This window comes from Adelges cooleyi, unplaced genomic scaffold (genome assembly GCF_023614345.1).
Source record: "Adelges cooleyi isolate 19-005CV unplaced genomic scaffold, UGA_ACOO_1.1 ACOO_flye_CR_arks_rails_tigmint_CR_PRNA_108, whole genome shotgun sequence".
NCBI lineage: Eukaryota > Metazoa > Arthropoda > Insecta > Hemiptera > Adelgidae > Adelges > Adelges cooleyi.
This window is the reverse complement of record NW_026095761.1, coordinates 852,354-957,984: the sequence shown is the minus strand read 5'-3', so window position 1 is coordinate 957,984 and position 105,631 is coordinate 852,354. Positions and strand designations below refer to the sequence as shown.

The following is a 105,631-nucleotide window of genomic DNA, read 5'->3' as shown; positions in this document are numbered from 1 at the left end:
TTTATGAATAATTTTGTTTAGACGAAATTGTTTTTTTTTTTTTAATTCATATGTTATTAAAGGGCAAATGCTATACTACCAGTACATCAGCAACAATATAACAAAATCCTGTCAATCGATGAAAATAATACGATTTAAAGTCATTACATCAGTTGAACTTCGTCTAATTCCAATAAATAAGTATAATAAATCAAGTATTATTGTCTAAGAAAAAATAAAACAATTACCTTGTCCTCGGTTAGGATTAGGCCAAACTCCTGTTCCCCGTCGCTCTCTTGCTCCTGTGGTTCAACTGGTTGTGCACCTAGTACAGGATTAGCAGCTATGAAAATTGATATTAACAAAATATAGAACATTTTTTTCATTTTATTTATGATGAACTGAAGTTTAACTCATGAACAAAATTAATAATTTGTTCTTGCAAAAACTACCGGTTTTATAGTGAATTAAATTAAAAAAAATGTAAATAATAAATATATTGAAAGTTTACACAGTGGTATAAGTCTATCAGTAAATTTTAATTATAACAAAATGACATATCGTTTGTTTTATTTGATATGAAGCATGCAGAGACATTATTGATTTTCCAAACAAGTATTTTTTATCAGTACAATGTTTTTAGTATATATATATATTTTCAACGGCTTTCTTTAAATGTACATAAAACAAATCTGACATTTTTAATTACAGAATTAAAATCATTACACATAATGACTATTAACATGTATGATTTATTATCTAATAACTACAATGATGACTCCATCCATTTTTTTAACTCATTTGTACATACGCCAGTCCGAAATCAAATTAATAAAGAACGAATTTCTATTACTTATTTAAAATACATTAAAAAAAGAAATTTTTAATGTAGAAAATCATTGCCCAACAATTTAGTTTTTCTGACTTTTTGTGTGCACTTATTATAAACACTTAAAAAATGTATGATAAATCATAAATTGATATTCTCAATTCAGACATACTATTTTAGGATTTGCTCACACACGTGTTGTAGTATAATATTTTTTCAAACGGCTATATTATTTGAATAAAACAAAATATATTACATTTTTAATAAGACTCCGCCTGCAAATTACAGACAATGGTTGTGTAAAACTTATTTGTAATTTATACTTATTGTCTAATTAAAAATGTGTTTTTTTTTTTGTGACTATGCATACTTATTACAATATTGCTTGTATTCTCAATCTATATTTTATAATTTTAATCTATCTTAATTTTTCTTACCTACACACTAATAATCGAAGCATATAATAAATCATAAATTGACAATATTTTCGATCAAACATACCTACTATTTTAGAATTTCTGCATACAACAATAAATATTAAATTTTTAATCAAATCACACGTTTCAATTAAAGACGATGATTATGTGCACCTTGTATGTAATGTGTACATGTTGTCTTAATAAAAATGTAATATATGTCTTATGACTAAGTAAATTTACTAAAATTTAAAACATTTGTGATAATACATAATTATAAGCATTTTACGCTTTAGACAATTGGTGTTAAAAAAAAAATATATAAAACAAAATCGTAAAAATATCATTAATAATTTGTTCCCTTCGCAGATCTCCCATCATCATTCCTTTATTCAATAAACACACCTTTATAGGTAACTTACATAAAATAAACAAGCTAACCATTAAACTATTAACAATTGATACACAGAAATAAAAAGAAAAAAGTTTGTAAAATATTATGATACTTATTTCTTAAGTTTCTGAGGTTGATGTATGTTTCTTATATCCATGTAAGCCGAGTCGAACAATCAGCAAATTAATGGCGGCTCTTCTACCTCAGCCAGTATATTTTTAAATATAAAATAATAGCTATTATATTAAAAATAATTAGTATTTTGTGACATTAGTCAGTGTTTTTTTTTTTTTAATCAAATTCATTGTGAGCAAGGCAGTTTCAAAAAACAAAATATCAGCATTAGGATTAAAAATTGGTTTGTATTATTACGTATTGAATAGTTTTAATACTTATAATTATAATATATAAATAGATACATGTATCTATGGGCGACATATAAAATAAATTTGGTGCACAATAGTAAATAACATAAGTTTGGACAATAAAATATTTTAACAAAAACAATTGAATAATAAATATTTCATAATACAATTATATAAACAACAAACGAATAATGATTAAGGTTTTTTAAGACGGCCCATGAATATGACATCGCCTTCATTTGTAATAATTGCAAAAATAAAAGGATGATCAGCAATAAAAACAGCATTTTCCCTGTGCTTTACATGAGCACTCAGTAGCGCAAATCCAATACCTTAACATAAAAAAAAAACATGACATATTATATAATGGTGTAATTTTTGAAATGTCGTAAAATGTTATAATAAATGCATCATCTCATAGGTGGTAACAGAAGAGATATGTAACGTGAATAATTATTACAACAATGCTATAGGCCATAAAGTAAATTACAAATTGAAATATATTCAAATTGTTATTTGTAATTTCTTAAATACTTTTTTGAAAAACATCTAAAGACCGGTTGATTTTTATATGATTGCAAGCAATTAAACAAATAAAAATAATTTCCTTGTATCAAATAAAAAATACATACATATTTAGCACACATGTTAACCACACTGCTATATAGTTGGTGTAAATGTTATTGTTTCATTATATCTTAAACAATCAGTTATATCTTGTAACGTCAAACCGTTTATTTCATTAAACGCCAAATTTTAACACAAAGCTAATATAATACTATGGTATTTAACTACTTATAACCAAGACTGGTGAAACTGATCTTGTTTTTCACTACAGTTTTAGATTCCACATTTCCCTCCTAACATTCACAGACAAAATTCTCCCATTATCCATCCACTTCGTTCAACTATTCTTGACCATTGAATTTATTTACTACTCGGTTGGGTTTCTATTATTTAAATTTGTGTTCCTACTCTAATTGTCTTCTATTTTTTATTTAACATGAAGTGTCATTTTCGGGCTTGCGTACCATATCATTAACTAAAAAATAATAAATATTGATTATTATTCTTTTAAATTATTTCTTTAAAACAAAATACTTTACATTCCAATAATCCATTGTTTAAAAAAATCGGCTACAATTATTTCGTTTTAACTGTTTTACACTTTTAAACAAGTGATTAAAGATATTAGTTTAAAAATATTAATTACGTTTAATATAATCATTTGGTTAGTATTACAAATAAGGCATTTTAATATTAAAAAAAATTATTACGTCTTATACTCACACCAGTTAAAACTTTAAGGCATATTTTTTACTTTGCCAACAAACAACGGAATATGCGATTTGGTTTCTATCACAAATATGAAAGGTCGATTTGCTTTAAAAGATACAAATGGCACATCCCTTATAAAACTAATACTGTTAGATTGTAACTGCATTCCTATAGAACACATGATGAATCATTTGTGAATTTTTATACATATTAGACAAAGACAAAATTATGTTATTTTAAAAATCTTTCAGTTAATAATCTACTCATAAATATTAAGTTCGTAATAAACTATAAACGGACATTAACTTTTGTTAAGAGGATTGCACACGGTCTGTTTTAAGGAGTTTTATATAGGCAATATTTAAGCAAAAATAAGTTTTAAAAAATATCGACAGGTCAATTAATTTATCTGTTAATTGGTATAAGCTTCAATGTATTATGTTTAATTTGAATAATTTTTTTTTGTTACTATAAAAGCCATTTATAAATTTTATAAAACTTATTAAATTTAACTTCAGCTTAATAATTTTCAAACCTCAAGTCCCAGAACTACGCTAAAAGAAGTGAAATATAACAAAAGTTTTCACCTCTTATAAGGTAAAGGGTTTGGTTAGGTAATATATATTATTACATGGATATGCAACTGTTTCTAAAGTAAATATAACATCGTCATAGTTTCTCTCTGTCAACTCCATTAAACTACAAGAATTTTCTTATTTTAAAATAAAATATTCTAAATATTCTTACATGTATATAATTATAAAAATTATATTTATGTTTTTTATGTTAGCTTTTTCATATTTTGAGCTAATACAAACAACAAGCGTTACAAATCATTATGTATTACATCCGAGTTAACAACAATACAAATTAATAAAACCATATAAAAAAAACTCAAATAAATATCAATGATCAATAATTTACTATTAGGGCTTATCTAAACATTATTTAGAACTAATATAAAGAAAATTAATTAAATAAAATATATTACACCATAGAATTTAAACCATTTTTTTTTTACTCTGGAAAAATAGACTATGCGAATGTGTTCTGTGAAAGAATGAATTGCTTCAAACTATTACAGATCAATTTTTTTTTCTCGATTTGTTTATTATTTATATAATAAATATAAATGGTATAAATAGTTTGGTAAATTAAAACAGAATTAAAGGTAAGCAATAGGTATGATATCAATATAATAAAAATGTTTTGCAAAACAAAATGTTCATATTATATATATACCGTACCAGTGAACCAGTCTTCAAATAAACAGCGTTTGTGTCAAGAAATGGGCAACATTCCTTTTTTTATAATGTGCAGGAATCAAATCCAATACTTGTAGTACTAAGTTTGTATCCTTGCACCACTGTGACACACTTGAATCACCATTTTTAATAGGTATACTAAATAATTTGTCTGATTTAAATATCCTGTCGCTAAAATTAATTTAGCTTTGATGCACGGCAGAGAAGACACTAATTTTATAATGATGGGTTCTTCTTTTTGTTTTAAATGGAAGTTTATTTTATTTTATTATTAAAACTTTTATTGAAGTAAAAAAAAAAAACCATAACAATTATTTTTACTATAATTTGTTTTTTTACTGAGTGTAAGTCACTTTTTTGTTATTACTATACATATAATTAGAGAATGTAATGTACTTTTTTTTTTATTAGGTATTTGCCTGTTATCAGTATATATAAATTAATTAATTAAGAATTAAAACTGAAAATTTAATTAAATATTAAAATTAATGATAAAATAAATGAAAACTGGACCCATGTACTTATGGATACACAAAACAAATCTACAGAACCATGGTTTTTAAAAATAATTATGACATTTTATGAACTAATTCCAGGCCATTAAATTTGTTTCAAGAAATCAATAAATATTTAACAGTTTGTAAATCATGAATGTTTATGTGACTGAGGCTATAGACCTTTAAAATTGTATAATCATTGGACATTTTTAAGGCCATGGGTCAATCACTTTATTATTTCAGCTACTATGCAGGTTGAGAAAGTATTACTTCTACAATGATGTGTTATTTTTTTTATGTGTGTTTGTAAACACAATATCTTATTTCCTCTCTACCAATTTACTCAAGTGGCACCTTTAATCTCTATGTATCCAAAATGGTATGCAAATAGTACATTTATGGGACATAAGTTGATAAAGTGAATTCCTTCGCCCCAAAACTGGGGAAAAATTAAAAAAAATTTTTTTTTTTAATGTTGTTTCATCACAACTCATTTACCTGTAGCAGCTGCTGCTTCAGTTCCTTTCTCATCTAGGTCAATATAAGCCTTGTGGATAACTTTGCTCACATACAAAGAGTCAGAAGTCGATTCATAAATTTCAGAAAAATTTGCACTCTGCGAGAACATTGATGTACACCCGAGCTGTAATATATTTTATAACATAATACATATATAAACAACTGATTATACATAACAATTAATCTTAACGCCAGGAGTTGCACAAAAAATATCTTACTTCAGTTAATACGGGTATGAGGTCAAACGTTTGTTCAAGTTTGAATCGCGGCAACTTTACATTAACATTATATGTAGTCATTTTGTTTGAAAGCTCATGTAATTTGATTTTATGCAAATTACTCTCCAGGTCTTTTAAACCATCTTTAGCGTCGGGCAACAAAATAATCATTTTAAAAAAAAAATTCTACAAGGAAATTAAAAATTATTGTATAATCTTGTACAATACATTCAAACTTAGAAATACTTACTTTATATGGTAATTCTAATGCAGCATATTTCAAATCACCATCATGATAATAAAGCAAGTCTTTCCTGAGACTCATCATCTTTACATTAACTTGGTTTTCCGGGGTTAAAAAGAAAGGCTCATCTTGTGTGTCGCTGAATTCATTTTTCCAGCCACATTTAAAATGCACAGCATTTGCCAATACCAAATTAGTATCTGCCTGAATGGAGCCTAAAAATACAAAATAGTTTTTTAGAAATCAAATGGAGCTGTTAAAAATACTTGACTTTTTAGACATGTGTGGTATGTCACCCGATAACTCACCTTAAGGGATCTTTTCATGACTTATTAAGAGGCAAAATAGAGACATTATTTTGGAAATGGTAGTTTTATTATAATACATCATGTTAAGTTGTTTTCACATTAATTCATATAAGCTTGAGGGTATTATTTTTAACTTAAAGGTACACTTTATGGTAAGAGTAATAGTCATTTTGGTGTTAAAAAATAACTTTACGAGAAAACACATTGACATTTTGAAGTAAAATCTGATTTTATTATTTTTTTGAAAGAGAGAAAGCTACAGCAAGAATTGACTAATTTATGATTACATTTTCAAAAAAAAAAAAAAAATTGAAAATAAAAATGATCACAAATTGGATTTTAAAATCAACCTCCAGTACCTGCTGTATGAAGTCCTCGTCTTTCAAATAAACAAAAAAGTTATCAAAATAAACCACTCTGATAGTGTGCGAGCTTTCTTGTAACAATGTTTTTGAGGCACAAAACAACCAATGATTTTAGAGTGAAAATTATAATTAGATTTATCACACTTATGGTCTTAGTTTTCAACACAGCAAAATGTACTCACTGATTTTGATAAAATAATCTCTATAAACTCTCAACAACAAGCTCCCAATAAATTTGAAAAACAAATTGTTTGTTAAATTGACAAACTTAAGTTTTTCCCTGAAGATTTATGAAAGCATATTACATAATAATGTATTGTGTTTTATAATAGGTTCAATGTTTTTCTAGACACTCAACACATGAGAATTCATTTTTTTTTCTTCAATAAAACTAATATATTGAAATAAAGTTACCTGCGGGAAACAAATCCTTGATTTTTCCATTAGTTTTGTTTTGGACCCAATCGTTAATATATACACGCTGAACTTCAGGATTGCCTTTAAAATCCAATTTTTCTAAGGACGATTGTAAATACTTTCCAGTTTTTTCTAAATAACTTTGTTTTATTTTAAATGAATTATCAGCAAACATTCCAGTAGCAATTTTTAGAACATCATTCTCCTAAAATGTATAACAACATAAGCTAAAATTATAATTAATTAATTAATAGTTACTAATTTTGTTAAAGGGGAACGGAAAGCGCTATTTATTAAGGGGCAAAGGTTAGGCAATATTTGACAAAAATTGATCTAATAGCCATTTTTCATATACCTACTAATTTAAAGGTGAACACATATTACAATTTTTTAATTATAATACTTTTAAAGATATTTTTCTCTGAGTTATGATGAAAGTTTGATCAAAAATGACTTTCGTAAAAGTCATTTTTCTGGCGTATTTATTTGACGGATTTCAAGTTTTCTTTATTTTTATGCGAAGCTTACTATTTTTTCTATGGAAGCTAAAAGAACGATTTTGGATTTAGCGATTAAAAAAGTAGTTAGATGTATTAGAAAAAACTATAAAAAAGTGAAAATAAAAATGCTTATAACTATTTTTTGAAAACAAAAATAAAAAATTGGCCTTTTAGCCCCCATAGGTAAGATGTTAAACTATAAAATAAAATAAAAAAATTATTGAAATCGGTTCGGTAGACACTTTGGAATATGACTCCGCGTTTTAGTCTTTATTTGTAAAAAAATTGATGTTTTCCGTTACCCTTAACATAATAATGTAATTAAATAACATTATTGATTAGTAATATGAGTAATATTACATTTAAGTTTTCCAATAGTTCCTTATATGCATCCAATGCAGTATTGTTTTTGGTCAAATGCAACGTGTTAACTATTTCATCAAATGTTTTTGCAGCCGCTCCAACGCTGGCCATAAACATTACTAAATGTATACTAAACGGCGAATAGAATATATTTCCATCTTTTTGGTTAAATTTCTGCAAATAAAAATAATAGGTAAAAAACTTTAATAACATAAAGCAAAATATTAAAAACAAAAATATATAATATATTATACAGTACTTACTGAATATAATGACAACGAAAAATCATGATTAGCTAAACTTAGCGCTTCTAAACTGTTTGTAGCAAGTGCCATATTTTTTATATCTAAAATGTCAGTAATGAAAATGTAAGTTATAAAAATTTACATCAATCTTAGATGTCCAAGAATAAACAGACAAATAACAACAGTGTATAAATTCAATAACCACTGAACTATAGTTGCTATCTAGTAATTAGTTAGCATATATTATTATCAATTCACTAATCAAGTTTATAAGCAGTTTCAAACATAAAATAATAGTATTCATCAGCAAATAAAAATCTGGGTTTTCCAATTGATACCCATTTTATCTTTTGACCTATCTACCTATTAAATGTTAAAAATAATATATATTTTAACTAGCTAATAAACAAGTAGCCTAATTAAAAAGATTAAAAATATTCATAACATTTACAAAATAACACCAATTATTAATCTAAAAGATAGATATTTTTTATACCTTTAGTAATTATATTATTAATATAATATAAATACGTACATTTTTGTTGCACAAGTTATAATTTACATTGTTATTGTCAATAATATCTAGTTTCACAATTACATTTCTCAATACAATAATTATTTTTACAAAATGGTATAATCAAAATAATAGTTTTATTTATTTACATATTGTGTGATAAACAAGAAATTCAGTAGCATAGGTCACTCAAGACTGGACCTAGTATAGCAGTTTCAATTAACCGACAACCATTAATGACTTACGACCAATCATACCAGTTTAGCTTAAACATAGTTAAAGTTTTAAAATCCTAAAATATTAGTTAAATTATACTTGTATTTAGTTAGAATGGTCATTAAAGAATAATTATCTTAATATCCAACTGTAAAATATATTATATTATACAAATCAAAGCCGTCACGACAAACACGCTATGTAGATAGCTATTATATTATCCAAAAATAATGAAATTAAACGTCATAATACAAATAATATTATAGTATATATTATTGAATATAATATATTATATTATAGTAAATATTATACACTAACAATAATATTAGTACCGAGTATATTTATTTACAATACTGGTAAACTATACTAAATACTTACTGTCGCTCATGTTTACAGTTGTATGTACCAATGTATGTAGGTATTAAAATATTTAATAAATCCGGCAAGTATGTTAATATTTTAAAACTGTTCTAAACTTGATATACCTAATGGAATAAAATCGAATCATTACTTATGCACGTCGTAGTCAAATAATAATATTATTATAACAATACGACGAACATCATAATGTTATACTGACAATGAGCTGTACTCTGTACCTGCAGAAATGTCAACAGAAACAACCGGCAACCGCCCAACGACTGTCACTGAAAACTGTTATCTGAATGGGTGAGTAATATTTGATAATGTAAGCGGTAAACATGTAAAATCCACAAACATCATATTTTATGCCGTCGTGCCCCTATGGGTGATTTTTTATAATTGATAAAAATATTATGTTATTTTGGCATTAGATAAATATGTATTTTTTTTAGTACTACGTGCGTCACAATAACAATATTATTTTTTTTTAACTAGTCACGCTGGTAAACATCAACTCCACTTTTCAAGGGTTTCTTAGAAATTATCATTGAAACTCTTTAAACGGAAATATCTACTTCTTTATAATATGTTTATTAATTACCCATTATATGACGCATTATAAATCATCATTGAAGAGCTTATGATCGGAAATAATATATATTTTCTAATTAAAAAATATTACAACTGATAATTACAATCTTAGGATAGCTCTATTTTTCAACTTAAAATTTCGACACATTACAAATTGAAAGGTCCGGTGCAAAAACCTATCTGTCTTCATATTTTAAAATTGTTCAGCACGCTGGACGGTCAAAAGAAAATACATTGTCCCATTTATCATTATGGCGGCAAAAAATAGGTTTTGCAATATATTTGTAGGTAATAGTCCGATTTTACTGTTTGATGTACGAAAATGTAATTAATTTTTCCATGGAAAAACAATTTTTGATAAAAAGTGAAGATGGCCGGTACTTGCGCCGGACCCTTCAATTGTTTAAGTTTGACATAGATTATTCTGAAAATGTTTTATGTTATAAGCTATAGCCCCACCTAGATTTATTTTAAGTCTAATTTTCAGGCCTTAAGTCCTAAAAGCTTGCTTGAAAAAAAAAGAAATTAAGAGAACGTTTCTATCTCTTCTAGGCTTCTAGGGGAAAGAGTTTTTGATATTTTTGGTTCTTTTTCAAAGTATATCGCTATTTATCTTTATCTGAACTTTATCTAAAGAATATTCCATAAAAAATTGGAATTAATTCAACTATTTTTTTTTAAAGTTATAGTGCACCGTAATTTTAAGTTGAATAACATGTAAATTTGTTGTGTGTTTTTAATAACTTATATTTACCCTATTATTGGTACCGCTATAACAATAAGCATGTAAATTTCCAATGTAGCAATCACATGGAAAATCACTTTTAATTTCGGTACAACATTTAGAATTTATTTAAACACTAACTTATATATTATAGGACTTGAGTTGATATTAGGATTTAAAATGTAAATAACGTTAAGATGTGTAATACATTTTGTTTATGCACGTATTGACACATACAATATAAATATAACGAAAATATTCTAAAGAAATTAAACAAAAGATCATAGTAGTTTTAGTATTGGTTATAATAATAATTATCATATTTATTTATCTTACACTGTGTAAACATAATAACATAATATTTTTATCATATAACAAAATTATTAAGTACAGAATTTGTCTATATAATTAAAAACTATGTATAAACAAATTGCTTAAGACACGCATAAATATAACACAATAATTATTATTTTTTAACCTACAAAAAATGTTTTGTATTATATTTACATGTTATATAGAATAGTACTGTCTTTTGAACTGTCTTTTAAACTGTCTATTGAATTTTTTGTCTCAATTATTGTTTTAGCGAATTGTACTTGATCATACCAATAATAATTGCAAATCGCTTCCACAAGTTTGTAAAAAAGACCCAAATCTATATTGTCTAAAAAACAAAAAAAATAATGTTCTCATATTCAGAAATTCAAATTTTTATTAAATTTATTGATTATTAACAGCAGTTGAACAGTTGTCAAAACTCAAAAATATTATAACACATGCAGGACTATATAATTATAATATATAAAAATATATTTTTAGATACTCCCCAAGAAAAAAATTCCAAACTTATTTTAAAACACAATTTTTTTAATATTAGGTGTTCAAATACGATGCTTCTTTTTTGTTGTACTAAGGAATTTCTCTGTTGTTTACTTTTAAATATTAATAATTGAAATTACAAATTTTTAAGAGACAAGGGTCCTTTAAAGTAAAAAAACCTACCTCTGACTATCCAGGCATTACAATGCTAAAAACACAAACTAAATTAAAAATTTTATTTTGTATGTATGTCACTATTTTTCCAAAAATATTTTAACTATATAATACTATAATGTAATTTTGTTCATCTGTAATTAAATTATTTTTCTCAAAATTTCAGTCTTTTTTTAAAGAAAATATACAACTTATTTTCCCATAATAATGGGAAAATCTCTAATAATACATTATGAGACGTGCTTATTTTCATATTCTAGAAGAAAAAAACCAAGTTAAGAACAATTAATGTATTTAATGCTAATGAGAATACCCATTAAGACTAACTGCTTCGCATTAAAGCTAAAAATATTATTAAATGATAAATAAAGTATATTATCTAATAGTTACCTTGGTCTTGAAGTGAAACTGAATTGTCTGAAAAATACTTTTGTACAATTTCATAATGATTGTAATGGACATATTTTTCCATATTACTCGCACTAAGACCTTCTCCTAGAGGAACCTCGAAATGTTCTAAAGTACACGGTAAAATATATAGTAAAATTTATATCCTGCTATGCTGCCATTTTATTTCTGAAGATAACAATTTGAGACGATGAGCAATAACCTGTATACTTCAGCCATGACTAAACCTAAAAATTTGGTAAGACTTTTATGGGAACAAAATATATTCACAATGTTATTTTTGTAAACAATAAAAACCGACCACTTGTCGTCGCCGTCACGACCTAATAATAACAATAACATTCAAGATAGGTACGGGCGTGCAGTGGACGAAAAGACGAGATTGCTATTTAGTCAATTCAAAATCACAAATTAGGTACCTAAGATGAAAAAATTAAAAACTAATAATTTTTAAAACGACAATGTTGAACTCCTACAATTTATATCCTATAGGTCCATTGGCAGACTAAAAAAATTGCATGAGATTTTGGAAAGGGGCTGAGGGGGCTTCAGCCCCCTCCTAATAAATACGCCACTGGGACGTGATACTCCTATTTATTAAGGAGTTAGGTAGATATAGACATTTTTTTTTTTATATTTATAATAGTAGAAAAATTATTATTACTATTATTATTAATTAATATACTTTTTAAATTTGTTTCTGATGACTAATGACAATAATGTGCTTATAAATGTGTTTTTGTCATCAAGGTGGACACAATAAGGGTTGTTCGTCTGTCTATAATAATTTATTTCCATAATTACCCATGTATTTTATGCAGATAACAATATTTTCAAATACGATTATAAGATTTGTACGTAAATGGTAATCGATGAAAATCAGTACCTACAAGTCCGTAAAATTTGTATAGTTATTTTTTGGTAAAAAACAGACAGAACAAACAGGGCACGCTACGTATAAATTGACATATGTCAAGACGGCCATCTGCCGTGTTGCGCGTGGAAGAAGAGCTAAGCAAAGTTGTTTAGAATCCAAAAAGACGATAAAAAATAATATCTCATAAATTTGTTTTTTTTAAATCAACTAAATAGGTAAAATTATAAGTTTTTGGGTCGCTAAATTCAAATTTGAAATAATTTGTTTTATCTATCCCCTATTATAAGGATTCCCCTAATGTCTTAGAGAGATATTGTAATTAAACATTGGATAACATGCTATAATATAACATACATAATATTTCTTGAATATTTTTTTTAGACCTCTGTATTCTAAATGTAGAGTATTTTTAAAGGTAAAATAACAGTGGTGACCTCTCAGCTCTAACCCAGCAGTTAGAGTAACAACAAAAAAAAATGTTAAAAATTAATAATTGGTATTTTTATATAATACAGTACTAGACAATAATACTAGTTGTTATTAAACTACTAAATAAATTAAGTCTCTGCGACTATTTTTAAAAATCCATTTTCGATCGCCTATCTAGGATTCTTGACTACAGACTAGTGTGCGACATAGGAATGCGTGAGAGACGGCCTTTTTTTCATGATACAAAGTATAGATCGATCGCAAAACTTATGCTATTTGTACTTGGCATGGTCAAAAGTAAAAAAAAAGTTTACTCATTCATTCATTAAATTGAAAAAACCCAAAAGAAATTCATCTTTGTCCTTTAACGCGTAAAAAATACGTATCAAACATTTATTATAGGCTTACTCATTTATGTATAATAAGAGCAAACCCCTGATTTAGTCACCCCCTCTTCTCAGCAAGGGAAGAAAAACATGTTTTTTACATACTTTAATGAGTACATCTAGTAAAATTATTTTGTATGGATTCATATAAAATTTACTAAGAAGTTAAAAAGTTTAATATAATATATTTCATTGGATTTTTTGGTTACGTGCGTTGTTTAAAAGGTGATACGACGTTTCACAACGGTTTATTTACTTTGTTTCGATATCAATTTTCGCACACTATTATACGAATCATAAAAACATATTTTTTTTTAAAAAAATTTAGTTTAGAATTTTAGAAGGTAATACGTTTTGAAAAATGATTTATAATACTGTTTTTTTTCGATATTATTTTTAAGTATTACACTTTTATTGTGCTTACTTCTTTGTAACAAGATATTTTTTTTGTTAAATATAGTATGTATCACAAAAACACAATTTAATTTAATAAAAACCTTCTACATTGATTTTGAAATTGTTTTTTTTTTTGTTCGTTATTTGTTTTGATACATGCGAATAGACAATAATAATGGTATTCGATAAGTGTAATTCCTTCTTTTTTTTTTCATATCTGAATATTTAATTGCTATGAAATATCACCAATTGAAAATAATTGGGAATGAGATCTCTTAATAAATCTCACGACACATTTTTGGGAAAAAGTTGAGATTTCGAATTATATCTCATGGCCGTTACAAGTAACACAGTGAAAAAACCCGTGGCGGTCAACGTGTTAAAAATACAGTCTTCGATTTTTTGATATATCAAGTAAAATAAATCAAGACTCAAGTCAAAATAGTATTAATAATAAGTGCACACTTAATAAAAATCATAAAAAAATATACTATTTTTAATAAAAAAACGTATGCAATTTATACAGAAGTTACACGCCATTATAGTCATTATCTTAACAATTTTATATTTGTTTTATGAATAATGAATATTCAAAGTTGGCAGTTGAAAATGATACTGTAAAACATCTGTGAGCAGTGTTGTGCACAATTCCTAAAATAATATGATTGGTTAGAGAATAGTGTCAAACTATGGTTTATTATAGCCTTCGATTTTTTAAGTTACTATAATAAGTGTACAAAAAAAAAAAAAAATTATGGGCTATGATTTTATACTATTATTCGTTTTTTTTTTTAGTATACAGCCTTTTTAAGTCGGGTTGGACAACTTTTGCTTTACTAGAGAAGTAACGGAAATTATTATATTTTTTTTTTTTGATGTTAGAATGACATAATTTGTACAAATACCTAATAATGCCTTAAATTTGATACCTTGCGTAACTTTTAGGAGAATGGTTGGGTATAAATCTAGTTTTGTGAGCGCCCTTTTTTTCGATTTTTTTTAATCGATAGTACTTGTAATGTTAAGAGGACATTACGAGAACATTAAGACGCTACCAAACCGTATTTCCACGAAAAATGGTTTTGCGGGGGACAAGAATGTGAGGGCGGTATTTAGAGTATCCGTATACAATTTTTACAATGCATAGAGAAGAACTTTATCTACGGTGTAGCGTTTTTGGTTTTTTGATAACTTAGCACAATCATAATTATTCGTTCGTAAATATTCATTATTTTTCTTTTTTTTATTTGTTTATAAAAAAATATTAAGTATAGATATCGAACAAGTTAAATCACTACCCCATGGATAAAGTTCTTCTCTGTACATTGTGAAAATTTGGTAAATTTACTGTTAATACTGGCCTCACATACTTGTCCCGCGCAAAGCAGTTTTGATAGGAAAAAAATTGTGATTTATCCTATAGAAATGACTGTGATAGTCTGACAAAAAAAAAATGGCAATAAACAAAGTATCCTCATTACTGCATTAATAAGTATACATTATAGTTCAAATTTAAATTTAAGATTTTTCAAAAAATTGCCTATACTTTACTCCTTATAAATGGCCAGGGTAGCGTCCTCTTAATGTTAAGTTTTAGCGAAAAATTGCTTATACAAGCGCCTTAATAAATGCCAGAGTAGAGGGCCTAGAGGACGCTACACCGCCCATTTTTAAGGAGTAAAGTATAGGCAATTTCTTACAAAGTCTTAACTTAAGGTTAAACTGTGATGTGTAACTATGAGTTCAGCACTTAGGACTCTTTTTTTAGTAGTTAAACTATTTTTTGGACTACCACAGCATCCTTGACAGCGATTAAAAAAAAAAATACTGTGGAATTGAGTTTTACGCGTATTAATTTTTCTCAGGCTTCATATATAGTTAAGGAAGGAAATTCATACATGTTATTTATGACAAAATTATCTGTGTTCTATCATCGGTTTTTTTTCGATATACCTAATACAACCAACGCTATATCATTTTTAAAAGAGTCAAAAAAGTCCTTTCTTTATTAATTAATTATTCATTAACTGGTTGAAATACTAAACAAAGGGCGATGGTAGAACACAGACAATGTTGTTGTCTATATTATGTAAAAATTTGGTTTCTTAGTTTTGAGATTACAGCCTTTGTAAAATTAATTTGCGCAAGGCGGGTGTTATGAAGAAAATAACGAGTGTGTGGCGCCCTCTTAATGGAGTTATTTTAAGTTGGTGTAAACATGTTTTTACAACTAAAAATCGCCGGTGCAACGCCCTCTTAATAAAAAAGTTTTTAAAAAAAGTGTATTTAAATCTCATTTTAATTTATATTGATAATACATTACATTTATTTTAGTTTAATTATTGTATTATTGCCCCTGCTACGGTGAGATCTTCTAACGTGAGCATTGGGATATCATTGGGATACAAAAATGCCCATAGAAAAAAACCCAAATTTCGACAAAGGGAGGGGGCTCCTCCTTCTCGGAAGAGAGGTTGAATTTTTTTTGTTTTTTTAATTTGTTAGCAATTTTAGGATCTAAGAGCTATAAATTAGCCTAAAGGTAGGTCTAATAAACACCATATAACATGCGTAAAAAAAAACATCGATACCTAAACCTTTTCAGTGTAGTACATCATATATTTTGGTTAATTTAATTAGTCTATAAGATCTTAACAAAAAAATGAAAAAGTTTTTTCAATACAACGATTAATCATCATATTATAATGTTGTTTCTTCACCACTTAAGTTCATATAATATTTTTGACCGATTTTCTCATATAAATACTTTTATGTGCGTTGTCCTAATTGTGACTTTTAGGTTATCCAAAAATATTAAATATGGTTAGCGACCGGCATCTTTACTATTAATTTTTTTAACTAAAAAAGTCCAAAATACTAGGTCTTAGGATTATGAGTACAGACACATGAAAAAACAATACTCGCATCGAAGACCGAAACTAAACTAACATTCGGGTTTCGAGCTATTATAATTGACTAAGCGCAAACTTAATGAATGTTTGCAATAAACAATAAACATTTTGTCTTTACTTGATCGTTCAAAATTATAGCACATCAAAGTTAAAATTGAATAACCTTTAGAGGTTCCTCCCATCAATTTATACATAATTTTTTTACGATTTTTGATTGGAAGATTCTACATGACTAAATCGATCTTGCAAAAAAAATAAATGAAATACATTATTGTAAGACAGATGTTCCGTATAAAGATTATTTGATAAAAAATAAGCGTATTAAACTATGTTTTTATTTCGTTTATTTACAAAAAAAAAATAGAAGTACTCTATAAATAAACTAGCTGTCAAAAACATATGTTGGGGTGGAATATTATTATTATTAAAAGGATTTTCTTCGAAAATCCAATATAAAACCAGCCACTATAAAGCAATAATAATGATTGTTTTATTTGAATCCATTGTGAATTTTTAAGTCTTATAGAAGAAACAATGAATGTAAAGTATATATTTGTTTTGTGTTTCACAATGAATTATTTAGTAATTCAAAGTGTTGCCGGCGAGACTAGGGATCAAATATGGAGAAGAATCCAGTTAGAAAATATGGTAATTTTATCTTTTTGTGTTAAGTCACTCTAATTTGTACACATTTTCTTTTATTTCTTTATTATTTTTTTTTAAATTAAATAAATTATTATTATATTTTCAATAATTTGTCTGTTACGTATATACTCACATACTCATATACGTATACTCATGATATAGGCAACTTAATTATATTTTTTGTTAAATAGTATTCATTGTATTTATATGGAAAACATTAACGATACTCTAATAATTTACTACAGTTAAATAACTGTCTATTTGATTAATCTTTAATATTTTATTCACACGAGGTAATTTCTTTCAATTAATTCATTTGTTTAATAATAAATGGTGTGTTGTGAATGTATTTTTACTAATCATTTTGTACCAATATTAATATTTATCATTTCGTATGAAGATTATTGGAACAATTTTATAGTTGTAACATTTTTAAACGTAGTTAAGTTCAGTTGTATGTTGTTTAAAAACATTTCATTTCACTAAACGAATATTTTATTAACTAAGTAATGTGAAATTCTCAGTTTGATTATTTTTTTGTAAATCAGTTTCTGAAGCCGAAAATTTTCTATGAATCCTAATTTCAGGGTTTCATTTATAGGTTATTTTTTGAAACAACAACTAATACATAATACTTCCACATAACCATTCATGATGTACAAAATAATTTCTGTACGCTCTCTATATATATTTGTATACAAATATTACAGGGTTAGATGATACGATTTTATATGAAATATGAACCAAAATATTATAAAATCTCAAAAGGTTTTTTTTTAACAAAATCTTGTTAAAAATTATAACACTCAAATTGATTGACTTTTTATGATATTTTATTATATCAACCTAGATTTTTTAAATGACACGCTACAAAAATTTTCAGCAAATACGAGAGACTTTCAAGATAACTTTACAACATCTCCGCCTTCAATCGGGACAAACACTTACTTTGGAACAATTAGTGTCGTCTTTGGGCTCCGATAATGCAAGACATGTATACCAGTATTTCGATGAAAATTCTCGTGCAGCAAACAACCGAAGTAACTATTAAATATATTGCGTTTATCAATTACAAATTATGTAATAATAGTTTTCTTTAGCTTTGATGCGAACCTTTAGAGCAGTTAGTTATTGCTGGTTCACATATTTTGCAAAAACCAGCGCGGTAGGTTTTTGTCACAGTTCTGCAGGAATTATTATTACTGAAAGTGATAAAATCACTTTCAAATAAACGCTTCGACGCGAATCTGTGTACAGTAAGTTCAAACCAAGCTCCGTTTAAACCAGTACAGTCCCAACGAACCACAGTATAAGACAGCCCAGTATCAAAAAGTAGGTATTCAGGTCCAGTGTCCTCAGATATGCATCGAAGCGTTTATTTGAAAATGATTTTATCATTTTTAGTTATAATAATTCCCGAAGACCTGTGACCTCCCCGTTCGTTCCTCCTATGCTTCGCCCCTACAATACTTGTTTTCAAGAAAAATATAACTCTCGATTCTCGATATGAATTTTCCTTTGCCCTGAGTGTTAAAACGTGTATTTATTATACTAATATTAAATTTATGACACGATTCATTTGGAAAAACTGCTTTATTAGTTATAAATAATGTTTTGAATTTGGCTTGGTAAGGTTTTCAATCCCTAGAAAGGGTTTACTTTCAATTGTAGTTCAAAGTATCGTGGGTAGTATTTTTCTTTTCTTTTTTCTGGGCCACTGCGCAACTGCTGTTTATAGTATAGCAATTTATTTATGTACGTTATTATTATTTTTTTTGTTTAAGACAACATAAATGAGGATCTTTATGGGGCCGTTATCAGAAGAGTTTGCGAAAAAAGTCAACAGGAAGTACTACAATTTTTAAATAAGGTTAATATTGCAATACTAAGCGATAAAATAGATGCGCTTTTAGTATGATTTATTTATTATACTAGCACAGTACTATTCTGATTTATCATCCTATTTTATGTTATTTACTATTTTTTTAAAAGCGATATGAGTTGTAATTGTTTTACTCATTGTGAAATCATAAAATGTTAAGTACTAACACAATATAATAAAATGAGTTTCAAAATAATATAATATGAGTATTTGAAATTAATTGGTACAACCCGAATGGTGAAACAATAAATGGTCAACTTGCCCAATTTCAAAAACCTTATGATATTGTATTATACTGGTAAAATATGTCTAAAAAGTACTGAAAAATACATTAAATATCAAAATGCATAACAACTAGACAATAAAGGTTTTTGTGATACTACACAAGTTTCAAATCAACAGACAAAAACTGAAAAGTAGAAAGCAATATAATAACTTACAAAAAACACGCTTTTATAAAGAATGTTCTAAAAATTAAATAATAACAGCCACAGTACTACTAGCAATCACAGTATACAGGGTGTAAAGTAAAGTTCTACCGAGCTTCAAGTGAGACATTCAGGATGCTCTATGGGTATAATTAATGATATTAATTTTCTTCATCATTTAATATAAAATAATTCTAAGGACAAAATTGAATTGAGAATAAAATTCTAACCCAAAATGATGTGTCACATGCTATATTGATGATATTTTCAATATATTAAAAAACGTTTTGACAACATTTGAAAATAAAATGATACTTATTTTGCTGTGCTTGTTGGATGAGGTGGGAAAAAACAATTATTATATGGTATGATAGAATGGGATGCAATTTAGAGAGCAATTCAAAAATGAATCGTAACTAAAACACTTTGTTAACTCAGTGTTAATGGCCGCTAAAATATGTGATACAATAAAGGAACTATGTAAATACTATAATTAAATCTAAGTGATATACATTGTTACCAATAAATAAAATCTGTGTCTATGATATTTGCATGAACTGTTCTAGCAATACCTATAAAATAAACTGAAATATAAGTCGCTCATATTATGTAGAGCTACTATGAGTGTATGATGTAATTATTCGTACATTTGACTTTAAAATACAATTTTAAAACAGTTAATATTATACATTGGTATTAATAGCACTTATAAATTGAAATAAATTCATATTATATATTGGCACCAGGTTGTTCCGGGTATTGTACGTAATTTCGGGTACCTGAGTATTACCCGTTAAAAAATATCAGTGTAATATTAATACGTTTTAAAAAAATAATGTTATAATAGTTTTATGAATATGCAAAGATGGCAGTTGAAAAAAAATAGTAGTACATCTGTGCATAATTACTAAAAATAGTATGTCTGATTCGAGAACATTGTCAATATACGTTTTATTATTTTTGAAGTTTTATAATAAGACATATAAAACAAATATCAATATTTCCATGTAAAAACGTACACAATTGTTAAAAAAAGGTATACATCGTTGTCATTGTCTTGAATTTGTACACGTTGTTTTACTAAAAATGCAATGATTATTTATAATAACAGTTGAACAAATATATTAAAATAGCTGTGTGATAAAATTAAAATAGTCGAAACATTCGATATTTGAATATATTAATTTATATTAATACGTGCGCACACAAAAGCAAAAAAAAAACAAATTTGCAAGCTACGACTCTAAAAAAACAAGAAATTCATACATTATTTATTTGACACAATATAATAGATAAAAAGTAGCTAGATCATCGGAGCGAGACAAAGGCACAAACCTCTTGAAGTAAAGTGTTTGTTTCAATTCTTAATTTATGTAAATTATCATAATTAACTGTTAATATACAAGAGCCCAATGTTAATTTGTTCACATAGATTTTTCAAAAGAATCTATTACATTATTACATACGTGTCAATAAAATAGATAACAATCAAATTGAAAGAAAAAGTAAAAAATGGTTAATTGGAAATAATTGGTGTATATAATATAAGGCCAGCTTATCCGTTTAATTGCCTTTCGATATTATACATTGGATAAAAATGTATATAAATTACTGTAAAACCAAAACGCATACAAACTAAAGTCTATACTATAAGTTTAGATTTTTGGGATACCACGCATGTTTCATGAGAATCATTTCGTGGCTTAAAACTACTTAGTATACGTTTGACTTCTTCAACAACAAGTTAAGAGATTCCGTGATTTGAGTTATGACTGTTTATTTTCGTAAATATAGAATATTTGCTTAATAGTTATTCATACTAGATTGAAATGTTAACAGGCGGAAAACAACAAATTTACATAACAGCTAAACATGCTGTGCAAAATGTATGACCAGTATCGGTTTCATCAAGCATAATCCTAGGTATTATTTCATTCATGTTAAAAAAACGATGTTCTAATTTGGTTTTGCATTGTAATTAAAGACGTAAACACCTTAAAACATTTACATTCCATATAGTTTTGCATCAATGCGATTTTTTGAGAATGGTTATATCAGTTAAGATAAATGAATCCCAATACGCCGGTTTTGTTTTGTATTTTTAATAACATATACTCATCAGCTTATAAAATAAAAAAGCCACTGTATAGATACAGGTATAAAGATTCGCAGTAAAACTGTGGTACTGGTTGGGCCGACTAAAACTAATCAATGAAAATTGAGGAAATACAATTAATAATTATACAAAAATATGTAAGAGAAAAATGATAATATTAAAATGACGTTGTACAAACAATTTTTTAAAGTTAAAACATAGCTATTATGCAGAATGCGTTTTACTTCCTCCGTGATTTTTAAACTAAAAACACTTATAACAAAATCGAAAGATGACAAGATTTAGTAGACATGATATATCCTTGTTACAATAAACCTAATATTTAACAACATTTAAAATAAAAACATTTTCCTTTTTTTAAATAACTATAACTTTGTTTTTACGTTATTATTTTAAAAATTCGACTTGACATTGTCTACGAAACGTCGTACTGTGGCATCAAATTGTAGTTAAGGTAAATATTGATTGTGTATTTGAAAGAGTACTGTTAACAAGAGTTCAAAAACGAACCGAAGAGAATCTACCGAAGGAACAAGCAGGTTTCAGATCAGGAAGAAGTTGTTGCGAGCAAGTTTTGTCACGCATGTAGAACGCAGTTTGAACTATAACGTATACTTATTAATATAGTAATGAGGATACTTTGTTGATTGCCATTTTTTTTTCGTCATACTATCACAGTCATGTCTATAGGATAATTGACAATGTTTTTCCCATCAAAACTGCTTTGCATGGATTAATTTTTCTCAGGCTTCATATATAGTTAAGGAAAGAAATTCATACATATTATTTATGACAAAATTATCTGTGTTCTGTCTTTCGTATTTTTTCGATATACCTAATACAACCAACGCTACATCATTTTTAAAAAAGTCAAAAATGTCCTTTCTTAATTAATTAATTATTCATTAACTGGTTGAAATATTAAAAATAGGGCGATGGTAGAACACAGACAATGTTGTTGTCTATATTATGTAGAAATTTGGTTTCTTAGTTTTGATTATAGCCTTTGTAAAATTAATCCGCGCAAGGCGGGTTTTTTGTAGAAAAAAACGGGTGTGTGACGTCCTCTTAAGTAGTAACACAACATAAGAAAATGAGTCTTAAAATATAAAATTGATATTTGGAATTGATTGATACAACAGGAATGGTGTAACAATAAATGGTCAGCTTGTCCATTCAATAACCCTAAGGGATTATATGTTGATAAATAATGTGTATCAAGTTCCCAAGAAATACTTTACAATTTAAATACGTATAAAAATGCATAACAACAAGACATTAAAGGTTTTTGTGGTACCACGCGTGTTTCATATAAATAGAAAAACCCAACCGGCCAAGTGAACTTAAAACCGTACCTATAACTGTTAAACGGTTGAGATGTTTTTACATTTTTTTAATTAGATATTATAAACATTGTTTAATTCTGTATAACTACTAATTATGAATACTTTTCCAAGTATATTATACAAATTCCCGGTCTTACTATTATATAGAAGTCAACATATGAGCCGTCGAGAGCAAAACTAGTTAAAGTCATGTAACTTCTTTAATTAAAAAATGAAAGGTTACATTTGAATTGCTGTATTCGTTGTTAATAGAACGTAAAAATTCTCCTGCCAGCAAGCAGATTTAAAATAGAATTATCACTACCTGACTTACGCCACTTAAGCTCTCGACGGCTCGTATGTAAAAGAGATTCTTTTCGAAATAATTTCCAACTCGACTTTCTTTACAGGAATGCAATTAAACCATCCTATGTAATCAAAATGTTGTCTGGATTTTTGGTCTTAACTAATCCAAAATGGCTTTTATTCGTAGAAAAAATTATTTAAATTAAAAATAATACCTTGAAGCTTAAACAAATTAAGAGGTAAATTGAGGGACGTGGTCGAAATTTGTTAAAACCAATTTCATAAATATTGCCTATACAAAACTCCTTAAAAACAGATATCATGCAATCTCCTTAATAATCGCTTTGGCCCAACTTTGCTAACATATTCTTTACTGATTTATACTGTAATTGGTTTGAACTGTGATTTTTTATGATGTATTTTTGTTGTGTCTTTTTGTATAGAGCCTACTTATGGATCGGAAAATGTGCGTGGTATGTTCTTTGGGTGGGGTTTAACTACTTTAAACCCAAAGTTGAGAAACGACATTTTTTTATTTCTTTGATATTTTTTTACATAAATTTAAGAAAAACAAATTTTACTCTTTAATACAGTATTCAAACCAGGCATAAATTGTTTATAATTTCCAAAAAAAAATCTAGCTTAAATTTGAAAGTTATAAAACTAATAAATGTTGTTTAGTCTAGCATTTTTTTTAAATACTTGTACATAGTGCGTACGTGTTCATTTATTATTTGTACGGTCTTTTTTTTTTTCTTTTGATAATCTTAACTTAGTCGTTATATTAACTTTATAGACTGTGTGACACAGACACTTGTATACACAAAAAAATGATACTCCTTGATTTTTGAAATCTAGCTAAACGCCCAATAAATTTACATATTTTCAAACTTTAATAATTGTTATAGGCTTGTGATCCCCTCCCCCTAATATGCCCCGTCCCCACTGTTCTGTTTTTTTTTTAATTCCCTATAAAACTGGTAATTAAAGCGAAAAAAAAATTATTCATTTTGTTCCCGAGTTAAAATTAAATTTACAGTACGCCTAAAATGTATTTCAAGTTCATTATTTTGTTAATAAAATTGGTATTAATTGCCAACTCTGTACTGGGTGCACCACCAGGTTTGTACCCAGAGACTATCGGGAACGAGGTACGGTACTTGGTGTATTATTCTAATATATTGGTCAAAGTTTCACTTTTGTAATAATATTCATACATATTGTTTTCTTTAATAATTAATTGTGTTTTGTCTTTTACGCTATTGTTGGTATACTGGTATCATAGTTATTAGCTCTAGTAAAGAAATACTCAAGATAAAAAAAATAACTTTTTTAATGCATAACATTTATTCATAAATAAATATTGTACTTGTTTTATGATTTATGAATAACGAATTTTTATATTATTGCACTACTCAATTAGGTAGCTTTACAAATTAACCAAGGATAAAAAGTTAATCAAATTATTAAATGGATAAATGAAGAATTGATTAACAGTTAATTTTTTATTATTAGTAAATTTGTATATTATCCATTTTTTGCTCTCTGGACTTGTATCACATTGTTCGTTTTATATTATTCTCTAGTCAGTACGCATTTCAATTTTATAGTTTTTTATGTAACGAATTATAACAATATTATTAAAAACCAATTTCAGAACATAGATGGACTTTATCGATTGGTTAAACAATGGTCGAGATTACCTAGTTATATGAATATTACATTCGATCATTTAATTGCGTTTTTGGATGAGTCACATATTTTTAGAACTCTTGCAAACGGGTACTTCGTAATTGATCCAAGTGAAAGACTTAACCGAAGTAAACATCAATTATACTTAATTTATTATTTAATAATATTTTTTTAGCTTCGATGGATAACTGTGAAGTAGTTAGTTTTGAAGAAGTATTCTTATTCACGTTTATAACAATTAAAATAGGATTGTTTTGTTATTTTTTCCTTTAACATGATAAATATATATCATAAAACAAACTTCTTTATCATTATCAAAAGTTAATATTTATTGAGGATATTCGCAATGTCAGATAGAACAGTCAAAAGAGGGAGAGGGCAGCGATCTTTTTCAAATTTTTGACCCAACAAAGTAATACCAATCCTTAACGATTTCTATTAATATGGAGGTTATTCGAATAAGTCGGTCTAGTAATTCGAGTTATTGTATTTTGCTTTAGGTATTGAAATAAAAAAAACCTCGTTTCAAAATAAGTTATAAAACATTCGCAGCTTAGCATCGAAACTAATACACATACATATATTATAATATACAATTGTATGTTTTAAATAGTGTTAGCGTCTGTTATAGTCTTACAATGTATATGTATTAGTTATTTTTTTTTAATTAAAAATCTTTTTTGTTTTGTTTTAGACAATATAGACAAGACTCTTTTTAGGATTCTTGTAAGATTTATTTGCAATGGAATTAAAGCGGATCCAGTACTCTTCACTAATTTAGTAGCATCGTCGATGGAGTTCAAACTTCTAGACAACGAAAAAGCACCTAACCTAACACCAGTTAATTATGATTTTTAAGATTGTATTATTGTAACAATTTTTAACAATATGTAATAAAAGTGATAAGAATATAAAATTATTGAAATTAATTAATTAATTTAAATTTGAGTATAATGACCAATATTTTCAACACCGACAGTACAAGCTATTTGCGAATTTCGACAAATTTCAGAGAATAATGATAAGCGTACAATAATTAAAGTCGTACCATACGGTTATCGGGTAATATTATTTGTAATTCGGTGTAAGCGAGGAAACTTTTAAAAACGTGATATGAATGGAATAAAAGGCATAAGAAAGAATATCAAGGATAGAGGTTCAGCACTATCAATTTAGTTATTTAGTAGCTTGTACAAAATATATAACATACGTCATTAAATTGTCATGAGTTTTTTTACAATAGAAAGTAGTAACGTTTAGTATACTACAGTGTAGCTGCTTAGCTACTATACTATATAGTCAAAAATTTGATTTACATTGTTAATAAATTTTAATTTAAAAATTTGCTTTTTCACCAATTTTTTTAATTTTAGGTGTATATATATATATATATTATAATGAAAAAAATAGAATAAAATTGTAACATACGAATATATAATTTTTTGTATTGCTCATTAAATATTTTAATTTACGTCGTCCGTTAACTTACAAAAATGTGTTAATTAAAAATATTATTTGATTGAAAAAAAAAAACCAACTGTTAAAAATACAAAAAACAACATTTCCTAAAGAACTTTATTTCTATTGGATTACAGTATTAGAATATCAAGATTTTGAAGAATGTTGCAGTAGTAGGAGCCTCAAAATTTGTGATAACATCATAAAAGTAATAATGCCAGAAAGAAATTATTAAGTACGACAAGAAAAATGAAAAAATCCATTCCAATACCTTATTTAAAAGGAAATTATACGTTTTAAATAATCTTTATAAACATTTTTTATAGTAGGGGTTTTCCCTAATTTTTTTTACTATTCTTGACTGCTCGACCTGGTGACTATATCTTAAAATTTTTAGTAAATTATGCATTATTAAATTCAAAATACACTTGTTGTGAAGTACTGAGAACTTTGAATGGTTAAAAAATTAATCAATTTGGAAAATTACATTTTTACGATATTAAAGTCTAAGTTTTAGGACGGGAGGAGGGTGGATTGTAGTACTATTTTTTCTGTGCGCTTGACTCTACCTCCCGTGCGAGAACAATATTTTTTTATCTCCTACCAAAACATGATTTATTTAATATTTACGACCGTTTTGACAATATTTTGAAAAAATTAAACAAATATTTGTTAAGCTGAAAGTTTGGTTGGACTAGTTGAAAAGAGGAAACAGGTTTATTTGTGATGGAATAAGGTGCAATTTAGAGCGAGAGGAATGTTTAAAACTGTCTAAAATTATAGTGAGACCAACAATGGGTGGCATTATTACCGGCCTCGATTTAAAAAATTGTATTATTCTGTTCCGGTTGGCTCTAGTTTTATAGGTATTTTGCATGGGATTTTTTTATAAACAAGTTATTTGGTAAATGTTTGTGACAATCGTATAAATAATTAATAATTAATTTAATGATAGTTTAGAAACAGATATTACTCGTATATTGTTTGATTGAATGGAGCGCAATTTAGAGAAATAAATACTCAACCATCAAAAACACATTTTCTAGTTTTAAAAATGCTATTTTTATATTATTACTGGATTACGATTTTTATTTCAGCGAATTTCAAGAGTAAATGGGAAACCTGACAGAGATCCTTTAAAAAATTACAAAGCCTGATTTTTGTATTATATTAAATTGTTTTTTTCTTGTGTCTTATAACTTTTTTTAACACTCGCTTTGTCGTCTATAGTTAAAATAATATGCTTATGTGAAATCACAAATCTTACAATTTTAATAGATACATAAGTCACGTATTAAATGTTTAAAGAGGCAACTTGTGCAAATTTGATACAAGGTTAACATAATCATTATCTGTATTTGGTTTAGAGGTTTTATTAAAAATGTAATGTCTTTTGTATTATGAACACCCCTGCAATATTATGGCAGTTACAGAATAAATAACAGAACATCTGTATGCACAAAACTAAAAATAAAATGTTTGCTTTGAGCATTTTGTCAACTTATGATTTATTATAACATTTGACTGTTAGTAGGTATATCAATTGCATACACAATTTTAAAAAAAAATCTTAAATTTGTAGGTAGTGATTTTATACATTAAAAATTCGAAATGAGACTTATTTTAAATATGTAATGTAAATTTCACGTCGGAATGGAATTTGTACAAATATCTAACAATGAGTTAAAAAAGCCTGCACAGTAGGGCAAAGGTGAAAACCATTTGGAGTGAAATATTTGTTAAAATTGTTAAGGTGTGTAAATTATTGTTATTATCTGATTATACGCCGTACTGAATTATTATTTAATCAAAATAATTTTCTGAAAAAACCAAACACACCTTAAAATGACTATTTATTATAAATATAAAATATGACATTCCAATAATATGGTAAAAACGATCTGCGTTGGGGTAGTAAATAAAAACAGTAGTGAGGCACATTGCGATAGTTTGTTGTTTTTGGAATTTTCGATGCAGTGAAAGTGATCATGAGTCGATAAGAATATGCGAAAGTAATCAAAACATAAACACTTAGCAAGTATGATGAGAGGTCGTAAAAAGTCTGACCTTAACAATTATCTTTATTTAAGATACTTAACAATAGGTAAACTCTAACAATAAGATAGTTTGGGGATTATAAGACGATGTAAACAGTAAATATTGTAGATTAGAGGTACAGACATGGTCTGTAATTAATTTGTAAACAATAAGGTACGAGGCTATCCGGAATAGTAGATAATCATTTTTCCCCCCAAATTTAACGTTGAACAATAGTAAAATGCATATAACCAAAATTATTGCGGTTTTATTTTGGTAGTCATTTAAATATTTTTTCTGGTTCAAATTCGGAATGAGGAATCTCATTAATTTTCTTGGTTGACTCTGGCCTAAAAACATTATCATGTTAAAAAAATCACTTCTTTGTAAAACCAATGAATTCTCTGCTTGCTTCACGAATAAAACAAACATAATACCGTTTTATGATTTTTATTTAAATGTATTGAATGATTTATACTACGATGTAAATATATTTATTATTTACATTTTGTTTTTTTTTAATTTACTATATAACCTGCAATCATAGTAAAAACCAATTATTCATTTCGTTGCTGAGTTAAACTTCAATTGACGTTAGAAAATATAATAAGATGCTCACTAATTTGTTAATATCAATTTTTTTAATTGCTAATCCTGTACTGTGTGCAAACCCTACTGATAACGAGGTAATGGTTTTATATTTTCACATATAATATTACTTGTATCATATTTTTAAACAGGATGGTTCATTAAAAATAAGTCGCTCATTTTTTTAATAACCGCAATTTTGGAATTTTGTCTTTATATTTTTTTACAATATACAAATCAATTTATCAAATAATTTACCTATTTAGTATTTTCCATAGCGCCATCAGTTTTTGAAACATATATAATTTTTTTTAATAAGATTTATTTGCTGAAAATTTAAGACTGATTGATAACCAGTTTTGGATAATTACATTTAAAGTTATTAAACTTTAAAATTTAGGACGAGAAGAAGGGTGGAATTAAGTATTATTTTGTTTTGCCCGCATTACTTTCCCGCACCATAAATGCCGTCTTGAATTTTAAAATTAAGTAAATTTAATAGTAACTAACCCCAAAGCTAGTTATCGGCCATTTTACATTCCCAGCAATTATTTTTTTATTTAAAAAATGTATTAAATATATCCGTTACTATTTAAAATGACAGATGACGAGTGACCGTTTAGAATGGAGAAGAGGAAATGTAAACCAACTTGCGGGTTGAAAACAAAATTGAAATAATACAACATAAACTAAATAGTCTCCAAAAAGAAAAAACTACAAAATTGCATTTAGTTTCTGGGAAAATGAGTGTCTTGCTCTTAAAGAATCATTGTATAATAATAATATTAGTACTTACAAATTTTAGCGTCTAGATGGCGTTTATGCATACTTGAAAAATTGGTTGGGAATACCACCGAATCAACCAAATATTAATATTACAATGAATCAATTTTATACGTTTGTGGGTCATTCTGATACGCATAGAATGTTAGTAAATGGGTTCTTTACACTTTATCCAAGCGAAAAGACAAACCAAGGTAAACATTACTTGTACGTCATTTATAATTTTTTAGCTAAAATAAAGCTATTGGTCATAGGAAAATATTCCAATTGAGATTTATAGATATTTAAATTTGTTATTTTTCCTTTAACGTGCATTAAACGTACTAGCATGCACACAAAGGCACGGGGCACTGTTAAAATTAAAACTCGAGTACTTGGTAATATTAATTGAGGATTAATCCAATGTTCAAGGAGTTTTTTTTTCAAATTTCAGCCAAAGAAATCATACCAATCGATTTCTAATCAATACTGGACGCTACTCAAATAAGTCGGTCCAGTAAATCAAGTTATTGTGTTTTCGGGCATCGAAATAAAAAAAACATAATTTTAAAACTAATGTAACATTCTTAGCTTAGCATCGGAACTGAACAATTCTGTTTTTGCTTTTTTAGACAATATTAATGTGCATTTATTTAAGATGCTTATAAGACAAGTTTGCATTGGAACTGGGAGGGATCCAGTACGCTTCACTAATGAACAAATGGCAGCACTCTATAACATAAGCCGGGAAGCTCAAAACAAATATATAAGAGACTATCAATATCTAGAATAGAACTTACTTTGATATCTAAATTATATATTATAGTATTAAGCAACTTATTTGGGTTCATTATTTTCATCCATTTGTATATAAACATTTACATTTTTTTTCGCTTATGTTATAAATAATATGAATTATTCTCCTTTTTAAAAAATTGCTAAATGTTTTAACATAATAAATAAATTGTGTTCGAAATTAAAAATATTAATTTATTTGTTTAAATTTGAGTATAACGCTCAATAAGGGAAATGAGTGCAGTTGTAAGTTACACCAACAGTTACACGACATTGAATCGTCTACGGTATTGGGCAAGAAACAGTTGTTATATATTATGTCCAACAGTTTATTTTAATGAATTGAAACCCAATATTCTACAAGCTTTTATCGTGTATTAATAACATACGACGAGTAAATTATCCACGTAGGTTTACAAAATTGTATATTTGACAGCATTTTTAAAATATTAAAATTAGTTTGCTTTATGGATTAAGTAAATAAAACTATGGTCACGATTTTTTTTTTAACTTTTTAAACTTTCAACGTGATTGTTTTAGTTAAATTTCTTAAGGAAGTAGAACCAAAAAAAACATGCTTTCCTTCAATCACACTTTACATAATTACATTAAAATACAATAAAACAAAGGAAGTAAAGTATCGGTTTTTTTATCCGCGACCGCGACCGCAACCGCTATACATATACTTACACCTACTATTATTTCCGCAGAAATTACTGGTTTAAACATTGAAATTGTAACTAGATTTAGTGTAATATTAGTGACAATTTCTATTGTAAATTGTAAACTGTATTAATAAAATATTGTAAATTGTTGTGTTTAAGCCCTTATTTAATTACTACAGGTCTTCTCAATCTTTTAGTATACAAATAATGCAGCTTTGGTATAAATAGTAATGTTTCATATTTTTGTCCACCTAAATTTATCGTTTCACCCATTGTGCGCCGATTCTCGAATATTTATCGAATTCGACAACATTTTCTCACCATTGGTTTAAAATGGCGACCAAATTTTGTCGAAAGCGACAAACATTCGAGAATCTACCCCTCAGTGCTACTTGGCGGGCCGCAGTCGTAGGGGATCCCTTCGGGGTGAACCACTGAAGCCAAGGAACACCTGTCCCGTGCACTTAGTGCATGGCATTCGCTATGACGTTAACCAATTGTGTTTAATCGTCTATTGCGGAGTTTTTTTAGCTTTTACAGCGGTACCGTTTGGCGTCAGACAGCTTCAGGCTCGAGATGAAGGCGAGCATCGGCGATGGATCTGCTCCTGCTGGCCCTCTGGAATCGCCTACGAGCCGAGAGAGAAGACTTCCTCGGTCGCAACTGACGTAAGCTTCTGACAGGTCACCTCTTCTTAAGACCGCTAAAGGCCAAGGAACACCTGTCCGTGCACTTTGTGCATGCCACTTGCTATGGCGTTGACGCGGTCGCATCGCGACCCGGTGGTGGCCGAGTACTAATCACACCGGAGCCCGCTTTCCCCTCTTCTCGTTTGACAGGATGTAATTTGTATATTACATTATATTATAGTATACACCTATCTTATAAGTTATGTTATAACTTAATATTATTTGGTATAAAATAATAATAATTTTATTAAAATTTCCCACAAATTTTTTATATTACTATTTAAATAAAACATTTTACTTTTTACCTAAATTCGTTGACGATTTCAAAATTTGGCTGTCGAGTATAAATTAGTTTTACCACAACTTACATCTGTATTCTGTAGTTAAAGAATACAAGTAGGATTTTATGAGCTTTGTCTTCAATCTAGAATTTTAGAAGATATATTATTAACAAAATTTAGTACCTAAAGGATACATTAGAGCAAGGAAAACGGAACATATGACACTCGTAGTTTTAATACCTAACATAAATAACTAGAATAAAACATATATTTAATTTTCAAGTTTCCACACAAATCAATATATACAATATAAGTAGATAGTCCAAAGTGAACCTATTGCCGGATAAAGACTTACGAAGAGAAAAAAAATTGTTGCATGGGATAATAAGAATATGGCATACTATAAAATTAATGTAAACTAGATTAAACAATTATGTTATATTATAAATATGATCAAACTAGGGTCGTAATCGTATAAACGTTATACTTAATAAATATATAATGTAATTTAATGCAAACTCGCTCATATGTTGGTGAGATTATCAAATCAGTCTGATTGTCTTACTGAATTTAAAAAAAAGGAAAACTATAACTAAATATTATCCCATGCCATACAAAATGTTTATATATAATAATTAAATAATTAATAACGAATTATCAAAAATAGTATTTAACTGTCGGTATTAAAATACCTTGCAAGACTGAATGTTATTTATAATCTATTAGTAGGTGTTTTAAATAATTATTATTCACTTAATACTTTACAGAAATTAGTTTATATTAAGCTACTCTGGATATATATTTTTATTAAATAAACCAAACTAAACAATATGAATTTGTTCAGTAATAGTTATTCAAACGATTAAAAAATATGATTAAATTTTTGGTCAATATAAATTTGCAAATTTACAATTATCTCTTGATTTGAAAATGTCCATATTTGATAGAAGATTGCATAGCCCATATTTTATTAATCTAAGTACTTATTCATTTAACATGGCCATTTACTTAGCGATAATCAAATCTCTACAATGAAGTTAAAGTTTTAATACCACACAAAAGTATCCTGAATATTTTAGTACGTAACAGCTTAGGGATTTTATTTATCTTTTTAAGACACGTCTAAACAAATTTGTGTTGTTATTTATTGTTTCATTTGTTCTTATAATTACTACATCTTTAAAAATGTTTATTAAAGTCTCTTCATGATTCTATTATTTTAGTTAAATTTCTTAAGGAAGTAGAACCAAAAACAACATGCTTTTCTTCAATCACACTATACCTTAAAATACAATAAAACAAAGGAAGTAAAGTATCAAGTAAAAATAAATAGAAGTGATATTATGTATAGAATAGATACCTACATCAGTCATGATTTTTCTGTTATTAATGCTGTCTACATTCTATTTATTAAGAAATGTATACTTTTCTTATATTATAAAAAAAAAATAGAAATACACACGCTGATAAAATAAAAATTGTGTTATCTTTTGGAAGAACTCTTATCTCTTATCATATTTTGGAAGAGCTGCCCCAAACACTGTTTTTTTAGCCATTTGGGAACCCCTGGTTCCTCTTATCAGATTATATTACCAGCGGAACTCCCGTAAATTTATATTAAATAGAAGTAAAATTCGAAAATAAATTTTACTGTGTCTAGTACATTAAGGAAAAAGAAAAACACTCATAAATTCATTACCCATTTTATACATGTTTTTAAACAGACTTGTTCGCTTTATAGAGTTTAGCAGTAACTGTCATACTTCTGTCAAAGGTAAAAGACCAAATATTTATTATCAATATTTTTCTATATAAACAATAGTGTGTTAATTTCAACACAACTATAGTTGATGTTTTAATATTTTGCCTAGTATATATTTTTTGAACCACATATACTGCCAATTATTCCAATTTTTTTTGGCACATTTTGTATACATAGTGTATGTTAATATTTAAAATTGGTCTCTTGAAAAAACGTGTAACCGATTTTCAACATTAAAAAATCATATTTTTTAAACTCGAGTTGAAATCTTATTTGAACTTTTGGGGGTTTTATTTATGAAATATGTCTATAATATAAAACAAACTCGGTAACTTTTTTATACTTTTGTTTACTCAACTCTAAAGCTCAGTATTGTAGTTAACAGTTAAGTTTATTTATGGATTATAAAATATTCATTTTTAAAAGTGATTTTAAAATATTATAAAACGCATATCTTGAGAAAGCACAAAAAAAGTTTTGAGTGTAAGTCACATTTCATTAAATATCTGAATTTAAATCAAAAATTATTTTAAGATGGAAAAAATGTATTTATCAATATTCTTAGTTCCTATTGACTTGTAAATCTTTTTTATTTTGACTTGCAGATTTTTAGTTCTATGCAATAATGGAAAAGTTAAAAGCTGTTTGTTCACTGAAAGGTCATTCCGGTATTGTGTGGAATGTAGCGTGGCATCCGAAAGGACAAATGTTAGCTTCTTGTGGAGAAGACAAAACAATTAGACTTTGGAATTACAAAGATGGTGATAAAAGCGCATTAAAATGCCTGTTAGCTGATGGACACCAAAGAACTGTTCGAGCAATTGCCTGGTCATATTGTGGCCAAAATTTGGCTTCGGCCAGCTTTGACGCTACTATAGCTATTTGGGATAATAAGTCCGGTCAATTTGAATGTAACGCCACCCTAGAAGGTCATGAAAATGAAGTTAAGAGTGTCGCGTGGTCCAAATCAGGCTCAATGTTGGCTACTTGTAGTCGTGATAAATCCGTATGGATTTGGGAGGTGTGGGAAGACAATGAATACGAGTGTGCCGCTGTTTTAAACGCTCATTCACAGGATGTAAAAAAAGTCGTATGGCATCCGCATGAAGATATATTAGCTTCTGCAAGTTATGACAATAATGTAAAATTGTACATGGAAGACACAGCGGATAAAGAGTGGACTTGTGTCGGCACACTCAGCTCACATTCGTCGACTGTCTGGAGTTTAGCATTTGATAAGACGGGCGATAGAATAGTTACGAGTAGTGATGATAAGACATTGAAAATATGGCAGAAATACGTACGCGGTACATAAATGTTTTTGAAATGTCCAAACATTTTTGTTTATTCAAGTTCTAATTTTTTTTTTTTTTTAGGTAATGCTGAAGGAATAGCTGTTCAAGAAGGTAATTTCGTTTTTAAATGTGTTTGCACAATAAGTGGTTATCATACACGGCCGATTTACGATGTTTCATGGTGTCACCTTACGGATCTGATAGCTACCGCCTGCGGTGATAATTCAATTAGAATATTTAAAGAAGACGAAATGTCCGACCGAAACCAACCGTCGTTTTCATGTATTATTCACACAAGCAATGCACATTCACAAGACATAAATTCCGTACAGTGGAATCCAGTAGTAAAAGGAATTTTGGCGTCGTGTAGTGACGATGGACTTATCAATATCTGGAAGGTTGAAACTGTCTAATTCAATGTTTTAATATTAATATAATTATAAGTAACTCTATTGTTATTATTATTATTTATTTACATCATTATATCATATATTAAAAAAATATATAAAAGTCTTGTTTGCTCATTTTCTTGTTATATTATAAAACGAGTATTGGTAAAAGTTGGTTGGTAAGATAACGTTTTTGGACTTGGATTTTGCTAGATTAAAACACACAGAATAATTTTTAACACAACGAGTGCAATAGTCGAAAAATTGTAAAATTGAAAAAAAAAATGTATAAAACCAATGATATTTATTAATGTTATTAAAATTGTATTCAGGATTTATTGGACCGATACTTCCGAAAAGGTCCACAGGATTTATTGGACCGTTATTGCCGAAACGGTACACAGAATTTATAGGATCGATATTGGTGAAACGGTATTCAACTTCCTGCAATAAGATGTTCGAATTAAAAAACATAGTGAGCAAGTTAGATGAATTGGCTCCATTATCGCTAGCAGGATCGTGGGATAATGTTGGGTTATTGATTGAACCCGCAGTCACAAAACCTGTGGAAAATGTATTTTTTACCAACGACTTAACCGAAGATGTACTCGAAGAAGCAACAATCGCAAATGCCAATCTAATTATATCCTATCATCCTCCGGTCTTTTCGCCCCTCAAGAGGATCACAAACGATACGTGGAAGGTTAAATGAGTTCAATTACATATTATAATATTAATAGTTGTTTTCTTTTGCAAATTGCTAAATTGTAAATTACTTTACAGGGACGTATAGTTAGTGGATGCTTGGCAAAAGGAATTGCTGTTTATTCACCACACACGTCGTGGGATTCTGTTGACTGCGGACTCACTGACTGGTTGATAAGTATTTTTGGTAAGTTAATTTATAGATTAAAAAATATTTAATACAATTAATGATGTCAGATACTTAAGTTTTTTTATTTTTTAGATGGTACTGTAACTCCAATTCAACCGATGACTGAAAAGCTAAAGTTTAATTTTGTTGTAACTATTCCAAAAACAATACCAAAAAATAATGAAACGACACATAGTGCTGTCAAGTATGACAGAACATACTTTGAACAAAAGTATCATTCTCAATATAACACAAATTTTGTGTAAGACGGATTGTTTTTATGCGTACTTAAACCATTTCTAAACGACTATAATATTGATGTTGCTGTTCATAGAATTTCCAACGACTCCGCAGATCAAATTCAAATATTGTGCAACACAAAATTCCTTAGTGAACTAATGATAATTCAGTCAACTGAACGTGTAGCCCTACACGTCAATAAGAATGAACCGGTAAATTTGATCAAATCGCAATATTTTTTTAAAGTTTAATTTAGATTCGAGTCTCGAATATTTTATTACAGGTTATTCTAATAATAGAATATTTCTCAACACTAATATTTGTGTTTTGTATATACATTTATTTTTCAGTTTCCTTCGTCTACAAAAGGCAATGGACGATACTGTCAATTTAAAAGTCCACTTACGATCGGCAAAGCCGTGGATATGCTAAAGCAACACTTGGGCGTTAACAATTTAATGCTAGCATTGCCAAAAGGAATGACATTAGGTATTTATTATAGATTCTAGTTATTTTACATATATATGTATAAAAATTGTATTTTTTGACATGTTGATTAATTACGTACAAAATAGAATCGACCATCAATTCAGCGGCAGCGGTCGCTGGTTCGGGGGCTTCTTTATTGCACGGAGTTAAAGCCGATTTGTACATAACAGGAGAAATGTCACACCACGATGTGTTGGATGCAATACACAATAACGTAGCAGTCATATTGTCCAATCACAGCAACAGTGAAAGAGGATATTTAAAAGTCTTTGCCAAGAAGTTTCACACTCATTTTCCAAATTTACAAATTACTATTTCAAAAGCTGACAAAGACCCATTATTATTTGTATAGTTCACATGCGTTCACTTGTCATAGAAATATCAACACTAAAAATAAATTTCTAACCCATTTTCTAGCATCATTGAAAAATGGTAAACAGAGTTTGAAACTGAAAATAAAACTCATTAATTTTGTATTTAGTGTATTGGTTATTAAAAAAATGCATTTATTGTTTGTGAATATAATATTGAGATGATATATTTAATATTTATTTATTATATTATATTTCTGGTACACATTTTTTTCTTTTCTTTTTAATTATGTCGAATGACGTGTACAAAAATAGCCAAGCTGTGTTATTTCATTATATAAATAAAAAAAAAACCATTTTAAAAACAATAATAGTAATGTAAGAGGTTTGCTCTTAATAAATTTAATTTATAAAAATTATAACATTTTTGGATAAGAAATCAACAATTGTTTATTTTATTTTATGAAATAGTGTAATGAAAACGAAGATTAACGATGAAAGATGAAAATGTTTAAAATAAAAATAATTTCATAATAATAAAAATAATACCAAAATGAATAATACCTTTTAAGGAACGTTTAAAAAAAATTAAAATTAAAGCGTGACACTCAGGTCGTATAATATAGGTACTTAAATCTTTATAGGATTAAAAACGAATGCATATTAGCTGTATAGTGTAAAGTTGTAAATCGAAGAGCTAAATCGCTATTCTGGCTATTGCCATGGGTGCAAATGTTTGACTTCTGAAAAATAATAAAATTATACAATTTTTAATATTCACATTATACAAATAATATTGTTAATCAATACTTTGCTTATAAAATGCTATTAGCAATCGGACTAATTAGTTAATACACAATAAAAACGTACGTTACTGGCCAAAAATAATTATAAAATATCCAAACTTTTTGCCAACTGAGTTATATTTATTTTGTTTGAACTATTTTTTAAATATGTAGTATAGGCACTTCGGTACATAACTATTATAATGGTAACTTGAATTAATAAATGTATCAATATTTCATTGCCTATAAATATATATATAATAAATGACATCGCTGTACTCATTGCATTGAAAGAGGTTTCAGTTTTAAATAAATGTTTTTTTTTCAATTGTCATTTCAAAGGCTGATCATATTAATCAAATATTTGTATTACTCTTTATTGGTGAGAAATTAAGCTATAACTTGAAATATGTTCTGCCCCATTTCGTAACCCGACCATAAAAGTAATATTTTTTTTTATTGGAAGTATTTACAATCCGTATTAATATGTACAATAAGTGAAATGGCTAATTTTTTGTTTACAAAGCTGGACGACTTGAGTGAAGGGAACGTCCAGTGACACTACTTCAGGTGTGTAAGTTTAATGTTTTTTTAATCCAGTGTTTGTGTGTGATGTGATATATATATATATATTTCAAATTATATTTTTTATTTTTAAACGTTAGCACCTAGTGGCATATTAAATAACTAAACTAAAAAACCGGTTGTAGGAGGTAACAAAGTGTATCCGCCAACCCGTTTGTTTTTATTTTGGATTCTAGAATCGCGCAGTAACCTTGACTGTATTCACTGTTCACTAACGTAGGTACGATATTATAGAAGCGATAAAAAATCGTTTTACATTAAAATAACTTAATTTTATTTATTCTTTGTAGTCGAATTATCACTGGAAAAAAATATACTCAACATTAGTACCTGCCAACTATTTAATTTTTTAATGATATTCAAACAGGATTTATTTTAAAGAATCGAAAGCTGGCCTTGTCTATTTTTTCTCTATCCAGTTGGCAGCAAATTTAAATATTTTTTGATGTTCAAAAAAAAATTTTAAGATATTAAATCTGTGGCCTAAAACCGATTAAGCAATATTTTTGTTAATTTTTTTTTTTTTTGTGTTAAAGGTTAGGTTATAATTCTAAGACCCGTTTTTAATACCACAAAGAAAATAAAACATAAACTCTATTTAGAGTAAATTTTAGAAATGTACATATACACGTGCAAAACACAATAAACATACCAAAACATCCTTGTTTTGCGACTTAAAACAAAATATTCGTAAACTAACAATTCTGAAGTCGGAATCAGATTCAGATTCAGTGAAATAATAGTATGTATTTCTCGGTTTTTGTTTTAAAATCACATAACATAACAGTGTTGCCAGTGTTTGTTACCGACTTCTATAAAATCTGGATTCTGGGATAGTATTCTCTATTATTGTTTCTGGGCATACCTAACTGTGGTGCAATTTCACTTTTTCAAATTAGACTATTAGAGAGTAGGACATTTTAGCTTCAATATTTCGTTTTAATGTGATCACATCGGCTAATTAAGTTCAGAAATAATAGAGATGCCAATGTAAGTCCTGGGATCCCTCCACTTTCGATAGCACCCCTATTGTATTATCTTATGAAGTGGACTAGAAAATATGTAAGAAACAAAATAACCCCATCAGGCTAATCAATTTTTTTGTAAATTATGATACAAGCATAGTCCTCCGCGTAAAGACAAAAAGTCGAATTGGATCGTATAATAACAACAACGGTTAGGTTAGGTCACCGTACAGAGAAATATAAAAATTCTAATTTGATATGTAAGCTGTAAACCAATATGGAATATATTATGACGTACCCTGTGCAATTCATTGCTGATTACAGTGACAACTGAGACGTAGCAAACTAATGAAACATTAATATTGGCATACAGTCATGGTGATGACCATATTATATCGTGTATTATATGTGTATCAAATAATTAGTATATTGCGTTTAAATCCATTTTATTTATTTACAGACTATATGGCCCATTTATTGCTATGTTACATAGACTTAATATTTTATTACTTGGGTATTTTTTTTTTTATGACGAGTTAGGTAAGTTTAACAACCAATATACGCATATGATAATCTTAAATCGAGTGTTTCTACCAGTATAGTACAGTTTGTTTTACACAATCATTTTTATTTTTCAGATAAAACCATAAAACTTAGACTAGTGGAAAAGTATATTGTCTCGTACATAACTAGAGTTGGACAAAATTCAGTTAAATAACGAATATTTAAAGTTAAAAAATCAAATATTCGTATTCGTTTAAATCTAAAGAATATTTCATCATTTTAAAAAAAAACCTTATAATTTACAAATAAAATTATTCGAAATACAACAAAATGATTAGAATATTATTAGTGATTTATTCTAATGAATGGTTATTTAAATAATTATTTTTTAAATCAAATAATAACCAAATTTTGTCCATGGCCAAATGCCGTGGGTAACGGAGTAAAAACAATTTCATTTGACAATAAACCGATCTAAGTGAAATTATTAAAAAATAAAATACCTACAAGAACCGTTAAGTAAATAAAAATTTAAAGGATAAAAAAAAAGCAAAATGTCATTGAGTGCAGTGTCTATTTTTAACCTGAAGCCATACATTTGTTTTACTTAAATATCTATGACGAGGGCGTAAGAGGAACAAAAACACTGTTAAAATTCTAATACGGTTTTATGTTTACTTATTTATTAAAAAAATTATTTTTAGGGTGAAAAAAATAAAACAAACAATTTTATTGCTTCGAATCAAACCTGGGCGCATCTAATAAAATATGTTTTTATTTAAATAAAATTATAACAAATAATTTAAAAAATATATTTATTATAACAAATGATTTGAAACAGTAAATAAACATTTAATCGATACAGTTAACAAAAATGTATTTAAAATATAAAATATTATTCGGTAATCTAAATAAAAATATATTTTAAATAACCCATGATTTTTCAAATTGCTGTCTATGTTGTTTGCTATACAAGTAAAAAATTCCCAGGTTTGCTTCGAATCACAATAATATTATTATATTAGCGATTAGTATTGATATATGGAAATCGAGTATAAAAATTAGTTACTATTATATGATTTGTAACAGTCTTTAATGTTTGTCATGAAAATCAAAATATACACACATCAGACGTTTTATTAAAAAAGACACATCATTCGTAAAAAAAATAAAAATGTATGTAAAAAATAATTGCAATGAAAAATAATAAAACCTTATTCAGTCAAACTTAGATCCCTTACTGGCAGCAGGTGCATACATAATGTATATATATATGTATATAATATACAATATATACGTATATACGTCAACAGAGAGTGGTGTACAACTGTACATTTGAGATTTGTGCAAAATTGTGCAACTTATACTACATGATAGTACAGCAACCCGACTTACAGCCGAACAATCCTTTGGCCTTTGTAAACATGTTTTTAGCTGGCTCGCCGAGAGCTTCTCGCTTCTCGGCCAACAGCTCATCAGCTTCCTTAAGCTTCACGTCCACTGCATCGCTAACCTAATGGGGAAAAAATAAAATAAAAATTAAGTCTGGCACACGACAGCTGGGCGTTTTTTAACAATACAAATAAATTAACAGGTCGGTACATCGTAAGTATAGAAACTACTAACTAAAAATAAAGAATAATACTATTACTATAAAATAAAATAGAAAAAAAATAATAAGACGGTGTTGTGAAAACTTCTACAAAACACAATATATATATATATATATTGTCGGTGGGTAATATGCATGCTTAAGTCTCACCTCGATGTTAGTGACGAATTTATACCTATACAAATTGTCGATTATTCAAGTGGTTTACATTAATTTATCATATATTAACTATCATGGACCTGAATACAATACAATCGTCAATTTATTTAAGATCACACAAGACATTCCACCAATGAACCAAAATCAATCACGGTGTACTGATTTTTTTTTTTAGCAAGCAAACGATATAACCCGAAGGGTCAAGTGTACTTGTTATATTAGCGTCACACACGACAACAGTTTTGTAATAAGTAATATTAATAACAATCATTATCATTATCAGCGTCGGACGGATTCAAAAACTATATCGTATAACTATTATCTTGGTGTAAATTATTTACTTTTTTTGGTGGGGGGGGGGGGTCATGCACTTTTCTGGTAACCTTTTTATGATATTTAATCTTTGATGCAAGATTATTTATAGTTAATAAACAAATTTAAACAACAATAGATTATCATATTATATTATATTTATGTATATGTAAAACATATATCTGAAATATGAAAAACTCAAGCAAAAGAACAATTTGATGTATTATTGCGCTACTAAATACAAAGTTTATTTGAAATACTGCTCATTTTTGTTTACAGTAGTATTGGATGAGATAGTTTGAATGTGTCCGTCAGTCCGACCCTGATAATTAACATTATTTGTTATTATAGATGATGAATCAATTAATATTATTGAGTAAACTGGAAAGGTAGTACATGTCGTATAGTATAAATTCATTGAAACTATGTCACCGTATGTAACAGTCACACGGACGCTGGCGTACCTTTTTGGTGGCGTCGTCTGTAAAAGTCTTGACTTTGGCGGCCACGTCATCCACTACGGGGTTCAGCTGCTTGACGCCTTCGGCCAACGCCGTGTTGACATGACCGGAAACGTCGCCGGCGACCGGCTGCAGTTTTTTCGCGATGTCCTGCGCCAACGGATTGACCTTATCCTGTACGATTTGACCCAATGCCGGTTTCAGCTGGGCTGATGTCTTGTCCACCAGAGATTTGGCTTCGGACACCGCCTGATCCAAGGCCGCTTTATGCATACTGATGTTGGCCGCTGTAGGAGGTGGACCGGGTTCAGCCACAGCAGGTGTAGATTCCTGTGGTTTTGGGCGGGAATTTAATCATAACGTGCTCGTCAAACTTAATACATTGTGCAGTATGCATTAGTAGTACCTAACCGTGAGTTTCATAGGTATAATTTTTTTTTTTGGCAGGTCGGTCTGGAATAACTTAAGCGTTCTTGGGAGGAGAATTTAATTGAAAAAAAAACGAATAAAGCCTTTTGAAATTCGGTGTGACAGAAGTAAGCTTAAGATAAGTTGGAGAGATCAACGAAGAAGTATTGAAGATAGTGTCTAAAAAAGGTATCAAAAAGAGTAGAAATTAATGGATTGGACATTCCTGTAAACAAAAATAAAAAGAAAGGCCAACAACAGAGGAAATGGAGAAATACTTCCATTCTATTGAAACATAATGATTTTCATTTGCAATAGTTCGAATGACCTATAAAAATATTTTAGTTTGAACTCGATTTAACACGTATATACTGATATAATTAATGGAACGAGATTCTGCAACAATTACTGCTGTGCTCGCCTTATATTTACGCCTATGAAAACACGTTTTTAATTTGCTAAATCTGCGTTCATTAGTATAGTTAAACATGCATTAGGTTATGTGGTTAAAGTTTCATATTCATAGCTGTTATACAAATTATGAAAATCAAATTTCCACATGAATGTTTAGTTTAACGGATTTGATTAGTTAATTATAATAATATTGTATTGTTTTTATTATAGTTATTTAGTCAAATCCGTTAAACTAAACATATAACCGTATTATATGAAACAAAGAATTTTTTTAGTATTCCCAAAAAAGGTTAGTAAGAATATATATTTTTTTGAATAGTCAGATTTTATTTAAACGCTTCTTGATCAAGAAAATAGTATATTATGCTTTGTAGATAATAACCAATAAACACAATAAATGTGCAGCATATAATACAAATTACAACCATCAATTCTTTATGGGATTATATCTTACTGCTTTTAAGTATTATTTTGTGAAAAACTGTTTAAAAATAATAATGAGCAATTTTTTTAGCTTTCCTGTTAAAACCCTTTGGAAACTAGGTTAAATAAATTGACTCCAACATCGATTCAGAACTATGTGACCGAAGGCCAGCAAATGTTTTAACGCGGTCACGCTAGCTGGCTATTAAAACGCTTTGTAGCCTTCAAATGTTGAAAAAACTAAAAAAGTAACATCGTGTATACTACCTATTTTTTTTAATGATATAGTAATACTGCACTGTCTGGCCTAACCTATACTCGTATTTTCTCTCACGCGACGTTAAAGCAAAAAAAAAAAATGTTAACCTTTCTTTTACTTGGTAACTGCCATTTCAAACACTGAATTTCTACCCAATTGATAATTTCCTTAATTCAATCACTTTGCTTAATACTTTGTATTACCAATTCATACCTTAGTAACAACTCCTATAAGGATCTTCATATTAGTTATATTAAATCAATACAACACAAACAAAAGTTATGGTAATACAATATTGCATTGTTGTTAATGTTTAGTTAAATTCTATTATTTCAATCAATTCATTCCACTCTAGTTAATTTATTGGATAGGCCAAAAAACATATTTAAAACAAATCCACTCATTACTACAATTCCTTACAACATGTGGGGCTATCATGCCTTTAACGGCACCTCCAATTAGTGAGCTTAAGTCAAGATCTGCATGATGGCTACCGTCCTTTCCTGACTACAACAATGTTTGAAACCAAATGTTAAGTAGGTACAACATATACTTATTTAATATATTTGAAAAAAATCAATTTCAAAGAAGTACAGACATCTAAAATATTCATATATGCAACCGTACTGTTGGGTCAAAATTCCCTTACTTACAGCAAACAAATTAACCCACATATAAATAAATATATCCACTCCCCATAAATTACACTCTACGGATCCGTCACGCCAATGTTTTTATGGTTGTATATGTTTTTTACTTATAGCTACAACAGAAAAAATGCCCGTTTACATATTTTATAGCATGTAAATATTATACTAACCTTGATTTGACTAGAGACTTGACCTATCGTTTGCGTCAGGTCACCTAATGAACCACCACCACTATTACTACTATGTAGAATTCTACAAATGAAAATGACTTGATACATCATAAATACATTTAAAAAAAAGCCATGCACAAATAAAATGTGTAATTGTATGTAGCTTATACAAAAATTGTTATTATTGCGTTGTACGTGGAAATAAAGTAAGTATCTATATATTTATAAACATGCTCATTGTTCAAACGTTATTATAACATATTTTGTATAATACACGTCATAATATACTATAAAATCAGTGCGCAAGAGATTTAAATAAAAAATTGACCGATAACCGACAAGCTCTTTAACTATTTCCGTTTCAGAAAAAAAAGAAATACCTCTTGCATTGTATTGTCGGCGATTTTTTCAACTTCTTTTTCGAAGCCATCGATGGCCGCTTTCTTCGACTCATCAGCTTTAACTTCCGCGTCACTAATGGAATGTGCTAAAAACTCGGCACTTTCCTTGACCTGAGAATAACGTAGTTAGCAAACACATATGTAAGTCAGTGAGCAGGGAGGTATAACTTATCAATCGTACTTTATTATGGCGTTGTTGCAATATTATTATGCAATAGAAAGAAAAAAAAAAGATAAAAAAAAACTTTTTTTACTGCTACTTATAAAAAGTTGGGAAACTTGAGTGTAGGTGTAAAACAACAATATATAATAGATAACTTTTAATTAGTGGAAAACTAGTAAATAAAAGATAACGAATAAAAACTATTATCCGAAATTAAAAAAATATATAAATAACCGAATTGGAAATTATCAGATAATTATTAATTTATTACTTTAATTGGATAAAATAATTATTTGAATAATAATAATGATGTATAGTAAATAACAAATATATTTTTCAAAAATAATTGAATTATGGATAATTGTTATTTATCACTTAATTTAGATAAAAAATTATTTGACTAATGTCCAACTCTGACCAGGGTGATTCATAGTGGAAAAGACACTAATTTTCTATTAAAATAATTGAATTTTATAGTTTTTCTTTGTGAAAACATTTTTGTTATCTTACAATATTATAAAATAACTAAATATAATTTTTTTTTCGAGGTCTATCGACTTTTGAAACTTAAATGAAAACAAATGTTATTTAATTAACTTTTTAAAAATAGAATAATTTATTGTCCGACTTGAATTACACAAACATGATGTCATATTCAGGTGAAATACGATTTATTTTGTATGTATTGTTAATAGTATAAGCTATTGGAAATCGTAAGATAATAAGATGCGCATATTTTGTTTATTGTTGTCGTCGTAGGAGTAGTCGTAACGTTATTACTTATTAAGCACACAAAACAGGTTTAGCCGAGATAGACGTGGTGTGTTTTTGAAGGGAATGCATTTACTCGTCTTGATCGCATAAATATTCTACGATTACATTTTAAGTATCGTATAAATTATTTTTGTTTTGTTTAGCAAAAAAATATTACTATTATTTACGCAAGCGCTACTGACAGAACTATAAATAAAATAATTCACGACCAAGGTCACAAATAGAGAAGAAACACATTTAGCACATTCAGATAACTGAAAAAACAACTGTATTAGCGTCATGATACATTAAAATAAAATCTATAACAATTAATTAATTTATATATTATGCATATTGGTATTTAATAATTTTAATGTGAAATTATTGTTGTTTTCTTTAAAAACAATTTATGTCTGTACTCTGTGAAAAATATATTATGTAATAATTTAAGAGCTGAATAAATTACTTGTTTTTCAAGTAGACCGGCAGCGGCGGTTTTCTTTTCATCCAAAAGATGTTCGGCTTTGTCAGTGATATTTTTCATAGCTGAAATATGAAAAACCGCAACGGTGTGAAGGTGTTATATAATAGCACATAACATACAAATAAATACATTTAGTTAAAATCATCGTTTAAATACTACGATGAATTTTTTCGTCAATTGATACGATATTGTTTTGATGATTTGAAATCGATTATTCATCACATTTTTTATCGGCACACCGCTTTATTGACATAATAAAAAAACATGGTGTAGAATTTCCAACACACCGTTTTTTCATCATTTATGTATTCAGTTACAAGTTACAACATATTTATACCGATCAAAAAAGAAAACTTTAGTTAATTTATTACATTATTCTAGTACCAAATAATGCGAACCCCTTTTCGCCAGCGGTTTATTCGTGCCATTTTACGTGACACAAGGCAAAAACGATGAAACCACATAACTCGAAAATTAGTTAAGGTTGGCAACACTTCCCCAAGACCTTGAAGTTTAAGTTGCAAATGACTCCCGTGCAAAAACGATGGTTCCCTCGCCACAATCGGGCTGTAAAGTTTTGGACCACATCACAAACAAACAACTAAAAAACACTGGGACTGGAACTTTGAAAATCGTTTTTCTCAGTTTTGCGTTGTGGACTTCAATTGTTAAATGCGATCATAGATTTTTAGAGTTAAAAAATAATTTTGTGTAAAAAGTAAAAACCACAAATATGTTTTGGCTTTATCCTAAGCAAGTGGATCTTAGCTGTACAAATAATAAAAAGATGCATCATAATGTTACATGAATAGCTGTTGTGGCGTCAATGAACTTATAAAATGTATTAGTAACGCACAAATGTTTTCGTTAAACGACGAACTTCCAAATAAAATGGTTTATTAATAAGACGAATATTATAAATAGTAAAAATCATATTTTTTCCTAGGCGTCAAAAATTCCATAAATACCTTAGTGCATTGTTATTGCTTATAGAAGAAAATAGATAACTGGAATCCGACGTCTTGTTTGTACAGTAGTAATGACATGCCAACCGAGGGAGTATTCCTAATCAAAGACAAAATTGAGCTTCCCAAAATCGTTACTTAAACTTTCATATTGTCAATTAAACGCACCCAAAAGAATTTTAACGCAAATTGAATTTTTTTTTTCGTGTTCAAATTGCATATAACTCCGGATGTGCTTGAATAAAGTAAATCTAATTTCCTGTACGGCATGGAACGGTTACAAATGAACAAAAACATAATATGTCAAATTTAATTGAGAAAAAAGTGGGCTAAGCGTATATGATAATTTATAGAATATAAAGGATGCCCTTACTAATCGTTTTGACTTTTGGATTAAAGTATTTCTATTTATAGGTTTCCAGTGACGTCAAATTCGAACATCCGGCGCCAATTATATTGAGTTTGATACAAAATATAAGTATAAAATACCACCATAAATATAATATAAAAAATAGGCGAGCAGAAACTACTAAAAGAACCCGCACATCAGAAAACAATTATAAATAATAAATAGTATTGTTTCATGATTTAAAAATTTTAAGAATAAATCTATAATATTGTTACTCCACAATTAGGTTTTCAAAATTGGTTTGTAAAAACAAAAACAAATTATAATTCTGTAGTGCACTACCCATATTCTCATAAATTGATCAGAAAAACTGAAAAGTCATAATTAGGAAACAATAAAAGGGTCTACAATGTCTTATAGGGTTGTAAAACTAGTTTCCAAACTTACTAACAACAAACAATAACAACTAAATTATTAATACCGATGTTATATTTCATCTGCAAGTGTGTTTTATTGGCTTATTGACCGAGTAATAATTATTATAATTTATAGGAGTATCGTATTATGCTGCATTCTCACCGAGAAAACTGCGTATTTGTTAAAATATCAGATTTTTCTATTTGCATGAGAAAGTACACTAATATTGTACATATCTTTTTGCATACTATGCGATTATATAGTGTATATATTGTGCTCACCTCCTCCCAAGTTAAACATCTTGATGGTGCTGGACTAACGAATACAAACTGTAATGATAATGATTGAAAAACCGTAGACTTGTTCGCAGGACGACACCACTAAGGAAACTGCGATCGGCGACGCCACTCGGCTCAATGTTAAACCGTCTGGCCAAATATAAACAGCCGTGTAGTGTAGTTATACTATGGTAGAGCACATAATGCGCCACGTCGGGGCCTTCTGCGGGGGCACCCGTCTGACCTTGGTCGGTGTTGCGCCGTCGCGCGGCCAAAACACATGAAAAACTCAAATCGATAAACTTTGTGCATTGCACAACATTGTGTCCAAGAGATAATTCCCAAATACTATTATTCTCATTCTGGAACCTGCTAAATAAGTAACTGCCAAAATATAGTTGCTATTTTACTACGCTTATGGCAATTGGGTTGTTCAACAAACAATTTTTTTTTTTTTACCGTTTTTACATTGTATAATGCATAGGTGTTCAAAAAATATTGATCAGATACTTTGACCAAAAAAATAAAAACAAATTCAAAGTTTATTATTTAAAAAGTTTATGTGCGCGTCATTGGGATTCGTTTTGCCTGATGCTAAGTTTTAAATTGGTATCATTTTAGTAGTAAAAAATGGCGTTATCATGATATATTGGATGATACCACAAAAGTTATTTGTGATAATCATAGACCTATCACCTAAGCCTCCTAAGGGCTAATAATACCAAGGTAGATACTAGATTGACAAACCCAATTGCTTAGTATTATTATAAAGCATACTAGCATTGAGCATAAAAATTATAGAGGAGCTGTTCCATATATCTCTTGCATACGACATTTGCACGACAAGTACCTCGTTTTTGCAGTTTGACCATAGACATGATAACCTGCGTCCTGCTCCTATAACATAATATATGCACGATACAGAGAAAATGAGCTAAACCGAGGTGGATTATACAATAATAAATCCACATAAACTCTACACTATTCATTAACTATAACCATAGATTAAACATACAAAAAAATATATTAAATATAGTATATTTAATCAATGCTATTACAGATAAGAATACCTATAGCCGCGAGAAATATGGCGTCATATTTCGTGCAGTCCATTTCCCGCGCAAAATATTATTTTAATTAGTAATATATAGATGATTTTTAATATTAAACTTGATCATGATATTTATATTAAAATTACTTTGGTTTTATATTAAAGATTAAATAATTTAACTTTCTATTAGAAAGGTTTTTTTTTATTAATTCGTTGTTTTATAAAATCCTGTTAATATCACCTAATTTTCAAATAGTTAAATAAAAATATATTTCTGACGCCAATCACTCAAAACTTTAATTAAAAACCTGGGAAGGGGTTGCTATCACTTTTCCCAAATTGCATAAATTACCAATGTCTGTGAAATATTATCTATTATCAGTAATCAAGTACCTGTTATCACCATTCCTTAAAAACAACAATACTAGCTAATTCAATCAATTATAAAGGATCACTAACTTTTGTTCCACAAGTTTTATTATTCCAATGGACATTTGTTCCAACCACCTTTTTTCCGCTACACTGTTATGCCAACAGACGTTTTGTCCAAATTGAAATTGTTCCAATATACATTTGGTCCAAGGCTATTTCCTGTCCGTCCCAACAGCTTAGTATGGACGCGAGTCGCGAGACGCTAAGACCAAAATAAATATATAACACAGTTGACACGACAATGCCATTTATACGTAACTCTTTTAGTTACTTCAAAAGTGTATCGTCATCGGTAATTACAATCCATTTAAATGACGGATAAAAAGTTAATGTATCAGATAAATATTTGATGATCGACATAGTTTTCGAACAAAAGCCACGGTCTGTATTGGTGATATTTGGAAATACTACTGTTGGTATGTACGGGTTTAAAATACAAAAGTTAGGTACCAAGTATTTACTAAAACTAATATTAATAAAATAAATACGCCCAAGATGGAACTGATTAACGTTACGTTTTTATTTCCTGCTTTTAAGTAATTTAAAAACTGATTTAAAATCGTTATGAAGTTTACTTGTCAACCTACGAGGTACTTTTTTGATATCTTTTTTTTACTATGATACGTTTGAACATTTTATAACATTTCAAGTTTTAAAATCAAATTTGTAAAGGGTTAAAATTGAAAATTGAAAAAAGTGCCTTGTAGGATCTCAAGTAAACTTCATGACGAATTTAAATCTGTTTTTAAATTACTTATTGGATTACTGGTTCGGCCTATGCGATGGATAAAAAATGTACTATTATATTAACTAAAATGGCTTTAACTCATAGACAAAATAATTTAAATTAAAAAATAACATCATGTAGCTTATACAAATTAACCGGTAAATTAATTAACATGGTCGAAATTTATTTAAACCACTATTTTGTTAAATATTGCCTATACAAAACTCCTTAAAAATGGTCGGTATTGAATCCTCATAATTAATAATGTACTTTTACTGTGATGGTTAAAAACTATAAGTACTAATATTATAGTTATTTATATTTAATATTTGAGTATTTTGAACTAGCAACCAATGTCAAAACATTCAGATTTAAATTTATATTATTAATATATTATCTTATAGTAATCACTAAAAATACTTTAGAATAGATAAATCGAATTATATATGAACATTTAAAAATAATTATATTTAATCATTTATGGTAGGGGTTTTATTCAAAATGTAGGTAATTCTTATGAGAAAAAAAACTGTTTAGGTACCTGAAAAAAATATATAAAAAGTATTTTTTAAGTCGATGCATTATACTTTTATAAATTTGTTTATAACCAGGCGCGTAGCCAGGAATTCCAAAGGGGGAGTGTTATCTAAAATATTTATTTCAAGTATAACCTAACAAAATTTTATATTTTTTTGAATCTTACAATCATACAAATTTGTAATGTATACATAAATGAAATTTTCATGCGACGGGTTTTAATGGATAGTTCATTTATTATTTCTTCAGTGGTTAATATTATGTCACGATGGATGTTCATAATCGCCAATGCCTTTTAAGCGATTTTCACCTGTTGTGTTTCTTAAGTACGTTGTCAGACGTCGTAGAGTTGAAAACGATCTTTCGCTACTTGCCGTTGTCACCGGTAAAGTTACTAATATTGTTAGAAGTTGATAAATAGTAGGGAATATTTCTTCATTATACTCATTTAAAGCTTCTAAAGCATTCTGGGGAGTTTTCTTCTTTATCTGTTGACCAGAAGGGAAACTTAGGCCAGGACTGATAAGTGTCCGACATTTTGATCATAATATTTTTAGATAAGAACTCTAGTAGTCGCAGATCGAACATTGCGAGGTATAGGCCTACGTGTAACCAGTCTATCTACAGCCGTGCAAATTACTACCACCCATAGACCTATAAAGAAATCTTTATAGGTCTATGCTACCACCGAACGGCCGAACAGTTGTTAAGTGTTATGTGCATAGTACTGTACTTACCAGTAGATAACACAACGTTTCAAGATAATGTCTAAAATAATTTCAATACAATATAGATCATATGTAATCTAAGGAATACATATAATGCAGCTACACAGCTATTATTTATTTACTAAATAACAATCAATAATATAGATTGTAGGAATGTGAAATCATAACACAGCCGGGGGGGGGGTGTTACAACACCATAACACCTCCCCCCCTCTTTACGCGCCTGTTAATAACAATTGTTTAACCAACAAAAATGGGCTTAATTAAATTAACTTGACCATTTTCATATTATAATAATGAGTTACTTAGTCCCTTCATAAATTAAATTACTAAATCATAAATGGGTTTCTGTGAAAAAGAGCGATATGAACCAAAACTGCTTGGCTAACATATTTGATTAATTTTTACTTCTTTCAAATATATTTACATAAAAATATAAAAATCAATAACTCTTTTAGTACCTACTATTTAAAAGTAAGTAAACTAAATGTTTAAAACATCATATAACATAAATCATTATATGAATTACCTACCAATATATCGCTGCCCCGGTAGAACAATAATTCAATTGTAAAAATTGAAATTTTACAGGAGAACGAAAAAACCAAATTATTTTCACTAAAATGTTATTGGATGTAATTTTAATGGAATGGGAATGCTTGGGAAATTATTACAACTACAGTTACATCGTTTTGCGAGCTTATGCCTTCGATATATTTAAACACATTGAAGCATTTAGCCCATTTTACCAAATTTTGCTGTTAGGTCATTGCAGTTGTTCTACCGGGGCGGCGATATTATGTATGTAAATAATACCATATACAATTATTATTTATATAGTTTATATTGGAAGTTATATTTTTGGAAACATTTTTGGAACACTTAATCCAACGTTTGTTTACTTTTGTTCCGATGATACTTTGTGCCAATTATCTTTTTCTCGAAAATGTTTAACTTCCATGAACGATTGTTCCACAATACTTTGTTAGGGTGGGTAATAATTGTTACACAAATTTTTTCTTCCGATGAACATTTGTTCCAAATGTTTTGTGGAACTAAAGTCTATTGAGACAAGAGTTTATTGGGAGATAAGATACATGGAATAATTATTATTTGGAACAAATGTTTTGCGGAAGGAAAGTGATATGGCATAACAATGATGTATATTGTTAAGTAATTTAAATTATGATTTATGTTATAGACGTTATAAACCTTTAGTTTTCTTACTTTTGAATAGTACTAAAAGAATTAATAATTTTTTATATGTTTATAAAAATATATTTAAAATAAATAAAAATTAATCAAATACGTTAGCCAAGTAGTTCTGGGTTATATCGCTCTTTTGCACACAAACCCGTTTATGATTTAGTAATTTTATTTATGAAGGGGCTAAGTAACTCATTATTATATGATAAGGGTTAAGTTAATTTAATTAAACCCCTTTTTGTTGGTTAAATAATTGTTATCAACAAATTTATAAAAGTATAATGCATCTGAATTAAAAAATACTTTTTATATATTTTTTTCAGGTAAACAGTTTTTTTTCTCATAAAGATTACCTACATTTTGAATAAAACCCCTATCATAAATGATTATACATAATTATTTTTAAATGTTTATATATGATCGATTTATTTTTTCTAAATTATTTTATATTATATAACTAATTTTACATTTTATAAATATAAATATTACATTATAAATAATTAAATTAAATTTATATTAATTGTGTAAATTTTTATTATTGACTGTGAATGTGTTTAGCGTTAACTTTTAGTTTAGTTCTTACGAACATTCACGGTAGCAGTAAATTTATACACTTCTTCTCTTCTCTACTTAAGGCCTCTTGTAGTTGCAATCTGGATCTCATTGTTATGTTTACCTTCATTACTTGTTTGAAAATTAAATTTCCATTGCTTATAAATCATCTCTTATTACTAAATTTATTAATATATATAAACGCTTATAAGGCATCATCGTATACTGACATATTGATTCAAAATTGTTAAAAGATATTACGCATGTATTACAAGAATTTTTCATAATTAACATATTGTGCAATTTGAATAAACTTTTATATTTAAATATTATTTGGGCTGTTGTTTTTTGATGATTATATAAAATGATTTTTTAGGGATGGGGGTAGTGAGGCGTCTCCTTCGATCCACACCTGGTGCATGGCTAATACCTACTTATATGGTTTCGTTCATTACTTATATACACAAATAATAGCCTTTCATAGAAAAGATGTTAAACTATAAAACCAAAAAAAAAATTATTGAAGTCGGTTCGGTAGACATTTCAGAAAGTGACTTCGCGTTTTAGTCTTTATTTGAAAAAAATTGACGCTTTCCGTTCGCCTTAAGATGATATACTTACTAGGGTGGTCTGTCTAACTAATAAAGGTGGATAATTATAACAAATTAAGCTTCATGCCAAAAATGATCAGTAGGTAATCACATTAATAACTTTTAGTCAGGTAATTTTTTTTATGGTATAATTATTAACGTATCCAATTTTTTCTGTGTTATAGCCATTTTGGTAGTAAAAAATACTTCTCAGAAAATTGTCTCACAGCTTATAGATTGGTATGAATTCGATCACTTTATTTATGTTTGAAAAAGAAAGACTTTTTACAGGATGATTTGACTACATTATCAAAAACGACAATATGAATTATACTGGTTTGTTGATTACGTTTGATTCGTCTTTATTTTAGCATTTCATTCTAAGAATTAATATGTAATGTTCAATGCGTTCAACATTATTTTAGTTAATAACAATAAGAAATTCATAGGTATATTGGAAAATAAATGTATGTATCATAGATATCATTCATATCATATTATTTAAAGTATGTATTATGTACATTTAGGCATCTAATGTAACTAGCATAGCCAGTAATATTCTGTTATGCTAAGAATATTGTTGTAACATTTTCATGTTAATAATTGAAGGGCACAGGAGAAAAACGGTAGTTGTCAAATTATGAAAATTTTTTCTTTCAAATAGTTTTTTTTATTTATGTCAATAGATTGTTTAAATAAATACATTTATTGTTAGAGTAGCATTTAATGTGATTTTTTTAATCTTATGTAAGAGGTAGAGGAATTCACGAACTTTGTTTTTGCTATACTCTAAAACTTTCATAATGTGACAACTACCGTTTTTCCCCTGTGCTCTTCAATTAATATCCAATACCTATAATACCTATAATACTTATAACATATAAACTGATAAGCTGTTATTTTTTAAACCAAAAATGTTTTGATCCCATAAACATTTTTTTCATTTAGCATTTGTTCCAAAACAGGATGAATTGTTTGTTGGAGCAAATGTATTGTGGAACAAACTCATTTGAAAAAAAATGATCATGGGCCAAATGTATATTGGAACAATTACAATTTAGACAAAACGTCCGTTTGCATAATTGTTTAATGGAAAATAAGGTGATTGGAACAAATGTCCATTGGAACAAACCATACTCTTGGATAAAAGTGTCTTTGGAACAAATGTCTCACGGAATGAAAAAATTGTGGAACAAAAGGTAGTGATCCATACTGTTATGCCATATCATTTTTCTTCTACAAAACATTTGGAACAAATGTTCATTGAAAGAAAAAATTTGTGGAACAAACTTTACCCACCCAATTTTAAAAACTTCGTTTCTGGTAGGTGAACTATAATCCAACACTGAAGTCTGAACACTACAAAAGTCAGAATCAGTAGTATACTCATAGACTACAGTAGTATACTTGTCTGTGGTCAGAATGGTGTAGACATACCAAGGTGAAAGTTATAATTATGGATTTCTCGTTTTCATCAGTCATCCAAATCAAATATTAAATAAGTTATTCGTCTTTATATTTTTTGTTCATCACTACAAAGTCTCTTACAGTTGAGGACAATTATTATTTTCAAATATTCAAGGTATGTAGTTATCTGGTATAATCTGTTATTATTGTAATGAGTTTTAATTAACTTGGTTCTTCATAAAAATATAATGATAACATTCAAGGTAATATATTATAACATAATAATTTCAAAGAAATTTTGACAAATCATAATAATTTTTTTAATAATAAAATAATTAAATTTAATGGTATATTCAATAGGGAATTTATTATTTTAGGAACCATTATTATATGATAATAATCCCTCATAAGTCATAATAATGATAATATAAATAATATGAGCATATTTAATTAGAAGAAAATAATGTTCATGTCAAAAGTAATATTTGTTTAATTATATTATACAATAAAAAATTATAAAAATCAATTATATATTTAATATAGAGCAAATTATTTTGGGTAATAACTTTCACTTAAAAAAAAAAAGAAAAGCGTTTAAATGTTATATTGTTTGGTAGACATATATGTTGTTTATTTTATTTTAGAGACCAAAGTATGTATGGATTCAGAAATAGAGTAAAACTGATTTTGCAAAGCAAATGTATTTCAATTAGCACTAATAAACCAAAGGTAATTTTCAATGGTAAACTTTGTTATTTAATCAACAACGTGATTTATACATTAATCTTATTGGTTGTATAGTTGTATCCTTTCTTTAAAAATAAATGGGTTCTAAAATATATTTAAAATCATATATTTTCTTATAATATTTGTATATCTATGTATTTATGAACTATTTATATATCTAATTATCTTATTTTAAATATTGTTCATCAATATTGACACATTTTTTAGTCATATATATTACTTTATATTTATAGGTTATAGTGTACACATTTTTTAACCTTACGACCTATGAATAAATTAAACTACGAGTTTTGCATAATAAGGTTGTATACCCTAACTAGGTTTAAAAATGCTATAACATTTATAGTGTATTTAAATTTATATAATATTTACGGAAACGTGTATGAGTCATAGTCTAAATTGTGTTGTTCCCTAATTGTTTTAAAATTGGTTTGCGTTACTCAACAAACAACTAATAACACTAGCTGTAAACATCATTTCATAGCTGTACTGAGTAAACATATAAAATTGCGTTGTACTAAGCTTTAATTTGTACATTACTGTTCAAATATTATATGTTAACTACTCTTTATGTATTATGATAAATTACCATGATTTTTAAGGTTTTTTTAAAATAATTTTATCTTAATTTTACTAATTATTATTATAATTATATGTTTTTTTCAGTTAAAAATGAATTCGTGCTCAGATATTTTGAAAGAGTTTGAATCCGGTCCATTAGATTTGTACAGAAATAAATCTACTATAGACTGGAAAAAAATGAAAGTATTTATTGAATCTGAACAAATTTTGCGTTATAAGGTAACTATCAAAAACATTATTAGTTCAAATCTCAGCCAAAACTATAAGTTTTAATGCAATTTGTGCAAAACTTATTTTTGTCATAACACTATCGATGAAAACTATATATTATATTACATTTGATGTAACTTCCCTACCTACTAATAATACATATTGAACAATTTTTTAAATTTAATTTAGATGAAAGCGTGGAGTATATTTGAATCTGATCCATTGTTTAATCATTCGGATGAAACTTTAACATTAGACGAACAACGACGTTTGGCATTGATGAGAATGTATAAAATTGTTGAAAAAAAAGTATTTCCATTTGATGAAATAATGTCTACCCCAAGACTGGTATGGAAATAAATAATTATTGTTTTAGGATTATCTTGTTACTATTAAAAAAAATATTTTGTAAAATAGAGTATGACAAAAATGGTAACTATGTTTCAATATTGTCCTTCTATGGCTATAAAAGTGGGGCTAACTTTTGACATGTTTTCAAATGTGATTTTTGGGATGGATAATGGCAGAAACTCAGAAATCTATCAATTGGCAATTGAGGGAAAGGTAATAACGTTTTTATTTATATTACAATATATACATGTTAAGGTCATAAATTATGAACATAATTTTGTGTAATAATATATTATGTTCGATTGTTTTTTTTTTTAAGAAATTGGGAAATTTAAACTTTTTCAAAATTTAAAACTCAAATTGCTTTACATTACACATAGTTGAGTAAATTGGAATAAGGTTTATACGTCTGACAACGACAAAACCATCAAACTAAATGTAATATACATTTTCATGTATTTATTACAATGTTTACACATTTAAAATGTACGCTTTTTTAAATTTGACCTCCTTGAGGGAAAATACAATTTTTTTTGTAAAATGCATATTCTTTATGTAAATTTTACAATTTTTAAGTTACTTAAGGCCTATTAAGCTTACATATTCATTAAATTGAACTAATTAACAAAAAAAAAAACATATTGGGTTTGCCCCAAAAACACACCTATTTTATGTATTGTTTTATAGGTTCCTGGTTGTTTTGCTCTTACAGAAATTTCTCATGGTACAAACACAAAAGCAATGAGAACTACATGCACTTACGACAATAAAATAAAACAATTTATTATGCATACGCCTGATTTTGAGGCTGCCAAATGTTGGGTTGGGAGTTTAGGTATGTTTTCATTTCAATTTCAACAAAAATGTTGTTTTATTTAATTTGCAAATTAATATTTTGTAGGAAAGTCTAGTACACATGCAATAATTTGGGCTAAACTGATAATGAGCAATGGTGATGATCATGGGTTACACGCTTTTGTGGTCAAAATACGAGATGTAAAAACTATGTTACCATATTCGGGTGTCATAGTTGGAGACTTAGGAGAAAAAGCAAATTTAAACGGTGTTGATAATGGGTAAAATTAACTTTGTAAACTATTAAATTAATTACTATATTAATGTAACTCTTTTTAAAATAGTTTCATAATGTTTGACAATTATCACATACCAAAAGAAAGTTTACTGAGCAAAACAGGCGATATAAACGATGATGGCCAATATATTTCACCGTTCAAAGACAAATCAAAAAGATTAGGTAGGTATTATTATCACGGTTCATGAATGTTTAATTATACAAATTGCAAACTATAATAAAAATTAGTATTATTTATTTATTTTACAAATTTTTTAATTATGTGTTTAATGTACTCCTCTATTGAGCTACATCTGTACTTGTGCTTGGAATCTTTTGTAAATTTATCAGTATTAAAATGTAATCAACAAAAATTTTAATTTTTGTATTATAAGGACAATATTAGTAAAAAAAATTAACGAAAATGTATAATTACTACTTGGGTCATTCTTGCATCGCTGCTATTGGCATGTAATATAATACTATATAATAAAAGTGCATAAAATTGCCTGTGCAGGTGCTTCATTAGGCAGTTTATCGGCAGGACGATTAGGTATAATAAATATATGTGTATCTTACATAACAAAAGCCGTTCCAATTGCCATAAGATATACCGCTGTAAGAAAACAGTTTGGTCCTACCGACGGTGAAGAACTTCCGGTGTTGGAGTACCAACTTGTGGTAAATACAAAATTTTTGATAAAATGTTAATATCTATTTTAATGTTTTATATTTCTAAAATATAATTCGATTTTGATTGATTCTTATAAATGAGAAATATATTTTTTTCAGCAATGTCGATTGATTCCATTATTAGCAGCTACTTATGCTTTAAAAATATATGGTGACTATGTTGCCAGAATGTATGAATCGTTCCTTTTTGAAATGTTTTCAAATAGTGGTTCTGAAAGGCTTGTAAGAAGCTACAGTTCTTAATTATTTTTTAAAATGATCAAAATTGATTGTATATAATTAATTATTTTCAGCGATTGTTAGGCGCTGAAATTCATGGAATTTCCAGTTGTACTAAACCTGTAGCTGCATGGACAGCTCGGGATGCTATACAGGAGTGCCGAGAAGCCTGTGGCGGACATGGTTATTTAAAAGGTATGTTTTATAAAACATGAAGTGTGTATCAATAATTTAAATTTTTTTTTTTTTTTTTTTTTAGCTGCTGGATTTAACGATCTACGCAGTGCAAATGATGCTAATTGTACTTACGAAGGCGATAATAATGTATTAATACAACAAACGAGCAATTGGCTTTTGAATATTTGGTCAAATTTAGCAAATGGAAATAAAAATGCTTGTGATACCCCTTTGGGTTCCATTGAATTTCTTAAACAAGCCAACTCTATATTGCGAGGAAAATTTATGATTTCCAGATTCGATGAAGGCTTTATTCATACCAGTAATCAAAATTATTTGGGTGAATTAAAACTCTACTAATATATCAATTTATTTACTAGATTTATTGTCCTGTTTTCAATGGATAATATGTTATTTGTTGGAACGAACAAGCGAAAGAGTCAATTTATTAAAAGCTCAAGGAGTGTGTAAATTTACAGCTAAGAACGAAAGTCAAATGTTTTTTGCTCGTGATTTATCGATTGCTTTTGCTGAAGTAATCAATTGAAAACATAATACAAAAAGTTTTTTTTTTTATTAATTATAATGTTTTCAGTATTTAATCCTAAAACAATTTATTGAAACTACTACGTCGCCAGATTTGGATGAATCTCACCGGTCTGTTCTTCATAAATTAGCATCGCTGTATGGATTTTGGCTAATTGAAAAACATTTATCTTTGATGTATGAAGGTAGGGTTTCGATAGTTAAATTAAAAAATTAACCATTACTTGAATATAAATTCATGTTTATTTGATGTAATGTAAAGGTAGCTATGCTAACGGTCCATTAGCATCTGAGGTCATCAAAGAATCTATAATAAATTTAAGTTCAAGCCTCCAAAATGAAGCTGTTACTCTTGCTGATGCGATTGCACCACCTGATTTCATATTGAATTCTGTTTTGGGCGCTTCAAACGGAAAGGTAAATTTTTAAGTCTATTTTGGCATATAAACTATTACTTGCTCGATTCGATTATTTTAACATTTAATTATTATTAACTGTTATTGTAAATTAAAATTGAGAAATAATAATTTAAAAAATATATAAATTTAAACAATATAATAAGTATAAATTATTTGAAACACTAAATAAAAATATATTTTATGTAATTAATTGTTATTTAAATAAAAAAATACCAGGGGATTTGAAATTAATTTTATCACTTATAGTTACAATAATTCCTAAAGATTTGTAACATCTCCTATCCCAATATGCTCCACTATTGTGCCCTGGCTCTATTGGAATGGCTTTTTATTTATTGTTATTTGTAATCTTGCATTTTTTAAAATACAAATAATAATAGGTGTGTAACTATTTGTATTTGTTGTATTCTACTAAATATAAACTATATTAAATTTTGTTTCATTTTTTAGGTTTATGAAAATTTAAAAAATGCATTGTGGAGACAGAAGTCTACATTCGAAAGACCCGCTTGGTGGAATGAGATATCAACAAGATCAAAATTATAAGTTATAATTTAAAGTATACATATATGAAACATGTATACTAATTTCAAATTAAATATTTAACTTATAAACCATTTAAGAGCATAGGAAAAAAACCATTTAAGTCGCTTTTTTCAAAATGGTGATTTTGGGTTCATAATATTAGTTTTGACGTATGTACTGCAATTTTAAATATGTTTTTCTTATATTTATAAAATAAGTAACTTTTCTGGTTTTTTCTATCAATATCACTTGTTTTAAATTTAATAGTTATATTTTATTATTATTGTTGTTATTTTTACAAAAATGTTATTTCCATACAAAGTAGTTAAATAAATAAAGCTCTTTATAATTTGTTTAACTGGCCTTGCTCGACTGTTTTTTTGTTACTTATAGTTCATCGTGTCCGAATGAAGAATCTTGATAAAGCCAATAGCGGTAGATTCGTAACGGATCGACTCCATCGTGCTTATGAAAAGATACTATCGGATAAGTTTCTAAATATTCATCGGCATAATCTTGAGGTCTTGCCTATAAAATAGAATACAAATTTAAGCAAATTAATTTAATAAGAACGTTCCGACATTTAAACCAACCTGATGAAAAACTGGAGAATGTACGACTGTAGCTTTTAGAGACTTTAAACATATTCCCAAGACCATATCATCTGGTGATTGAGGACTACCACACTTACATTTGGTCAACTTGTGGACTAAATTCATGCTCAACACTATACCGCCACCTCCAGTTATGTAATTGTACCCTAATGACGGAGTTCCTTGAACATTATAACCATATCTTTGTCCAAGAGCTATTACCTGTCCGTCCCAACAGCTTAGTATGGACGCGAGTCGCGAGACGCTAAGACCAAAATAAATATATAACACAGTTGACACGACAATGCCATTTATACGTAACTCTTTTAGTTACCTCAAAAGTGTATCGTCATCGGTAATTACAATCCATTTAAATGACGGATAATAAGCTAATGTATCAGATAAATATTTGATGATCGACATAGTTTTCGAACAAAAGCCATGGTCTGTATTGGTGATATTTGGAAATACTACTGTTGGTATGTTCGGGTCTAAAATACAAAAGTTAGGTACCAAGTATTTACTAAAACTAATATTAATAAAATAAATACGCCCAAGACGGAATTGAGTGAGACCAAAAGAAAATTCCGTACAAGACTGTTTTTTTGTCTCATTTAAGGTCGCATTGCAAAGTGGATTGGCCAGACCACACACAAGTTCCGTCTCGGGTTTCACTGTATATGAAAATACTATTTAGATAATAACCGAGTTGATCACTGAAATATTCAATATGTACAGCTTCTCCACCCCATGTCGATTTTACAACCGGTATTCTGCTTTTGTGATATTGTTCGCAAGTTTTTACAGCGAAATATATTGAACCTTTTGCGACTTTGCGTTCCTATAAATAAAATACATAATATAGGCAAAAATAGTATACACAAAATACAGAAAGTTGTTTAGTATGAGTAACAACGAAAATACAAAAGTAAAGTTTTTTATGTTGATAAAAATAGAAAACGACAATATTAAGAGAAATGACAAAAAAAATGTACGGAAAATATTACTAAGTAGATATAAGGAGGTCTAATAAATAATAAATTAAATCTTTCAAATGGATCATTCTAGAAAATACAAAGTATTTTTATTTGATACTTACACATTTATATCTTTCAGTTTGTGGATGAACCACACAGGTGCTAGATTGTTTTAGACAAAACGTTAACGGCATGTGTTTGAGTTTGTGGTCAATTAGTTGTGCGAGTTCAAATGATGCATCAATTGAAAAGGTAGCAGACGGTTTCATCTTATCTACCACACTATAAAGTAATTAAAAAATAATATGCTTAAGTAATAACATTAAAAACTGTTGGAAAAAATATTTTTTTATTTAAGCTCAACATTCACCCAAAAGTATATGTTTTATTGGGTCAAAGCATACCAAAAAATATCCTAGGTTATTGCCAACTTTGACTTAAAATCTAATTAAACTTTTAAGTTCTAACCTTGACAATAGTTCCATAGACATGAGAAATCCCGCTGCAAACAAAGGGTAAGCCAATCTTTTGTTGTCATCGTCTTCGAACAGGTAATGGTGAACAATAGATGGGGTTTTATCTTTTAATCCATATCCCATCCAGACGGGCTATGACAAACAAGTAAGTATTTAATTTAATAGTATTGCTATAGCAAGAATTTTTAATAAATATTTTATTATGATAAATTTTGATAGAAGGGAGGAAAGAGAAATTGTAAAACGAGTTACGGAGATTACAAAAGAGGTAGACTGAGGAAGAAATGACGATAGATAGAGATTTGTATGAAGACCAGATTTGGCCAGCTGACTCCGTTTAATCAGAATAAGGAAAAGCATGAATAGAGGATTGTATAATAAATAGAATATGGTTTATAAATAAAATAAATAATTGGACTTGCAACATTTTACTATAATAGTTAACTGAAAAAGTTACTTGGTTATGATCGTATACGCTTATTAGTTTCAACAGATTTCCATAATCAACATATGAGTTTTCTTCGCAAAACAGGAACCACTTTGCATTTGTATTTCTATCAATTAATCTATAATGTTGTAAAATGCAAATTAATTATCTAATAATAAAAATGTAAAGTAATACATTATGAAAATCATTACGATTTAATTATGGGTATAATTGTCCAACTTCCATCATCTGGAAACTCTTCATGTAACAATTGCACTTTTCCAAGTTGAGAATTCTAAACATATACTAATTATTATTAACATAATAATTATAAGAATATATTATATAATATTGTTGACAGTTAAAAAATGTTGTATGTACAAAATGAAGATTTTACAGAGTATCTAAATGGTTTTCCTTTAAATGTATTTACAGTAGTTATTTAACACATTTCTTTTTAACTATATAGTAGTTACATTGTAAATACTTGAAATTTATATATTTTTTTTCAACTAAGTCCTCAATATAATAAATAAAATTAACTAAATAGTACAAAGTAACATTAAAATAAAAACGTTTACCCACATGTATTTGATCCGTTTGAGATAAAATAAGTTTCTTCAAGTTAGTAGCTAGGTTTACACTATAATTGTTATTTTGACTTAATATTGTTATAACGATATCAGACGATTCTAAAATAAAAGTTTTAATAAAAATAGACTATATTATAAACAATTTATTTGTACTATTACGACCAACTTACTCGCTTTGTGAGGAAACACTATTAAAACAATAAATACTGAACACAAACAATATAAATTGTTGAGCAACATATTAAAAATATTGTAATTGTATTTAAACTTAATAATAATGACTAGAAGAAAAAATAAAAACTAATTAAAACTAAACTATTTCATTTGTTATTTGCAACAGAAAAATTATTACAAAACTTTAAAAACATAATATATTGAACATTTTTTAGAGAATTAGGAATTCTAAAAAGAAAGGCCGGCGTTTTGTTTGTTTGTTTGTTTACATCAGACGATTTCTTTTGTGATTAAGAAAAGGGGTAGCGCCACTTTTTCCAAATTGCATGCGTTACTACTACCAAGGACCATTTTTTCCATTGTACACTTTTTCCAATGACAAGTTTCTTATCAGATCTTTTTAACTTAACTTTGAATCTGTAACCTCCTCTTAGACTGTAGTCTGCAAACTTAGGATATTTTTGGTTTAGCGGAGCAAAGCGACGGCGCAAAGCCAGCCCTCGTCCAACAACCGGTGAACTGCCTTATCAGTTTGAATTCCGCCCATTGATAAGAAACCTGCCATAGACATACTTTTGGTAATTTATGCAATTTGGGAAAAGTGGTAGCAACCCGACTGAGCAGAACATCTTGTGTACACTAAAATGATAAGGTTATCATTATATTAATTTTTCAATATCGATAAGGACCACTAAACAGCTGCTGTACGAATGATTTTTAATTCTCAAAGAGTTTTTTTGAAGCGCACGGTATTGCGTATAAAGCGCACGTATAAAACATTTTAAATCGCCAAAGAGCAGAATATCATCAATAATGTTAACTTCTTTTTCAAAATGTGCTTTGCAAAAAGCCAGTCGACCATCCGTCCGGTCTATGTCAGGGGTCAATTTTGATATTCAACACAAGCAACCCATTGCCAGAAAACAAGTAGGACTACCAAGAGCCAGGTAATTATGAATTTCAGTCGGTAAACGTGATTTACTTACTTAGTTATAAGAATTATTAAAAAAAAGTGTAATCGTCTCTCATAATTTTACAGTTTAAAACAGTTTTAACTTTTATAATATAACAATATGCGCTTTCCATTTATAGGTATGGAGGTAGGAATGCGGTGACGATGTTACCAGGCGGTGGAATTGGTCCAGAATTGATGACTTACGTTAAGGAAGTGTTCAAGCACGGAGGTGTACCCGTTGATTTCGAGACAATTCAAATTGATCCATCGAGCGACAATAACGATGATTTGCAGTATGCTATCACGTCTATTCGTAGAAACGGCGTAGCCATCAAAGGAAATATTGAAACCAAAAGTCTCGATACCAATATTATATCGCGTAATGTAGCCATACGTAACGAACTAGATTTGTTTGTCAACGTAATTAATGTTCATTCGTACGAAAATGTACAGAGTCGGCAAAAAAACGTAAATGTCATAATTATAAGACAAAACACCGAAGGCGAGTATGCAATGTTAGAACATGAAAGTGTGGACGGAGTAGTTGAATCTATGAAAATTATCACAGAAGAGAACTCTAAACGTTTAGCTCGCTATGCTTTTGAATTGGCCAAGAATAATGGCCGTAAAAAAGTTACGGCCGTTCACAAGGCCAACATTATGAAACTATCTGACGGTCTGTTTTTAGAGACATGCAGACAAATGGCAAGTAAATATCCAGAAATCGAGTTTGAAAACATGATCATTGATAACTGCTGCATGCAGCTAGTATCAAATCCTCATCAGTTTGATGTCATGGTCATGCCTAATCTTTATGGGTCTATTGTGTCCAACGTTGTCTGCGGTCTTGTCGGTGGCGCTGGTTTAATATCTGGCCGAAACTATGGCGACCATTATGCTGTGTTCGAACCAGGCACCAGGAACACTGGTTCGTCCATCGCTGGTGCCAATATCGCCAATCCTGTAGCCATGTTGAGCGCATCCGCTGACATGTTGGAACACTTAGGACACAAAATGCATTGTGACATGATTAGAACTGCCATAACCAAAACGCTTAGTGAAGACTTGGTCCACACGGCCGATTTGAACGGTACCGCATCTACTACAGACGTCGTACACAACATAATTAAACACGTGAAAAACTATACTCAAAAACGTGTCTAATGTACAATGTACAAACTTAATAACTATTATAAGTCAATGCTCTAAATTATTATTTTGTTTTATTTTAATTACTAAATAAGTGATTGTTGATTTGATTTCCTAACTAAATTTTGTTTTGCCAAGTATTATTTATGATGAATATAAAAATAAATGAATCATAATATGAAAATATTTATTTACATTTTTGTATGGTTTTCAATTTAAAAAATTATTGAAAAACAATTTAACTATTTATTAATCGTACTGTAACTTAAAGTATAGTGGTCATTACTAGTAGTAATAAGTACTTCACATATTAATTATGTGTCGGTATTTAATAGCTATCTTAAGTACAAAATACTACTTTTGAAATTGTTGATTTTAGTAAACTGATGTAAAGTGTATATTAGAAAATCAATAAATATAAAAAATACTGGACAACTTGATTTATCTAATTTGTGTTGTTCTGTAACAAATTATTTGTGTTTTCTGATTTTAGTTATTGATAATTATTTTTTACACTAATATTTAATTTCAAAACATATAATACTAATACACAAGTCGATAGATTAAAGATGAATAATATTTCTAAAAAATAGATTTTTTGCAAAAAGATATTCTATTTTTATAAAAACATTTAAAATAAATTACTAATGATACAAAATCAAATGTTTTGTAAAATTTAATTAACTTGAATTTTCTACAGAAAACAAACAAATAATTTAATTACTTCAAGTCCCACAAAGTGTATAATTGGATCTGTAGTTAAAAAAAAGTTATCTTTTATATTTTAATCCTTTCAAGTATGATTACATATCATTATTTAAATTAAGTTTTTATTGTTAAATACAAAAAAACATCTATTATTCGCCGATAGAACAAGTCAAAATATTTATTATTTATTATCTTATTTGAATTGAGTCCAATTCTGCACCATTTTGCCTGTTTTTATTTAAATTTATTAACAAGACATGTTTACCTTCGACAACCTAATGGCAACCCGTGCCACCTACACTTAAAAAATACAAAACGGATATTTTAAATTTTGTAATTATAGGTTTGACTACGACGGGCCCAAGGCAGTGGTTATTTCATAAAAAAAAAACATAGGTAATCTTTAATTCTTTCTACTCTGACAGGTGTTGCAGACTAAAATTATTATTCTTTTAACAACACTGTTATTAAAATTATGTATAGATATTGATAAATTTACCGTGAACACGCTGTGCAGATATCCAAATAATATAAATTAAAATATACAAAACCACCAATTATGGTTGTCGGTCATTATCGGAGGCGCACAACAATAAAATACGCTTTGTGTATTCAAAAAAACATTGTACTGTAAAAAAATTACCGACTTAAACGAATAATACCACAGAATAATAAATTGTAATAATACAATCCGATAACAAAAAAAAAAGACGATACTTAACTTTTACAAAATAAAAACCCTTTCTGTCTGTTAGCGCTATAAAAGTTGAAGTCAAGTTCCGTTGTTTGTACAGTGTTAAAAAAATGATATTAATAATTTTAGACAACACTTCAACATCTTAATACAAGTGTATCATAAATGTTTGTTATAAGTTTTCAAATAGGATAGGATTATCATTTAAATTACTATCTATCTATCTATCTATAATTGACTATCTCAATCACAAGAGGTAAAAGAAAAAAAACCGACGTTTATTCAACAACTCCGCCATTTTTATTTTGTTTGTAAAATAACATTCACTCACAATTACTATACTTACAAATACATGCCTACTATCTACACAGTCAAAAGCCGAAGACTTTATTTTATTTCATTACAATTATTTAACTCCTTACATAAATTACAAAGCTAATTTAAAAAAAAAAAAAAAACTTCAAATCGTCGCAAATACAGTTCTACATAAAGATCTTAATACAAATTAATTAACGCGGTATCAGGCTTATTCGCAATTAAAATAGGTATAATAAAAATAATATATATGTCAAAAAAAAAAAAAAAAAATACAATACAATAATAGACCAATCATCATTCGTGTTGAAACACATTTAATAAATAAATTACATAGGCTTACAGGAACTTAACATAAAAAAGATGTTACACAAACAAATAATAATAATAATACGAACACAAAGCTGAATATTTATCACTATACCTACATACCTACCTACTTATATATTTGGCACCTGCACAATGTAACATTATTATTTATTACTTTAGCCAAAAGGATATTTTCGTTAGTTGTTACTGAAAAGCAAAGTTTTATACGAATAAAAAACAAACTAGTTATATTTGCTCTAAAAGTATATATTATTATAGTTTTGTTAGTTATCAATAAAAAAGATTGTACTTAAAAAAAAAAAAAAATTTTTGTAAAGTTAAAAAAAAAATCTTGTAATAAAGGATTTAAAAATAATAAAAACAACCCCATTAAATCCGGACGCGGGTTATATATTAATAAATACTTTTAAATTTATTGTGAATACATAATATTAAACATCGCATAAAAAAAAAACAAACAACCGAACAGCCGGCATACAGTAGTGTACAATATAGGTTTACCTCAAGAATAATAAATCACTATATATTAGGTATAGAACATCTTCAACATTACAGTTAAGATTACAATACTATTAAGAAAAGCCGAAGCGAACGGCTCGTTTTTTTTGTGTGTCATTTTTATAACGTTTTTATTTACTTTTTAGTCAATATTAGGCGCTCGTTCTTTTATCAATAAATTGTATTGTCGGTCTATACAAGAGTCGAATAGGGGTATGTGCGAATTTGTTATGATATTATAGTTTTTAAAAATTTTTTTTATTTAATCTTTGGTCCAACGAGAACAACAATACTCATAAACATAATATAATAACGGTTATATATATTAATAATACATAATCTTCTCATCGCGGTGGCCGGTAAAGCCTCAACAAAAAAGTCACGTGCCAAAATGTTCATATTATAATCGAATATATATACTTCATGTGTGCATGTGTTTAAAATATAATACTGGTTAAAGTAAAAAAAAAAAAAAAATAATAATAATAATAAACAAAATAGTTGTCAGTCTAACGTTCCAATCGCTCGCGCGGTGCAGATAAAGTGCGGGCAAGATGAGCGGAGTGCAGAGCGGAACACGGCGGCACACGCAACGGCAGCGGCTTGAAATTGGAGCGGGGGAGGGGGCGGGGGCGGGGGCGACGGCCGTCTCGAGCCTCAGCACAGCGTCTCCACCGGTTTGGACAGCGTGGACTCGTTGACGGTGGACGGCATGGCGTTGGACGTGGACGACCTGGCGTTACCGCCGTCCGACGGGTTGTCCGACCGCAGGCACCACATGCGCTTGACGGCCATCCACACCTGCGGCTGGCATCCGACCACGATGAATATGAGCACCCCTTGTAGAGCGTTCATCAGGTCCGTCATGTACCACACGTAGTTCGGACCGCCGATCAACCACGACATTACGTCCACCGTCCACGTAATGCCCATCACGATCACCAGTTTCAGGCAAACTCGTCCCAACGTGGCCCTGTAACACAATCGATAAATATATTAATAACAGATTCAACATTTATATATTATCTAAGATATGGTTTAAGATAACATTTTTTTTTTTTTTAAACAGGTACTTTTTATTTATTTATTAACGAAATTTGAAATTTTCTGAAACATTCTATAAATAATAAATAAACTTATATTTTATTGGGTTAAACCAAATTATGTATAATCCTTTGATTAATATATTATTTATTATCTTGTTTAATTGTTGCTCCACCCTAAGTCGATAAACCTGTTGTCGATTGTTACAATAGTGTGTTTATTCGGTCTGTGCTCGAAAACTAAATACTAATTACAAAAATAAATAACAATCCGCAGACTGCAAAATTTGTCAATCGTAAAAGAAATCGGTTCATTTCACTTTTATAAAATAATTCAAAGAAGAAGATTCTATTAAAATATACATTTACAGTGTGGATCATCAAACAAATGTATGAACCTATAAATTATTTAAATTTGGCGTTACCCTACCCGAGTAATCATCCAATGTCCTGAAAATGCATCTGTTGTTTTATCCAATAATATTTTCTGATGACATATTTTGTGTATGGAAGACCCCGACAGATCCGCATATTAGGCTGTTGACGATTAGCAATATTATGGCTACAGAAAATTCGTGCACTTATACTTTAGAGCAAACCAACTGATTAAAAAAAAAAACCCGTATTCCGTCTAATATGGTTATTGCGCATTTTTCATAGAACGTTAAATCGACTTGCCGCTTAAGACTGATCAAGCACATCGAACGGTTTTGGCGCATACATAAACAACAACGCACAGTATAATTATCAACACGGGTAGGTACCATAATTATTATCATAGGCGTTGTTATTATTGTAATTTATATTTTGCGCGATGCATTTGCAATTACTTAAAAAAAAGAAGTGAAATTAGCGTTCCAGGCTTTTGTCCAAATACATCAAAGTCGAGTAATACCTGCAAAGACGGCCAACAACACCACGTCCGGCATAGGTCGCGGGGACTTGGCCAATGGTAATTACGGTTAACCCGCACTGCAAATGGTATTTACAAAAAAGTAGGCTAATAACGTCTAGTCCGTACACGTTGAAAATCTAAGTCTAATCTGGGTTCAAAATGAGTTGTAGTATATTATTTCGTGTACTCGAACGTGCGCTGCAACAATGGGAAATCCGGCCAACGAGTAGTAATTCAATATCATTACACTCGGCCGCATGCAGCTCAATGCAGAATTATAATCAAGTATGTGTATGTATACACAAAAACACAATTAACAAAGACAAATCTGAGCTTAAGCCCGTATAAAGGCCAATCACGGTTGTCCTTGTGCAATCATTAATGGCCGTTTGCCAAAAATCACTCAAGATGAGATTGACCCATTTTGGCTTTTATTTCGAAGAAAAATACACAATTTATAACAATAGTTTCATTCTAGTACATAATAAACTGTGGTATTGTTATCAATAAGTCGAATATTTTGTTATTGTAGTCATACCACACCAGGTGACCAATTTACAATATTAGACATAACTAAAATTGTTCTTTTTTATTTTTTTCCAGAGCTCCATCAACTTTTAAAACTAAAACGATGACGTACATATTTAATTGACTTTTTAACCAGTTTTAGACAATTACTTTTAAAGTAACTTAAGTGAAACACGTCTAAGAGAAAAGAGTAATAATGCGCGCAGATAAAAATAATACTACACTCCGGGCTTCGTCCCATTCCTAAATTTTAAGCTTTATTAACTTTAAAAGTAATTAAGCCAAAACTGCAGATTACCGACTAGTCAACATTGTCAGCAGATTATTTTTAATCCAAAAAGTTAATTAAACGTATACGGTACCGTTTTTAGTTTTAAAAGTTGACAGAGCTCTGGAAAAATACTAAATATTTTTAAAAAAATGTATAGTATTTAAATTGAAAATGTTTTCAAAAATAAAAACTACAAAATAACTATAATTTTCCTAGAAAATTAGGTGTCTTGCGTTAAATCGATCACCCTGTACCGGAATATTACACGTTTATGAAATCGAGCACATTTACCTGCCACACCACAATCCGTTACGGTATCATTGACAAATTTCCACTTACACTAACGTAGCGTTACTTTCCAACACCCTTTGCTCTCAACCGTAACATGACGCATTTAACGCAGCTATGGTGCACTTTGCAGAGTTCAATTATTTCTCTGCAAAGAAAGAGCCGCGCAGGTTATCTTTGGAAAGCGCCCGAATCTTATTGGCTTATGAAAATACTATCAAAACCTATCCAAAACTGTCGTGTCGTTCTGGGATTTATCAAATTACACTCACTCGTCATGTATCTGCACACATATCGATCACACGCGATACATTTTTCACTATGGTCTACCGTGACACGGCAGGCAATAATATATGTTGAACGCCAAAGACCACAGACCCCAAGGGATGACGGAAGAAGAGGAGAGGACAATGGTGATTTGGATGGACGTTTTTTTTTCTTATTTTTTATTTGAACTTCAAATTTGGTTTCGTTTAGGTACATAAATAGTGCAATACTGTAGTTTGAGAAGTATTCAAATCGATGCGGCGAAGAGCACTGTGTGTGTATAACGGATGATCGTCACAGTGTTTACCAACCATCTTTGTTCTACCCCAAAATGACGTGATACCCCTTATCTATTAAGCTTAGTACTTAAAACTCTTTTTTTTTGGTAGTTAATTTATTTTTCCGACTATCGCAGCATCCTCGACACGGTGGTTTACATTTTTTTTCATCCCTTCGCACTTTCAACAGTAATCGGAAAACAACAACTCTACGTTTTGTTAAGAAATCATTATTAGGAATCGGATTCCTCATTTTCGGCCTGAATATAATATTTTCTCAATGACTCCGTGGTGGCCCCTCCGTAACGAACGGCTACCGTGCACGAGAAAAAAAAATCTCTTCACACACAAAATCGTTTCCATCCTAATTTTCACAGCCCACGCCAAGATGCCACCACGATGCACACACACACACACCATTATGTATGTATGCTACGGTTACACCGTTGTTGGATCGTGCGTTCGATCAAAATATTATATCCATTAACTCGTTATTATATTTTTACACACACAGACCCAAAGCGTACACCTACGTATACGGTATAGGTTAGGCTATACCTCTTTTATCCAACTATTTCCCCGCCTCTCACAAATCGAATTCCAGAGTAAAATCAATTTTTTTTTTCAACGGACGGCCGAGATTACCACCATCAATCAGAAACCGAGCATATACACAATGCATGTGTGTAATGTTTTATATATTATACACGGTCGGTAAACATTGGACGCCGCGTGGAACCTTTCGATTAAATACTAGCAGTCCTCTTACTCTATCCCGCAAGAGGTTCCCGCGAGTCTTAAGAAACGAAAAATATACATATATATATATATTATTATCATGTGTATTGTATTAATGAAAAAAGCAATATTATGTAGGTATACGGACTAACCGGCGACGCCGTTGATCCCTGCTAGCACACATAGCACGCTTCTCCTCCCTGCTGCGTCAAGCGCACACCGAAAAACAAATAAATCAGTAATTACACATAACAACCATTAGAATAACCTCTCTATATACTATTATTAATGTACGGAATGCGTTTCTGTGCTGATTTCATCCCTGCACTCGAGCCGGCCAAAGGACGGGGAGCGCTGCGAAAACCAAACGGTATCTATACTCTGTAACATGGTTTAACCATCGGTGCAGTATAATTTAACGACAGTGTCCTACACATAACACACGTGTATGTACACACCGAAAGTGTGTAATTTAATAATCAAAAGACCGTCCGCATAAAACAAACGTCGTAAAAACGCCAACGTCTAGTGCACGTGCGACGATATCGGTTTTAACCACAGACTTTAGGACGGTTGCGCTCAAACCATGAGTCTGTACATCAAGACAAGACATCCAGTATCGGTTACTAGGCGTTTTCATGAGATCTGACTCGAGAACTCATTTAATAGATCCGCAATGACTGGATTTTACAAGCAGATTACCTCTCGAGATGGGTTTAGATAACATGTCCGTAGTCGGAGAGAACGAAAATATGCGTGCACCGATGGGGTGGTACCAGAACTAGCGCCGTACAGCAATAATTAACGCAATACATTATACACCGTCATTAATGTGGTAATAATTATAAACGGCCCAATGGTTTTAAATTTTCAAAGCATTCTAGGCTTTGGGGGGTGTAGTTTGATAAAGACTGCTTCCTACGTTACCCATAAGTAAACTGACCAACATTTGAACGTCCCCCGACTTATCCTGAATTAACAATTTTTAAAACCAACGATGTATTTTAAGTTTTTTTTTTTTTTTTAAAGTCGACACACGTGGACAACATACACAGGCTGAGACTTAATGCTATTACAGATATAGGCACCTCGCGTCTCGCGCTTACCTCTCGCTAGTGGATTTCACTACTTCTGTCCTCCAAAGGCCGCAAGTCAACTCTCTGGCCGTGGCCGCGAACAGGGTCAAATTTATCAGCAACAGTATGCCGATGGGTCCGAAGAAATACGACAGCACCTCTTTGTCACCTGCAACAATACCGAGTTGTTCGTTATATTACGTCCGAAAAAGGTAGCGGGGGGAATAGGCCACATTATTTTTTTTTTTTCAAACATATTTCGGACTCGGCCGAGGAACACAGTCCATATAAGGTTGGCCGGTACACCTTGGCGGAAAAAAAAACCATCACGTTTACAAAATAGTATACATATATCATCAGTAATGATGGGGAATTATTTTTCATTCGGTGTCGTTATTTCCGAAAAGCGTTCGACTTTCGGCCCAAAACCGGCACAATACTTAGTCGTACCTCTCTACTGATCGTTGCAGACACAACAAATTGCTTTTGTAGGACACAATCCGGCGGTAGCCACAGTCGACCAATTGTCGTTTAATAGGAGTATTTTGTGCTTACCGTCAAACCAACAACGCTGTTCGCCGAATTTAGGTCTGATGAGCGACTGGTACTGGTCGGGGGGAATGCGATCGAGGACCGCGGCCAAGGTGGCGATCACCAAGGGCACGCCCCACGCGTACAGTTGGTATAGGCGAAGTCTGCACGCTTCTTGACCTTTGTCCAAGTTGGCAGGCCTCAAGTCCCTGGAAAAAAATAGATCCAAAGTATTAGTTGCCATTACACACTATCCTGCTACAATACAACCGCGCATTGACTTGATTTTGTCGGCGGTATTTGTACAATTATGACAACGGCCAGCCACCAGCGCTTAAAAATCACTGACATCTACGTACCTAACCTATACTCGTTTACAAACGACACAAGTTATGTTTTAACCGGTCTAATATATTTTTTAATTAAAACATGCATACACTAACGATTACCTAACGAGCGCTGTATAAATGTGAAACGATAACCGCCGTGTTAATTTGATACGTATAGATATGAGAAACTTTGAATGAAATCGAAACATACTTGAATTTCTGGAATAATTAAATAAATCTTGGACTATTCGTTGTGCTGTCGTCAATTATATGATTTGAGACGGTAGTCGCTGCAATAATTGGGCACACTTAATGGTTAAAAAATAGTTTTTATATTTTTAATTAATTTGTACTTGTTACCAACGGAATGGCAGTGGATGTAATTAATTATGTCGGGAATCGCAGGAATTAGTTGAGACTATTAGAAAACATTTATATCAACACAATATATTGTAGGTAATATTACAGCCTCGGAAATCAAATGATCCACAGTTACACCATGGGAACCCGAAGAACATGAAAAAAAAAAAACCCAATTCCGTGAAGGCGGCATAGGCGGACCCGATTAATATGTAGTAAACCGGTTTTGTACAACCGTATCGTACGTGTTATCGAATATATAAGTTAAATAATTTCTCGAATAAATTAATCGCCGGCACAACGATTGTAATAATTGAAAATAGTTAATCAACTAAATAACAGTATCTCTACACGAACATGACTGTACAAAACACACGCACACGCATAGATACACACGGGCATATATAATACAATAATAATGAGCCTACTAATAACCGAAGACGGTAGCTCCTAAACTGGTTTCCATAATATTATTATTATTATTATTATTGTTATTATGACAAAAATATAACGTAATATAGAAATAGTTGAATATTGTTTTTTTTATTTGCTTTGTGGGAGATCTCGAACACACACAATAGGTTTTAGGTAACCAACAAACGTTCCACTCGACGTTTAATCAGCGTCAGTTATACGGAATAAACGATTGACGATCGTCGTAGTACACGTTCCAGCTTCACGGTTGGAAAATGTAGCTGGAGAGATGAATAATTTTATGTTGTTTTATTTTTATCTCCCCATTTCGAGTCGCCCGTAACGATATTACAAAAAATTTAAACACACTCGCGTTGGCCTTGTTTTCGTTAACGCCCCGTTTTTATAAAAAAAAAAAAAAAAAACCAATTTTAATTCGGTTTAAGTCGTTCAGCGGTTGCACAGTGCACACACACACACACACACATAATATAATTATAATGATAACACGATGACCGAGAATTTGTCCGATGGTTAGGAGGAAAATTGTGTGTACATAAATGATACGACGGAATGTCTGACAAAAGTTAATGAATGATATCCGGGGAAGAACAATACAACAACGTTCAAACAGTTTTGGAGTAAACCTGTACATACAGCGTGATCAATTTTACGTAGACGCTCATTTCCTCTGAAAATAAGTAGCCATTGTTACACGACCAGTAGCCAAGTTGTACACCATTGGGATTGTTAAAAATTGAACCTCACCAGATATTATAATAATTGAATTCTTCTACGTTCAATTTACAAGTATAGAATATATTTACAACAACTGTTCTTCTCTAAAGATGAGGTATTTTGGATAGTTGATGTTCAATATAGAACACAATACATATTACTATGAAATACACATTAAAATGCGGTTATTTAGAAATGACAAAAAGTGAACTTGATACGTTTTCCCCTGTCCTTCCATTTATATTTGGTCGATTAGCATATTTGACATTAACAATATTTTACTGAAAGTTTCGAGTGGTCGATTCAGTTTTTTTTAAATTATTATTTTTAGAGTTACAGGGTTTTAAATTAAAGTCGAGCTACTCAGTAGTCGAGAGCTGGAAGAGGTTGAGTAGTGAATGCAAGTAAACACAACACTGCCAAACCCTGGAACTATTCAAAAAAGCTAAATTTTTGGTAATTTTGTAAGTTTATAATAACAAAGAACAAAACAATAGATAACAAAAAAAAACTACAAAATCGCAATTATTTTTTTCGACGATTCTTCTAGTGTCTTACGTTAATTTGATCACTATATTACAATATATAGTGTAACTACTACGCGGATTGCTTGTAGAGAAAACTGAATGGTATTATATTATATACACACGTCAAATATGTACATGTATATTATACAGTATGTGTGTAATGTAGTGACGCCGCTATCGTGGGAATAATTCAATGGAAATACACTTTCGTAACACGATATTACCGATGTTATTGTCTTGGGATGTACGAGGATGCGAGCGTTTGTATAGAAGAACATAATAATAATAATAATAATAATAGAATATATACACCGATCTATACACCGATGAGGCGCGTCGTCTTTTTACAATAATTCCTTTTATTTTTTTACTTTTATTAAGACACAGGTATGGACGGGGAGTGTAAAATACACGAGGCCCCCGGACACATCCTCGGGCTACTATATTATTAATCTATATAATAATAATATATACTTATTATCTACACGCAGTGTATTCTTTTTGTATGACATAAATAAATTATCACGGCTCGTTCGATGATGGTGAAATTAGTGTTCTGGCCAACCGATTTCCGTTTAAGCACCTCCTCATACGTACACGTTATAAGCTATTCCATTAGTTTTCGATTCAAGCCTTTGAGTATTGTATTGTTTTACCGGCATTCAACGATTACATCGTGAAACGACATTTTTTTTAAACATTTATAAAGTAGGCAGATATACCGAAGGCGGAATACCCGATAGTACATTAGGACCATGGTATAGTGTATTATCATACATATTCATACATATGTATACATGTTCACTCACCTAAACGTCCACCATATATTAAAGCACATCGTGTTGAGCCAGAAGAACGCCGCCAGAAATACAAAATGCATTACAATAGCTGAAACAAAAAAAACAAAAAGTAAGTAACATGATAAATTACACCGAGTCGAGCCTAAAGTATTTTTTTTACAAGGCCACATCCGTATTATTAATTAAAATTTCTTGAACGAGGTAGGTTGTGGTAACCTAGTGGTAACTGAGTTTACCATGAGTACATGGTACTAAATTGTAATTCAAGTTATGGTACTAATTTGTCTAAGCTAAAGATATATACATGGAAACGAAGAACTTAAAACGATGACTATCAAACCATTAAATCCAAAAGCTATCAATATTTTGGCCAACTGGATTATTGAAAATTTGTTATTATTTTAAACGAAAAACGTGCTGAAATTATCAGCATCTGTGCTGAATTTTTGTTTCAGTACCTGGTTTATATTTTGTTAGCTATATAACTTCATCAAAACCGTTCACGAACCCACTAATTTGCAACGAATCGTTTTATCATATTATGATAACCGGTAAGGTGTCTTAACCACGGTTGGTTTGGTAAATGGCTAGTGGCAACAAGTTATAACCAATTTTTCGTTTACAAGTGCAGTTAATAGCATGGAAAATTATTACTTCAGTATATGCACAATGAGCCAAACTGTTATCAATAACAGCATTTTTTATTTCCTGTGTTATATTATTTTAACTTTGGTTGGTACCCACTTGTTTCCCCCGTTAAAAATAAAACTATTGGAGAAACCTTCGCGACCACCGATTTTGTTCGCGAACAGGAAAAGGTATATCTCGGTGTGTCTGGAATTTGCATTGACCATATTATTAATTATATAAACGCGTGATATCGTTAATAATTGTTTAAGGTTTGTATACGCCGCACGCGTACGACATTGTTGTATATTTGAAACATTAATAATAATAAAAACAATAAACCATACAAATATATAATATACCTATACTGCACACGCTGAGGTATGCGCTGCGGTTGTGCAATCGTTTATGTGCATACGGATGGGAACAATAATAATAGTAATAAGATTAAAATCAAATAATATACATTTTTTTTTAACGTGTAATTCATTACACCGAATATACAGACACGTTATGTGCAAACCACGCACAATATGCACATTATTGTCTGGCTGGGCTTTCGTTTTTCGAGTTAAGCGTAATTATTGGTTTTTTTTTTTTGTTGTTAAATAGGCACAATTGAAAAATTATATAACCAATCCGGCAATCGAAGCTGAACATTATGCTGGGGCGACTTATGCCGCTCCGTATCGACTTGGTGTATAAATCGAATAAAACAAATGATGATGATAATTAATTATTTTTAAGAAGAAGTACGAGCAAAGAAAATAAATTGTATGATATTTTTTAAAAAAAAAACTAGTGGTACGTATAGGAGAAAGTCGTACATATATATTATGTACACTGTAATGGATAGAAGTAGGTTTGCTTTAGGTATAAAACGTGTGTGTGCCAGCGTTGCCCGGGGAAAATGTCGGAAGCCGGTTTGCTAGAGAGGCATCAATCGCATCAGGAAACTCGGTCAACTGGTCGGAGAAAAAAAAATAACAATAGGTCTGTTGTAATTAAAACGTTTTCTTGTCCCGGAAAAAAAATAATATAGCCAATAAAATAATCCTAAGGCGTTATATACAATATGACTACTGCGGGATACATTTTGCGAAATCATACAACAGGTAGGTATATATTTTTCCGTTAAGAACGCGGAATCGGCCAAATACGCAAGAATGGTTTTTTTATATACATAATATAGGGCTTACGCGTTATATAAACTTTGGTGTTGTTTATTATTTTTCATTAAGTAGGCAAGTGGAACAAAAAATAATGGAATGTTTCACTACTAGTAAGTGTCGCGGTACTATTCTACATATGTTAAATAATAAATAAATAAATAATAATATTAAACGAAATGATTCAAGGGCGTACGCTCGTTATTTATTGGATTTACATTATCTAAAGGTTCTAAAATCGAAAATTAAGAACAAAATAACCGATTTATATAGCACGTTTCGAAAAATGTTGAGCTTTTTTCTATCAAAATGGGCGTTTCTATAGAAGTCGAGATAATTTTATGCTCGAAGTTAATTACTTACTCGCATTGTGGAATAATAAAGGTTCTGAATTTGTTTTTATTATCTTCCTTAAAACCTCAGTCATTACTTATATCACGAAAGTGGACAATTCAAAGTCACTGTGATAAGCAAAACGATTAACATAATTCATTATAATTCGTCGAGTTATTAGCCTATACGTTTTACATGTGATAAAATAGTGTACAATAAGGACAACTTAATTTATAATACACCAAACAATAATGTATTCTGTCGTGAGGTTGACCCATCGAGGCAATTTTTAAATTGTTTTTAACCGAGACAGAAATAATTGCAAATACAGTATAATACAGGTTATTATTTATTTTACCTAATAATAATAGCCGTACAGCTGAATATAATAATACACCGTATGCAATATATTATGTATACCTACTATATTTTTCTCAACGCTCACCTACATCGTGTGAAAATTGTATATACCTATTTGGTATCCGGTTACCGCGGTTACGCACCCGTGCCGGTGAAAGGTAGAAATATATATTTTTTTACTGTCAACAGCTAAATCGCGCGATTCATGAACTTGTAACAATATAAAACATTTTGATCATAGTTTAGTATTTTGTATAGTGTAACAAGGCGCACGAAGCCTTCTAAAGGACCTTGTGGTAGGCGGTGGTGATAGTGTATTTCACCCACACCGTAAATTTAGTATATGTTTTATGTTACAAAGTGTGTTTGTCTAACTATAGATGTCGAATAAGGAAATAAAAATAAAACAAATGTAATCTGCTCGACTCAAAAGCGCAATACCCTAAATAAATGACAATCTACGTCGTCTTATCCAGAACAAGTCGTTTAGAAAGTTTAGACTCTTCGTTATAGGAGTGAGATTTGTTTACAGCCAGACCTCTTCAGTCCTCAGAATATCCTGTTTACAGCCAACGCGCCTTTTAGATTAATTTCCGAATTCCTCGAAAGAGGGATCTAGATTTTCTCAAGTTTTCTGCCCATTGGCGCCAGCGCAGCTCGTTTATTATTTTTTATCTAATCTAATTCGCACAAAAAAAAAAAAAACGTCTACACGATAATAATAATAAAAAAAAAACAATAAATCTGAAAATGGGCGTCGGTACATTCTTTTTTCTTATCGGTGACCAATATTGCGTGCTGTTTTCTAAACTTTAAAGAATTCTTATACTTCGATATAATATTATATATACAGGTATGTTCATAAATGCAACCTTTCACTGATATACGACTAGTTGAAACGGATAAATCACGACTTTGTCAGACAACTCAAAGGCGCGCCTTCTTCAATGATCTATTTAGACTCAAGATAATTGAACATTTCCATCCCCTTATCATCACAGCGTATAGCGTATTTCCAGCACGACCGAATGGGGCAGCACGCGTCTGACATCAAAATTATTAACCCTCATGTGGGTGGCAAGCAAAAGCCATTAATTAAATTATTTTTCAATCAACCGGTGATCTTTACAAATTATAATAAACAAAGTAACATTAATGATCACCCATAACGTTATTAGATACAATTGAGAATTTTTAAGCGAGACGGTGGCCTTTGTTCGAAACTCCCTAAAAGGTAGGACAAACAAGAGTTCTTGAGTTTATATAATTTGATATTCAATTAAATTGTTGTTCTCTGTTTGCCGGGAGACAGAATATCGCCTCTGTCATTATGTTATAATATATATTCAGGTGTCAAGTCGAGAATATTTTAATGTATACGAACAAACATAAAATGGTACAACTGAATTTTCGGTGGTGTTCAATTTTTCAATTAATCTGACAGCTGCCACCAAAATATGTTTTAACTTTTTATTTTAAAAATAGGTAACTTCTATGAGCAACGGCAACACAATAAGAGATACGAATAAAGGGCGATTATATTCGTTCATTTTTGTTCGTTATATGACTTATAAATTTATTTGCTTCCCACGCGCAAACGATGCTATACGACTTGACGACTAGACTAATGCTGCGGTGGTGCTGCCATGACGTTTCCTTCTTGTACAAACAAGATGAAAACTTTTCTTCATTATGATTTGTCTTATCGGACACACAATAGCCAGACGGACCAGTCACACGTCAACGGATCCATCACCTCTCATAGCCAGGCCGACTGACGCGGACATTCCTGGACGGTAATACATACGGCTGATGATGGTCTGCATTCTTGGACATTTCACTCAGTGTGTCCAATTTTTAAGAAGGGTAATAAATCAAATCGGCCCTACCGTACGGTAGTAATGATTTGAAAATAATAAAAAAAAATCTCCTGGGGTCAACGGCGGAGGACACACGTATTTACCCAAGTATCCTAATTAGGGCACACCGCGTCCGTGATCGTCTCGTGTACACGACGCATTTTTACACGTGCTCCATCGCAATACACCGCTTCTTATCGGTCAACTAGTTATTCCATTTTCGACCATACAATACTACAATAATGATATTATGTGTGTGCCCGCGTGGAGACCAATAATACCCACACCCCTTGGAGGACGTGTCCAAAACTAACGGGGAAACAATCGTGATAAGCACGCGCGCCCACCAAGCGTGGTGCGTAACCGGCTACATACACGATACATTACACAATGTGTCGTTGTACGCTGGTAGCCTCCCGTTTAAAAAATTCAAAGTAATAATAATAAAAATTGTCTTCGGGTTCGACAACCCGTTATAGTTTCGATACAGCCAGTCGTGAAGTCGACAGGTTGTACAATTACACGTAGCCGGATTAAGCTTAGGTGTCTAAACCCACCATATGCTTGACCGCTGGGTGTCCAAACATCTATTGATCCGTCAACCGTGCGGTAATAAAATATATGTTAATGGCGTACGGTCAAGAATATAATATTATCGTTTGTCGAAAGAAAACTCTTAAGCGAATCTAACATTGGAGTCATAATGCTTTTTGTCAGCGCAGATTGCAGAACGCTATTGTTTATACATGGGATTGACGTTCTACCTTTTTTTGATTCCCCTCTTCTGAGATTTCAATGACTCTATCATTTATACCTTTATAAAACATTATTTTATTATCTATGGTAAGACAAATATTATGGATGTAGAAGAAAGGACCTACTAGAGGAAGTTTTAATGATTAGTTTAATTTTTTTTTATTCGAGTGCATGTACATCAAAGCGTTTATCTATTAGGGCGTTGCAGGAGTACGTTACAGTTTAAAGGAACTTTTAGGAGGATAATTTGTTTGCAAATGCATAATATTGTACTAAGTATAAGCGGCCCCCTCTATCTATGGTGAAGAAGTTCTGGAAAACAATTCATATAATATATTATAATTGTCGACATGTTTCAATAACAACTAGCATTTTTGTTTTTTTTCTTTTCATCGAACAATCGCGTACTTCGAGCTGACTAAACAGTATAAATGAACGTTCAATACACTAATAAGTACTAGTTACTACTGTTCCCAGCACACAAATTAGTAACTACAATATATTGTACAATTACCCGGTACCTCCTACAAGTAACAAATGTTATCTGTCTATTGGTGTACAGGAAAAATAATTTAAAAAACGGGTTGGTACATACTTATAGACATAAATTATGAGGGTGTTGATACTACAGAAACGAGTCACCACGAATCTTGTGGGAGACCTCGTAAGATACAAATGTCCGATAAACAGTTCAGTATAGTTTTATGACTCGAGGTCGACGACTGACCGTTTTTTAAGGATTTCACTCGAAACAATCACGTTTTATTACAATATATAAAAACCGAACTTTTATAAGCACCACATATAATATATTATTTTTATAATTTTCAAGAGTTCGGTTTGTACCAGCGGCAAAACTTTACTGTTTCTATAAAAGCAGCAGCAGCCACCGTTAACGACCAGAACCCGCACTTGGCGGTACCTTAAGAGCATAGTTTTGCAATACCGAGAACCTGGCGCAGAATGTCAACGGGGTTCCATCGTCTCGGTAGTAAAAAAAAAAAAAAAAAAATGTACATGGAAAAAAACACAATCGTCGTTGGCTACCGTACGGCGGACGAGAAACGATGTTATTACATTTGGAATAACACATATTGTATTATTTTTTGAGCTAAAGAACGTTACATATTATAAACGCAACGGGCGAATTCCATCGTAGGTTCTTGCAATAAGCTAGAGCAAAAGAACGAACGAGTTCCGAGAAACTGAAGATTTCTGCAAGGAGATGCTTTCATCAATACAACCGTTCGCCCATCGAAGCGTAGCGAATTTTCGACAAAGAACGGTAACACGGATTTAGGGTTTGTGCATTTAAAATCATTTTCGTACCATGAAAATGTATATTATAGAATATTATATAGGATTTAGTGCTGGATATTCTATTGTAAACGTATGTCTCCTCTCTTTGTACCGTTAAGAAATAGATATATAACCGTGACGCCAAATGGACATTTTCCATTTGAACTACAACTTATTCGGAGGCAATTTTAATAGCGATTACAATACACTTAACGGCGAAAGGGCGAACGGCGGCGGCAGAGTTCAACGACGGCCGGCTAATGTTGTAATGCAGGTACAAGTACTGAGGAATAAATTTCGAAATCGCGTAAAAGACAAGTATTATGATGATAATATTTTTAAAATGATGTCGCGCTCTTTTGTCTGGATACCTATTTTGGATGAATATGTGTGATTTTTTTCAACGCAATAATATACAGTGTTAGGTATATTATTATTCAACCGCTATCGAGAGAGGTCAATGGTATAGTAACGAGAAGAGCTGTTTTCGGAAAAGTGCGAGTAACGCACCATTGTTGTACAAAATCTGTCCCATACACAACCTGCAGCAGCTGATACAGATTTTTTGGTCAAAATATTTCGGTTACATAATAACAGTAATGACACTATTTTTTAAGTTACGTACGAGTGATCAAGCGTGTTGGTATTCCAAAACTATACAACAATAATATATATATATATATATATATATATAGGTATACCTGTATTATTGAAAAATAAGTGAACTGAAGCCATACAATATTTTTATACACAGGTGGGTACGACTACCGTGCAGATGATGATATTATCGACTCGAGGTCGAAAACCTCTCGCCGCTGGTGGTTGTGCGATTTAGCATTTTTTTGTACACACCATATTCTCCGGCGATTAATTACTACCATCCAGCGACTAATGATTTTACACATTTATTATTATATGCATAAAAGTACGTGCCTAATTATCTTTTTTTTAAATTAGACAGTACACCATTATTAAGTCGTCGTACATATGCCATAGATTTCCGGAAAATAACCAAGAAAAACTAAAAATATCTTAAACGCGGAATAAAGACAATTAAATTATAAAGTTCAGTTCCAAGTTTCATTAATCAGACTAATGAACCAACCCACGCCTGAGCAACATCTACTGCGGTTGTAGATTTTATAGTCGAGATAAATTATGCTATTCGCACGAATATAATTCATTGAAACGATTTTTTTAACTTTTTAACACAAAATAAAATCTAAAATGTTCTTTTACTCTATGAATGTGACACAAAAATAACACAAACAAGAGCGCCGAACTAGCCTGCACACGATTCAATAAGGATTAAACTTGCGTTTTTTTTTTTGTAAAACTATTTGATTGTTCTATGACTGTAACCTACAGATAAGTAAGTAATGTACAAAAGTACAATGACGGCCAATAATTGTTGCATTATATATAATATAACTACAAAATGGCTAATCGGATAAACACGTGCAATGTGATGTGTGTATAAACGTAGATATGTATGTACGTATAACATTTTACACGACTACTGTATTTAGTTGTCGGAGCAGCAATAAAATAAAAAAAATTCAAAACATTTGTAAATTTGAACTGCTGAAGAAGAATGAATATTTCACAAAAATTTACCAATAGGCCGTGTGCGAACGGCGGCGATTGCAAGACAATGGACGTGTAGGAATAAAAGAATTCCGGCGACATTACTGTTATTATTATGTTGTCATTGAAAGCAGCCGTCATGGAGGTCGGCCATGCATAAAATATTATGCACACACAACGGTGCGATGGCCCCCGCAGAAAACGAAAAAAGAACGTTTAACACGTCTCTAAAATATATGTTGTTATACACCTACTATGATAACAAAATTATAATATTTTAGTGTAAAAATCACAATAGAGGCCTTTCTCATACATGGTTACATGGTGACACCTTTGCTTCATCTGTCAGTTGCCAGGTCTTATTACTTGACCTGCAGTGTCAATTGACACGTATGGGAAAAGTCCTATTCGCCATGTACCCCACAACGGATTAATACTGATTGAAGCTTAAGAATGTACAATATAAATGAAGAAAATAATCTTCGTCCGCTCTGTTGTAGACATAAAGTTCATGAATCAATTTAAATTTAACCACTACACGTCATAATTGAAAGCCACAGTGTATGTTGCCAAACGCATACGGCGAACAGTTCTATGTCAATAAAGAGTTATACATACATAAACGCGACAGTTTTAATAATATCCATGTAGCAGTAGATATCCATTAGGCGGTAGATCGCAAACAATAAATCGAAAAATGTTCAATTCAGTTTAAATTACAAATGAAAAAGATAAATATATAAAATGTAAACGTCTTATATTATTTAACAACTGGTATTTTGTGCATTAAATTGATAAAGAAAAAGTGAACTATTCCAAATAGCATGACTCGATTAAATTTTATTCAACACTTTTATTATTGAAAAAAGTGAATTTTTTAAATTCTGACGGAGAAATTCGAAAACTTTCTAATAAATAAGAAGCTGTTAGATGTATAGAAATAGTTTCAGAAGCGGTACGACTTGGGTCTTTTTTGAATCCAAGTACAAATTATTGAACATTGATAATTTGTTCATCACGGCTGTGGTCCATAATGAGGATTTATGTTAAAAAAGTATATTAAATACTAGAAAGTTTAAATTAGCACGTCATTTAGGCTAAACTTTCCTTCTAGTTACACCACCGCCAATTAAAAAAAAGAAAAAAGTTTTTAACTGTTAAACAAGTATAACTTGTTATTTCTTAAAACAAAATCTATTGCCTAAGATGCCAATAAAAATTAAACACTATGGTAAAGTACTTAATTTATACACCCATACAAGGTGTCACGCCGCTCTGACAGGTTTATTTGTAAGTGCATTGTATTATCGGTTGTATCGCTCAAGTATAGAATTAACATACGCCGTTTGTGCGGTCGTCGCAACCAGATTGTGTGTAAAGCGGAATTTTATTTTTTTCGGAAAACTGATGGCCAATTTACTCTATCACAGGCGCACAACGTCTGATTTACGACTAGGGTATATCAATCGTGCTAGCACACCAATTACACGGCATGCGAAAAAAGCGTCGGCGGTGACTATAAATATTATGATAATTTATTAAATATAATTTGTTGTGTACACAATATATCAGCTGGTAGATGCATGCAATGTTGGCAGAATTTAAGATGACTGTGGTTTTTTAAAAATTATACAAATATATATATATATATATTTAATAATTCATATTTGAAGCCAGAATAATATCATAAAACTATGTTGTGTGTGTTGACGACGCGATGAGACAGAGGCGTTACGTTATTTGCTTTGCCGTGACGTTGTGCTGGGCGCCGTTGCCACCACAAGAAAAGAAAAAAAAAGTTAACACATAAATAACGAAGACACACGCCGTTAAAGAACGGCCATTAAGACGGGTAAAAAAAAAATAAAGGGCAAGTGCATAATAAAAAGCATGTCTTAAAAGCACAACAATTAGGTACTAAATAATGATAAATAAGCATAGACGGCGTGGCTCGTAAATTCTATAATTAACTTGATACACGTTTTGCTATTTTTGGCCAACTAGCAAATATTTTTTTAAAAAAGTGGACCTTCATAAGTGTACAGCTTCCGCGCATAGACAGGAGAGTGACATAACACCCAACCCCTCAACTTAAATCCAAACCGTAGTGTTTATAACAATTTTTAACAGATTCTTCATTTATTTTAAAACACCATTATAATTAATATTATGTACTGCGGTACACATTTTAAGAAATTAACCTAAATTAATACAAGGTTAAATGTTACTTCTTGTATTTGTCCGCTTTCATCAAATAACATGTGTTCCTTTTACTTCTGCGTTCACCTTGTATATATATATATATGAGTAAACAATGTTTATTAAATTGTTGATTTATTTAGGGATTAATTTCTACAATTAATTTGTTTTGGTAGTTTTCATGAAGTTTCATTGTAATACGATTCAATATATTATACTCTTTTTCATTCCCTCTAAACAGAATCTTCTTCAAATAACTAATGACGGTATTTAAAGACCACTGACTTTATTGAATTTTTTATTCAATTGCATTTCCTTTTAATGTGCAATTGGTATTCATCAATGTTGGGTTTTTTTATCGTAGATAAGCAATTTAAATAGGTAACATCAAATAGGAGGACATTGTGTATAGTTTTACTATACAAATTAGTCATTGCATCACATGGTACACTCTTTATATTATTAGCTTCAATCATGATATTATCAAATGTTCAACGGCATTATGCATTCTAATTTACCGTATCGTAAAACGATTAATAAAAACAAAATTAAGAAATATTATCATCATTCGGTCTCAAACACTTCGTTTAATAAACCACACTTAGATAAGGTCAAGTATTGTAATGAAAAATATAATCAAAAACGTTCAAAGGTTAAAACCTTATAATAATCAAGAATTAAATAGGTACGTTTAATATCTAGCTCGAGTTGTCAAATCGGCGCCAATAATCGAAGAGCTATTTTGTAGTTAGTAATATAATAACACAGTAAATATTTAATCTAATTGTGACAATAAAGTAGACCCCCTTTTAATCAATCAATCTAGTTTGGCTTTTCACTGAATTCTGTATCATTTGAAATGTGACTCGCCGTGTACCAGGTGTACCTATACTTGGGTGTAGATGGTGCAAATAAAATCAAGTTGACACAATATTGAATATGGGTCACTATCAATAGACAAATAATAATAGCACAATGTACGACTTGTTAGAACCTATATATGTATAATAAAACCTATTATATAATTTTTTATCTTCATTCGTTGGGCTGATATCAAAATATTTACACTAAACTTGTCTGGCGTCAGAAATAACGTTATTTTCCTGTACTCCGTAAATGATCATTTACTAATTTTTCAATTATTTTATACATATAAAAGGATTTCTTTGATTCCAACAAGTACCTACCGAATAAACTGGAATGACATTAGCACCAAAAACAACTGATATAGTATAATATACGATTATATTTTAATATACATTTATTCGTTTGAAATAATTAATTATCATAGAAAGGTTTATATTATGTTCACATTTAAATAGACTTCTGATTACTATTTAATATTCGTCAATGCTCGATTATATCATACAACTTCAAGTCAATAATAATGGCACGTTGAGAGGCAACATTAAATTTTTTTTTTTTTGTAAGATACCGTTATTTTCGTCACGAAAATAACAACAACGGCTATTACTCTCTGATAAAAAAAATAAAAACGATAATTACTGGTTATCGATGGGCATTCTCGTTTGAACCGGTTTTGCATACGTTTTAACGATTCACTCAATTTTACACAGTTTTGGTCGAATCCATTTATAAGCCTAAATTTAGATAAAAATACGGTATTTTTAAAATCAATATTTGACAAACGCGCGGTGGACAATAACGACCAAGGTTTTGAGCGCAAACAAACAAGACGCGGTCACAACTCACAATTTCTCCGGCAAAACCGGTCATACTCGTGTGTACGGTGTGAATTCGTTGTATTAGTAATTTATTATTCGCATAATAGTAATATTCGAATCTATTGGCCAGTTTTATCATTTTTAACCTGACCGGAATGAATGAACAGTTCGGTATAACGGAAAAGAAACTTTCGCGCGCTAATGACTCATCCGAGGAATTTCCACGTTAGCCGCGCGGTCGTCTCGTTCGGCCTTCCCCTTCCTCGACCAAAACCGCTTCGCACACACACACATCATTATCGTTATTACTTTTATTATTAAATAGCTCATGGCGAAGAGATTATTATTATTATTATAATACATTTTTTGTCAAACGATTGTTGTGGTGTTGTTGTATAGCAGCAAACGGAACCGGACAGCGGCGGTGGCCTCCCGGAACGCGACCGGTGAAAGTGCATGTTTGGTTATTTTATACACACACATATATATATATAATAATAACAACAATATAATATAAACACTTGTAAGTTATATATTATGCATCATTACACACGCACGCAATATAGTTAGTAACGCGCGCCAGACGAAGGAGAGAGAGTGAGTGAGTTTTTTTTTCCGCGTTGTCCCGACATTACAATATGTATACAGCACATGCACTGGGGGGAATCGATTATAAAATCTTGTGCATACAATACGAATAAAATACTACAGTTTATTTTTTTGTATATACCTACACGAGCCCGTTCCATTGATAGGAAAAAAAAACGAAAGCCCGACGATTGTCGGAACAGCCACAGCTCGCTTGTAATGTATACACGCGTCGGATGTACAGATTGTTAAACGATTGCCCGTTCGAAGACAGATGGCTTCCGGGTTAGGGTGTAAAACACAAATGGGTAGTCGAAAAGTATAACAATCTATTAGTTTTCGGGGAACGCGTTCAAAACGTTGGTAATGATTAAGACATAGCAGAGGAGACGTGAAAGCGCAATGCGATGGCCAGTGGTGGAATGGAGACCGAACGTGAAGGTCGCTCTTGCGCCAATTACAATAATAATTGGGTTCTGGCCAGTCCAAAAAGAATTCTAGACGATTTTATAAACGTTGTACAATTTTTTTTTTTCGATTTTTCAAAGAAGGAAGAAGACATTTAGCCAAATTAAGTTGTACCTTCGGTATACGACTTCTGGACGAGACTACAAGTTCATATTATGGAACGTTCGTCGCGGTGACTGTTTAATAATAGTGTTATTCGCCTGATAAACAACCAAAAAAACATAATAAATATTATTCTTGGCTGTTATGAAATTTGACCTGATCGTCATTTAATGTTTACTCTGAGAGTATAATTATGTTTTTTTTTTTTTTAAATAAATGTGCGTGATATATTATAAACATGAATATAAGTGACCGCCAAACTAAAAAGTGCGCGTTTTTTGTTTAAAAATATAATTTAAAAAATATACATGTGTTATTATCATACTACTATCATATACGACGGAAGAAAATAGACTCAAGTAGTTCATTCCAGATGACCGGCGACAGAAAATTGCGACACATCCGGTGGGCTTAAAACCTCAGCCGGGGCAATAACAACAACAACATCATTAGTAATCGGTGAAATCGTTCCATATTCTGTACAATGGTACTCGCCTAGACCCTAGTGCACTACTATTATTGTAGAGTGTACAATATAATACAGACATAAATTATGGCGTTTGTCAGCGAAGGTGGAAGCACGCCGGATAAACAAATAGGTGACTGCGACTACATGTCATTAGCCGCATTGCTAACGGTGAAACAATGCGTAACGGCCAATATGGTTGAAAAGCTGATCTTGGTCATCGAATGAAAATAGTAAACACTAATAACCTCTGGATTAACACGTGACCTAATACATGTAGATACAGAGAGATTTACATTCCAACAGTTACAGTCCTATTTATGCTTGTGTTGGGATGAGAGTTTTTAAATCATTTTCATATTCATATAAGACTAGAAAAAACTACTAACAAAGGAATGTACTAAAATTCTGAACTATTTCAATTAGACAGGGTCGTTTGTTTTTCCATGATTTACCCGCCTAGCCTCCTATCCGTGTGACGATATGACATAGATAGAGGCAGGGTAGGTGTATACGCCAAAAATACACTATACATCCATCTTGTATAGGGGTACTTAAGCCGCATGCGGTAGTGACTCTGCCAATAACAACAAGTGTATATTATTATTATTATAATATTGGTACGTTGACGACCTGAGAGAGGCGGACGGGCCACCAATGCATTCTGAACCGGACCAATGCAATATATTATAGCATTACAAGGTATAATTATTACCGTATCACTGACGGCTCACGGCACCGAATGTGTATTATTATTATATAATATTTTATTATTGTAAGAATTATCTCTCGCGTGCCTCCGCTGACGTACATTGGCCGACACCGTGTGGTTAACGCCGGTATAATATATTATTATAATATTATATTGTACACGTTATAAAGGGGTCGGTCGGGTCCAATCGCGGTTTTAACGAATTACACGTGTTTTTTTTTACAACGACTGGCCGCCAACGACTACGATTATCCGAGGTCTAGCTCACCGGTACAATTATTATTTTAATGTATGTACACCAGAGCAGGTATTGTCTATGGCGGCGGCGGCAGCAACACCCGCACCTGGCGAAGACCGGTCGGATGTTACGGTTTTGTAGATAAGAAGAAGAAGAAGAAAATATCTATTCAACCGACCATCTCCGTGCAGAACGAATTAACCGTGCAGTCCTCTGTATATCGGATTGCAGGCCACAACCTTGGAACCGCCGTTTATATAATTAACAACAAAAGAATCGCCGCCAACAACACACCACCACCATCAACTCCACTACTTATGTCAGTACCGAATCAATCGAATCTATATGAATACCGTATAGCCCGACGACAACTGTCCGTATGCTTCCTGGAAGCAAAAGTCTTGTACGGCGGCGGCGGCGGCGGCGACGATGATATAATGACAAGGACGAATCGGTGCCCACGTCGGCTAATTCGGTTACAATAGTAACACAACGCTTTGTGTCGTTCTTTTGTTATTCGGCCAACCGCAAACAAAAACAGTTTTTCCGAAAAACAATTCCGCATTAACTTCGAAAATTCTAAAAACGATATTGTCATCCTGTAACAGAGGGGGGAATTTGAAGTTGGGAAACAAAACGAGCGAGAGGTTGTTTAAATTGCTGCTTCTGAACCGCTTGCATCTTTCAAGCATAACCTTCAAGCACAGATAGCGTCGGAAGGTCGGACATGCCATACATAAGTCTAAGGCTCAAAGTATTGACTAGGGTTTTGGTTCACTAGTTTTCGGTTATCTACTCGGAAAGAAAGTTTAAACTCTAGTCGTTAGCCGGGTAAGGACTTTAAGCGTGCTTTATCGCCAACGGAGTGTTCTAAGAACAAGAACATGACCGGCGTTAGCTAGATAAGAAACTACAATGAGTTAATTCAAACGTAGCGATTATCGCCTATTGTCCGATACTGATTCCGGTCGAGATACCGTCGTCTAAGAAAGCTGACCCGGTATTACAATATGTGAACCCTATACAGACACAGATCAAATCTATGGCATGTTACACGTGTTTAACGATAACCGATGCTCGAGAGAGCTCCTGTAAACGAGTTGCAGCACTGTATTTGTGTGGACACACAATTCCTGAATTACCTTTCTGTTCCAGGAACGCACAGGACGGTGGTAGGGAAACACGTTGGATTTGCTCCGAAAATAACTTTGTAAGGATTACCAGCCAAATGTGCAAACGCCGCGTTTCGGACCGCCTAAGTCCAGCGGACCATCGCGGGTCGTACGACATTATTATTATTATTAAATCGTTGTCGTACATTAACTGTGCTTTTAAGAGATCACACTCGTGCAGTGCAAGCGTCGAGATCTTTGTGCGTGCCGGACATAAAGCAGAACCGACCAGTGTGTTTTTGGACCCGATCCAACGTCGGCCTAATCAACTGCAGCTCAAAACACATATTAGTGTACGCACATATTATACACAATAGAAACGTTTTACGAAACCGCAGAAAACTATCCTGAAACAATAACATACGCCGCACTTTGGATACATACAAACCGAATTGTGCAACGTTTTACGAGTCATTATTATTATTATTGTTGTTATTGCTATTGGATTTCTGCACAAGAACCGTCTCGCACTGTACATTAATACTTTTATTGTCTTTCCGAGAAAGGCCGAGCAGCGACGGTCTGAAATTTCAACCGCAGTCTTGGGCGGAGGAGGGCTTCTGTAAAATAATATTCCATTACAATACACGACCATTGGCGCTGTAGATACTTGTTTTGAATATATATATATATATATATATATGTAATAATTTGCACCGACGACTCCACGCCGAGCACTTTCTACGTTTGGCCAACACCGTTCGACGACATTAACGTGGTAATGGTCTTGTTGAAAATGCTAATAGTTATATAATAATATAGCATCACACGGTGCCGCTCACTAGTGGACTGCATCGATTACTTGTGTCTTAGATTGGAAAAAAAGGGGTAAAACCAAGAAATGCCATTGTTATTGCATCGACCGGATGTACAGAAACGTTGACGATAATTAAGTATTACCAGAAAAAAAGAATTGTACACGGCTGTACTGGAAAATTGCAATGTCATCGCGACAACAAAAAAAGCGTCACATATCAGTAATTTTGACCCAAAGTTAAACGGTTAATGCAAACTGAATTTCGCGAAACGGCATAATAATATGAACACTATTTTTTTTTCAAAAAAAAAAACTACTTATAACAGCGTTATGACTCGTTTGGGTCGACAAGGCCGATTTTTAGGCGCAACTACTTAATAGGTCACGAAGCCTGGCTTTTCTCGGGTCAACTCGAGAAAACTATGGTCTATGATGGAGGTCCTTAATAAAAAATAATAAAAGAATGTGACCGACTTGGATCCGTTCCCGACTTGTTTAAAACAATTTAATTCAAACTAGCCATACGGTATGATGAATGTAAAAGTTATAAACAGGAGAGACTCGATAGCTGCTCGCCAGCAAACATTTTATCATAATATCAACAGCGGGCGAATCACTTTTAGGTATATAGAAAATAAAATATTAAGGTCATTTCGAAGACTGAAGAAGAAAAAACGGCGACAGCCCTTCTACACTGACCGTTCTCCGGTCGGCGTTTTATTTATTGATCGATTGATTGCGCTGTAGAGAACTAAGAATAACGACAGCCCACATGTTTAAATTAAGTTAAAATTCAATACTATTTTATTGTGCATTACGTTCCTTGTTAATTTAAGCAGATAAAAATATATTAGAGTTTACCCTTTTGCGGTAGTTAAGATCTATATAATTGCATCCCCCGCGTACAAAAACTAACTAAATTAAAATTACAATTTACAATTTTTGTTATATATATATATATATATATATATATATATTATAATATCTATGTATTTGTATTAAAGATATGTTAACATATGCACATTTTTATTTCTGATACAAAATTATTTCAAACACCAATACACAGTTTAGTCGGATCTATAGTCTTGTCTATAGTTTAGTCTTTAGATAATAGAAAGTATTAGACTACCAAAATTATTTTGTTGAGTTCAATAATCCTCCCACTTTTTTTTTGGGGGGGAGGGGGGTTGTGATTGTTTGACCAACTCTGCTGCTGACATAATATAATAATATTGCAGATCAGCACGGAGTTACCGAACTCTTGCTATACTTTCTACGCCCCCGCACAATGTTGAAACACCTATTTAAAATTGTGATCTATTATAACCTGCTGATAGGTTTGTATACCAGTTTTAGCTACGCGTAGCCGATAGCGCATAACCATAAATGAAAACTATGGTAAAAAAAGTTCATAATAAAATATATCATGAAGAAATAATTGTATACAGCAAAGAACTGCAGCGCAGAAACTATCAGACACGGACTGTGCACGACTGGACCGCCGGTTACCGTCAGAGCACACCACGTTGCGTACCTGCGGATCACACGATACAGGTCGTCACATGTGGCGGCGGCGGCGACGACGGGCAGAATTGAGCCGCCGGTCACACAATAGACGACGCAACACAATAACGGGAAACGCGTTTTTTTCCCGCCCGTTATGCCCAACCGCGCGCGGCTCCCCTAATTTTTCCTGCTCTGTACTTATATATATATATATATTTATTAATAATAATAAAATAAGAATAAGGAGGAGGGTCGGCAGCACTAAACCGCGTGTACAAGTAACGTTTATTGTCGCCAACATCTATCTACGACGCGACGTACGCGTGATTATTATTATTATTATTACGAAATCACGACAATGTTGTCCCGCGGGTTATCACATATCACATATCTGCGTATTTGCTTTTTTTTATTGCAGTTGATTGACATACTGGGCTAACGTACGTACACAGCAACAATATATGTACATAAATAATATTAAACAATAATAAATTATTATTAAGTGTCAAAATTAATATTTTACGGTTGCGGCACGCGGCCGAGATAACGAACGTGTAATAATCGTAAAAAAAAAAAACATTGTTGCTGTCAATTGAAATTTGAAGGAGATTATAAGAGTACTGTTTATTAAAAGAAACCGGAGCGCTTTTGGACAATCGTCCGTGTATAATACAACGAACCAAGGTCTGCGATTTTTACGCGGGCTGTGTTTGGCTTACCTAAGAAAATGCACATTGGTCCACGCAATGATTCGCCGGACAGATGGACGATGGCTAAGCACAGGTCGCCGACCAACAGACATACGATGTGATTGATTTGGCACTTCCAGTGGAGCACATGGTAAGTGCTGGGCAACATGCAGCTGGCGACTAGCGTGACGGCCAGGAAGAACACGGACAGCACTAGGCCGAACGGGTACAAAGTAAAACGTATGTCCTCGCGGTAACTCTTAGTCACGTCGAGTCGCGGCGCGCACGTGAACACGGTCCACATCCGAGGTTCGGCTTCTTCCAGTACGTGTTCCAGGCAGTAATCCTTGGCGGCGATCACCGTGCCGTGGGCGTTGCGCAACGCGCCGGGCGGCCCGTCGGCCGGCGTCCAATGGGTGTCGTTCAAGTGGCCCGCCATCGAGTACGACTCCTCGTCGGGACACCACGGAAACCCGGACGTGACGTCGTCGGGCAAACCCTGCGAGTCGTGCCGGCCGGAAAACTCGCACGCTGTCTTCTGTTCGCTGTACACGGCTGCCGGGCCGCAACACTTTTTCACCCTGTTCGATTCGTCGGGTCGGCAGACCAGGGCGCCTGACCGGTCCAAACAGAACTGTCCGGGATCGATCAACGTGTGCGGCCAGTGTTGCACCCAAAGAGAACCGTTGAGGAACGGCACGTAACCGGACGGGCTGCCGGGCGGTGCGGCCGCCAGGAACGTGGCTTGACACTGCGGCCGGGCCCGCACCATGTTCCAGTACGGCGGCGGCGTAGAGTTGGGCGCGAGGAACTGGTTGCTGATGAAGTCGTAGATGACCGGCACGAAATCGAGCGGTTCCGACGGCTGGCCGGCACACTGGCCGAGTGCGTCGTTAACGTTTAGCGTTTCGCCGGGGCCGCAACACCTGAACACGGTGACGTTGTTGTTGCCGGCAGCCAACCGGGCGACCGTGGCGACGGCCACGGCACAGGCCAATAACACTTTGAAAACGGTCATTTTCCGTATGTTAAATCGTTCACTTAAAGAGTTCAAAAAAAAAAATTCGTTCGGCGCATCCGAAAGGAAAAAGTAACCCGACCGCTTTACCCGTTCACGAACTCGTCATGCTTTTAGTGTATTTTATAAGTGCCGCGCGGACAACGCGAACCTCTCAACCGGTTGACGAACTGACGCGAGTAACACTGCAACAACACTGATGAACGCCGTTGTCGAATGGTACGGTCACCCCGGTCTGTTGGCAGCCGCCGCTTACCCCACTACTCCAGACGGTACCACTACGACGACGGCGGCGGCGGCGGCAACGGCGGTTATCTCGGGAACTCTCCGCCGGCGGTTTGTCTCCTCCTCAAAATTATAATGGTAAGCAGCCGCCGCCGCCGCCGCCGCCGGTGCCCTGGGCCTCCACTTTACATTTCTGTCCCGTGCGGATGGCCCACCTCACAACGGGCCGGTACAACGTTATTTTCTCATCGTACTTGGTGCATTTCAACGATTATTTTTAATAATATATTTATGTAATAGCTTTTGAGTTTTAATAATTACAATATTAACAAAACAGCCTAAGCACGTATAATAAATGGTATAAAACGAGTTTTTTTTTCACTTTTAAATGTTCATTCAGACGCGTTTTTCCAATATTAAACAACACTGTCTCGTTAACATCGCCTTAGTTTTAATAATTGCGTTTAGTGTTTTCGATGCAGACACATTGTTTATGTATTCAGTTTAAATCCCGCATGCGAATAATCCTTATGAGGACATCATACCTCCGTTTTATTAAGGAGAGGTATAGGCAATTTTTTGCAAAATCTTAATTTAAACGTTAAATTGTGATGTGTAATATTAGTTCAGTAATTAGAACAAGTTTTTTACAAGAACATTAATACAATATATTCGTCAATGAAACATATTTCCATCCATAATTGTTTTACAATATTTCATCATTTTTCGAAAGGCTTAAATAAGATCCGGTTTTCTTTACACGTTTGTCGTTCAAAATGTCCAAAGGTATTGTTGACAAGATAAATGTCTGAAAAATAAACGCCATTTGGAAATATTACTTCGTTTAACCGAAGTTTGTCAACAATCATTATATAATAAATAGTATAGTATATTATATGGTGTATTATTATGTAACGTTAACTATACCTACTTAATACGTGACGGTATGTCTTCGCGGATCCAATACATCCATACAAAAGAATGTTGACCGAATAATACACTTCTTAATTATCTATTTCTAGTATAAGGCTAAAAATATATCTTTTCTTCTATTATTATTATTATTTTCTTGCAATTTTTTTTAGCAAAATAAGAACTCAAGTTTTTGTTTCCAACAAGAATGCAAGACATGCAAGACGATATGTGTTTTACATATATAATTGAAACTTAACCACAGCTGAAAAATATTATACATAATCATGATAGCATTCAAGAAGGGAAGTTCCTGAGGTAACTGAATATTTTGACTAAAACTATGATCGTGAGGTAATTTTCACATCTTACAGCATCGCAATCGTAATTAATTAATTCATCCATTTAACTGTGACTGTAAACTTCACTACTATTGTATCTTAAATTACACCTCATAATGTACGTTTATTCTTCAAATAATTATACTTAATAACAGCAAATTAAAAATCCATTAGCCCTCGTGTAAAATCAAAACTAAAAATAAAATACCTTCTTAGCTTCGTATCAAAGCTAAAATGTTTTTTTCAAAGCCTTTATTAGTTAACATTATTATTATATAATAACTAAAAAGACAGTAATTGGAAAACAAAATACATACATCTCGGTGCCACACGTGTAATATATTTAAATTTATTCAGACATATTTATTTTTCAAAACTCCTTTATATTGATACTGTAATAATTATCTTTTCTATTTAAGTTTTTACTCAGGTACTATATTCTAATGTACTTATACCGAATACATATTATTTTCACCGAGTAATATAATGGAAATAATTTATCACACAACTCGAAAAGATTTTTTTAAGTACACTTTATGCGTCCACGGCCTATAGTATACAACGTTATTGTATAGATATGACTTTTTCGATCCTCACAATAGGTGAGTATACGCAGACGAGTATAACAATATTGTCCGTGCTATGTACTTGAACCGCCATAAAAAAAAGTAGTTATTATTATTTTAATATTCGTTTGAGCGTTCGCCGTTCTTTACTAACATCACTATAGGTACGTCCGCGAAACTGACTTAAAAAAAAAAAAATTCCTCGGTAAAAATACACACTACATCGTTGGAATAATAGACAATATTAAAATACTAAACAAAGGTCATATTGTTGTTGTGTAGTGTGGCAAAACGCTCATAGAATTTTTAGAAAAAATTATGTAGGTGTATACATTTTTACAATTTGTTTAACCCGTGTAAAAAATGATGAGTAATGCCTTCAATTCTGATTCTCATCATTGGTCAGAGATTTTGCAAGCCCGACTTATGTACCTACACAGAAAGACTGATTTTATTTGACATCCAGTCAGACCAAGTTACACTAAAGGCCAGTGTAATTGATAAGAAAATCCTGGATCAGATCATCGGCGAGAGAAACGGTACAAAACAATATTAACTGATTGCTGAAGTTTGTTTCGTTAGTCACTAAATGTTTCTATATTTACTATATACTATATACTATATACATATATTATACTAATTGTGTATGGCCGTCTCTGCGCATCCTTGTTTTCACTTTAAGAACCGACAACAACAATAGTGCTTGTAGAACAGCTATATGTACCTACAACGAAGTTTCCAAGTCGCATATTTCTGGGACTATTGTTTTTCAAAATTGTTCGCACAGCTCTGTAAACAATCAACATTGTGTAAACAAACGTTTATGAAGTCAAAAGATAAACCGATCGTTTACGGCAGCGCCGTGTATAATAATTATTACAACGGACAATAATAATATTATTAGTCTACAACAAATGAGTAGATAACACTACTCGACGGTTGTTATGATATTGTTATAAAAAAAAAATGATCACCCGGGTTAATTAGGTTAAGCAATTTATTTTGAGCGATTATTTATGGCACCATAATAAGTGCACCAACCGAGCGGCAGCTTAAATGGTAAAACTTAATTTTAAAAGAATTTTCTCTTATAAATTTCACTTAATAAAAAAAAAACATTAAAACAAGTTGTCCTCGATAAATTATTTGTAAAGGAAATTATTGAATATGATTATATTATATATTTTGTGGTGATGTGTGACTGCTATTAAACTGAATGTTTTTAAACTATATTATACACAAAAAAAAAATCTATATATTTTCAGCTTCTCGTCAAAGTTAAAAGTACTTTTGAAAAATCACAAAATTCATCGAAAAACAAAATAATATAAAACCCTGACGACCACCCGGGAAGAGTAAAAGTTAAGTTGACAATGTAGTTATAAGTTATAACTTATACTTATTAAAAACACATACTATACTATAGGTTGTATGGTGTAGTATATTATAATTTACATTAGTATTATTTTATCAATTTTTAGATTAAGGATAAAGATGAGTGCCGGGTGTAATGAATAAAATGCATCTATAGGCACTACTTTTAAATCGGTTAATTGCAAATATCGACTGAATGTTTTCAATTTAACTAACAAAAACGTTGAACGCAGATTTTTTAATATAATTAACTGATCTTCTTTATTGGATTGTACTCCATTAAGTGCACCGAATTTGTAATAACTGGTGCGTGTATTTAATGCACGTAGAAATAGTAAAACTTGTATTTATGCACTAATAATAATAAGAATAATATTATATTTTGTGTTCTCGTTATTTTTATGAAGCCACATGCTTTAGTTTTACATTTATTAGAACTAATAGACTACAAATTATCAAAAAAAATCTTAAAAACAAAAAACCAGCCGAAGATGACAGGAAATTTCTATTTAATTATTATTGTCGAGATTTGTCCGGACTTATTTCTTATTCTTGGAGTAAAAATAAAAAATGATTTTATTAAATTCACATACCTGTTCGTAATATGTTATCGGATAGACTGTAATCACAGGGAAAAATTAAACCCAGTAAAAAATAAATCTAAGAAATCTTTATTTATTTATTTTTTTTGTTACTGATATAGCTGTTACTGATTCTAGGAAAATTTGTACTCATAAAGTAAATGAAAATATTCCTTTCGACGAGGTAAAAATCATCCTGATTTATTATATAAAACGTCGTGTAATATTGTTATAAACGTTGTTTTTGTCCTTTGGCTAGTAAGATTATGACGCGATAGTTGAAATGCGGTAATCATTACCATCGGTTTTCCAAATGTAGTTATGTAAAACGGGATTATATTGTCATAATCAGTACGGGGATACCTACATATTTTGTTCTGAAAATATTTTTTTCCTCTTACAGTGATTATTTTCGGTCTTGCGCAGTCCGTGTTCTGGAACGAGGTCCGAGTTAACAACGTGGCCGCGACCAAGATGATATCTCGCGACAAGAAAGAAGCGCTTGAACTTCATTAGCCCCTTCCCCCCCCTCCCCCCATTGGAAAAGAAAACAATTGTGTGTGTGTTAATTCATTTGTGCCGCGGTCGGGGATTGTTGTTTTGGGGTTTTTTTTTTGTTCTTCAATAATGTCTTTTTAACGCACTCGTGCGTTGTTCTACTGTACAGCGGCGAATAGCGCCGCCGCCTCGCCGTGAATTATGACTATTATTTTATAATTATTATATTACTCTACTACTATTACTGTGTTGTTGTCATTGACCTTGGCCACGATGAAATTTTTCCACCGTCCGTGTACGGGTACGACGGGTACCGGTTGCTGCGGGGCCGTGCAGGTACTTTCGCCCAAAGTCTTTGGCCTCAAACGACGACCACGCGCCTGTAAAACGCCGGTACTCGTTTATACGGTTTTAATATAATATAACACCCGCAATAGTAGTGATGATGATAGAAAAAAATATGTTAATGTGTTAATATTCCAAACGCCGGTCGCGTTGAAATCGATTCCGGTCGTCACTTCATTCAACGACGGGTCTGGTGTTATACAACACTCGGATGAACGTTTACCACCGAGCACAGGACGTTCAGATCTCCGAACACGGTAAAAACCTGATATTCGATATTGGTCTTTGAGTTTACAATACGAACACACAACAGGTATACGGCGCGGACCGGTTTCTATTTTCTCTTCCCCGTGAATAATAATAATAATAATAATAATAAAAGGGTAGAAGAAACTCGGTAAGAAGGGACGACGAGTGAGAGGACGATTGGAAAAAAAGAACCATCGAGTATAAACATATTATATATTATACATACATATAATAGTGTCGGTGCGGAGGGTATTAGATATTAGCGCCACGGCGAGTTGATGTACAGGGTGATCCATACAACGCGAGACACAATAAATATCTCTTAAGATAATCGCATTTTATAGCTGTTGAACAAATCAATGTTTTGTGTTATTTTACAATATTATAAAATTACTAAATATTTACTTTTCCAGAGCTCTATCGACTTTTGAAACGTAGGTATACACTTGACGTTCACATTATTTTAATTAGAAATAATTTGCCGAAAATGTCGACTGCTCTGTCCTCCTATCCTAAATTTTAACCTTTAAAAACAATTAAGACCTGGTTATCGACCAGTTCACGTTTCTAGTAAATTATTCTTAAAAACTAATTAATTATTCTGAAAACGACTGTCTTGCCAATAGATCACCCTGTACATGTACACGTGTATAGTGTAAAATGATGTGTGTGCGTTGTACAAAAATAATGTAAAACGGGTCCACCGCCGCATTCTTGTTTGCCGACCATTTCATAATAACATCATCTTATATCGTTCCAAAAATCTGTGAGAGACCGTGATCCGATCCGCGGCCCATAAAAGAGCTATATTCCAGGTACCTGCTCGGTTTATGTATATAGTGGAATTTTCTCACAGGAAAAAAAAAACCCGCGTGTCCCATTCAAACGAACCCCGGCGCGGCGCGGCTACAAGTGCAATGCCGTTCAAATACAACAACAATACCGGCTGGTAAAAATATATTGTAAAAATAACATATAGTGACGAATGTGCATAATGTCACCCACTTACCACACGCAAGTCACAACTTTTTGAGCAGCACTGAGAGACGTGACGAGCTAAGTATGTCTAGCTGCACTATAGACAAAGTGTGTGGCTGGTTCTTTCTTTCTCGTTTGGTGATTTTGTTCCACAGTCTTTTTGTGTATTTTATTATCCATTTTCGCCTTGGTTACTTCCATAAGTCAGGCTGCCACATTGTTGTTAGGGTTTATGGTACTATATTGGACGGGCTTAGGTAATTCCGAACCGAGTATTCTTACCAAGTCCCAGACTTGTCGGCTGGAATGGGTAAAGTTTAAGTTTTGCAGTGCTCTCATGACATTTATTGCGTCTATTTTCATTCATGCTTATTCATTCATTCATATTTTTATAATTTTTTCTTGATTTATATTGTATCTATGTGATTACTTGTTGTGTATTATCATTTTTTCAATGTTGTACTGTACATTGCTGTATACTACTTTTATGACCATTTTCAATATAATCTTCATTTTGCATACTATATTAATTTGTTGTAAATTATTATAAAAAGCATTTTTCAGTCGAGTCTGCAACCTCAAAAGAGCATTTTCACGTCTCGTTGAAGTACCGAATAAATGTAGAGTAATGGTGTAATTATAGATAATGAAATAGTATATTGACAAGAAGTA

General features: G+C 30.9%; 9 protein-coding genes and 1 long non-coding RNA gene across 22 annotated transcripts; 6 read left to right on the top strand and 4 right to left on the bottom strand.

The window, feature by feature from the left end:
* Positions 1-1,960: 1,960 nt before the first annotated feature.
* On the bottom strand, positions 1,961-9,672 carry LOC126842765 (leukocyte elastase inhibitor-like). 5 transcript variants are annotated; one of them, XM_050579922.1, is made up of 10 exons: positions 9,532-9,672; positions 9,311-9,417; positions 8,221-8,303; positions 7,955-8,131; positions 7,092-7,299; positions 6,011-6,219; positions 5,761-5,946; positions 5,522-5,666; positions 3,274-3,429; positions 2,193-2,315 (listed from the first exon to the last, which is right to left on the bottom strand). In XM_050579922.1, the coding sequence occupies exons 2-9, from the start codon at positions 9,318-9,320 to the stop codon at positions 3,287-3,289; spliced, it is 1,161 nt and encodes a 386-aa protein (XP_050435879.1). In that variant the 5' UTR covers positions 9,321-9,417; positions 9,532-9,672; the 3' UTR covers positions 2,193-2,315; positions 3,274-3,286. The 5 variants fall into 5 exon arrangements, with proteins under 5 accessions (XP_050435896.1, XP_050435879.1, XP_050435862.1 ...); XM_050579905.1 differs by lacking the exon at positions 2,193-2,315 and adding an exon at positions 2,331-3,025; XM_050579930.1 differs by lacking the exons at positions 2,193-2,315; positions 9,532-9,672 and adding exons at positions 2,331-3,025; positions 9,494-9,512.
* Positions 9,673-17,479: 7,807 nt separating this feature from the next.
* Positions 17,480-19,739, top strand: LOC126844357 (uncharacterized). Its single transcript, XM_050582501.1, has 3 exons — positions 17,480-17,659; positions 18,540-18,696; positions 19,441-19,739. Exons 1-3 carry the CDS (start codon positions 17,546-17,548, stop codon positions 19,572-19,574), a joined length of 405 nt encoding a protein of 134 aa, XP_050438458.1. The 5' UTR covers positions 17,480-17,545; the 3' UTR covers positions 19,575-19,739.
* A 4,970-nt stretch (positions 19,740-24,709) lies between these two features.
* Positions 24,710-28,043, top strand: LOC126846543 (uncharacterized). The gene is made up of 4 exons (XM_050586088.1): positions 24,710-24,864; positions 25,371-25,533; positions 26,100-26,245; positions 27,961-28,043. Exons 1-4 carry the CDS (start codon positions 24,763-24,765, stop codon positions 28,018-28,020), a joined length of 471 nt encoding a protein of 156 aa, XP_050442045.1. The 5' UTR covers positions 24,710-24,762; the 3' UTR covers positions 28,021-28,043.
* Positions 28,044-29,468: 1,425 nt separating this feature from the next.
* LOC126844289 (uncharacterized) lies at positions 29,469-31,868 on the top strand. Its single transcript, XR_007686559.1, has 3 exons — positions 29,469-29,586; positions 30,294-30,465; positions 30,883-31,868. It is a non-coding gene; the product is annotated as an uncharacterized LOC126844289 (long non-coding RNA).
* Positions 31,869-34,257: 2,389 nt separating this feature from the next.
* LOC126847466 (probable cytosolic iron-sulfur protein assembly protein Ciao1) lies at positions 34,258-38,269 on the top strand. 3 transcript variants are annotated; one of them, XM_050587715.1, is made up of 7 exons: positions 34,258-34,454; positions 36,495-36,829; positions 36,910-37,018; positions 37,094-37,262; positions 37,335-37,452; positions 37,591-37,729; positions 37,816-38,269. In XM_050587715.1, exons 1-7 carry the CDS (start codon positions 34,391-34,393, stop codon positions 38,079-38,081), a joined length of 1,200 nt encoding a protein of 399 aa, XP_050443672.1. In that variant the 5' UTR covers positions 34,258-34,390; the 3' UTR covers positions 38,082-38,269. The 3 variants fall into 3 exon arrangements, with proteins under 3 accessions (XP_050443672.1, XP_050443671.1, XP_050443674.1); XM_050587714.1 differs by having other exon boundaries at positions 36,459-36,829; XM_050587717.1 differs by lacking the exons at positions 36,495-36,829; positions 36,910-37,018; positions 37,094-37,262; ... (1 more) ...; positions 37,591-37,729; positions 37,816-38,269 and adding exons at positions 35,048-35,749; positions 35,819-36,261 and having other exon boundaries at positions 34,312-34,454.
* LOC126847467 (protein DR_1172-like) lies at positions 37,335-49,760 on the bottom strand. Of its 3 annotated transcripts, none has more exons than XR_007687069.1 (6): positions 49,561-49,760; positions 47,531-47,610; positions 45,348-45,434; positions 43,427-43,753; positions 42,093-42,392; positions 37,335-38,783 (listed from the first exon to the last, which is right to left on the bottom strand). XR_007687069.1 is itself a non-coding variant. In XM_050587718.1 (6 exons), coding segments are annotated over exons 1-6 (678 nt in total). In that variant the 5' UTR covers positions 49,580-49,750; the 3' UTR covers positions 37,335-38,781. The 3 variants fall into 3 exon arrangements, 1 of the variants encoding a protein (XP_050443675.1); XR_007687068.1 differs by lacking the exon at positions 45,348-45,434 and adding an exon at positions 46,128-46,259 and having other exon boundaries at positions 49,561-49,753; XM_050587718.1 differs by lacking the exon at positions 45,348-45,434 and adding an exon at positions 46,128-46,259 and having other exon boundaries at positions 42,275-42,392; positions 49,561-49,750.
* Positions 49,761-51,264: 1,504 nt separating this feature from the next.
* LOC126837651 (peroxisomal acyl-coenzyme A oxidase 3-like) lies at positions 51,265-62,686 on the top strand. Of its 5 annotated transcripts, XM_050571587.1 has the most exons (19): positions 51,265-51,456; positions 55,566-55,716; positions 56,346-56,579; positions 56,708-56,962; positions 57,432-57,516; positions 58,201-58,335; positions 58,516-58,674; positions 58,744-58,890; positions 59,365-59,512; positions 59,579-59,753; positions 59,817-59,932; positions 60,267-60,430; positions 60,542-60,664; positions 60,736-60,856; positions 60,921-61,160; positions 61,219-61,373; positions 61,434-61,569; positions 61,647-61,801; positions 62,254-62,686. In XM_050571587.1, the coding sequence occupies exons 5-19, from the start codon at positions 57,442-57,444 to the stop codon at positions 62,347-62,349; spliced, it is 2,145 nt and encodes a 714-aa protein (XP_050427544.1). In that variant the 5' UTR covers positions 51,265-51,456; positions 55,566-55,716; positions 56,346-56,579; positions 56,708-56,962; positions 57,432-57,441; the 3' UTR covers positions 62,350-62,686. The 5 variants fall into 5 exon arrangements, with proteins under 5 accessions (XP_050427544.1, XP_050427552.1, XP_050427571.1 ...); XM_050571595.1 differs by lacking the exon at positions 55,566-55,716; XM_050571614.1 differs by lacking the exon at positions 57,432-57,516 and having other exon boundaries at positions 51,268-51,456.
* Positions 62,593-65,810, bottom strand: LOC126837671 (beta-1,3-glucosyltransferase). The gene is made up of 10 exons (XM_050571625.1): positions 65,565-65,810; positions 65,387-65,493; positions 65,014-65,096; positions 64,832-64,940; positions 64,367-64,506; positions 64,021-64,180; positions 63,627-63,762; positions 63,256-63,412; positions 62,922-63,186; positions 62,593-62,856 (listed from the first exon to the last, which is right to left on the bottom strand). The coding sequence occupies exons 1-10, from the start codon at positions 65,632-65,634 to the stop codon at positions 62,716-62,718; spliced, it is 1,368 nt and encodes a 455-aa protein (XP_050427582.1). The 5' UTR covers positions 65,635-65,810; the 3' UTR covers positions 62,593-62,715.
* A 445-nt stretch (positions 65,811-66,255) lies between these two features.
* On the top strand, positions 66,256-67,859 carry LOC126837681 (isocitrate dehydrogenase [NAD] subunit gamma, mitochondrial-like). The gene is made up of 2 exons (XM_050571631.1): positions 66,256-66,515; positions 66,661-67,859. The coding sequence occupies exons 1-2, from the start codon at positions 66,382-66,384 to the stop codon at positions 67,685-67,687; spliced, it is 1,161 nt and encodes a 386-aa protein (XP_050427588.1). The 5' UTR covers positions 66,256-66,381; the 3' UTR covers positions 67,688-67,859.
* A 1,504-nt stretch (positions 67,860-69,363) lies between these two features.
* Positions 69,364-99,115, bottom strand: LOC126844003 (probable G-protein coupled receptor Mth-like 1). Its single transcript, XM_050581842.1, has 5 exons — positions 97,903-99,115; positions 79,310-79,388; positions 76,157-76,341; positions 75,632-75,770; positions 69,364-71,190 (listed from the first exon to the last, which is right to left on the bottom strand). Exons 1-5 carry the CDS (start codon positions 98,888-98,890, stop codon positions 70,875-70,877), a joined length of 1,707 nt encoding a protein of 568 aa, XP_050437799.1. The 5' UTR covers positions 98,891-99,115; the 3' UTR covers positions 69,364-70,874.
* Between the last annotated feature and the right edge of the window lie 6,516 nt (positions 99,116-105,631).

Bases quoted from the DNA above. Each gene is read 5' to 3' on its own strand.
- LOC126842765 (XM_050579922.1), bottom strand. The intron at 8,132-8,220 runs GTAAGTACTGTA...TTTTATTTGCAG, and splicing joins TTTCGTTGTCATTATATTCA to AAATTTAACCAAAAAGATGG. The intron at 5,667-5,760 runs GTAAGATATTTT...AATATATTACAG, and splicing joins TCATACCCGTATTAACTGAA to CTCGGGTGTACATCAATGTT.
- LOC126844357 (XM_050582501.1), top strand. From the start codon at position 17,546: ATGAATGTAAAGTATATATTTGTTTTGTGTTTCACAATGAATTATTTA. The intron at 17,660-18,539 runs GTAATTTTATCT...AAAAATTTTCAG, and splicing joins GAATCCAGTTAGAAAATATG to CAAATACGAGAGACTTTCAA. The intron at 18,697-19,440 runs GTAACTATTAAA...TTTTTGTTTAAG, and splicing joins TCGTGCAGCAAACAACCGAA to ACAACATAAATGAGGATCTT.
- LOC126846543 (XM_050586088.1), top strand. From the start codon at position 24,763: ATGTATTTCAAGTTCATTATTTTGTTAATAAAATTGGTATTAATTGCC. The intron at 25,534-26,099 runs GTAAACATCAAT...GTTTTGTTTTAG, and splicing joins AAGTGAAAGACTTAACCGAA to ACAATATAGACAAGACTCTT. The intron at 26,246-27,960 runs GTTAATTATGAT...TTTTTATTTCAG, and splicing joins AAGCACCTAACCTAACACCA to CGAATTTCAAGAGTAAATGG.
- LOC126847466 (XM_050587714.1), top strand. From the start codon at position 34,391: ATGTTTTTAAACAGACTTGTTCGCTTTATAGAGTTTAGCAGTAACTGT. The intron at 34,455-36,458 runs GTAAAAGACCAA...AATTGTATTCAG, and splicing joins CTGTCATACTTCTGTCAAAG to GATTTATTGGACCGATACTT. The intron at 37,453-37,590 runs GTAAATTTGATC...TTTATTTTTCAG, and splicing joins ACGTCAATAAGAATGAACCG to TTTCCTTCGTCTACAAAAGG.
- LOC126847467 (XM_050587718.1), bottom strand. The intron at 43,754-46,127 runs GTATTTCTTTTT...CCAAAACCACAG, and splicing joins CCGACAATACAATGCAAGAG to GAATCTACACCTGCTGTGGC. The intron at 42,393-43,426 runs GTACGCCAGCGT...TTTCCCCATTAG, and splicing joins CAGACGACGCCACCAAAAAG to GTTAGCGATGCAGTGGACGT.
- LOC126837651 (XM_050571595.1), top strand. From the start codon at position 57,442: ATGTATGGATTCAGAAATAGAGTAAAACTGATTTTGCAAAGCAAATGT. The intron at 58,336-58,515 runs GTAACTATCAAA...AATTTAATTTAG, and splicing joins AACAAATTTTGCGTTATAAG to ATGAAAGCGTGGAGTATATT. The intron at 61,570-61,646 runs GTAGGGTTTCGA...TGTAATGTAAAG, and splicing joins TTTATCTTTGATGTATGAAG to GTAGCTATGCTAACGGTCCA.
- LOC126837671 (XM_050571625.1), bottom strand. From the start codon at position 65,634: ATGTTGCTCAACAATTTATATTGTTTGTGTTCAGTATTTATTGTTTTA. The intron at 65,097-65,386 runs GTGGGTAAACGT...GTATATGTTTAG, and splicing joins CTCAAACGGATCAAATACAT to AATTCTCAACTTGGAAAAGT. The intron at 62,857-62,921 runs GTTGGTTTAAAT...TCTATTTTATAG, and splicing joins ATTCTCCAGTTTTTCATCAG to GCAAGACCTCAAGATTATGC.
- LOC126837681 (XM_050571631.1), top strand. From the start codon at position 66,382: ATGTTAACTTCTTTTTCAAAATGTGCTTTGCAAAAAGCCAGTCGACCA. The intron at 66,516-66,660 runs GTAATTATGAAT...TTCCATTTATAG, and splicing joins GTAGGACTACCAAGAGCCAG to GTATGGAGGTAGGAATGCGG.
- LOC126844003 (XM_050581842.1), bottom strand. From the start codon at position 98,890: ATGACCGTTTTCAAAGTGTTATTGGCCTGTGCCGTGGCCGTCGCCACG. The intron at 75,771-76,156 runs GTAAGCACAAAA...GTATTGTTGCAG, and splicing joins ACAGCGTTGTTGGTTTGACG to GTGACAAAGAGGTGCTGTCG. The intron at 71,191-75,631 runs GTAAGCGCGAGA...ATTGTGTTACAG, and splicing joins GTGAAATCCACTAGCGAGAG to GGCCACGTTGGGACGAGTTT.